At 53.3% G+C, this 134,816-nt stretch overlaps 9 protein-coding genes and 1 long non-coding RNA gene across 20 annotated transcripts in view; 8 read left to right on the top strand and 2 right to left on the bottom strand.

Annotated features, from left to right (window-relative positions):
* Positions 1–2,723: 2,723 nt before the first annotated feature.
* Positions 2,724–31,096, top strand: FBXO17 (F-box protein 17). Of its 3 annotated transcripts, none has more exons than XM_039244419.1 (6): positions 2,724–2,986; positions 25,060–25,422; positions 26,227–26,338; positions 28,156–28,251; positions 29,078–29,213; positions 30,676–31,096. In XM_039244419.1, exons 2-6 carry the CDS (start codon positions 25,077–25,079, stop codon positions 30,817–30,819), a joined length of 834 nt encoding a protein of 277 aa, XP_039100350.1. In that variant the 5' UTR covers positions 2,724–2,986; positions 25,060–25,076; the 3' UTR covers positions 30,820–31,096. The 3 variants fall into 3 exon arrangements, with proteins under 3 accessions (XP_039100350.1, XP_039100338.1, XP_039100344.1); XM_039244407.1 differs by having other exon boundaries at positions 2,725–2,970; XM_039244413.1 differs by lacking the exon at positions 2,724–2,986 and adding an exon at positions 18,011–18,093.
* Positions 31,097–32,668: 1,572 nt separating this feature from the next.
* On the bottom strand, positions 32,669–37,743 carry MRPS12 (mitochondrial ribosomal protein S12). 3 transcript variants are annotated; one of them, XM_039248990.1, is made up of 3 exons: positions 37,653–37,743; positions 37,289–37,356; positions 32,669–33,372 (listed from the first exon to the last, which is right to left on the bottom strand). In XM_039248990.1, the coding sequence occupies exons 2-3, from the start codon at positions 37,335–37,337 to the stop codon at positions 33,002–33,004; spliced, it is 420 nt and encodes a 139-aa protein (XP_039104921.1). In that variant the 5' UTR covers positions 37,338–37,356; positions 37,653–37,743; the 3' UTR covers positions 32,669–33,001. The 3 variants fall into 3 exon arrangements, with proteins under 3 accessions (XP_039104921.1, XP_039104913.1, XP_039104906.1); XM_039248982.1 differs by having other exon boundaries at positions 37,649–37,743; XM_039248975.1 differs by having other exon boundaries at positions 37,644–37,743.
* A 92-nt stretch (positions 37,744–37,835) lies between these two features.
* Positions 37,836–47,496, top strand: SARS2 (seryl-tRNA synthetase 2, mitochondrial). 2 transcript variants are annotated; one of them, XM_039248959.1, is made up of 16 exons: positions 37,836–38,208; positions 41,027–41,122; positions 42,472–42,501; positions 43,049–43,189; positions 43,296–43,350; positions 43,799–43,862; positions 44,059–44,164; positions 44,815–44,862; positions 45,061–45,169; positions 45,462–45,507; positions 45,594–45,681; positions 45,766–45,875; positions 46,487–46,580; positions 46,679–46,771; positions 46,891–46,956; positions 47,036–47,496. In XM_039248959.1, the coding sequence occupies exons 1-16, from the start codon at positions 37,942–37,944 to the stop codon at positions 47,177–47,179; spliced, it is 1,557 nt and encodes a 518-aa protein (XP_039104890.1). In that variant the 5' UTR covers positions 37,836–37,941; the 3' UTR covers positions 47,180–47,496. The 2 variants fall into 2 exon arrangements, with proteins under 2 accessions (XP_039104890.1, XP_039104898.1); XM_039248967.1 differs by having other exon boundaries at positions 47,069–47,496.
* Positions 47,497–48,880: 1,384 nt separating this feature from the next.
* On the top strand, positions 48,881–51,790 carry CCER2 (coiled-coil glutamate rich protein 2). The gene is made up of 5 exons (XM_039249325.1): positions 48,881–49,494; positions 49,694–49,734; positions 49,889–49,976; positions 50,303–50,865; positions 51,491–51,790. Exons 1-5 carry the CDS (start codon positions 49,323–49,325, stop codon positions 51,578–51,580), a joined length of 954 nt encoding a protein of 317 aa, XP_039105256.1. The 5' UTR covers positions 48,881–49,322; the 3' UTR covers positions 51,581–51,790.
* Positions 51,791–51,835: 45 nt separating this feature from the next.
* NFKBIB (NFKB inhibitor beta) lies at positions 51,836–60,119 on the bottom strand. Its single transcript, XM_039251232.1, has 6 exons — positions 59,770–60,119; positions 54,423–54,528; positions 54,013–54,346; positions 53,059–53,147; positions 52,715–52,969; positions 51,836–51,982 (listed from the first exon to the last, which is right to left on the bottom strand). Exons 1-6 carry the CDS (start codon positions 59,946–59,948, stop codon positions 51,887–51,889), a joined length of 1,059 nt encoding a protein of 352 aa, XP_039107163.1. The 5' UTR covers positions 59,949–60,119; the 3' UTR covers positions 51,836–51,886.
* An 82-nt stretch (positions 60,120–60,201) lies between these two features.
* SIRT2 (sirtuin 2) lies at positions 60,202–77,970 on the top strand. Of its 2 annotated transcripts, XM_039251224.1 has the most exons (16): positions 60,322–60,415; positions 61,266–61,312; positions 64,348–64,396; positions 64,638–64,751; positions 67,556–67,597; positions 67,755–67,861; positions 67,984–68,040; positions 68,560–68,628; positions 73,291–73,420; positions 74,962–75,021; positions 75,324–75,379; positions 75,907–75,983; positions 76,064–76,115; positions 76,832–76,902; positions 77,028–77,094; positions 77,219–77,970. In XM_039251224.1, exons 1-16 carry the CDS (start codon positions 60,400–60,402, stop codon positions 77,375–77,377), a joined length of 1,173 nt encoding a protein of 390 aa, XP_039107155.1. In that variant the 5' UTR covers positions 60,322–60,399; the 3' UTR covers positions 77,378–77,970. The 2 variants fall into 2 exon arrangements, with proteins under 2 accessions (XP_039107145.1, XP_039107155.1); XM_039251214.1 differs by lacking the exon at positions 61,266–61,312 and having other exon boundaries at positions 60,202–60,415.
* A 235-nt stretch (positions 77,971–78,205) lies between these two features.
* Positions 78,206–85,273, top strand: RINL (Ras and Rab interactor like). Of its 3 annotated transcripts, none has more exons than XM_039244949.1 (12): positions 78,206–78,269; positions 79,905–80,017; positions 80,211–80,370; positions 81,563–81,665; positions 81,928–82,000; positions 82,084–82,148; positions 82,395–82,544; positions 82,631–83,056; positions 83,435–83,728; positions 84,004–84,135; positions 84,293–84,462; positions 84,545–85,273. In XM_039244949.1, the coding sequence occupies exons 2-12, from the start codon at positions 79,968–79,970 to the stop codon at positions 84,602–84,604; spliced, it is 1,683 nt and encodes a 560-aa protein (XP_039100880.1). In that variant the 5' UTR covers positions 78,206–78,269; positions 79,905–79,967; the 3' UTR covers positions 84,605–85,273. The 3 variants fall into 3 exon arrangements, with proteins under 3 accessions (XP_039100880.1, XP_039100876.1, XP_039100883.1); XM_039244945.1 differs by having other exon boundaries at positions 78,240–78,269; positions 79,742–80,017; XM_039244952.1 differs by having other exon boundaries at positions 78,240–78,269; positions 79,742–80,017; positions 80,295–80,370.
* Positions 85,274–108,108: 22,835 nt separating this feature from the next.
* HNRNPL (heterogeneous nuclear ribonucleoprotein L) lies at positions 108,109–122,164 on the top strand. 3 transcript variants are annotated; one of them, XM_039247488.1, is made up of 13 exons: positions 110,230–110,508; positions 112,457–112,575; positions 113,184–113,421; positions 113,546–113,631; positions 114,382–114,478; positions 114,563–114,635; positions 118,047–118,118; positions 118,230–118,510; positions 119,783–119,904; positions 120,148–120,349; positions 121,046–121,103; positions 121,211–121,306; positions 121,774–122,164. In XM_039247488.1, exons 1-13 carry the CDS (start codon positions 110,245–110,247, stop codon positions 121,830–121,832), a joined length of 1,767 nt encoding a protein of 588 aa, XP_039103419.1. In that variant the 5' UTR covers positions 110,230–110,244; the 3' UTR covers positions 121,833–122,164. The 3 variants fall into 3 exon arrangements, with proteins under 3 accessions (XP_039103428.1, XP_039103419.1, XP_039103413.1); XM_039247497.1 differs by lacking the exon at positions 110,230–110,508 and adding an exon at positions 108,109–108,166 and having other exon boundaries at positions 118,047–118,510; XM_039247482.1 differs by having other exon boundaries at positions 118,047–118,510.
* On the top strand, positions 114,642–116,417 carry LOC120242051. Its single transcript, XR_005531007.1, has 2 exons — positions 114,642–116,258; positions 116,361–116,417. It is a non-coding gene; the product is annotated as an uncharacterized LOC120242051 (long non-coding RNA).
* Positions 122,165–126,186: 4,022 nt separating the features above from the next.
* The window catches only part of ECH1 (enoyl-CoA hydratase 1), a 9,005-nt gene continuing 375 nt past the window's right edge, over positions 126,187–134,816 (top strand). The window contains exons 1-9 of the mRNA XM_039247511.1: positions 126,187–126,281; positions 126,903–127,098; positions 127,244–127,332; positions 132,900–133,024; positions 133,124–133,172; positions 133,361–133,425; positions 134,048–134,118; positions 134,207–134,278; positions 134,555–134,705. Of these exons, the coding sequence (XP_039103442.1) occupies positions 126,242–126,281; positions 126,903–127,098; positions 127,244–127,332; positions 132,900–133,024; positions 133,124–133,172; positions 133,361–133,425; positions 134,048–134,118; positions 134,207–134,278; positions 134,555–134,705 (858 nt within the window). The 5' untranslated portion in view covers positions 126,187–126,241. The remainder of the gene's footprint in view (positions 126,282–126,902; positions 127,099–127,243; positions 127,333–132,899; positions 133,025–133,123; positions 133,173–133,360; positions 133,426–134,047; positions 134,119–134,206; positions 134,279–134,554; positions 134,706–134,816) is intronic.

The raw sequence follows: 134,816 nt of genomic DNA on the forward strand, positions 1-134,816 counted from the left end.
GTTTATAGCAGGGAAACACACCCCCGTCACCTGCAGAGACCCACAAGCCTTGTCCCTCATCTGAGACTGACAAGGAGCAAGCAAGGCTCACCAGACAGGACCCCAGTCAGGGTGCACGCTCTGTATTCGGGGGAATGTCTCGCTGGCCTCTTTTTTGGTTTGTCATGTTGACTTTTTGAAAAGGACTGGCCCGTTACCTGGTATATATCCCCTGTTTTCCGTGTCTGATTGTTTCCTTGTTACTAAATGCAGGGTTAAATTTTATTTCCCCCACAAGAATCCTGCATAGGTAATTTTGTATACTTTTTTTTTAAGTTTATTTATTTATTTTTGAGAGAGAGAGAGAGAACGCGCTCAAGCAGGGGAGGGGCAGAGAAAGAGAGAGGGAGAGAGAAAATCCCAAGCAATCTCTGAGCGGTCAGTGCAGAGCCTGATGGCCTGGAACCCACGAACCGTGAGATCATGAGCTGAGCCGAAATCAAGAGTGGGAAGCTTAACCGATTGAGCCCCCCAAAGCAACCCAATTTTGTGTGCTTCCTCTAGTGCCACATCAAGAGATACTTGGTGTTGGGGCGCCTGGGGGGCTCAGTTGGCTAAGCATCCGACTTCAGCTCAGGTCATGATCTTGCAGTTCGTGAATTTGGGCCTCATGTTGGGCTCCGTGCTGACAGCTCGGAGCCTGGAGCTCTGTCTCCCTCTCTCTCTGCTCCTCCCCCACTCATGCTCTGTCTCTCTCTCTCTCCCTCTCAAAACTAACAATTAAAAATTAAAAAACAAAAAGAGATACTTGATGTCATGCTGTCCTACTATTGAGGATTTGTTTGATCATTCAGTTAAGACCCCTCCCTCGACCTAGGTAAGTACAGTTTCCTCCTTTGTAATGAATAAGTCATCTGGCGGGTAATAATTCTGGACTGTTCTCCCACATTTTACCAATGCTTTTTAGCATCATCCTTTGATGATCCAATTGTTTTTATTGAGGACCCTCTTTTTTTTTCTAATTTATCTGTAATAAGCCACATTATTTGTTGAAATAAACTGTTCAGTGCCTGTGAACTTGCATAATCTATGCAGTCTGTACCTGGTTCATAGTTGGTGCTTAATAATGGTATCAATCTGGGGTGCCTGGGTGGCTCAGTCAGTTGGGCATCCAGCTCCTGCTCACGTCATGATCTCACAGTCGGTGGGTTCGAGCCCCACATAGCTGTGCTGACAGCTCAGAGCCTGGAGCCTGCTTCAGATCCTGTGTCTCCCTCTCTCTCTGGCCCTTCTATGCTCATGCTCTGTCTCTCTCTCTCTCTCAAAAATAAAAATAAACGTTAAAAGTTTTTTTAAAAAAGTTAAAAAAAGAATAAAATAAAAACATTTAAAAAATAATGGTATCGATTTCAAACATCAGGGCTACAATCTCTTAGGCACAAACAAACCTTCCTCAGAAATTAGGCCCTCAAATTCTTCAAGCAGGAAGACGTGACTACACTGAGATCAGGTTATTTATAACTTCTATTCCACTAAGTGTGTCTTCCTCTCTCCATACGTTGAAACAGAAATACCACGTGATGGAGAGAACCCTCCAGCCCGTGCTGGGAATTCCGCAGAACACTGGATATGGTAAAATCATTTAGATAAATAAATAAAAGTCTAGCCTCCAATCCTAAGCCTTTCAGGTAAGGGACTGTGTGCGGATCGGTACTAAAACTGCTTCAGTACAGTAGAATGCTTGGTAAGGCCGTTGGTAAACATTAAGAGGTCACATTCGTTGGGCGCTACACGCGCAGGATCCACGCCATCCTCACGATGGCGCTGTGATGCCTCGCTGAGGCTTCCAGCAGAGGGGCCTGAGGCACCCAACCTCCAGCCCTTGCCTGTTACCTGACCCCCAAACAAGTGACTTGCAACGCGTGCATAGACCACGTAACTCTGGGCCTCAGTTTCTCATCAGAGGCGTCCCTGCATATAAAGCATTTAGCACAGTGCTTGCCAGGAGCGAGCGCTGGGGCAACTGGGACTGGTCACGGTTTGCTAGCGGGAAGAAGGCCTGGGGTTCAGAAGTCTGGCTCTGGGTTGTCCCAGATCAGTCACCTGAGGTCCCTTGGTCCATCTAGGGCAATCAGAAGGAACATAACAGCCCAGGAGGTCAAGAGAGACATGGGTCGTGGCCCCCTGTCCTTACTGCTACTGAACCTCTGGATATTTCAGTCTTTTTAAGGGAGGGGGCAGGTTTCCCAAGGAGGGGCATGCGGGCTGTCGTGGCCGCAGAGCGAAGTACGTGTGGCCGGGAGGTCCCACTCAAGAACAAGCCTGGCTTCTGAGACCTTAAGCTGGGGACACAGTGTAAATATGAGAGAATCCCTGGGGATAGGAACCTGATCCAGTGTTTCAAAACCAGGCCCTGGGTCGGAGTCACAGCCAAGCCGTTTACAGCACTGGCCAGATGGCGGGAGAGACGTTTTGAATGGCGGAGGCGGCTGTAGGCAGGAGGCCGGAACGAGGAGGCAACACGATTTGGGGGGGGAGTGCAAGCAGCTGGAACCATTCCCACGGAGGAGGCTCTGGGGGAGGTGGACGTCGCCGGGAGGAGGTGGCTGGCGGGGGGGGGGGAACCGGGACCCAGTGTCAGATCGCAGGGCGCCTGGCGGCAGGGACGCGCGTGGGGGCGAGTGTAGGCCCTCCGAGGGGCGGACCCCGGGTCCCGGAGCGCGGGGGCTGCGTCCCCTCCCCACCCCGCCTGGCGGCAGCTGGGCCCTCCCCCGGCGGCTGCAGGCTCCCGGATCCCGCCCCTGCCTCGCTCGCAGCCGCCCGCCCGCGGATCTCCGAGCCGCCGGCCCCCCGCAGAGGCCCGACCGCCCAGACCGCGGGTCGCGGGGCTCCCTGGGCGGGGCCGATCCCAGGGAGCCCCCCCTGACTGCCTCCCAGAGCAGGGTGGGGAAAGGGATCGTGGCCCGCCGCCGCCTCCGAGCGGGCCTCCAGGTGAGCGCCGGGACAGGTAGGGACGCAGGTCGGGACCGGTGTGTCCCGTCCCCGCTCGCAACCGGGGCGCCCGGGGAAGGACTAACGCCCCACGCCCCGCCGGGAGGGGCGGGTCCCCCGGAGTCCCGTTCCCCAGCGCCCCTTCCCCCGCCCCCGCCCGCGTCCTAGGCTGTCCCAGCCAGCTGCCGCCCCTTTAAGTCCAGAGTCGCACGGACGCACGTTCGAAAGCCCCCCGGTCGTAAGAAAGGGCTTAAAACGCGTCCTCTGACGGCCACGCCTGCCACCCGGCCGCTCTTCGGCGGAGGCCACGGTGGAAGAAGCTGCCCTCCCCCCGGAACGTACCCGACCAACACGTGTACACAGCAGCCCGCGAGAGGCCCGACCACTTTTTACCAGTTCTGGTTTCTTCTGTTTCTTCTGGCTGGCGGCCCCTTCGCCAAATCGGTGAATCAGACGTCTCCGCGCACCGTTTCTTGATTTAGCAACTTGGGCATAGTTTGTTTTTAGCCGCGGCCGCTCCGCCCGATTTAAATCTTGTTCTTCTAAGTTAACTTTTGCAGTGTTCAGTAATATTTCTTAACGCTCCATATCTTGTTCTTTCAGTCTGGATCCTCCCATTTTAGAGAGCATCTGTTAACGAGCAATCTTGAAAGACTGCAATATTAGGGACCTACTTTTAAAATAAATACTTTTGGAAGTGGCCCAGCACCACCCAAGAACAAAAGACAAATAAGGCAGCCGACCTCGACCCCGCGGCCAGTAAAAATGATTTGTGATTAATCACGCATTCCTTGTAGTTTCCCTATAGGCTGCTTTCATAATGTCTTTTTTGTTATATGAAGTATTTATAGGATCTGTTTGACTCCCCATTTTGGGAGGCCTGGCTGAGCAATCTACTTTAATGTTGTTGTTTTTTTTTCTTTTAATTTTAGAGTAAGAGCAGGGGAGAGGGGCAGAGGGAGAGAGATGGACTCTTAAGCAAAGTTCAATCACCCAGGTGCTGCTGTTTTAATATATTTTTTAGCCTAGTTATTTTGAGAGAGAGAGAGAGAGAGCGAGCGCGTGCGCACACGTACAAGCGGGGGAGGGGCAGAGAGAGAGAGGGAGAGAGAGCCCCAAGCAGGCTCTGCGCTATCACGTAGAGCCCCAGGCACAGTTCAATCTCACCATGAGTGAAATCATGGCCTGAGCCAATACCAAGAGTCCAGTACTCAACCCACTGAGCCCCCCAGTCACCCCCTAATATTTTTTAAATAAAGTTTTTGTCGTTATTTAATTACTGATTTCTTCATCCAATCAAGTTATAGATGTGATTCACAAATCAAATAGAAATGGGTCTGCCATTTTATTTCCTATTATAAAAGCACTATCTTTAAGAAAACGGAAAGGGGGATGCAGTGTTTTATCGTTTTGGTTTTACTGAGGGGTAGTGTTTTACCTTTTATTTCTCAAATATTTTTTAAGTTTATTTATTTATTTTGAGAGACAGCATGCAGGGGAGGGGCAGAGAGGGGGAGCCCGATTTGGGGCTGAAACTCACAAACCATGAGATCATGACCTGAGCTGAAACCAAGAGTCAGGTATTAACCAACTGAGCCATCCAGGTGCCCCTTGGGGGGAGGGGAGCAGCTACAAAAGACTTTCTTGAGATACTGGGGGAAATTGCTCATGGACTGAATACTAGATAGTAGAATGGATTTCTCTGAAGAAATGGTGTTAAGTGGTAAGTGTAGCCCTTTGGTGCGTCCTTATTCTTTCCTAGAAGACGCATGTTGAAGTATTTAAGAATTCATCAAAAGAGAGAAAGCAAATATGGCAAAATATGGAACATTCCATAAGTTCCATATAATGAACCTTTGAGGATAAAATCTGGGGAAAGTAAAGTAAGACAAGGTTGAAACTAAGGAGATGGAGATGCATATACAGTGGCACCAACCCGGGGTCCTACACTCCCAGGTTCAAATCCCGGCTCTGCCCCTTGTGTGTCAGGTGACCTTGGGTACATGGCTCCCCTTCTCCAAGCCTCAGTTTCCCCAGCTGAAAAATGGCACCTCCCCCATGATGCCACTGGTGAGACTTGTGTGAGATTTTATAAAGCCCCTGCCGCGTGCCTAGAGCAGTTAGCGTGGGTTAATCATAGCTAGTAGTTTATGATGGCTTTTTCTTTTTTTAAATGTTTATTTTTGAGAGCGCGTGAGCGGGGGAGGGGCCGAGAAAGCGGGGACAGAGGATGCGAAGCAGGCTCTGCTGTGTTAGAGCAGAGCCAACTGCGAGGATCGAAGTCCCCAACCATGAGATCGTGACCCCAGCCAAAGTTGGACGCTTACCCGACTGAGCCACCCAGGCACCCCTTTTCCTTAACTACCACCGTGTGCTTGGCTAACATCATAAACGCAGTTGAGCCCTCCCTTCTACTCTTTTCTTCTAGGGAGAGATTTTGAACTTGGCGTTCTCTTTTTCCTTTTTAACATTCACCGAATAGCTTTGATCTTGCCATTGGCCAGTTCTTGCCCTGCTGTGATTGGTCTTTACTTCCTCGGCTCGGACCCCTTCGCCCCCATTCCTGCAGCTGGGTTTCAGGGGCTGCCCGATTCTGACCTGGAGGTGAGGTGCTGCCTCCAGCCCACCGCTGGGTTGGGTCACAAACATAGTAACTGGTCACGAGGGCAGCTAATACTTGTCCGGGGCCAGGCCTCGATCTCCCTTTATTTTCCCATAACCACAAAGAGTTGGGCGTCTGGGCGCCTGGGTGGCTCAGGTCATGATCTCACGGTTTGTGGGTTCAAGCCCCACATCGGGCTCTGTGCTGACAGCCAGCTCAGAGCCTGGAGCCTGTCTTTGGATTCTGTGACTCCCTCTCTCTCTGACCCAGCCCTGCTCATGCTGTCTCTATCTGTCTCTCAAAACAAATAAATAAATAAAACATTAAAAACAGAGTTGGGCGTCATTAGAAGTCTACAGTGGCAGGGCGCCTGGGTGGCTTAGTCGGTTAAGCGTCCGGCTTTCTCTTAGGTCATGATCTCGCGGTTCATGGGTTCGAGCCCCGCGTCGGGCTCTGTGCTGACTGCCACCTCAGAGCCTGGAGCCTATTTCAGAGTCTGTATCTCCCTCTCTCTCTGAACCTCTCCTGCTCACGCTGTCTCTCTCTTTCTCCTAGAAATAAAAAATAAAAAAAAAAGAAGTCCACAGCGGCTTATCTAAAACTTTGGGGCCCAACACGTTTGCGAAGGTAGACTTTTTGAACGTGGGGCAAGTCACGGGGACCCCATTCCAAATGTGATTCCGTCAGAGCCATGGCAGGGCTGGGGAGCACCGGTGTCACACACAGTGATACTTCTTGGGTGGAATGAGTGCTCGCACTCACTGGGATGATCAAATCTCCCATCAGTTTGACTCAGCTCCGCCACCAAACAGGTCTGGATTTGGGGACTGGGGAGAGGAGATGGTACCTGCACATGTCTCATTTCGTGGAGCGGAAGTTCTACTCAGAGAGGGAAGCCCGGTCCCCCCCAAGGTCGTGAACAAGAGTTGGGGGTGGGGTTGGCCCAGGAGAGGCTGACCGTATAGAACCTGCGACATTCACCTCCCCCCCCCCCGAGTGCCGCCTTCTCTGCGGACTGTCACCAGCAGTTCCCACAAGCAATGTCCCTTGCTCGCCTTGTCATGCCTCCTCGCCCAAAAATATCACTGCTGCCTCCTGGGAATGAGATGATGCACAGAAAGAATTTTCCAGAATGCCTTACCCAAAGAAAGCTGCTTGGCAAATGTGAATTATAATTTGTGCTAAGATGCAGTAAGACGGTTTCCTTCCTGGGTTCAGTTACATCAGTGGTGTTTACTGATAGCATTAATATTTTTAAAATTGTGGATTATCACGTCCATGCGGAAAAGCATATAAAACAGAGGTACAGTTTAACAAATAATTGTAAAATATGTAACCAGGGCCCAGGTCAGCAGCAACAACCTTGTCAGCCCCCAGAAGCTTCCCTCCGGGCGCCTGGTTAATAGCCCTCTCCCTCCCCACAGGGGAAGCCAGTACCCTGACTTTATGATACCTCTGTACCTAGTTTTCTCTTCTTTAAATGGTTTCAGTACCTACGTGTGGGTCTATTAATGACACTTTATTAGTCTAGCCTGTCTGTGAACTTTCAAAGAGTAGCAGCACCGTTGGTGAGAGGATAGAATTTATCATCCAGGTGGGAAATTTTGGCAGTAGTAGAGGTCTCGGATTACCCGAATTACCCTCGGGACCATATGCGTTGTGCACCAGGGCTGCTCCTCGCAATTCAAGATGTCCAGTTGTCCCAGGATTCAACGCTCTAGGTGCCTTCCTGTGTCTGGCGCCTTTCACCCCAAATTAAGCTTTTGTGGTACATCCATGCTGTTGTGGCTGTGGTTGGTTGTTAACTCCTTTCTATTGCTATGTAGTGTGCCATTCTATGACTACACAGAATTTACTTTTTTTTTTTTTTTAATGTTTTTATTTATTTCTAAGAGAGAGAGAGAGACAGCGTGAGCAGGGGAGGGTCAGAGAGAGAGGGAGTCACAGACTCTGAAACAGGCTCCAGGCTCTGGGCTGGCAGCACAGAGCCCGACGCGGGGCTCGAACCCACGAACCGCGAGATCAGGACCTAAGCGAAAGTCGGATGCTTAACCGACTAAGCCACCCAGGCGCCCCTACACAGAATTTACTTTTAAAAAATGTTTTTCAATGTTTTATTTATTTTTGAGAGAGAGACAGAGGGAGAGCAGAGGAGGGGCAGCGAGAGAGGGAGACACAGAATCAGAAGCAGGCTCCAGGCTCTGAGCTGTCAGCACAGAGCCCGATGCAGAGCTTGAACCCACGAACCATGAGATCATGACCTGAGCCGAAGTCGGAAGCTCAACCCACTGAGCCACCCAGGCACCCCACCCTTCCACCAGTTTTTAATAATTGTACTTTTTAGGGGCACCTGGGTGGTTCAGTGGGTTGAGCATCCGACTCTAGTGATTTTGGCTCAGGTGAGTTCGAGCCCTGCGTCAGGCTCTGTGCTGACAGCGTGTAGCCTGCTTGGGATTCTCTCTCCCTCTCTGCCCCTCCCTTGTTCTCTCTTGTGCTCTCTAAACAAACAAACAAATAAATGAATAATATTTTAAAATTTTTTAATAAAAAAAATAATTGTACTTTTAAAAGATTATTCCCTATTGTCCTTTGTAACTTTAGATTTTATGCTCCACTTCTTTTTCTTATTCTGGAAACTTTTGAGCCCCGTGACGTGAAGTAGGTGAGCCCCGCATCTTGGTTTCACCTCCTCCCCCGTCAGTTTCCCATCCTTTGTTACTTGTACATTTATTTTCACAGTGTCAAGGTTGATAACATCTACAGTCTGTTCTGTTCCCATATTTAAGTCTTAGATGCTTTCACTGTAGTTTCCAGGGTTTTTCTGACAGCTTCAGTGAGGTGTAATTTACATACCATAAAAGTCAGCCCTTTAAAGTGTACAATTCAGTGACTTTTTAGTGAATGTACGGAGTCATGCAGCGATCACCAGTTTTAGAGCATCTCTGTCACCTCCAAAATATCCCCTGTACCTATTTGTGGTCACTTCCCTGTTCCCCAGCCCAGCCCCAGGCAACAACTCAGCTTTCTGTAACTTTAGATACATCATTTTGGGACATTTCAGATAAATATCTCATACAGTATGTGTTTTTATGTGTGTGTATCTGGCTTTTTGCACTTAGCATTCTGTTTTGGGGTTCATTCATATCATAGGGTGTACCCTGCACTTCATTCTTCTTATTGCTAAACAGTGCACCACTGTATGGATGGACCACATTTTATTTAACCCCTTCACGAGTTGATGGACGTTTGGGTTGTTTCCAAATGGATAATGGGGCTGTGGACTTTTGCAATCAAGGTTTGTGTGGACATGCGTGTTTATTTCCCGTGGGTAGGTGGTCTCATGGTAGAATTGCTGGGTTTCAATGAACTTAATGTTTTATGTTGAACTTTTTTGTTAATGGTCACCTTTCAAAGGAACAGCCATTCTTCCCAAGTGGCTGTACTGTTTCACTTTCCCATTGGCAACACGTGGGGTCCCAGTGGCTTCAGGTACTGGCCAGTCTTTGGAACGAACAGCGGCCATTCTGATGGGCCTGAGATGGTGTCTCATCGTGATTTTAATTTGGATTTCCTTAATGACTAATGATGTGGAGCATCTTTTCATGTGCTTGTTAGTCATATGCATATCTTCTTTGGTGAAATGTCTCTTCAAATTTTTGTCTATTTTTAAAGTGGTTTGTTTGTCATACTGTTGAATTTTAAGTGTTCTTTATATATTCTGGGTACGAGTCCTTCATCAGCTAGATGATTTACAGACATATTCTGCCAGTCGATAGCTTGTCTTTTCATTTTCTCACTGGTGTCTTTTAAGTGCAAAAGTTTTAAATTTTGATGATGTTTAATTAATCCCTTTTTTTCTTCAATGATTCACACTTCTGGTGTTGTATCTGAGAAGTCTTTGCTTACCTAACCCAAGATCATTAGATTTTTCTTCTAAAAATTTTATGGTTTTAATTCTTACAGTCAGGTGTATGGTTTATTTTGAGTTGGTATCTGTGTGTGGTATTGAGGTAAAGGCCTGAACTCATTTTTTGCATGTAGATTTCCCATCACCGTTTGTTGAGAAGACAGTCTTTATGCTAAGAGACCAGATCTCAAATGTTCTCACCACAAGAAAGAAATGATAATTAAGTGACATGATTAGAGCTGTTAGCTAATGCTAAAGTGATAATCATATTGCAATATATAAATGTATCAAATCTGCACCTACACCTTAAATTTACACAATGTTATATGTGAGGTAAATATATATACTCACATTACACATATATATATTTGAGTTTATATAATCTTTTTCTTCTGTAAACCAATAAACAGGGCGACTTTAAGGAGAATGTCCCTAGCCTCCAGGTCAAATTGATTTTTTTCTTGCATATTGTCAAATGGACATAACATGGATACAATTAGTGTATATCATATTTGGACCATGATTTTCTTAAGCAGTTTTTTGTTTTTCCTGCAGTTTGTCATCGCTTGAATTTTTTCTTTCCTAAGATTTTTTTTTAAGTTTATTTACTTATTCTGAAAGAGACAGAGACAGTGCCAGCAGGGGAAGGGCAGAGAGAGACAGAAAATCCCAAGCAGGGTCCTCACTGCCACGACAGGATCCAGTGCAGGGCTCGAACCCATGAAACCATGAGATCATGACCTGAGACGAAACCAAGAGTCAGATGCTCAACCGACTGAGCCCACCCAGGAGTCCCTAGGATTTTATTTTTTTAAGTTTTTCTAAGCAATCCCTGTAAGAGAACATGGAGCTCAAACTCACGACCGTGAGATCAAGAGTCACATGCTCTGCTGACTGAGCCAGCCAGGTGCCCCTTTAATTTTTCCTTTTGAGAGAGGTATTTTCCAGTTTCTAACTTATCTAATCTACTAAGGAGGAATTTTTTTTCTTCTAGAAGACATTCTTCCTTTTATAATATCCTGTTCTTAGTGGGTTTTGAATATCTTCTCTAATCTAAATGTACCCAGGGCCAGCTACATAATTTGCAGGGCCCAGTGCAAAATGCATATATGAGTCCCTTGTTTAAAAATGATTGAGAATTTCTGGGGCATCTGGATGGCTCAGTCAGTTAAACGTCTGACTCTTGGTTTTAGCTCAGGTTGTGACTGATGGGATTTTAGGAGTGTTGGTGGGGGGCATGGGGTTTTAGCTCAGGTTGTGACTGATGGGATTTTAGGAGTGTTGGTGGGGGGCATGGGGTTTTAGCTTATTTTGTAATTGATAAGGTTTGGGGGTGTTTGTGGGGGAGGGTGGCGTTTGGAGCCAACGGCCAAGAAAGAATTCTTGAAGACATCGTTGGTGTAAAAACGCAATTTGATTAAAGCTTGGGGACAGGACCCGTGGACAGGAAGAGGGTCCTTCTTGCAGTTTCTTTGGAGAACAGCCCTCCAGTTCTGTCTTTCCTGTGGATGAATGTTGGGCAGCCTGAGACGTGTGTGGCAGAGCATGTGGGGGCCAGGAGAGGGAGCAGGGACCCACAGGCGCAGTTATTTCAAAGATGGACTAACCTCTGTCCTCACCTACCCCAGCCTGGGCTCCGCCGGACCCCTGACTCTGGGTCCAACGCCTCTGGAGCTCCTAGAGGCCCCATTGTCCTCACTCTGAGTTCGACCCTGGCCCCTGCGCTTAGGTCTGCTCTCTGTCTTTCTGAAAAATAGTGACATTCCTTTTTTGTGGATGGGCTCTCTCCTGTTGGCTTTGCTTTTTCATTTCTTTTTTTTTTTTAATGTTTTATTTATTTCTGAGAGAGAGAGAGAAACAGCATGAGCAGGGGAGGATCAGAGAGAGAGGGAGACACAGGATCTGAAACAGGCTCCAGGCTCTGAGCTGGCTGTCAGCACAGAGCCTGATGCGGGACTTGAACCCACGAACTGTGAGATCATGACCTGAGCTGAAGTCGGACACTTAACCAACTGAGCCACCCAGGCGCCCCAAGCTGCTTTTTCATTTTTTTGCTGTCCATAGAGAGGACGCCCTTTGAGAGGAAGATCAGACTGCCCGGATTCCGATCCCCATTCCACATCTGGCTGCTGTGTGACCTTATGGGAGTCATTTTGCCTCTCTGGGCCTCAGTTTCCTCACGGTGTGAAGATCAACTAGGATAATACAGGAGTTACACGATGGCCACACTCATTCAGTTCCTGGGTTTGCAGAGCTGTCTTTTTTTTTTTTTTTAATGTTTTTATTTATTGAGAGAGAGAGAGAGAGACAGCGGGAGCGGGAGCGGGGGTGTGGAGGGTGGGGGGGGGTCAGAGAGAGAGGGAGACAGAATCTGAAGCAGGCTCCAGGCTCTGAGCTAGCTATCAGCACAGAGCCCGTCGTGGGGCTCAAACTCACGAATCGTGAGATCATGACCTGAGCTGAAGTCTGACGCCCAACTGGTTGAGCCACCCAGGCGCCCCATGCAAAGCTGTCTTTTATCTGGCCCGTACTGTGCCTTAATTTTTTCCGACCGCATTGCTAACCTTTAAAAATTGGGTGATTTCACATAAAAGCTGGGATTTCCAGTTTTCTTTTGAAAAATCCGGAAGATGTGGCCTAAGCAGGCCTACTTTCCTACTTGGCGGTAAATGAGCCAGAGTGAGTATTGACAGAGCCTTCAGGCTAGCTCTACCTTCTGGTTTGCCGTCTCCACCACTCCCTGTTTTCTCCTATCCACGGCCTCAGGATGCTGCCTATCTGGGGGTTAAGCATCCTACTCTTGGCTTTGGCTCAGGTCATGATCTCACAGTTCGTTAGTTCGAGCCCCGCATCGGGCTCTCCGCTGATGGTGCGGAACCTGCTTGGGATTCTCTCTTTCCCTTTCTCTCTGCCCCTCCTGCACTCTCTCTTTCTCAAAATAAATAAATAAACTTTAAAAAAAAGAAAAGGATACTGCCTGTCTGTTGGAGGCACTTGAACTTGGTTTTCCTGGGATACTGTTTCCAAGCCTCTAGCACAGGACCAGGCACATAGGACTGTTATTATTATGAGGCCAGCAGGGGGCAGCAGTGTGAATGAGGCTCCAATCCGGCCCTCGTTCTCATTGCCAGGCCATGCTACCCTAGGGCTGCATTCGCCCGGAAGAGATGCCTTTTTCTTAAGCTTTATTTATTAAATTTTTTAAAGTATTTTTAAAGTTTATTTATTTTGAGAGAGAGAGAGAGAGAAAACAAGTTGGGGAGGGGCAGAAAGAGAAGGAGAAAGAATCCCAAGCAGGCTCTGCACTATCAGTGCAGAACCGGATGCGAGGCTTGAACCCATGAATCTTGAGATCGTGACCCAAGCCAAAGTCGGCCTTTAACCAACTGAGCCAAGATTTTTTTTTTCTTTTTTTTTTTTTAAAGCATCCCTTCCAGGGCGCCTGGGTGGCTCAGTCAGTTGAACATCCAACTTTGGCTCAGGTCATGATCTCGTGGTTTGTGAGTCTGAGCCCTGTGTCAGGCTCTGTGCTGACATCTCGCAGCCTGGAGCCGGTTTCCGATTCTGTGTCTCCCTCTCTCTCTCTCTGCCCCTCCCCCACTAGCTCATGCATGCACACACTAGCTCAGTCTGCCTTCTTGAAACGGAAGCCACATCAAATCTTCAAACAGGCACATAATTCTTAAGAGCAAAGAATTCGATCTTGGCTTATTGACAAGTCTTCTGTAACCCATATGTTGCAGGTTAGAAACAACATCAGCACTATGGTTCAAGAGCACAGACTTAAAGTTAATAAGGGAAAATGTCAGGTTGAGAAAACTCTCCCGAAGGCATGAAAAACAAGCGATTCTATCAAAAATTAAAAAGACAATGGAGAATACCGGGTGCTGGCAACTATTATTCTGCCACGTTGTTGAAGGGAATGCAAATGGCCCACCCTTGCCGGAAAAATCTATTGGGTGTTCTCTTGTAAAGTGAAATATACACTCTCTGTATGATCCGAGAATTTCACTCCTAGGTATTTAATGAGATGAATGTCCACACCAACACTTGGTACCTAAATGTTCACCGTAGCTTTATTCATAACAGCCCCAAATGGAAAACAGCCTAATGTCCATCCTGGTGAGTGGATAAACAGAGTGTGGTTTATCTGTTCAATGGAATATTACTCAGCAATAAAAAGGACGAAGTACTGATTGGTGCGTGCAACAATGTGGGCAGGTCTCGCAGGTGTTCCCTCTCACCCCTCCCCCCCCCGCCCCAAGGAAAGAAGACACAGGAGCACATACTGTATGTATCAGTCAGAGTCCAGTCAGGAGAAGGAAACCAGGCAGTAATTTGAAGGGAGAATGTTTGGGACGCCTGAGTGGCTCAGCCGGTTAAGCGTCTGACTTCGGCTTGGGTCACAATCTCACGGTTTGGGAGTTAAAGCCCCGTGTCGGGTTCTGTGCTAACAGCTCAGAGCCTGGAGCCTGTTTCGGATTCTGTGTCTCCCCCTCTCTCTATCCCTCCCCTGCCCGTGCTCTGTCTCTCTCTGTCTCTCAATAATAAATAAACATTTTTTAAAAGTTAAGGGAGAATGTTCAATAGACAGAAGTATTAATTATAGCAGGGGAAATAGCTACTAAGAAACAAAGAGAATGCCAGAGATTAAAGAAATAGCAGAGATAAGGAGGAGCCACTATCTCTATGATCCAAGATTGAGAGCAGATTGAGAGCTTGAGGGCGCCTGGGTGGCTCGGTCCATTAAACCTCCAGCTTCCGCTCAGGTCATAATCTGGTGGTTCACAAGTTTGAGCCCCACATCAGGCTCTTCACTGTCAGCACGGAGTCTGCTTCAGATCTTCTCTCTCGGGTCCTTCCCCGCTTGCTCTCTCTCTCTCTCTCTCTCTCTCAAAAATAAACATGAGGGGGCACCTGGGTGGCTCAGTTGGTTAAGCGACCGACTTCGGCCCAGGTCATGATCTCACGGTCAGTGGGTTCAAGCCCCATGTCGAGCTCTGTGCTGACAGCCAGCTCAGAGCCTGGTACCTCCTTTGGATCCTGTGTCTCCCTCTCTCTCTGACCCTCCCCTGCTCATACTGTCTCTCTCTCTCTCAGAAATAAATAAAAAACATTTAAAATTTTTTAAAAAATAAACATTGGGGGAAACAAAGAGAGCTTGAGAGCTTGAGAAAGAGGACAGACCCAGACCCTGATCTCCCTCGAAAACTCTCAAAGGAGGCTCACAAAAGGCAAAGGAGTCCCAGTCAGTGCTGCACCTTGAACTTGACGGAAATCCGCCCTCTGGAAGTTGCCAGAAGTCTGTCCAACAGGATGCTGGGGAAGGCAGTTCACAAGGAAGTGTGGCACTCAAAGCAATAGGAAACCGCCTGAGGTGGGCGCAGGGAAGGGTGCTGGCCACGGGGTGCTGCCAGGCACCCCAAGAGGCTTGCACTCTGCCGGTGTGAGGCCTGAGAAGCTGCCCTGGGGCGACCAAGCTGGAAGCAAAAAAAAAAAAAAAAAAGCTTCTTGCTGCCATGTTCCTCTGGCGCCCTCTACCGGGAAAACTCAGCATGTCAGCCGGCACAGAAAAAATATTTAAATGGCCAAAGTCCAGTTTGGCTACATGGAGCTCTGAGAAAGTACATTGATAACTGGCCCATTCTATGATTCCATTTGTATGGGGTTCTAGAAAAGAACGATCGCAGCGACAGAAAGCAGATGAGTGGTGGCCTTGGGGGGAAGTAGCGGTTGACTGGGAAGGGGCGAACTTTTCCGAGTGAGGGAGCTGTTCCACCCGGGTCACAGGGATGCTTCTGCAGTCGAATACCGTTGTTAGAACGCCAATTGTGCACTTGAGGTGCGTGGCCTGTATTGAAGTAAGTTGTACATCAGTACAGGTTATTTTACAAAGGGACTCATTCTGGGAAATCAAGGCTCGTGTACAAATAGACACCCCCCTGCGTGGACAAATGCAGCAGCCATGCACCCGGGATCCCCCGCTGGGACAGTCCAGCTTACTCTGGTGCCTGTCTGACCATGAGGTGCTACTGAGAGTAGTATTATTGGCATTGCTTGCTCACTGATTCTCTCTGAGGAGTTCCGGTTCAACGCGGGTGCTATAGGTAGTTGGCAGAGGGGGCAGGGGCTGGGAGCTTCACATGTGCCCACTCCACCCCCACCCCCAATTACCCCCTCCCCAAGGCAAATCCACAGAGGCATCTCACCTGAGGTTCTAATTCTTTCAGATGATCAGATCCTTCCTCATCCTTAGAACGAAAACTTATTCGTTGCTTCATGACCTTTGGGTCTTCTTTCTTGAAGGGCTCAAGGGCATGGCTTGGGAGTATTTGCCCTTCACCGCTCACAGCAACCCTTTGAGGTAGAAGCAGTAGTTATCCCCATATCACAGAAAGGAAGACTGAGGCTCAGAGATCAGCAGCATACCGAAGAGGTGCCCAGGAAGAGGCAGATTCAGGATTTGAACCCAGATCATCTGCCTCTAGTGGGAGCGCCGGATCACCACCCATCTTGCTGGGGGCAGCCGCCCTGCATTCTGAAAACTCTCAGAGGCTCCTCACCCCGCCCCCCGAGATGGCTCCTAATCGGCTTTACGGATGCTGAATCTTCAACTGTTGGGTCTCTTCTCTCCCCATGACTGTTTTATGAAAATTTTCAAGCGTATAGAAAAGTTGACATAATTATACAGGGAATAAACCCTGACTCCTAAGAAGGGGAGACGGTGGCAATACCCACATATTTTTTAGCCTGACACTAAAGTATCACCAGTATTAAGAGTTTGTGCGGTCTTCCGTATTCATAAAACACAAAACAAGATGGTACTGACATGACACCTCAAGTATAAAAATGTATAAATATCACAGCAGGTAAAAACATACATGTATAAACATACAAGGTTTACCCCATAAGTTATTCTAGTATACCATTAGCTGATAAAGTCAAGAAAATCATTTTTGAGTCAATGAAAATAAAAGTGCTAAAATTAGGGGCACCTGGGTGGCTCTAGTCATTAAGCATCTGACTTCGGCTCAGGTCATCAGCTCATGGTTTGTGAGTTCGAGTCCCATATCGGGTGAACACAAGCCCCACTTAAGGTGAACCCCGCTTCTCTCTCTCCATCTCTCTGCCCCTCACTTGCACCCTCTCTCTCCCTCTCAAAAATAATGTTAAAATTAATAAAGATAAAGGCAATACAAATTCAGTGATAAAATTAATGAAGTAAGAACATCGTATAAAATGGAGACCATTTAATGACTCATGAGCCTTGAAAATGAAATTCTAGAGGCTCCCGGGTGGTTTAGTCAGTTAAGCGTCCAACTTCGGCTCAGGTCGTGATCTCACAGTTGGTGAGTTCGAGCCCCACATAGAGCAGACTGCTGTCAGCACAGAGCCCAGTTCGGATCTTCTGTACCCCTCTCTCTGCCCCTCCCCTGTGCTCTCATTCTCTCTCTCTCTCAAAAATAAACATGTAGGGGGGAAAAAAAGAAAGTGAAATTCTATTATTTGGTCTTTGGCAAAAGTAGGCTGTGGCTGGAGAGACCATGTGGAGACAGAGGAGAACCCAAGGAGCCCCAGCCATGTGGCTGCCCAGCTGTTCGAGTCTCCCCATCGCAGGTGCCAGGCGCAGGTGCCAGGCGGGGCACTGCATAAGCCCTCAGACGCCAGGGCCGCACTCCTGCTGGGTGACAACTGAACTTGAGCCCCCCCGAGCACTGCTGACCTGAGCCCAGGCACTTCCCAGAGCCAGGGAAAAAATAATCATAAGATAATGGTTATTGTGAGTGGACTCCCGCAAACAAACCGGGTTGATGGTGTCATCACTGAGTCACGGAGGTATTTCGGGGCAATATTTTCCAGTCACTATAGAAAGGTCTCTGGCCCCACACAATTTGAGGAGCTTCTGAGGAGAGAGAGAAGCTGGTTTCTAAGGACGCTGTCACTTTAAATAGTCCCGCATTTTGTTTGGCCAGTAAGGGGAGAGTTTTCTAGACCTCTTTTTGTCCCATTCTGTGGATTTCCATCTTTTTTTATTGTTACTATTTTTCCGAAACCTTTTATAGAAAGGATGCAAGCTATACAGCCTGATGAATATTTAACACACACATATAGCCGGCCCTCAGGTCAGGAAATGGAAAGAAAATCCTTTCTAAATGAGTATATCTCTGCTTAGTCAGAATTTCTTTTTAATATATGTATGTATTTTTTAAGTTTATTTATTTATTTTGAGAGAGAGCGCGCACGCACAAGCAGGTGAGGGGCAGAGAGGAGGAGACACAGAATCCCAGGCAGGCTTGCGTCATCAGCGCAGAGCCCGATGCAGGACTTGAACTCACGAGCCCAGAGATCATGACCTGAGCTGACATCAAGAGCTGGACCCTCCACCAACTGAGCCACCGAAGTGCCCCTGCCCAGTTAGAGTTTTTAATGCCGCCTGAGATTCTCTTAGCAGAGAATTTTTTTTTTTTTTAATTTTCAGGTAATCTCTACACCCAATGTGGGGCTCAAACTCACAACCTTGCGATCAAGCGTCTCCTGCTGCACCGAGTAAGCCAGCCAGGTGCCCCAGTGACAGAATTTGCTGTTGCTCTTCAGCACATGTGGTCACTATGAGGTGAGCCATCAAGTCACTGACCACAGTCTCAAGATGCAGAAGATTCCAGATGTTTCAATAAAATGAAAGAAATGTATCACACCAACAAAAATACCTGCCGTCAGAATAGCTAAAACGTGGAAGCAGCCATGTCCATCAGCAGATGAATAGATATCAGCAAAGTGGAATATTAAGCAGTCTTAAAAAAAGGAATGTAATTCTGGGATGCCTGAGTGACTCAGTCGGTTAAGCGTCCGGCTCTTGATTTTGGCTCACGTCATGATCTCAGGGTCGTGGGATCAAGCCTCAAGTCGGGCTCCACGCTAGGCATGGAACCTGCTTGAGACACTCTCTCCCTTTCTCTCTGCCCCTCCCTCATGCTCTTTATCTCTTTAAATTAAAAAAAAAAAAAGGAAAGGAATTCTGATATCTGCTACAACACAGATGAACCTTGAAAACACTACGCTAAGTGAATAGGTCGATCACAAACCAATGCTGTACAATTATTCCTCTAATATGTGTTATTTAGAGTCCTCAAGATCATAGAGATGGAAAGGACAGTGGTTAGCGGGGCAGGAGGGAACGGGTGGTGGGGAATTACTGTTTTACCAGGTGGAAAGACTTTGGGAGCTGGGTGGCAGCAATGGTAGCACATTAGTATATTGAACATCACTGAAATGTACACTTAAAAATGGTTATGATAGGGGCGCCTGGGTGGCTCAGTCGGTTAAGCGTCTGACTTCAGCTCAGGTCATGATCTCACGGTTCTAGAGTTCAAGCCCCATGTCAGGCTCTGTGCTGACAGTTGGAGCCTGGAGCCTGCTTCAGATTCTGTGTCTCCCTCTCTCTCTGCCCCTCCCCTACTCATACTCTGTCTCTCTCTCTCCCTCTCTCAAAATAAACATAAAAAATTAAAACAAGAAAGAAAGGATCTGAGGCAGCCCACAAAAACATGTAGCACATTAACATTAAAACATTTTTTTAAATGGTTATGATGGTAATCTTTATGTTGTTTGAATTTTCCCACCAAAAAAAATGGAGAAAAAGAATTAGTCCCATAAACAGGCAACAAATATAAATAAAGTAGATTTCTGAATTAAAAAATAATAATCAACTAGTAATCAGTACTTAAAAACAGCATGGCTTAAAAACAAAAACTCAAGGGTGCCTGGGTGGCTCAGTCGGTTAAGCGTCCAACTCGATTTTGTGAGTTTGAGCCCCGCATCGAACTGCAGTCAGTGCAGACCCTGCTTGGAATTCTCCCTCTCTCTCTCTCTTTCTCTCTGCCCTTTCCTGGCTTGTGCTATCTCTGTTTCTCTCAACATAAGTCAATAAACTTAAAAAAAAAAATCAAAGAAACCAAAAAAACACGCTGTTCCTGAATTACATGTACTAGGCTCAAAGGAGATAAAAATACGTTCATAAGCAGGAAGTGGATAGTCAGGATTCGAACCCCGATTGGTCTGTGTCTGCAGTCAAGGCGCCGATTGTTTCTTATCAGGGCTCTTTTGGCTTTTGGAGCAGGACAGTTCTTTGCGGAAGGGACCCATCCCACACAGCGTAGGTCGCTGAGCGCCGTCCCATTTAGCTAGAGCTGCGTAAGAGACAACTCAAAACCTAGTGACCTAAAATAACCTTTCTTTGATTGTTTCACGGCTCTGGGGGTTGGCTGGGCTCAGCTAAGCTGATCTTAGGGGCTCACGTGCAATGCCATCTAACAGTGGCTGGGGTTGGGTCATCAGAAGTCTTATTCGCCCCTGTGTCTAGCCCCTGGGATGAGACTCAAACAGCCGGGGCTCCCCGGACTTTTCTCTGCCTGAATTCATGGGGTCTCCCCAGCGGGGTGACCCCAGGGCAAGCCAGACTTACGCGGTGACTCGGGCAGTGGTGTGCTGGAGCTGGTGTGCCCGGCTTACAAGAGCAGACTGTGGGCACCTCTCCAACCCCGCAGTTCGGGGACTTCATGTTAGTAGCCTGCAGTGAGCAGCAGCAGGTGTTTTTACACAGACATCAGCAAGTGTTCTGAACGCAGACTCTTTTTCTCCTCGCCATGAAACATTTAGAAGCACACCACTGGACTCAGGGCTCCTGTCCCAAGAAAGCCAGGCAGTGGCTGTATCTTCTTTTACGACCCAGCCTTGCAAATCTCTTAACAGTGACGCGTCTGCGGTGCTCTGAAAGTTGAAGCAGTCACAAAGGTCTGCCCTTGTCAAGGGGAGGGGTGTGGACTCTTAATGGAGGGCCATCAAGCCCTAGAAAAGCCTGTGACAAAGGAGACGTTATTATATTATGGATGGAAACTGCCTGCCAGTAGCATCCCCTAGTCACCGCCCCAGTCAGCCAGTCAGTAAAGTCACGACACCCCTCCCCCCAATGCACAGAGTCCCAAACCCTCAGACAGCGGGGCATTGTCGTGCCTTCCACGTCCCATACTGACTCAGCCAGTAGTTGGCATTCAGCTGTGTGGGCATTATGGCCATAAGGCTCCCTGTGGCCCTCAACAGAGAGTCCCAAACAAGGAATTTGTTTTGTTTTTCGTTTTTAAATGTTAATTTTATTTTTGAGAGAGAGAGAGAGAGCATGTGCATGTGGGGGAGAGGCAGAGAGAGAGGGAGATGCCAAATCCGAAGCAGGCTTCAGGCTCTGAGCTGTCAGCACAGAGCCTGACACAGGGCTCGAACCCACGAACCGTGAAATCATGACCCGAGCAGAAGTGGGACGCTTAACCGGCTGAGCCACGCAGGCACTCCCCAAACAAGCATTTTGCATACTCAGGGCTCATAAGGTACATCCGTTGAAGGCCCTTGCTCCTTGGTGAGATCTGCCTGGACTCATTTTGTCATGAGACCACCCTGGCTCCAGAGACCCCTTGCTTGCCAGCGTCCAGCACATTCTTTTTCTGTTTTGTTTTTGTTTTTGTTTTTTTGTTTTTTGTTTTTTTTACCACTACATTCTTGAGAACTAAGCTAGGAAACCACACTCCGGTGAGTTTCACATCCATGACAGGCAAATGGGTACACTTGCTATTAAATTGTTGCTAATTATCAATGCCACTAAGAACCACTTGGGGAAAAGCACGCCTCGTCTCTTGAAACCTGTCTTATAACCAATCACTGAGTCAGGGTGAAGGGGGTTTTAGGTCCCATGTGGGTGGATCCTAGCCTGATACCGGCTTCTTTCTTAACAAAACCTTAATCAACTGATTTCAAAATAATAACAGCTGTCATGAGTTGAGCACCTCCAGACATCAGACGACATAACGACATAATGGACATTAGACTGTTGAAGCCTGTTAACCCAGGGCAACCTCCCATGATCGTTTAGCCCATTAAACAAGATGATGGGATTCAGTGAGATGACCCAGCTTAAAGGCTCAGCGCAGTGGCTTAATAAGGGCCCAATAAATGTCACCAGATGAAAGAATCGTAGCTCAACGGCTATCCGTCATTCTTTTATGATGGATAATAATAATAGCAACTAACATAATTTGGTGTTCAATATTAATTTAATATCACCCTTCTATCTGAGATATCAGCGGTTTTTCTTAAGTGCTTTGCAAATATTAACCCAGTTCATCTTTACAACAACCCTGTTAACATCCTCATTCTCAGAGAAGGAAATGGCACTAACAGCTTGAGCGATGTGCCCTTGATCATATAACGAGCTAGAGGCAGAGCCAGAACTTGAACCCAGGCTGGCCAGGATCCAGCCACAAGGTGCTGATCGCTGGGCGACTCTGCCCCAATGGGGAAAATGAAATGAGCTTCTCACTAGGTCTGGAGCCCAGTCACTGAGTTCTTGCCAAGTAAAGGTGTTTCACCTTGCCATGCCTCAGTTTCCTCATCTGTGGAGTGGGTTTCTGATGTGATGACCCATTCGTTCATTCAATGAACATCTCTTCATTGAACACCTACTGTGTGTCCGGCACTGGTGTGGACAGCGTGGTGTGTAGTATACAGAAGAAACAACTCTTCCTCGTGGTGATTACAATGCGGTTAGGGAGACAGGCAGTAAAGAAGGTATTAAGTAAATTATATACACTTATGTGTGTGGTGCATTAAGAGGTGGTAAGAGGGGCGCCTGGGTGGCTCAGTCGGTTAAGTGTCGACTTCAGCTCAGGTCATGATCTTGTGCTCCATGAGTTCGAGCCCCGCTTCTGGTTCTGTGCTGATAGCTCGGAGCCTGGATGCTGCTTCGGATTCTGTGTCTCCCTCTTTCCTCTGCTCCTCCCCCACTCGCACTGTGTCTCTGTCTCTCAAAAATAAATAAACGTTAAAAATTAAAAAAAAAAGAGGTACTAAGAGCTTTAGAGAAATATAAAGTAAGGAAAAGCGAAGGGGGAGTCGGTGGTGGTCAGGAGGCCCTGAAATTGTAAATAAGGGGCCCTTCTCATGGAGACGTTGACATCTGAGCCAAGACTTGAAGTATGGAGGTGAGCATAGAAATTCTCTGGATCCGGGGGGCAGGACCCTGAGGCGTGGGGGCCGGTGTAGCTGGGCAGAGGGGGTGAGGGCGAGATGGCGGTAAGGAGGTGAAGGCCGCAGACAGTGTGAGAGCCTGTAGGCCACAGTGAGGACTCTGCCTTTATTCTGAGTGAGGTGGAGCCTGAGGGGGATTTCCGAGCAGGACAGGGACAGGACCTGACTCAGGTGCTTGCCCCGACCCGGCGACTAGTATGGAACAGACAACTGGGGAAAGAAGCAGAGAGACAGTGATGAGCCAGGTGGGAAGTGAATAAATGGACAAGATCCCCAAGGGACTGAGTGGTGATGGAGAATACGGGAAGTTCAAATACCAATCCCTGACATGGCCAGATCAGAGGGAGGATGGACAGTCAAGGGGACTCAGAGCCACCGGGAGGGGTCCAGAGGTTGTGGTGGCTTGGGGCCAAGTGAAGAGGGACTAACCCTCCATGTCAGGTGCTGCGAACAGGTCAAGCAAGGTGAGGACTGAACCCTGACTTGGATTTAGCACCAAGGGGGTCACTGGTGACTTTGAAATTTCAGGGGCACAAAGCCTGATTAGATAAGATTTAAGAGGGAACAGAAGTAGAAAATACGGAGGCAGAGACTGGAGACAGCTTTTTTGAGAAGTTTTACCATAAAGAGGAGCAAAGAGGGGCGCCTGGGTGGCTCAGTCGGTTCGGCATCCGACTTTGGCTCAGGTCATGATCTCACCGTTTCTGGGTTGGAGACCCGCATCGGGCTCTGTGCTGATGGCTCAGAGTCTGGAGCCTGCTTTGGATTCTGTGTCTCCCTCTCTCTCTGCCCCTTCTCTGCTCATGCTGTCTGTCTCTCTCTCAAAAATAAACCAACATTTAAAAATTTTTTTAAAAAAGGAGCAAAGAAATGGGGGCAGAGCTGGAAGGGAAGGTGAAGTCAAGAGAGGGTTTGTTTTCGGATGGGAGGGATGACTGTGTGGACTGCTGAGAATGATCTGGTTTGGAGGGGAGCCCAAGGCACCGCAGAGAGCGGGGAGAACCTGACACGGAGTCCTGGAGTGAACGGAGGGGTGGGAGCAGCCCACGCACGGGCATGACATTTGCAGGGCTTGCAGGGCCGTCACAGGGGAAAGCACAGAAGCCACGGGGCAGGTAGGTGGTAGACAGGGTGGTGGGTACCTGTGAAAGTTCACTTCTCATCGCTTGTGGTTTTTTCTGCAAAATAAGAAGCCAGGGGAAAGTGAAGAGGTGGAAGGTGATAAGCTAGGCTAGCGCCTGGGAGAAGGCGTGAAATAGTTACATATAGACAGGAGGGGATAAGAGAAATGTTCTCTAGCTGCTGGCTGCCCAGCCAGGGCAACGGCAACATTCAGAAGCGGGTGAGGGTGAAGTTCACAAACTTGACGTGAGACCGGCCAGTGGAGTTGTGTGTTCTTCGGCCACCTTAAACTGGGTAGGCAGAGGGCGGATTGAAGCCAGGTCACATGTTGGAGGGAGCCGGAGGCCAGGATGTATGCAAAGAATGTTTTTAACCGGTATCTAAGCAGTTTAAGCTGGATTAGGAAGTCATGAGGACCTGAGGGGTGAGGGGCGGTGAAAAGGAGATAGACACAAAGCATGGGGGAATCACAGTGGGCTGGAAGGATTGTGGGGATCTGTGGCACTGGAAGGAAAGAGCTGGAGAGAGAAAGGGTGATGGGTGGCGAGTGAGCTCCCGGAGACTGAGATTCTGAAGAGTCTGTGATTATTGAGACCAGGTCTAGGGGTGGCCATAGAAGGGAGGGGCCGAGAGGAGAGCAAGTCAGGGAACAGTGAGGCTAGTGGCCTAAGGATCAGCTACTTGGGTGTGGAAATCACCGGGAATGTTGACGAGAGCAGCTTGAGTGGCAGTGAGCCTGGAGCTAAAATCACGCAGCAGGTAGCCACCTGGGTCAGCACATGATGCACAAGGCGGTCTAGTGAACCATTTAGTCTGATGACACAGGAATCATACATGGGGACATGGAGAGTTTGGGGGGAGGGTGGAAGAATGATCTGGAAGCAGCACCAAGAGGCAAGATTTACCCACTTGGAAGGGCCACAGGGGAGCTGGGTTTTGGTTTGGAGCTAGGTGACAAGAATGTTCGGTGAAGAGATGGAGGAAATAGATTTTGCTAAAGACAGTTCAGAAGTTCCGAAGGCCCAAGGGGTTGGAGCAGGTTGGGCGATGGGGTGGATAGAGATGGTTTCCTCCTCGGTGGGTTTTTCTGTGTGTTCATGGTCATACATGTAAACTGATTGCATCGGCCAGATATGGAAGCCGTGGTTAGGAGTCGTGGGGGTCATGGTGAGATCAGGGGTCTTTTGCTGGAGGGGGAAAGGTGAGAAGCCGATCGCGCCCAGAGCCAATGGTCAGGAAATAGGTGCCCGGTGTTCACGGCCCTAGCAGGCCCCTGGTCCTCCACTGGAGCTGCTGGGGTCATGGTCAAGTTGCAGAGACCTTGCGTCCCGGGAGAGATGAAGGGAGGCCAAACTGCCCTGACCTGCTGACCCCTCTCAACCCGCAGGACTCCAGCGGCCTGAGATGGGCGCCCGACCTTCGCGGCGGCGGCTGCCCGCGGACCAGCCCATAGCCTTGGACGCGCTGCCCCCGGAGCTGCTCGTGCAGGTGCTGAGCCACGTGCCGCCGCGCGCATTAGTGACGCGCTGCCGCGCAGTGTGCCGCGCCTGGCGCGACGTGGTGGACGGGCCCACCGTGTGGCTGCTGCAGCTAGCCCGGGACCGCAGCGCCGAGGGCCGCGCACTCTACGCGGTGGCCCAGCGTTGCCCGCCCAACGGCGAGGACGAGGAGTTCCCGCTCTGCGCACTCGCGCGCTACTGCCTGCGCTCACCCCTCGGTCGCAACCTCATCTTCAACTCCTGCGGAGAGCGTGCGTGCCGGGGGCGGGGCCAGGGGCGGGACCAGGGGCGGGACCGGGGAGACCCAGGGGAGGGGGCTGGGCCAGGCTGAGTGGGCGTGGTCGGATGGCTGAGAAGGGGCGGGGCCAGGTCAGGCAGCCAGGGGGCGTGGCCGAGGGGAGAGGAGACTGGGAAAACTGGTCAGGGTGGGCTGGGAAAGAGACGGACTGGGAGGGAGGGGCCAGGTGCTGTGAGCAGTGAAGGAAGATGAATTGGATGGGCGAGAAAGAGCTGGAGGAGCCAAGAGTCGAGCCCCGGCAGGAATGACACGTGCTTGGACTGTAGACACAGTGGGCGGAGCTAATGGGGGAGGAGCCGGGGAGGGCTGGGAAAAGCCAATTGGGTGCTGGCGGGGGCGGAGCTTGCATAGAAATATGAAGCCGCAGTGAGAGCCGGTGGGGAAGAGGAACTGAGCGAGAGGGCGGGCCCAAGCAGGGGGACCCAGGAGGCTGCTGTAGGAGGCGATGGGGTCTTGATGGCAAGAGCCGGGGCTCAGAGAGAAGCCCAAGTGGTTAATGAAGTAGATGAAGGAAGACAGAACTGGGGGCGGGGCCGAGTGGGGCTGAGGATGAGCTGAGCGGAAGGACAGGGCTTAACGACGCAGTGGTGGAGCGGGACCAAGAATGCTGGCGGCTGGGAGGCGGGGCCAGAGTTGAAACCGGGGGCGGAGCGCTGGAGGGAGGAGTCGGTGGGCGGGGCAAGCTGGGCCGTGGCGGGCCTTCCGCTGGGCCAGCTGCAGGTGAATTCCTGGTCTTCAACCCTGTTGTATCCCACAGAGGGCTTCCGAGGCTGGGAGGTGGAGCACGGCGGAAATGGCTGGGCCGTGGAAAAGAACCTAACACTGGTGCCGGGGGCTCCTTCTCAGACCTGCTTCGTGACTTCTTTCCAGTGAGTGGCCCTTGATCCCTGGGGCAAGGGCCCCTGAGTTGGGAGGGGGACCCTACCTTCACCCTCTCCTTCCCTTATTGATTTATTCAGTCAGATATTTGTTGAGAGCCTGCCAGTACCAGCCTTGTTTTATATACCAGAGAGATACCAGGAAAGTTCAGAAATGGGGTGGGGGAGACATTAAACACATAAGCAGTGAAATAATAATGACAACAAGATGACAAACATTTAGAGGACTTACTCCATGCCCAATGCTTTACATAGAACTCTTTGAATCCTGGCAACAACCTGTGACATCGAGAGTTTTATCATCTCCACTTTATAATAGGAAACAGGCACAAAGCATAGCCAACATCTAGTAAATGGTGGAGCTGAGATGTGAACTCAGGTCACCTGGCTCCAGAGCCTCTGATTGTGATAAATTCTGTGGAGACATCAAACCGTTGACTGATTGGTTGATTCTCTCTATTCTCATACCTCTTACCCATTTTCCTTGTTCCCTCTCCCATAGTCAACCGTTCTCATGTGGCATCATCCCACTTGCTAGTACTTGCCAGTAGATTAGGCATGAAGTGATGTCTCACTGATGTTTTAATTTGCATATTTTGATTTACTAATAATTAAGCATCTCTCCATGTGCTTCTTAGCCTTTTGGAGTCCCTCTTTTGGAAAGTGCCTATTCATCTTTTCCATTAGGGTTGATGTCTTATTCTTTTTATACAAGAATTCCTTGTGTATTTTAGCCCCTTGTCCATCCTGGCCATTGTGGAAATCTCCCACTCTGCCATCTGTATCGACTGTGTCCATGGTGTTCTTTGTTGTCAGTTTCTTTTTTTTTTTTTTTTAATGTTTTATTTCTGAGAGAGGGAGAGAGACAGTGTGAGCAGGGAAGGGTCAGAGAGAGGGGGAGACACAGAATCCGAAAGAGGCTTCAGGCTCTAAGCTGGCTGTCAGCACAGAGCCCAACGCAGGGCTCGATCCCACGAACCCATGAGATCATGACCTGAGCCGAAGTTGGACGCTTAACCGACTGAGCCACCCAGGCGCCACTGTTGTCAGTTTCATGTATCAAATCTATCGCCTTTTTGTTTTAGAACCTGTTTTTGAAATTTTGTGTAAAAAACCATTCCCTACCCAACAGTATCTTCCACTACACTATTTCTATTATGACGGCGTATTCAAATTAGGGGAGGACTGTTTACAAAGGGGTAGGCAGACCACAAGGGATAGTGCATGAACCTCAGGCTTCTAACAGTGAGGGGACGGATCATCGCCAGCCCTGGGCCTGACAAGGGAAAGGGGAGGACGCAGCTCCTGAACCTGAGACAGGAAAGGGTATGCGGAGAGGGCCCTGTAGAGCTGTGCCCTTTCATAGAGAGACCTAGCAGTCCCAAGGTGATCCATTGGGAGGGAACCAGGAGGCTAAATAACCTCATTTTACTCTCCTCTCTCCTTTCCCTCTCCAGCTAGAGCTTCCTATTGGCTGACCCAACAGGAAGGGGAGACCGGTCCATACAGGCAATACACCCTTAGACCCTGGGCTTCTGCACTTTAGGAAGCTCCAGAATTCCCTGTTCAATGTGAGCCTCTATTTGTACTCCTGTTCCAGTCCCCACAAATATTAGGGACATAATAAGACTGTATCTGGAGGCTAGAGCCTGATGGAGAATGGTGGAGGGGGTGTGAGAGGCCAGTGGCAATGCCCAACCCATCATACATCTTGTCTGGTAGAGCACACCCCAAGGGAGGCTTCTTGGAGGAGGTGATTTCTGGCCTGTGACTTCCTGCCTCATCCCTACACCATCTCCCCTTTCCAGATGGTGCTTCAAGAGGCAGCTTGTGGACTTGGTGATGGAGGGGGTGTGGCAGGAGCTGCTGGACAGCGCCCAGATCGAGATCTGTGTGGCCGACTGGTGAGGAAAGAATGGCAGCCTGCCCCAGGCGTCGCCCGTGGTGGCAACAGTGGTGCAGAAGGGGCTCCCCTGGGCCCCCATAGACCCCCTGGGCTGGCCACTGCTGCTGTGCTCCCGTAGCGGGGCTGAGGGGGGTGTGATGCTCTCACAGTTGTAGAGGCAGGGAGGGGCAGAGCTTTGATGAGCCCAGAGCCCCTACTCTGCACTATTCCCTGTCGTCCTTCAGCAGGCCCCAGGGTTGTTGACATGGGGGTGATTGGCTGGCACCCCATCCCACCCACTCCACCCTCATCGCCCACACTCAGCATGGACCCTGAGGGCTTGTGGACACTCAAGGCCTCAGGAAGGTTTGGAGCACTGTGCCCTGAGTACTGAGACTCGGGGGGGGCGGTGCAGAGTTGGGACGGGAGCACTGATTCCAGAGCACTTGGGCTCTTCCTTCAAGCTCTCAGTCCTCAATCAAAGTATGGTTTCTTCCCTGGGGCTCTGGCTCCTCCCCCAGAAATACGTAGGCTCCTCCTCCCTGAGGCTGTGGTTCCTCGCAGACACCACACTCCTCCCCCTCCATACACACACACACACACACACACACACACACACACACACACACACATCCATACATCCATCCAACACAAAGCCTGGAAAATCCACCCCAGGGGCACCCAGTCTCCTTCCCACAAATTCCCAGGCCCTGACCTCTCTATGTGTAGTGTGAGTGCGTGCAACCCTCCCCCAAGTGCAGGGAGGCTTAGTCCTCAGCCTCCCTCTCCCCACCCCAGAGACTGGGTGGGTGGTGGGGGCATCAAGGCTCACCACCACCTGGCAGGTGGGGTGCCCGAGAGAACTGTGGATGCATCTACCGGCTCCGGGTCCGCCTCCTGGACGTGTATGAAAATGAAGTGGTCAAGTTCTCGGCCTCCCCGAACCCGGTCCTTCAGTGGACTGAGAGAGGCTGCCGACAGGTGGGTCCAGACTGCCTCCCAGACCACCCCTGACCTGCTCCAAGACACACCCTGCCTCTCCCCTGCTCGATCCCCTTCTCCACTCTTATCACGTCTGCCTATCTGTAACAATAACCGCTAACAATGCCTGAGGCCTTGTCCCAGGCCCTCTTCCAGATTCGCCTGCCTACTAATTCATTCCCTTACCACAACAGCCTCGTGGTTCAGCATGTTTATTGAGCACCTACTGTGTGCTGGGCACCGCTCCAGGTACTTGGGATGCAGTGGGAAACCAAAACCCTTGTTCTATCCCCTTTCAAGAGTTGAGAAAACCAAGGCATATGGAAGGTTGAGTGACTGGCCCCGAGATCCACACCCAGCCTGGCTCCCAAGCCGGTGCTGGCAGTCACTTCACCCGTCATCAAAGTAACCTTTGAGGTGGCCTTCTGGTTTCCTCTCCTGATCTCCTCCTCCCTGTCCCCCTCCTCACCCAGCACACGCCCAGACAGATCCCATAAACAAGTGAGTCAGATCACAAGCCTCCCCTGCTTGTAACCCTTCCGTGGCTACATCTCAGAGGAAAAGCCAAAGTTCTGTCACACACCCACCTGTAAGATGCAGTATGGACCCACGCTACAACATGGGCGGACCGGGCAATGTGATGCTAAGTGAAAGAAGCCAGGCACAAAAGGCCACATATTGTAGGAGTGCATTTATGTGAAATGTCCAGAAGCAAATCCCTCTAGAGAAAAAGCAGACTGACCGGAGGTTGCGGAGGCTAGAGGGAGGGAGGGATTGGAAGTGACAGCTAATGGATATGAGGCTTCTTTCTGGGCTAACGGAAACATTCCAGAATTAGATAGTGGTGATTGTTGCATAACATTTTGAATATAGGTTTAAAAAAAACCACTAACATGTACAGTTTAAACGGCCCATTTTGCAAGGCGAATATGATCTCAAAAAAAATTTTTTTTGCCAAGGATAAAAGCCAGAAGCCAAAGTCCTTCTGTGGCCCACAAGGCCCCACATGATCTGCCCCTTACCTCCATGACTCTGTCTCCTGGTCTCTCATTCTGCTCCAGATACACTTCTACCTCAGGGCCTTTGCACTGACTGCTCCTCTGTTCCAAACATTCTTGTTTTTGACCTAATCCATTCACATGGCTCTCTCCCCTCCTTCAGGTTTCAGCTTAGTGATGCCCTTGCTCACTCACTTTACAACCCCACCCTCCTGCATAATTCCCTCTGTCCCTTATCCCCAGCTGTCTTCAGGGTCTGAGTCCCCTACTAGACTGTCCCCTTAACCAGGACAGGGCCTTTTTGTTCTTTTTGTTCTTCGCTGCTGTAGCCCCAGCGCCTAGAGCAGGGCCTGGTACCTACTTTGATTACTTGGTCCTTGGAGCCGGGGGGGGGGGAGGTGTGGAGGTGGAGGAAGAGAAGGGCCCCACAGCTCCTCACCCTCCCGCTCTCCTTCCCCATACAGGTGTCTCATGTCTTCACCAACTTTGGCAAGGGCATCCGCTATGTGTCTTTTGAGCAGTATGGGAGGGACACGCGTTCCTGGGTGGGGCACTATGGCGCCCTCGTGACCCACTCCAGTGTGAGAGTCAGGGTCCGCCTGTCCTAGCCGACCAGCCTGAGCCAGCCTTCCAGAATGTACTGCCATCTGCCAGACATCATCATCGGTCAAAGGCAGCTTCGCAGCCGGGAGCCGGATGCCTGTGGACAGTGGGAGTCCCCCGCGGCCCATTCTGGGCACACCGCCAGTGAGCCCTGCTTGCTGCTGCTTCAGCATGGTGGCCCACGTGCTGTGCAAGACACCAGGGACCCGGGGCACTTGGGTGGCTCAGTAGGTTGAGTGACTCTTGATCTCAGCTCAGGACATGATCTCCTGGTTCATGAGATTGAGCCCTGCGTCAGGTTCCACGCTCACAGTGCAGAGCCGGCTTGGCATTCTCTTCCCCTCTCTGCCCCCCACCCCCATGCTCTCTCTCTCTCAAAATAGATAAAATAAAAAAAAAATAAACCAGGGATCCAACCAAGCTGCTCACAGCTTCCTGGGGTAGGGGGTGGGGAGTCAGAGGGTAACTTAGAGATGTTTCCTTTGTTGGCAAATGAGTTGCTTACATGTGTGGACTCCAGTTGGTAGCCAGGGTCAAAACACAGGCCAAACCAGGATTTCTAGTCGTAAGGAAAGCCACCGACCCTGGGACAGGGACACCAGTCAGCATGTTTCTAGAGCAAGATGATCGCTGATAGGGAGTCCAGACCGGGGCGGTCTGTCCTTGCGACCCACAGGGACATCAAAGGGAACACTCTCTGTAGTTTGGGGGAGGCTCTGGGGCCCTGGGCAACCACTGCGGGCCCCACCCATCAGCACCTGCCCTTTGGGCCAGGCTGGTGCTGCTGCTTTCAGAATTCCTGAGTCCCTGCCATCCCTGATCCTGCTTCCTGCCCCTACATGGGGGAGCTCCCCTCCTGCTGGGCAAAGACTCCCAGGAAGGAAAGCCCTCCTGCCACCTCCCCCTCCCCGGCTGGGCACAGCCAACAAACTGGCTCAATAAAATTGGTGCTAAATGTAAAGTGATGGCGGATTACTGTCTGTAGCCCGTGCCTTGTCCGCGCCCAGCCCTGATCTAAGAGGCCTTGTGGGACATTTCCAGCCAGGAGGACTTCAAGAGCTGTGCTAAGCTCCATGCAGGAAGCGGCCCGCAGGCGCTGTTCCTTAGTCCAGGAGGAAACAGGCTCAGAGCTTCAATGACCTGCCCAAGGTCACCTGGCCACGCCTTCCACAGAGCCCAAGGAGAGGTGGACAGCTCCCAAATCTTCAAATGTAACCCACCCCAGACAAGGTGAGGTCAGTACCACTCTCGGTGCCATTTCCTGAAGGAGGAAACTGAGGCCCAGAGTGGGGAACAGATACACCCGAGGTCACAGAACAAAGAGGGAGAGTCAAGATTTGGATCCAGGTGTGTGTTGAGTTCAACAATAACCCAAAAGAGCGGCTCCCACGCAGGCAGCTCCGATCTTTTCCGTGGCCCCTTCCACAAGTGAGGAAGCTTGAGGGCCACGCTCCTTGCCCAGATCCTGGGCCTGCAGGGAAGGGACCCACAGGGACCCAGCAACTTAGAATAGGTTGTTACCCACTTAGAGCATTGAATTTATACCAAGAAGGGGGTTATGTGAATGGAGCTATTTTCCGGACGAAAGCGAGGCCCATGGGGGATGTCAGTGGCTAATACCACGCAGAGGGTAGAGGCGCCTGGGTGGCTCAGTCGGTTAAGCAACTGACTTTGGCTCAGGTCATGATCTCACACTTTGTGGGTTTGAGCTCCGTGTCAGACTCGGCGCTGACAGTTGGAAGCCTGGAGCCTCCTTCAGATCCTGTGTCCTCCCTCTCTCTCTGCCCCTCCCCTGCTCGTTCTCTGTCTCTCAAAAATAAATAAACATTAAAAAAAAAACACGCAGAGGGTAAATACTGTGCACGAGGGTTCACGTCACAACCTTGGGGCTGGGGGCGTCTGTTGTTTATTGCGACTCCTTCCCAGCAGATGGCGGTACAGAGCCAGGGCCTTATCCCAACAGAAGAGGGCCCTGGAGCCAATGCTCCCTGTGGCCAGAGGGTGTGGCCTTTTACTAATTCACACCCAGAACCCCCACGGGCAAGCAGCGTTCCCGTCGGAAGAGGCGAAGTCAGGATCTGAACCCAGGCCCAGGTGCTTCCAGAGCGGGGGTAGCTTCCCAAGGCCACCGCAGGCACCCAGAGAGGAAAACGCCCGATCTGGGTGAAACCCCAGCCCCCTGGGCGGTCACTTCTTCTTCTGCACGTGGGCACAGTCGTACTTGCCGCGCACGACCGTGAGCTTGACGCCGGGCAGGTCCTGGGTGCGGCCGCCCTCCACCAGCACGACATGGTGCTCCTGCAGGTTGTGGCCCTCTCCGGGGATGAAGCACACGGCCTCGCGGCCGGTGCTGAGCCGCACGCGGCAGCACTTGCGGTTGGCCGAGTTGGGTTTCTTGGGCTTCCGGATGAAGGTGCGCAGAACCACTCCCTTGAGCTGCGGCCGCCCCTCCGTGGGGCCCAGGGGCGTAGGCGGCCGCTTGGGAAGCCCCCGGCGGTGCATCTGGTTCAGGGTGGCCATGGGGCGGGTGGCCCAGAGCTGGGGGGCCAGGGCTAGGCCTGGGGACACACAATGGGGAAGGCACGGGGCGGGGGGGGGGGGGGGGGGGGGGGGGGGGGGGGGGGGGGGGGGGGGGGCATCCCAATGATCCCAATGAACGGCTAAGACTTCTAGGCACCGTTGCGAGCCCTTTTCTAAGGATGGAGTTGTTTCCCTTTGGAGGTGGTTGCTGATAATAGCAATAGAGTCACCGATCGGCCACCATAGGTCGGGCTCTAACTTATTTTTAAAAATTTTTAATGTTTTTTTTTTTTTAAAGTTTTATTTATTTCTAGGAGAGAGAGAGAGCGTGAGCAGGGGAGGGTCAGAGAGAGAGGGAGACACAGACTCTGAAAAAGGCTCCAGGCTCTGAGCTGGCAGTCAGCACAGAGCCCGACGCGGGGCTCGAACCCACGAACCGCGAGATCATGACCTAAGCGAAAGTCGGATGCTCAACCGACTAAGCCACCCAGGTGCCCCTTTAATGTTTATTTTTGATTGAGAGAGAAAATGAGAGAGCAGGGGAGGGGCAGAGAGAGAAGGAGACACAGAAGCCCAAGCAGGCTCTAGGCTCTGAGCTGTCAGCACGAGCCAACGTGGGGCTCAAACTCAGGAGCAGTGAGCTCATGACCTGAGCAGAAATCAGATGCTTAACCGACTGAGCCACCCAGGCGCCCCGGTCAGGTTCTACTTTAAACGTTTAACGTGAATTGACTCATTTGATTCACAAGGAAGATGCTGACATTTAATGCTGTTTACAAATAGTAATAAACACAAACAGATTCAGGGGCGCCTGGGTGGCTCCGGTGGTTGCGCGGCCGACTTCAGCCTCAGGTCATGATCTCGTGGGTTTGTGGGTTCGAGCCCTGGGTCCAGCTCTGGAACCCGGAGCCTGCTTCAGATTCTGTGTCTCCCTCTCTCTCTCTGCCTTTCCCCTGCTCGTGCTCTGTCTCTCTCTCAAAAATAAATTAACATTAAAAAAAATTGTATTTTTAAAAAGCAAACAGATTCACACCATGTCGTGTACTGTTCTATGCACGGTACCTATATTAACTCATGTCGTCTCCACAGCAACCCAATGGGGTGTTTCTGGGAGGTGTCCCCCTCCTCCCTGTGACGCCCATTTCACACCCAAGTTTTATACCCCCTCCACATCCAGGGCAGGCCCTGGCCCACATCTCTGTCTCATGTTACAGCAGAATCCTCAAAGGGGATGAGACGTTCCTAGAAGTCTCTTCCCAGCCGTGTGCCCTTGAGCAAGAACTCTGCCCCTCAGTGACTCAGTGGCCTCACTGTATCACAAACACCATAATCACGTCTCCCTCTTGAGCACGGTGTGTGAGAGGCCACCAGGAGATGCGTGTCAGGCTAACCCAGATTTCCCAGGCAGGGTGTCAGCCTGTCCAGTGCTCCTGGGGGAGTGGCAACCAAAAAGTGCTTCATGGGAGATAGCAGAGTGAATAAGTGAGTGAAAGAGGGCATGGCCATGAGAGGCACTGGATGTCAATAAGTACAAGAAATGGAACCAGTAAGTACAACAAATAAAGCACCCTTCTCTGTGCCTGGCGCATACTAGGATCTTAAAAAATATCCACTTGGAAGAAGAAATATGCAATCTACGTATTCAATGTGATCCCTGTCAAAATAACACCAGCATTCTTCACAGAGCTAGAACAATCTTAAAATTTGTTGTTGTTTTTTTAAATTTGTGTTAAATTAGAAAAGAGAAGAGACATGGTACGAGCAGGGGAGGGGCCGAGAGAGAGGGAGACACAGAATCTGAAGCTGTCAGCACAGAGCTCCACGCGGGGCTTGAACTCAGAAGGGTGACATCATGACCTAAGCTGAAGTCAGATGTTAAACCGACTGAGCCACCCAGGTGCCCCAAACAATCTTATAATTTGTATGGAACCACAAAAGACCCCGAATAGCCAAAGTAGTGTGGAAAAAGAAAGCCGAAGCAGGAGGCATCACAATTCTGGATTTCAAGCTGTATTACAAAGCTGTAGTCATCAAGACAGTATGGTACTGGCACAAAAACACACACTCAGATCAGTGGAACAGAATAGAGAACCCAGAAATGGACCCACAAATATATGGCCAACTAGTCTTTGACAAAGCAGGAAAGAATATCCAATGGAATAAAGACAGTCTCTTCAGTAAATGGTGTTGGGAAAACTGGACAGAGACATGCAGAAGAATGACCCTGGACCACTTTCTTACACCACACACAAAAATAAACTCAAAATGGATGAAAGACCTAAAAGTAAGACAGGAAGCCATCAAAATCCTAGAGGAGAAAGCAGGCAACAACCTCTTTGACCTTGGCCACAGCAACTGCTTACTCAACATGTCTCCAGTGACAGGGGAAACATAAGCAAAAAAAATAAAGTATTTGGACCTCATCAAGATAAAAAGCTTCTGCACAGCAAAGGAAACAGTCAGCAAAACTAAAAGGCAACCGACAGAATGGGAGAAGATATTTGCAAATGACACATCAGGGTTAGTATCCAAAATCTATAAAGAACTTATCAAACACCTAAAAGACAATCCCGTGAAGAAATGGGCAAAAGACATAGACACCTTTCCAAAGACATCCAGATGGCCAACAGACACATGAAAAGATGCTCAACATCACTCATCATCAGGGCACAAATGCTGATTTGAAGGGGCACATGCACCCCAATGTTTATGGCAGCAGTATCGACAATTGCCAAAGTACGGAAAGAGCCCAAATGTCCATCGACTGATGAATGGATAAAGAAGGGGCACCTGGATAGTTCAGTTGGTTAAGCGTCTAACTTCAGCTCAGGTCATGATCTCTTGGTTTGTGAGTTTGAGTCCCATGTCAGGCTCTGTGCTGACAGCTCAGAGCCTGGAGCCTGCTTCTGATTCTGTGTCTCCCTCTCTCTCTACCCCTCCCCTGCTCATGCCCTCTCAAAAATAAACATTAAAAAATTTTTTTAAAAAGTGGTGTGTATGTGCATATATATATGTACACATATGTACACACAAAGGACTACTACTCAGCCATGAAAAAGAATGAAATCTTGCATTTGCAACAATATGAATGGAACTCGAGTGTATCATACTAAGCAAAATAAGTCAGAGAAAAACAACTATCGTATGATTTCATTCATATGTGGAATTTAAGAAACAAAACATGAACATAGAGAAAGAGAAGTAAAACTAAGATAAAAACAAAGGAAGACAAACTATAAGAGACTCTTAAACACAGAGAACTCAGGGATGCTGGAGGGGGTGTAGGGTGGAGGGATGGGCTACATGGTCAAGGGGCAGTAAGGAGGGCACTTTTTGGGATGAGCACTGGGTGTTCTATGTAAGTAATAAGTCACTAAGCTCTACTCTTGAAATCCTTATTACACTACATATTAACTAAACTTGGATTTAAACTTAAAAAAAATTAAAAGTATATATATATATATCAGCGGAATGAATGAGTTAAATGCTCTGCTTGAGGGGCGCCTGGGTGGCTCAGTCGGTTAAGCGCCCGACTTCGGCTCAGGTCATGATCTCACGGTTCGAGCCTCGCGTAGAGCTCCGTGCTGACAGCTCAGAGCCTGGAGCCTGCTTCAGATTCTGTATGTCCCTCTCTCTGACCCTCCCCTCCTCACGCTGTCTAATAAATTAGAAAAGAAACATTTAAATTTTTTTTTAAAAAATGCTTTGCTTGAATGTCTCACCCACAGTATTGAATAAGTACCGGCTGAAGAACTCAATAACTGACCCAAACTCCTGATGCCCACTGAAGATGCATAGTAGCCCCCAATGCAACCACCTCCCACCTCTTGCCCCCGCAGCGCGAGCTCCGCTAGAATCCTCGTGTATCCATCCATCACTAATTTAACCCCTGATTCCCCCGGTGGGCATAACCCTCATCCAGCTGCATCTCTGCAGCTCAAACCCCTAACTTACCATAATTTAGGGACGTGTTCAGGCCACGGAGAAGACCGGACCAGGACATGCCACCGCCTGCAGGGTCCCTGTGTTAGGGGATAAGAGACTCAGGAAGGAAAAGGGAAACGTGGCCAGAGCCAGACAAGGACCCAAACTCTCCCCACCCCGTCCTCAGAGCCTTCTGATTAAATCCAAGGAATTTCCTTGACAGTCTAACCACAACCCCACACGCTGCTGACGGAAATTCCCTCCATAAATTTAGTTTCGCTCCAAGCGGGCACCCAACAACCCCTCCCGCCCCCAGCACACAGAAGCAGAAGGGACACTCAGGAGACGGCCGGGGAGATTAATGGCACCCGAGTATTCCACCAACCTCACCGACCCTGGCGGGGTCCGCAGGCAAGCTGAATCTGCCTCTAACCCCTTCCGGAGGTCATCCCGGCGGGGATTGGCTGGTTCTGCCTCCCGTGTACGCCGAAGGGGAGGGGCACAGATGACGATTGGTCAACGACAGAGTCAATCACAGTCGATTTTTCTCATCCAACCGTGTTTGAAGCTCGAGAGGCGCTCACCCCATCCAGGGCCTGATTGGCAGGAAAGCTGCTTTGCAATTGGTCTAAACGCGGCATGGGCGGGACAAAGGGTGCGTGTCTCCTTGTCCCCTGTCCAAGATGGCTGCGTCCATGGCGCGGCGCTTGTGGCCTTTAGTGGCTGCTCGGGGTCTTCATTCCCGGAGAGGCTGCATCTGCAGCCACAGCCCAAGGAGAGCTTTTGCCACGGAAAGACGAGACCGGAACCTTCTGTACGAGCACGCGCGCGAGGGCTACAGCGAACTCCCTCATCTGGACATGGAATCTCTGTGCGCATGCCCGGAAGAGGCCGCGCGCTCCCTGCAGCTCCGCAAGGGGGAGCTGCGGCCTGAGGACCTGCCCGCGATCGTGAGTGCGCTTGCGCGGGCATCCTCCGCGGGGTCGTCCGGGGCTGGCAAGATGCGGTGCAGCGGGGGGCAAAACTATTGCAGGAATTTTAGTTCCTTCCCAAGGAAGGATGTTGTGTGCTTGGCACCCATAGGTGTGCCTGTTCTCCACGGAGTGCTGGGGCCCGGCCTGTACGCACCCATTATGCGCCTGTTCCATAAAGCGTGCTGAGTACCTCCTTTGCGCTTGGGAACTCACTACGTGCCAATGTTTTCTGTACTCCAACCTCCCGCCAGGCTTCCTAAACACCACAAAAGAAAATTGGGGGTGGGGGGGGGGAATTGAGGGACAGGGATGTGAATCAGACGAGGGTGGAGAGGGGGTTGCCTTTGGACAGTAAGAGCCCTGCACCTGCCCCACAGGTAGCAAGTATTTAAATAATTATTTCATTAATGGTTCTGCCGACCAGCTGTTTAAGGAGCGTCTACTGTGTCCCAGGCGTTGATCATAAGGTGGGAAGTAATATACTACTACGTGCCAGGGAGCGAGAACCAGAGTCACCACAGGGCTAGACCTTCGTGGGGTGCTGAGGATGGTCCTCTTCTAAGTGCTTTGTACTTATTTGCCTCAACTCAGTTTCATGCCAACTGTATGAGGTGGGTGCCGTTATTTCCCCCATTTTACCAGAGGAGAAAGGAAAGCTCGGAAAAATTAACTAGAGGGGCGCCTGGGTGGCTCAGTCGGTTAAGCGCCCGACTTCGGGTCAGGTCATGATTTCACAGTTTGTGGGTTTCGAGGCCTGCGTCGGGCTCTGTGCTGACAGCCAGCTCAGAACCTGGAGCCTGCTTCGGATTCTGTATCTCCCTCTCTCTCTGACCCTCCCCTGCTCACACTGTCTCTCTCTCAGAAATAAATAAAAAACATTTAAAAAAAAATTTTTTAAAGAAAAATTAACTAGAAAGTGGGGTGGTTCCTCAAAAAATTAAACACAGCATTAGCATATGATCCAGCAGCCCCGCTTCTGGGTATATTCTCCAAAGACTTGAGAGCAGGGACTTGGACAGGTATTTGTACACCCATGTCTGTTGCAGCATTATTTACAGTAGCCAAAAGGTGGAAGCAATCCAAGTGCCCATGGATGGATGGATGAATAGATAAAATGGTGTATGGTACACCATGGTGGGATATGATTCAGGCTTCCTAAGGGAGCGAAATTCTGGCATATGCCATAACATGAATGAACCTTATGCTAAGTGAAATAAGACTATCAGAAAAAGACAGAAGCTGGGTAATTCCATTCATTCATACAAGGTGCCTAGAGTAGTCAAATGCACAGAGACAGGTAATGGAATGGCAGTTGCCAGGGGCTGGGGAGAGGCGAGCAGGGAGACAGTGTCTGATGGGTATAGCACTTCCATCTGTGAAGATAAAGTTCTGGTGGAACAGTGTGAATATACTTAGTGTCACTGAAGTGTACAGTTAAAAATGGTTAAAATGCTACACTGTATATATTAAAAAAATTTTTGTACGTTTATTAGAGAGAGAGAGTGAGCAGGGGAGGGGCAAGAGAGGGAGACACACAATCGGAAGCAGGCTCCAGGCTCTGAGCTGTCAGCACAGAGTCCATGGGGCTCGAACTCAAACTTAGAGATCATGACCTGAGCCACCCAGGTGCCCCAACTTTATATAGTTTTTTAAATATTTATTTATTTTGAGAGAGAGAGAGCAAGGGAGGGGCAGAAAGAGAGAGAGAGAAAGAACCCCAAGCAGGCTCCGGCCTGTCAGCACAGAAGCCAACATGGAGCTCGAACCCACAAACCGTAGGATCATGACCTGAGCCAAAACCAAGAGTCGGGCGCTTAACTGACTGATTCACCCAGGTGCCCCCTAAAATGCTAAACTTTATATTTTACCCCAAGTTTTTTAAAGTGCTGGTTGAGCGATCTTAAATTATTTATAACCTGCTAATGGGTCACATCCCAAAGCTCAAAAAGCACTTCTTTGGGGCATGAAGTGTGACGAGAAATATGGCGTGTGGCATCATGGGCAATAACGGGGCACGCGAATTGTTCCCTGGGGCACTGGGGAGCTATGGGTGCCTCCAGGCAGGGGAGCGATTGTGTAAGAGCTCTGGCTGGACTGGAGGAGGTGAGCCTGAAGGCTGGGAGGATGGCGCAGAGGACAGGACCTGGAGCAGAGTCGGGCAGGCGTGGGGGGATGGGAGGAGGATGGGCGCGACAGACGTTCAGGAGGCAGAAAGGTCAGGACCTGGAGCCCTGGAGCCCGGCGACAGGGCCAGAGTGGCTTCCGGCAGGAGGCTCAGGGACTCTGGGGACCTCACAGCAGGAGGTGTGCCCATGAACCAGAGCTGAGCCTACTTTGTGGGAGGCGACGGGTTGAGCGCCGCCGCCCCATAGGACCGAGGCTGCGTCTCTCTTCTCTGAGACCAGAGGGGAGTGCTGGCTGGGCCTGAGCTCCGGGTCCCCAGCGCCTGGGTCCTTTCACCCTCTGCTCCGCATTCCTTCGGATGCTGTCCGGTTTGGCTCTCAGATCCCATCGTCAAGTCCAAGGGGATTAAGAGACAGAAAGCCCAGCATGGAGGCTTACCTTCAAGGAGGTGACCCAAGAGTCACACTTAACCACTTCCACTCGCGTCCGTTGGTTGATCTTGGACACATGAGCACAGGAGGCTGGGATTTACATCAGGAAGCTCTAGGACTGACGGGACCAAGGAGAGCCTTGGTGCTGGGCGCCAGGTGGCCAGCAGGGGGAGGCCCCAGCAAGAAGGGGCAGGGGACAGTGGCCACTTCACGCCTTTCCCTCCTGTGCCCTCCCCCAGATCTCAACATGGCAGGAGCTGAGGCAGCTGCGGGAGCAGATCCGGAGTCTGGAGGAAGAGAAGGGGGCTGTGGCTGAGGCAGTACGGAACCTGCTGGTGAGCAGCAGGGGCGGGGGTGGGGGCGGGGGGGATCCTAGGTGGGGGGTCTTCACTGTGTTGATTTGACCTCAGTTTCCCCTCTCACAGCCCAAGATGGCTGGCATAGTACTGTGTCTCTTTGCATGACTCTACCAGAGGCAGAAAACAGGACTTCTGTGGCCTGAGTGCCCTTTGTCAAGAGCAGGGACACCCTTCCCGAAGCATCTAGCAGAGTCCCTGACAACCCCTGCCCACACCTGTGCCCTCAGGAGGGATGGAGTTATGCCCCAGGCTTAGGGCTCTTTGAGAGGCAGCTCCCCGGCTCAGCTCACGCTCCCTGAACTACACGCTGTTCGGGGAGGGTGAACTGAGTCAGGGGCTGTGGGATTGGAGGAGGGAGCACAGATAGTCTCGGGTTAGACAGCCAATAGCACCTGCCACAGGGGAGCTGAAAAGAGTAATCGTAAAATTGACAGCAGACGCTTATATAGCGGCCACTGTGTGCCAGGCGCCGTTCTAGATGCTTTCCTTACCCCGAACCCTCCCAACCCCGGGAGATGGGACCCATACAGACTGTTTACAACCAGGGTCCCAAGAGGTTACATGTGCCTAAGCGTCACAGCCAGAAAGTGGGCGAGGCAGGCTTCGCACCCAGGCCCCCACAGGTTCCCTTTCGCCCCGCCCCTCGAAGGCCAATCGAAAAACTAGCTACACCTCCCAGTGGCCCTACTATGTGAGTGCCAGGCCCCGGAGTGCGTGCATCACGGGCAGGCAGCCACTGACAACAGAGTTGATCACAGTTAACGTTCCCTGAGTGCTAACTCATCTGCTCCGGGAAGCCACACAATAAGCCCTGCTGGGGAGGTCCTGTAAGCCCATTTCACGCATGGGAATACCGAGGCCCGGAGAAGGAAAGAGATTCGCCCAAGGGACGCGGAGCTGGTAGGCACCCAGCCATTAGACTTGGGTCGGCCTAATTCCAGCTGCGGCTCAGATAAGGTTGCGGGTTCACCGGCTTTCCCTCTCCGAGCCTCAGTTTTCTCATTTACGAAATGGGAAACACAGCAAGGCCAATGTCACGGGGCAGGTTGTGAAGAAACAGGACCGTGCGAGAGCCCTCGGCAGGGACGGGCTCAGTCAGCAGAGCTGCGGGTGCGGTTACTCTTCGGTCACCTCGCCTCCTCCCAGCTTCACTGAGAAACTGAGACGGGAGGGGAGGGAGGGGAGGAGGGTCTGTCCAGCCAGGCACCCGTCCCACCCCACCCCACCCCACCCGGCCCCGTTTGGCCTTTCACCCCTCCTTTTCTCGCTCCTCCCAGGCCCCCGCTTTGTGACCCTGATCGCCCTGTCTGTCTCTCTCCCACCAGGTAAACAAGGACAACCCTCAAGTGCAGCAGGTACGCCCGAGGCTGGCGCCCTGCCCCTGGTGGGAGTGGGCAGGTGCCCCGTGAGTCACGATTCCTACCTTGTGCCGGAAGACAAGCCACAAACAGGATTCTTGCTCCAAGTGAATCTGTTGGGCCCTGAAACCGAAGAGGCTGGCCTGTATTTGGTGTCTGGTTCCCTCTCATTCCCAGACCCGCTTTCTGCCCTCCGAGAAAGGGGCAGCGGGCCGGGGCACAAAGGGGACCGCTTCCCCGACCGCTGCACCCCTGGCCCCGGGGCTCGGACCATGCACCTGCCTTGGAGCCACTCACTGTGGCCCAGGCGATAGAGTGTCCTGGCAGCCCAGGCCTGCGTCACGCCCCCCTCCCCCCCCACCGGACTTGCCATGTGGTGGCGAGGTGAGGTGAGGGGATTTCCCAAGCAGGAATTGAGGATGTTGGGCCGAGAGGGGGGTGGTGCCGACCCCAGGGGATCCGCCAACGAGGCCTGAGGTCAGACTGGTTGAGGGACCGCCCCCCCGCCCGCTCCTGGGCTGACCCCGCTTGCCCCGCCACCCAGGACCCCCAGTATCAGAGCCTGCGTGCCCACGGCCGGGAGATCCGCAAGCAGCTCATGGTCCTGTACCCCAAGGAGACGGAGCTCGAGGAGGAGTTCTACCTGCGGGCGCTGAGGCTGCCCAACCACACCCACCCAGCGGTGGTGAGCGCGGTGCTGGGGGGGCTGCTGGGGGGGAGCGGGCTGCTGGGGGGGAGGGCGGGGGCCAGCCCGGGACCACCCTCCCCTGACTCCCGCCCTGTCCCTGCAGCCCGTCGGCGACGAGAGCCAGGCCCGAGTGCTCCATGTGGTCGGAGATAAGCCAGGTGGGCCGCCCCCAGGCCCGGGGAGCCCAGGCGGGGTGGGGGGCGGTGTCCCAGGGCCTGGGATGTGCTGGGTGCTCCCTCCTCCGCCTTCCGCCCTCTGTCCCTGTGTGTACGGCGGTCCAGTCCATGCCTGGCTCGCTGTGGTCATTTCTCTTGGGGTTTCCTCCCTGACTCTGGTGTGTGTCTCGCTCTGGCTCTGACTCTGTACCTCCTCCTAATTCTCTCACCTCCTCCTAACGTTCTCTTCCCTTTCCCTTCTTTCCTTTTCCACCTCTGCCTTGCGTCTCTTGTCTCTCTCCATCTCTCCCTTTGCCAGTCCCGCCTCTGCCGCCCTCTCCTTCCCTCCCATTCTCTCTCTCTCTCTCACATCCTCCCTCTGTCCCTGTTCTGTGTCTCCCCCCTCCCCCGCAACTCCACCGCCTCTCATCCGCTTCTCATCCGGCTCCAGCATTCTCCTTCCAACCCCGGGGCCACCTGGAGATTGCAGAGAACCTTGACATCATCCGCCAGAAGTGAGCCCCGCCTACCTGCCTGCGCGCACCCCTTCCACCCTCCCCTTCCCGGCAGCCAGGCCTCACACCGCATGAATGTTTGATGCCCCGGTCCCCCGCCTGGCAGCTGGCCTCTGCCCCAGGCCACTCGGGTCCCCCGCTTCCCCCAGCAGCCCCAGCCCCCACACCACCGCCTGTCTGCCCGTCTGTCTCCCAGGCGCCTGTCCCACGTGTCGGGCCACCGCTCCTATTACCTCCGCGGGGCCGGGGCCCTCCTGCAGCATGGCCTGGTCAACTTCACTCTCAACAAGCTTGTCCGCCGGGTACGGGCCAGGATGGGAGGGCTGCCTGGAGGGGGTGACACTGACTCAGAGGGCTCAAGATGGGGAGGAGGGCGTTCCCTGTGCTCCAGCTGTGGTTTCAGAGCTTTACACACGTTATGGACACATTTAGTTCTTACAGTAACGTTATGAGATAGGTGCTCTCAGTATTCCCACTTCAGGGATGGGGAACTTAAAGCCTGAAGAGACTGCCCGCAGTCTCATGGCTGCTGCTTGGAGCCAGCCCTGGGCCTTGTGCCTATACCCTCACCACCTGTCCGGGTGTAAAGGAGGTGTCAGGAGGCGTTGCTGGAATGGGCAGGGTCGGCGGGGGCTGAAGGCACAGGGTGTTGACCACGGGGTGTTGACCGTGGTCAGGGACCCGGACATTTCCTGAAGGCACTGGGAAGCCACAGAAAGCTTTAGCTACACTTCCCGCTGCCCTGCATGGGATGAAGTGAGAGGAAACCGCGAAGCACCAGCAGGGAGGGCCCGGGCGGCAGGGACCCTGGGGTCCCAGAGCCGGCTCCAGGCCCACTGTTCGGGCCTCCCTCGGTCTCCCCTGAGGCAGAATGGGCTTTGAGGGACTCTGCGTGGCCCGGGTCTAGGGGGGGCCTGGCTGTGCCCTCACCCCGCCCCCTTCCCGTTCACAGGGCTTCATTCCGATGACGGTGCCAGACCTCCTCCGGGGAGCTGTGTTTGTGAGTGCCCCCCGCGCCCCGCTGTGTGCCAGGCCCTGTTCCGGGGACGCCAGGCGCGAAGAAGAATGCCCTGTCTCCCCTGCAGAGACGGCCAAGGATGGGGGGAGCATCCCAAGTGCTTCCTGGGGAGGAGTGCTTGCAAAATGGCGGCAAAGGTGATCTGTCCCCTGACCTCCGTGGCTTGGCCTTTCTCCCCAGGAAGGCTGTGGGATGACCCCAAATGCCAACCCATCCCAAATTTACAACATCGACCCCTCCCGCTTTGAAGACCTCAACCTGGCTGGGACAGCAGAAGTGGGGCTTGCTGGTAAGCACCTGCCTGGGGGGCAGCAGCAGGGGTGAGGACACCTCAGAGCAGGAGGGATTGTAGGGGGACAACCAGGAGCCTCCTGGGGGTGACGGCGGCCACCTAAGATGTCTCAGTGACCCCAGGGCCAGCATGTCCGGTTGCATAGGTTGTTTACCGCACAGCAGTACAGTGAGGATCCAGCCTCATGCCCTGACGTGAGGTTGTGTCCACCAGAGAGGACACCTTTTCTAATTGTCATCAAGGTTTCCTGTGAATGGTGGTGACCCATCCTGTCCCTCTCTCCTCCCAGGCTACTTCATGGACCACTCGGTCGCCTTCAGGGACCTGCCAGTCAGGTGATACTCAGTTCCCTTAGATCTTGTCCCCCCACTGTGACATTCCCTCCCCCTCCCTGACTCCACTTCCCCTCCACCCACCCCAGGATGGTTTCTTCCAGTACCTGCTACCGGGCAGAGACAGACACCGGGAAAGAGCCATGGGGACTGTATCGAGTGCACCATTTCACCAAGGTTGGTGTGGCCGGGCCCTGGGGAGGAGGGCCCGCTCCTGTGGCCGGGGGCCTCCTGACTCCCCCGCCCGCTGCACTGCCCCAGGTGGAGATGTTTGGGGTGACGGGCCCTGGGCTGGAGCAGAGCTCCCAGCTGCTGGAGGAGTTCCTGTCCTTGCAGATGGAGATCTTGACGGAGCTGGGCCTGCACTTCCGGTGCGGAGAAGGGTGGGGAGAGGGAGGGGGGACGGGCTGGTGAGGTGCTCCCCCACCTTAAACACCCCCAGTGCCTCCTCTCCCTCTGCCCCTGCGGCCCCGTATTAGGAATACAAGCAGGGTACGTATCTGTCCATCTGTAGCATCCCATGTGGGACCATAGAACGGTGACAGCAGCCTAAGTGGCCCAGGGCGCCTGCCCTTGGGGACCCAGGCTCCCATCCCTAGGTCCCGCCTTATCAGCGCTTCACCCCCGGGGGCTCCTCACCGCCTGGCTCAGTGGGGAGGGGGTGCACCTGGCTTCCAGAGAGGCCGGGGGGCATGGGCTTATCCTCAGTGACCTGTTACAGATGCAGGTGCTGAGAGTGGCCACATGCCCTCCCTCCTCCACGCCCTCCTCCCCACCCACTCCTCTCCCACCTTGTCCACTGCCCCCTGCCTCCCCTCCCTGCCCCGGTTGCCACCTCTGCCTCCTTTTTCACTGCACTTCCCTCTTTCTTGGCCCTCTTCCATCGCCCCCATGCCGTCTCCCTCCTCCCCCTCCGGCCTCCACCTCGGCTGCCCCTCTGGCCTCTCGCTGACCTTTGCTGTGACTTTCTCTTCCGCCGTAGCGTCCTGGACATGCCCACCCAGGAACTGGGCCTCCCCGCCTATCGCAAGTTCGATATCGAGGCCTGGATGCCAGGCCGTGGCCGCTTTGGCGAGGTCAGCGAGCCCCCGCCACGGTGGGGATGTGGGGGACGTGGGGCGGGCCAGGGCCCCCCACAAGTGACCCAATCAGCCCGCCCTGGCCCCACACCCAGGTCACCAGTGCTTCTAACTGCACGGACTTCCAGAGCCGCCGGCTGCACATCATGCTCCAGGAGGAGGCTGGGGAGCTGCACTTCGCCCACACGGTGAGCGCCCGCATCCCCTCACTCCACCTCCCAAGAGCCCCGCTCCCTGGCGGGGGGCACACCGCTGCCTGCTGGGGCAGGGGAGTCACTGCCTGGGTGCGAGCATGCCTCTCCCCCAGGTGAACGCCACAGCCTGCGCCGTCCCACGCCTCCTCATCGCCCTCCTGGAGAGCAACCAGCAAGAGGTGAGGGGTGGAAGGATCCTGCGCAGGGAGGCTGAGGTGGGCGGGTGGGCAGCACCCTGAGGCCCCGCTCCTTCCCCAGGATGGCTCGGTCCTCGTGCCCCCTGCCCTGCAGCCCTACCTCGGCACCGATCGGATCACGGCCCCCACCCACGTGCCTCTCCGGTACATCGGCCCCAACCAGCCGCAGAAGCCCAGGCTCCCGGGCCCGTCCGCTTCGAGCTGAGAACTCACCGCCACCCGTCAGCAGGGCCACGGCCGCCTCCTGGAGCTTGGGGACCCCGGGGACCTGTTTTCCCACCCGGCCCGACATCTGCGTTCCTCACACAGGCTCCGTGCCTGGGCCTCTTTACTACTTCTTCCTCGGAATCGGCCAGTGACCCTGCTGTCACCGATGGTCCCAACCTGCACCGGAAGGCAGGATGCCTGGGGACTTAAAGGTTGTAGGGACGGGGGAAGAAGAGGAAGAGGCCTTCAAGCCTCCTTCCTTCTTCTCTCCCACAGTACGTCGCAGAAAGTCCCCAATAAATGGTCAGAACCAAGGCCTCTGTGGATCTGTGGGCAGGGGAGACGACCCTGGTGACCTGCAGTGATGCCGGGCAGCTGGTCAGAGGGACTAAACCGTCAGGGTCTGTGGCCGCGGGTGTCCAGTCACCCCCCAGAGCACACGGAGGGCCACTTGGGGGCCACCGCAGGAACCGGGACAGGGCGAGGCCTCTCCCTCACTCTAGGACAAGGGGCACCTTGCACTGACCTGTTGCAACCTCACCCCTCCACCTCCACTGCTGGGGGTGGTCCGGTAGGCGCACCAACTCCATGAAGGCAGAACTCGCTCTTCCCCTCGCTCTGCCCGTCTGCACATGGAACGGTCTTCCCAGCTCTTCAGGCCACAGCCCTTCCATCACCCTCAACTGCTCTCCTGGCCACCTAGCTCAGACCCTGCAGCCCCTCCTCCACACTGTTTCCAGAATCCGCCCTCACTCTCTCCTCCCCGGTCCCTCCCTGGTCCTGTCCACTGGTCTCTCCACCTGGAGAGTCATGGCAGCCTCTCCACCATCTCCCTGCTCCCTGGCCCCCGCACCAGGCCAGAGCCACCCCGTGGACGCTGTGTCCAGTCACGTCCCTCCCCCGCTTGGAGCCCTCGTGTGGCTCTGTCTCAGGGGGAAAACCAGCCGTCACCGTGATCCACAGAGCCCCACCCCCACCCTGATCTGCCCCCTGCCTCCCGCTCCAACCCGCCTCCTCTCTTGTGCTCTGGTCTTGCTGTGCTACCTCCGCAGACTCACTCTTTTTTTTTTTTTTTTTTTTTTAATCTGTATTTTTAAAGAGAGAGTGTGTGAGCGGGGGAGGAACAGAGAGAAGGGAGACACAGAATCCGAGGCAGGCTCCAGGCTCTGAGCTGTCAGCACAGAGCCCGACACAGAGCTGGAACTCATGAACCATGAGATCATGACGTGAGCCGAAGTCAGTGGTTTAACCAGCTGAGCCACCCGGCGCCCCAGTCTGCAGACTCATTCTTGACTCCGACCTTTGCACTGGCGAGTCCCGTATGATCTCTACTCTTCCCCTGATCTTGTGTGATTGCCTCCACTTTACAGCTCAGGCCTCAGCCCACATATCACCCCCTCTGAGAGGACTTCCCTGGGCTGGCCAGAGGAAAAGCCCTAGCACTGTGTGACGCAGGAGTCTATGATGATCATTTCCTCCTTCCTCATACAAGCGTAGTTGAGTATTGTGTCTTCCCCTTCTCAAATGTCGGCTCCAAGAGAACAGGGAAGTTTGTCTGTCTGTTCCTGGGCTTCCTGAGAGGACTGGGCATACAGTAGGTGCTCAATAAAAGCTACTGGACTGAGAGTGCTGGGACATGTGCAGTTCCCAGTGCCAGACACTGTCTAAATTACCTTATGCGCCTGTTATGTATTTATTCCTCACCTGGCAGGTGGCTGCCCTTCTCACAAAGGATGAAACCAATCCCAGAGAGGTCGGGGCAGTTTCCCCGGGGCTGCACAGCTGGCAGGGGCGGAGCTGGGATTCAGGTGGAACCCAGCCACCCTCTGAGGAAGTAGGTTTAGGACACCCAAATCTCCAGATGAGGAAAAGGCCAAAGAAGGGAAGGAGTTGCCTGAAGTCTATCTGTAAGTGGCTGCCCCTGGCTGGATTCAAACTCAGGTCACCCTCCCAGTGCAGCCTTAAGCTCATCAGACCACGGCTCTCTAGGGGAAGCACCCTCCCTCTGCGCTGGCGCTCAGCGCCCATTAGCTGGAGGGGAGCAGGTGAGGGACCTGGGTCTCCATGAATAATTGAGGGTCTCAGGCAGGTGGCTGCCCAGCAGCTGTCACCCCAGCACGGGCGTGGAGGGGGCGGCGGTGATGTCACCTCCTCCCCTGCGGGCCACGGGGACGGGTTATAAGGAGCTGCCACGCCGTCCTGCGCAGCGCCAAGCACCCTGGTCCGGTCGCCCCACCATGCAGAGCCGTGGGCCCGCCTCCGTGCTGTGGTTGCTGCCGCTGCCCCTGTTGCTGGCGCTGCTGCTGGGGGCAGGTGAGTGCAGAACCTGGAGAGGGCACCCCTTGCAACCAGCTCAGGGACCAGGGACTGGGGGTGCGGGAATGGTGACCCTGGCAGGTAGGCTGGGGAGGGGACAGGTGAGTACCGGGACGCATCTTGGAGCTGAGATCAGCACCGAGGACAGCGCCCGGGGGTACGGAGGGGTACCAGAACCCATCTCCTTCCTCCATAGCCACCACTGCTCCCTTGGCGCCAAGACCCTCCAGGGAAGAGGTGAGGAGTGCAGACCCCTTGCCCTGCCTCATCTTCCCCAGACCCTGGCCCTCCCTGACCAGCCTCCATGATCACCTCCCTTCCAAACTTCCAGCTGCTCTCATTCCTCCCATCAGCCCTACCCTCAACTTCCCCTCTGACCCTTCACCCCCAGCTGACCCGCTGTCTGGCAGAGGTGGTCACAGAAGTGCTGACGCTGGGCCAGGCCCAGAGAAGCCCCTGCACAGCTCTCTTCCACAGAGGTGAGGGGGCCCAGGCCCCGGTTCCCCTTAGGAGCCCCCACCCCACGCAGGGTTCTGGCCAGGGCTGCCTGGAGGAAGGGTTGTCTCATCCCAGGGCCCCCTTGCCTGGGCTGGCACGGCACGCCCAGTGTCCTGTCTGGCTTTCAGCCCTGCCCTGGGGGGGAGGGCGTTCCTGCCAAGGTATGGGATGGGGACAGAGAACATCCCCCAGACCCGAGCCTCCTCTCCCTGTTTTTGGGCAGCACCCCCCATGGGACCGTGGGCAGGGCCCCAGAACTCCAGGTCTATCTCCCGACTTTGCTGCACATCCTCTCTCTTCCCACCAGAGATGTGTGAGACAGAGCCCTACGGCTGTGTGTCCACCAAAGAGAAGGGCCTACTGGTTGGGGATTTCAAGCAGCAGGAGGCTGGGAAGATGAGGGCCAGCCAGGAAGTGAGGGATGAGGAAGAGGAGGCAGCGGAGAGGGCCCACAAGGCTGAGGGGCGGGAGCAGACCCTCCGCGAGCAGCTCCACAGCCGGCTCCGCCAGGAGGAGGAGGAAGAGGAGGAGGAGGAAGAGGAGGAGGAGGAAGAGGAGGAGGAGGAAGAGGAGGAGGAGAAGAGGAAGAAGAGGGGGCCCGTGGAACCCTTTGAAGGCCTGTGGAAGTGGCGCCTAGAGGGTGGAGGGGGCCCCCACAAGCGAGTGGCTGAGCAAGCCAGTGACGAGGAGACAGCCCAGTTTGAGGCCGAGGAGAAGGGGGTGCAGGTGCTGGGCGGGGGCCGCCATCTGTGGCAGGGGGCCGAGGCAGGCGGAGGGGAGAGGCGCCAGGACTCGCCGCGCCACCACCGCCTCCACCAGCCAGAAGCCGAGTCCAAGCAGGAGGAGAAGGAAGAGGCTTCGGAGAGGGAGGTGAGTGGAGGAGGCAGTGGGCAAGTGGGGCAGGCCAAACGGCCAGTGGAGTCAACGACCAAACAGGTACCCGTGTTGGGCCCTAAACAGCCGATATCCACCACACGTGGACCATAGTGACCAGAATCAACACCAGGACTAGGTAGCGACGTCCAGGCAAGGCCCCTGCTTGACCAAGATGGCTTCCACGCCGAGGGGACAGTAACCAAGATGGCCACCAGTCGAGTTAGCCGCCACTGTAGTCTGTGATGCACAGTCGGGCCACATGAGGAGTGGTTGCTGTGCTTGGTTCACTGAACTACAGATGGGACACCACTGCTGAGCCGTGGAAAGAAAGTTGTCCCCATGAGTGGAGGCAGTAGCCTCGACAGCCAGCACCTCACGAATGGCTCAGGGCACCCACCCTGGGCACCTTTACCAGTCCTATCTGCGCTTCTTGGCCATGGCTGGTCACCTCGGCCAGTCTAACTCTTGCACTGTGGTCGCCGTCGCAGTCCATGGTGACCAGATGACCACTGCCGGCTGCCGTCATGCAAACGTACATGGCCCACACTTATGGGTGACCACGGGGGTGGCCTGCCCTTGAAGGGGGGTGTGCTGAGCCACCCATTTCTGATCCCACCAGGAGCACGACCTGGAACGACTGGAGCACGTGAGAGAGGAGCTAAAGAAGGCGACGGAGATTCTGGGGGAGGAGATCGGGAGGGAGGGATGACCCCCACCTCCTGTCCTCTTTCCTAATACACCGTATGGCTTAGGACTGTTGACCCCCCTAAAGCTCACCTAACACCCCACTCCATTCCCCAGACTTCAGGAACGGGGGGACGGGTGGGCCACACAACCAAGCCCAAGGGGCCAAGTCTGAGCTGGGTAGACGGGCTGGGCTCCAGCTGGTTCAGGAAAGACCCGGCCACCCACTGCAACCCTGCCGAGTGAATAAAGCGCAAAGAAAACCAGGCTCGTGTGGCACTTGATTTGGGGCTGGGATTTTATTAAATTGGAAATCCTATTCACAATGAGGTCAGACAGGGTCATCAGGGAGACGTTTTGAGGCTGGGGTGGGAGGTGGCCGGTTTTGGCTCCGGCCACTGTGGACCACGATGTCGTCGTATTCATCCTGGGGGCAGAGGAGGGGGCAGGCATGGGCCCAGGCGGCTGGCACCCTGCCCGCTGTCCAGCTCCTTCCCCCCACCCAGACAACCGGGTCTTGTCTCAAAGCCCAAGCTCGCCCACTCATCCTTCAATTTCCCTGCTCTTTGTCTTCCAACCACCACGTTCAAGGTCACCTGCGTTCTCCCCTGACCACTGCCTGGGCTCCAGCCTCAATGTTTCGCCACAGCCACTGGGGTCTCCCTCCTTCGCCCCCTCCGTCTGCCTCTACCCGGATTCCTCACCCCCTCAGCCACTCAACATCATCCCCTGCCCCAAGTGGGGTCTCCGCCGCCTGGGTTCTCCAACACAATGTCCTCACCACTGGCTGCGGTCTTTCCCCACTGCTGCCAGTGTTGGACTCAGTGCTGCCCAAGGTCGGCTTCCCAGAGCCTCAGTTCTCCGACTCTTGCTCTGTAAAGCTGCTCGGCTACGACTGCCAACCAGCCCCATTACCGGTCATTACGACCGACTTCTTTTCTCGAACGCCGCCTGAGCTCTACCTCTGCCATTGCGTTTGGTTCTCAACCACAACCCGCGCGCTCCCCGCCACCCCTGCCCAGGTCCTCCGGGACCGCTGCCCAACACAGCCACCTGAGGTCAGTCTCCATGTGCTGCCTCATGCCTCTCCTCTCTCTTCCCAGCTGCCCGTTTACCCCGACCCCCCGGCTGGGCTGCCCGGTTTTTCCTCCTGACTCACGCCCTCATCCCCGCTGTCACTGTCGCTACTGCTGCTGAAGGGGCCGGGTCTGTCGTCCTCGTCCTCAGGGGCTCCATGCGCACGGAGAAGGCGGGCGAGGATGGGGTTGGGCCGGAGCGTGGCACTGCCCAGTGGGGTGCGGCCACCGTACATGCGGGCGGCAGGGTCGGCACCGGCCATCAGGAGCAGCTCCAGCACGTCGGCTGCTTGGGCCTCCACTGCCAAGTGCAGGGGGCTCCGGCCACACGTGGGCTCCTGCGAGGCGCACCAGAGAGGTCAAGGAGGCCCCACCCCGCTCTGGGGGCCCAGCCTCCCTGCCACACTTGCCCCCCAGGGCAGCTCACCGGTTTGTTGAGGTCGGCTCCAGCCTCGCGGAGCAGCCGGACCATCTCTGCATCTTTGTGGATGACGGCCACGTGAAGGGGGGTGTGGCCTGTGGATAGAGCGACAGGTGTCGGACGATGGGGGAAAGGGACCTGGGCCCCAAATGCCAAGGCCCTAGGGCAGGGCTCCGGGGCCTGAGGGGACCAAGTTTAGGGTACCGCTCCTGACTTCCTAGGCACATCAAAGAGGCATCTGCAGCCCAAATGCCTAAGTCTCGGTGGTCTGGAACTTGCTTGTGGCATGTCTGGGGCTTAGGGGTGAAGAGCCTGGGGGCTTGGGACAGGAGGCCTGGATCCTGGGAAAAGGAGACCCAGTCGCTGGTCTTTACTTCCCAAAGGGCCTGGACCCCAAATTCCTAGGTCCAGAGTAGGTGAAGGGCCTTGCGACCTTTGAGGGCGGAGGGGGCCCCTGGACACCGGGTTCTGGGTGACCTCAGTCCCAGTGTGGAAGGGGCTTGGTCCAGGGAGTCAGGCTTAGAGGTGGGGGAGCTGAGACTCAGACGCCTTTCTTCTCATGAGGCCTGGCTCGGGGCTGTACAACCTTGAACCCAGTGTCAATCTCTGGGAACCTGGGCCTTGAGTTCCCTCGTCCTGGGTGGGCTAGAACTTGTGGTGGGTGGGAGGGGGTGAGCTGTGCCTTCCAGCTGGGGAAGCTGGGCCCAAAAACTGGACCTTAGTAGCCCCAGGCCTGTGGGTGAAGGTCTGGGTCCCAAGAGGTCTGGGTTCTGAGCCCCACGTGACCAATTCTCAGGAACCTGGGGCTCGAGTGGGGGCCCTTCCCAATGCCTGGGTTCCTGAAGCCTCACTATTGTTCCCCAAGGGGCCGGGTCTTGAGTCAGGAGAACTGAGCCCAGGGCCAGAAAGTCTCGCTCCACCTGGGAGCCCGAGCCCTGCCCGGTGCCCGAGAACCCTCACCCTCATAGTTTTCAGCCTCCAGCTGCACCTTCCAATCCTCCTCGCTCTCGTCATCTTCCTTCTCCGGGTCGGGGTCGGGGTCCAAGGCAACAGGCAGGCGGTCGGTGTCGGAGGTGCGGTCAGAGGCCTGGGCGAGGTAGGTGTTGGGGGCTCCCCTGGCGCACCGGGGACGGGGCTGGAGAAGCACGCGGGCGCAGGCGTGCGCCCTCATGCGGCAGGCCAGGTGCAGTGCCGTGTGGCCCCCACGCTCCGCCACGTGCAAGCCGGCGCCCGCTGCGTACAGCTTCTCCACTGTGGAGGCCTCCCCCAGGATGGCCGCCAGGTGAAGGGCTGTCTGCGGGAGCAGAGGGCAGGGATTAGGGGGTGCACGGGAGAACCCAGTCCCAATCCCAAAACTGTCCCTGGCTCACCTGACCCAGATCATTCTGCAGGTCCAGGTACTCAGTGCCAGCTGCAAAGCCTAGGAGGAAATCCAGGAAGGGCTCGTGCTGATGAATCACTGCCAAGTGCAGTGCCCTGAAAACAAAGACAGGGAACAGAGCACAGAAGTCAGGTACCCCTGTATTCCCTCATTCACCAGACACGGAGCACCCGCTACTTGGGTGAGGCCCTGTGACCACAGTTCTGGAACGACTGTCAGGAATCTAGGAGGGTCAGGTCAGTTCAGTCAGCAAATGTGTTTCATCGGTGGGTTTTTTAAAATTATTTTAAGTTTAGGGGTGTTGGGGTGGCTCAGTCAGTTAAGCATCCGACTTCGGCTCAGGTCATGATCTCCCGGTTCGTGAGTTCAGGCCCCACATTGGGCTCTGGGCTGACAGCTCAGAGCCTGCGGCCTGCTTCAGAGTCTGTCTCCCTCTCTCTGCCCCTCCCCCACTAGCGCTCTGTCTCTCTCAAACATTAAAAAAAAATTTTTTTAATTATTTTAAGTTTACTTATTTATTCTGAAAGTGCAAGTGGGGGAGGGGCAACGAGGGGGGAGAAAGAGAATCCCAAGCAAGCTTCTGCACTGTGAGTGTGGAGCCCGACGCGGGGCTTGAACCCTCGAACCACGAGATCATGACCTGAGCCGAAGTCGGACGCTTAACTGACCGAGCCACCCAGGCACCCCTAATCAGTGTGTACTACGTAGGGCTTCTACTTCCTCCCAAGATGAAATAACAGGGACCAGATTTCCCTCCCACCTGAATCAACCAAAAAAAAAAATCTGACAAACAACAGTATAGGAATCAACAGTTTTCCAGACACTGGTCCTCGTACAATGAATGACCGTGATCCCTAAGAGGAAACAAAATGAGGTGAGCCCTTCAACTGATCGCCAAGTTGACTGTTTTGAGAGTAGACACAGCACAGAGAGGGGCCTGGCAGATTGCACGTGAGGCCAGAAGGAGTGGAGTCTGGGAAAAGTAGGCAGCTGGCGCCACAGGGCAGAGAACCCCAGAGGAGAGAGCTGATAGGGAGACGCTGGAGGGTCTACAAAGGGGCCACTCAGTATTTAGGAGAACACTGATTAATGCAGGGGTGTGAAAAAACCATCCAAAAAGATTTGGGAAACAAGCCCATCGCTCACAGGAGGCCAGGAATACTGCCTGTACCCACCAGTCAGACTAGCAAAAACCCAAGGACATTGGGTAGAATACTCTGGAAGGTCTTACCTCAGTAGTGGGGAATACTAAGCCCTAGATGGGCACTGCTCAGGACCCACCCAGCAAATCATAAAAGCAAACATCCAAAGGATCCATCTGTTTCCAAGTAGTTGTTTATTTGTTTTTTTAAAGCTTATTTACTTTTGAGAGAGAGAGAGACACACAACGCGAGCAAGGAAGGGGCACAGAAAGAGAGGGAGACACAGAATCTGAAGCAGCTTCAGGCTCCAAGCTGTCAGCACGGAGCCCAATGTGGGGCTCGAACTCATGAACCCTGAGATCATGACCTGAGTCGAAGTTGGACACTCAACCAAGCCACCCAGATACCCCGAACTCCTTACAAGTAGTTTAACGGCATCCCAAAATAACACTCCAGAATATTTATAGGAATCCACAACTAGCCGGCCTAACAAGGTAAAATTCACATTTGGCATCTAATCAAAGATTATCAGGTAGGCAAATAAGCAGGAAAACAGCAAACTTCGAAGACTTCACAAGAACTATTTGTGATGAAACACAAAGAGAACGTTTTAAAATGAAAAGAGGGGCGCCTGGGTGGCTCAGTCAGTTAAGCGTCCGACTTCGCTTAGATCATGATCTCACAGTTCGTAGGTTCAAGCCCCGCATCAGGCTCTGTGCTGACTGCCAGCTCAGAGCCTGGAGCCTGTTTCCAATTCTGTGTCTCCCTCTCTCTCTGACCCTCCCCTGCTCACGCTGTCTCTCTCTCTCCTAGAAATAAATAAAACATAAAAAAATTTTTTTTTAAATGAAAAGAACAGGGGTGCCTGGGTAGCTCAGCTGGTTGAGCAGCCAACTTCAGTTCAAGTCATGATCTCACAGTTCCTGGGTTCAAGCTCGACATCAGGCTCTGGGCTGACAGCCTAGAGCCTGGAGCCTGCTTTGGATTCTGTGTCTCCTCTCTCTGACCCTCCCCCCCACACACTGTCTCTCTCTCTCAAAAATAAATAAACATTAAAAAATTAAAAAATTAAATAAAATGAAGAGAACAACAGTGAGCAATGGGACAAGTTTAAGTGGCCTAATAATGTTTGAAACTTAAGTCCTAAACAAGGTGGGGGATAGAAAAATGTCTAGAAAATTTTCCAAATTTAATGAAAACTATGAACCCCCAGATCCAAGAAGTTCAATCATTCCCAAGAACAAGAAATATTAATAAAAAAAAAACTATACCAAGGGCCAACATAAAAGTCCTGTTCAAAACCAATGATGAAAACAAAAATCTTACAAGCAGCCTGAGAAAAAGATAAAGTCCATAAAAATGAAAATAAGGCAAGGGAACACAATGGAATATCTGTCAAGTATTCAAAGGCAGTCAACCCAGAATTCTTTAACCCAGCAGAAACATCTTTGAAAACCAAAGACAAAATAATAAAGCTGAGAAAACTCCTCATCAGCAGGCCCATATCGCCAAAGCAACCTTAAAGGAAATCTGCAAGCAAAAGGAAAATGACATCAAACCACAATACAAACTTCTACAAAAGAATAATGAAAACTGAAAATAGTAACTATGTGGGTAAATACGGAAGATTTTTTTTTCTTGTTATGTAAGTCTCCTTAGAAGGTAATTTGGAAAAACAGTTGACTGTTAAAACAAAAATACTAACAACGTAGGGGGAGTTTATAACACACCTGTAAGTAGACGTATGGCAACGATAACATATAAAGCCAGGAGGGGATAAATGGAAATACACTCTTCTAAAGTTCTTTTATCTTTTACTCTTTGTGAAAGGACCTATAAGCCAAAAAGAGCAGAGATCAGCAAACCTTTTCTATAAAGGGCCAGTTACAGATTTTAGGCTTTGTGGATCTTACAGTTGTCTCTTTTTCCCTATTCAGCTCTGCGCTTGCAATACAAAAGCAGCCACTGGCAGTATATAAAGAGCCCGCATGGTTGTATTCCAACAGATCTTTCTTTGTGGAGTCTGAAATGTGAATTTCATGTAACTTTCACTTGCCACAAAATATTATTCTCCTCTTCTGATTTTTTTTCAACCATTCAAAATGTAAAAACCATTGTTAGCTCACAGACCTACCAAAGCAGATGGCTGGCCAGATTTTGCCCGGAGGCCACAGTTTGCCAACCATTTAAATAACAGAACAAAGAAAAAGTTATTAAAGCAAGAGCGCTAGGCTGGCTCAGTGGGTAGAGCGTGTGACCCTTAGGTTGTGAGTTTGAGCCCCACATTGGGTGTAGAGATTACTTAAAATTTTTAGTCGGTTAAGCTCCGACTTTGGCTTGGGTCATGATCTCAGGGCTTTTGACTTCGAGCCCCGTGTTGGGCTGTGTGCTGACAGTTCAGAGCCCGGAGCCTGCTTCGGATTCTGTATTTCCCTCTGTCTCTGGCCCCCCTCCTGCTGGCGCTCTGTCTCTCTCTCTCAAAAATTAATAAGCATTAAAAATTTTTTAAAAAGAGAGTACACTGCACCCAACAGAATATCCATTCTTTTCAAGTGCACACATAATGTTCTCCACCATAAAACATTTCTCAACAAATTTACGAGGATTCAAGTCACATGAAGTATGTTCTCAGTCTACAATGGAATTAAATTGAAAATCAATTTAAAAAGCGGGGGGCAGCTGGCTGGCTCAGTCAGAAGAGCATGCGAGTCCTGATCCTGGGGTCATGAGTTCGAGCCCCACATGGGGTGTAGAGATTACTTAAATAAATAAAACCTTTTTAAAAATCAATTTAAAAATGGACATTTGGAAGATGTTCCAAATATCTGGACACCAAATAACATACTTCTAAATAATCCACTGGCCAAGGAAGAAATCAAAAGAGAAATTAGAAAGTATATTGAATTAAATGAAAATGAAAACACAATATATCAGAATTTATGAGAGACTGCGACAGCAGGACTATGGGAAATTTGTTGCATGAAACACCTATATTAGAAAAGGAAGGTCTCAAATGAATGGTCTCAGCTGCCACCTTAGGAAACTAAAAAAAGGAAAAAAAATTAAACCCAAAGTAAGCAGAAGAAGGGCAATAATGAAAGTCAGAGCAGAGATCAATGAAATAGAAAGCAAAAATCCAATAAAGAAAATTAATGAAACCTAAGCTGGTTCTTTGAAAAGATCACTATTTCCTGAGTGTGTCTCACGGGTCAAGCACTGTTCGGTCACTGAAGTTAGAACAGTGGACACAAATAACAAAAAACACAGTACCATCCCTCGCTCTGGCCTTGACGACGGGCCTTCCACCTGGAGTGCTCTCCCCGAGATAATCCACCGGTCTCACTTTCCTGCTTTATTTTTTCCTCAAAGACCTTACGACTTTCAGACATACCATTTTCCTGCCTTTCTTTTATATTGTTTTTCATTTTCTGTCTTTCTTCCTTTCCGCTTCTCGCTCTTTCTCACTTTGTGCCTTTCTTTCCTTCTCCGACCCTTTCTTTCCCTCTTTCTCCTTTTTTTCCCCTCCCCCACTTCCTTCCTGGCTTTCTGTCAGTCTGACCTTCTGTCTATCAATATACCCACCCTTAGAATGTACACTCCACAAGGGCTTAAGTTTTTGTCTGTTTTCTTACTGTTTTATCACAGCACCTAAAACAGGCCCTGGAAAGTGGCAGTGTTCAATAAATACTTAACACATGAAAACCTGCTATAATGGAGCTTACGTTTTCTCTTTGAATGTAAGATTTTGAGATCAGTGCTCAGAAGGCAGAATCTTAGAGGCAAGGCCAAGTATTAATTTTGGAAATCTAAGCCCCAGGCTCATAAAGCAGGAGTTAAGGATCAAAGATCGTATTTGGAGGTAGGAGGTCAGGAGGGGACTGTCTGAACAGTTCTAACAAAGGTCTCAGGACTAGGGTCAGGAAGAGCAATAGAGTTTGGGGATCAATGGATAGGGGTGTGGAGCTCTCTCTGAAACAGAGTTCAAGAAAGGAAGATCAGAAATTAAAGGGCTAAGATCAAAACTGGATAGGAAATTGTTTTTACTAAAGGTTAAGACTTGGGGGTTAGAGCCCAGAAAGTCAAGCATCACAAGTCAGATTTAGGAGTGAAAGGTTAGAAAGCCGGGTTCTGAGACTGATCGGGAATCAGACGTCGGATCCTAGGGCCCGGTTTGGTAGCCTAAGGTTCACTCACGTGTCTCCATCCTCAGTGACGTAGCCAAAGACGAGGGGCGCCCACGACAGACCCGGGCCCAGCTCGGCGCCCAGCCCCGGTCCTCCGGGGGCTGCTGCGTCCGGACCCAGAGAGCCCAGGCCACTGTCGCACCATTCGTCGGCCTCCGCAACTTTCCCCAAGCATGCGACCCCTGCCATGGCCCCCGACGCCTCAGGGGCCCCAGCGGCCGCCCGCCAGTAGCTAGGCTCTGCCTGAAGTCCTGGCGCTTCCGCCCTGCGGGGAATTCCCCAACACTCCCCCTGACTTATCCAATCAGAATGAGGCGAAGAGTACACGCCCCGCCCCCTTACTACATCGTGACCAATCAGAGTATTCAGATGGACTGCGACTCCCTACCCATTCCCACATTTTCCGGGCGCCCTTTACCAACATGGCTGCCGGCGGAGCAGCATGGGACTCGTAGTCCTCCCGTCGCAAGTCTTCCTAACCTAAGAGAGCCGCGCCCCGGACATTGTGTGAAGGCCTGTGTGCCTACGCGATGGTTGCTGGGAGTTGTAGTTCTCTGCCTGGTCTCTGCCCCTTCTGTTTCCGGTGCCGTCACGGGACAGAGCAGTCGGTGACAGCCCCGAGGGCCCCCGCCCGGCGCCCATGGCCGAGCCGGACCGTGAGTCGGGGGCCCCGGTGGGAGGGTCGGGCCGCGCCGGGGCCTGGCTGAGGGCTGCAGGCCCCGGGGCCGAGGACCGGCATGGTGGGGCTGGAGGTTGGGGCTGCATGGCGGAGAGTGGGATTCGGGGGGACGGGAGGTCGTTGCTAAGTGATCCATCCTGCCAGGTTGTTGGGTTTCTGGGTCGCGAGATTTTAAGGGTCCGTTTGCCACGTCCCCCAAGTTACTAACGATCGCGCGTTTCTCGCACCTTGGTTGCTGAGGACCCTCGTTGCTAAGGACTTAGATTGTCGCGGACCCGGTTGCTAAGGGTACCTGGTTGTTAGGGGGAACTGTAGGATGCTAAGGGACCCCTGGTGTCCCCTCCTATCTCTTCCTTCTAGTTCCTGTGTCACCCCCTAAACATACCATCCCCACTGCACCTCCCTTTCTAAAGTCGTCTCTAGTCAGAGTATCTCTTCTTATCTCCTGTCTTCCTTTTTAAACTTCCCTCTGTAAATTTATCCCTCCCTGGGCTCGCGCGCGCTCACACACAGTCACTATTTCCTTCCTCACTTCTAAGTCCTCATCTACGCCCTGAATGCTTTACTTTCTCCTCTCTCTCCTAAACCTTCCTGCCCCGCTCTCGTTGTCCCTCATTAATCACCTCTCCTGTTTGTCCTGTCCACCGTAATATCTGCTTCCCCCCACCCATCCCTCCCCGCCTCTACTCCATTTTTGCCCCCACCTCCCACCCCAGTATAATTAGGTTGGTGGGTCTTCTTGTCCCCTGCCCTTCCGCTTTGAAGCCCTTCCTTCCCCCTTAACCATGCCCCCCACTGTAACCACGTCTGCTCCGCCTCCTCCCCAGCCTCTGACCCTCTGGAGACCCAGGCAGGGAAGGTGCTGGAGGCTCAGGTGAGATTTGGGGAACGGTGGAGGGAAGGAGAGAGATGGACTTGTTCCCACACCCCACACTGGGGGGAGGTGGCAGAGGGGAGACAGTCACCCCAGGGCCCTCAGCTCACTGCCCCACTGTCCCTTGCCCCCCCCCCCCCAACTCCTGCTCAGCCTCTTAGGGAATGGTGGATTCTGGCAATTGTCGGAGCGAGGCGTGCAACCTTAACTGCAGGCCTGCCCTCCCAACCTTTTCTCCTTCCTTGCCCCCTGCCCCGTCCTTTCTGGACCTCATTTATGCTGCGCACGGAAGACACAGGTGTCCAGTTTGATCCCTGGACTCACGGATCGCATGGACAAGTGACTAGAAAACGCCCTCCAGGGGGGATTCTGAAAGTAGCTCGAGGCAGAGTAAACCTTGTGGGGCCACAGGGAGTCCCGCCGGCCCCTTCCCTGGAGGAGTCCGCAGGCTGGTCCAGGCGTCAGACCGGGATACAGACACATCACAGTTAGCGGAGAGTGACTTCGAATTTTCTTAGGCAGTGAGCAGTGGCACTCCACGCAGAGGGCACAGCTTGCGCAAAGACCGGGGGCCGCGAAGGGTGTGATGTGGTCAGCAGTCAGGTGCCTGGGGGTGCTTAGCTAATTATATTCGAGGTTAGCATTTATTGAGTACTTATTCCAGCCAGAGTACTTACTGAATACTCTGCTCAGGGCTCTGTGAACATCATCTCATTTCGTCTTCCCAGAATCCCTGTGGGGGAGCAAGGCCCACGGTGGCCATTTTACAGATGCGGCAGAGCTGTTAAGTGACTCATCCTCTGTCCCCCCCGGCTAGAAGAGCAGGGACTGCTTTGGATCCCACAGTACCGGGCACGTTGCCTTCCAGACACTTCAGGGAGATGGAGACAGGCCACCTCCCAGAGACTTGAAGGCCCCCCCGAGCGCCTCCAGCTCCCCCTTAGGCCAAGTTGCTCCCACATGCTGGGCGGGGCCCCCCAGCCCTTCCACAGAGCCTCACTGTCCGCCGCCTGAAAAGATGCCAAGCCGCCCACAGACGCGAGATCGCCGTTCAGATGTAGGGCAGGCCCGAAGCTGGGAGGCCTAAAGCACCTGACAGATGCGGGCCAGGGCCACGCCGAGGGGGTGAAGGCTTCCTGCCAGGCCCGGGCTTCTCCCCCGCCTGGCTCCCGGGGCCCAACCGCTGCCACAGAAAAAAGGTTTCATGTTCCAGAGGGATCCTCGGTCCCAGAAAGAGAGATTCGGGGACGTAAATTGCAGCATTGTCTGTGACCGGGCAAAACTGGAAACAGCCCAAACGGCTGTCAGCAGACGGGCTCAATGAAGTATAGCTCGTCCTCACAATGCGACGCTATGTAGCTTGCTTAAGGAAGGGGCTGGGTCTGTAGGATATTGTTCCGCGGAAACCGCGAGGTGCAGCGTCGTACTATGGTAGGCCCCATTTCTGGAGAAATAAATGAGTTTTCTATGCAGAGAGAAAAATCTAGAGCGATTGCCATTCTCCTGTTCATAGTGGTTACATTGACCCGGGCTGGGCGAGGGAACTCAGGCAAGCGCCTCAAGTCATGCATTGTCTAATGGCCAGGGTTTTTGCAAAGCTTGTCTTAGGAAGCAATTTTTTTAAAAAAATGTAAATACGTTTGGAAGGGCAGTTCCGATTCAAAAAGGCTTGGGACCAGAGCCGAGAAAGATGGGGGAGGGGGTTGCCAGAGGGGTTTTAAGCAGGAGAGTGAGTTGGTCAGAACCGGGGTTTTGCGAGGTCCATTGCAGGACCCAGCCGTGGTGTAGCGCGTGGCAGGTATCCACTCGTTCAGTGGTGGATGGTTCTGGAGCAACTGCTGGGGGGCCAGACCCTGTTGTTGGTGCTGGCATCCAGCGGTGAACACCAAAGGCCCCCGCCATCTTGGAGCTGACATCATGCTGGACTCCATACACGTTGGTGATCGGATAGTTAGACTGGAGAAGCCAGCAAGAGGGGCTCTTGGAGCCGAGGAGGGGGTGGGCTGACACAGTCAGACCATCGCCCCCAGGGCAGCAGAGTAGATCGGAGGTGGAGGCTGAGTCAGGGAGCTTAGGGAGGAGGCCAGGACAGGGTCCCCAGAGGGAGAACAGGCTGGACCCAGGTGGAGCCCTGGGCTGGGGATGCATCATGCCGGGAGGGCAGGAGGAGGAGACAAAAATTAGGGGACAGAAGCCACACTGAGATGGGACGTAACGTAGGAGGAAGAACAGGTTTGGGGGGGGGGGGGCAAGGCCAGTTTGGAACATGGTGGGAAAGAGAGGCCAGGGGTCACTTGGGGGGAGGCATCCGGGAGACTGTGGGAACCCTGTATCTGGGAACAGAGGGGTAGCACTATCAATGCCTGGGCCAAGGCCATGGCAGCTAGCCCAGGAAAGGTGGAGAGAGGAAGGCCCGGGACAGAGTCTCAGCCCTGCTGTCCGGGAGCCTGACTGAGGGGAGGCGTATATAATGAGACGGAGGGGTCGGAGAGGTGGTGGCCGGGGCTCCCAGCAGGAGCGTCCAGGGCCCCAGGGTGAGGACCGAGGCGTTTCCACCGGCATCAGTCACAGGAGTGACTTGGGTGAGGAGGGCCGCAGGGGTGCAGGGAAGGGCGCCAGGCCTACGTTGCAGGGGACGGGCGGGGCTGCAGGGCGAGGACATGAGACATCAGGGAGTAGTCGGTGCTCCCTGAGCACTCACCCCACCGGCTGCTGCTGGGAGTACCCCTCACCGGTTAACCCATTCCTCTCAGAGAGCCCCCGGAGGCACTGCCCTCTGGGCTCCATTCCAAGATGAGGAGCATCAGGCTCAGAACAGCAGGGACAGTACAGGACACTGCGCCCCTCGGGAGCAGCAGGGCTCCAACGGGGGCAGCCCAGCCCCGAGCCCGCACACTGGCCCCCCGCCGCACCTCCCTTCCTCGGGCCCACTCCCCGCCAGAGCCCTTCCCCCCAGAGCCGGGTGCCACCCTCCCCCCTCCTCCCTCCCTAACCCCACTTCTGGGGCCTGGTCACCCCACCCCCACCCCTTCTAGGACTCAGATTCAGACACTGAGGGAGGAGCGACTGGCGGAGAAGCAGAGAGTGAGTATCTTCCCTGGGAATGGGGTCCTGGGGGAGCCGCTTAAGGCAGGATCCAGTTGCTGCCCTCACCTCCGCCGAAGGTGCCATTCAAAGGACGTAATAATGGGTGCAGAGCCAGCACCTGAGGTCCCTGGCTGTGGGAGGGTAGGGGATCCCCCGGGGTGGGGGGGGGGGGGGGCCTGAGCATCCTGACCGAACGCCCACCCTGCTCCTCTCTTTCTCTCTCTGCTTTTTTGGCCAGTGGACTTCCTGCGGAATTTCTTCTCCCAGACGCTGGGCCTGGGCACCCAAAAGGAGCGTCTGCTGGACGAGCTGACCCTGGAAGGGGTGACGCGCTACATGCAGAGCGAGCGATGTAAGACCCGGGCCTGCTGGGCGCCCTGACTTCTCAGCCCCAGCCACTCGACCCCTTCACGCCTCTTGTTTGCAAGGAACAAGATACCCAACTCAAACTGGCTTGCCCCAAAAGAGGAGTGCAGCCCCTCTAACTAAAAGCCAGCACTGAGAGCGGCTGGATTCGTTCAGAGGCTCGCATGTTGTCCAAAACCTGACCGCCCTGGGGCGCTGTTTTTCCGTTCAAGGTCAGAGGGCGGCTCCCGGCAGGCCTGAAGGCCAGGGCTAGCCCCTCCCCCCTAGAGTGCACCTTTCCTCCTGGGGTTCAAGCAAAAGAGCAGAGATTGGCTCCAGTCGGGCCAGGTTGGGTCACACCTCCTAACCCCTGGCCGGACCGGGGCCACACCTCCATCGCTGATTGGCCTGGCCCTGGGTGAAGATGATGCCTATAGGAATTATCTGGTAGGGTCCTTGGGGTGCCCTGAATTGATAGACATGGAACTGCCTGGCCAAGGGCCTGGCACAGAGCAAGATCCGCGGACCCTATGACAATTATTACAGGAAGCGTGTTTGGGGGGGGGGGTACGTGGGTGCCTCTCTACTAGGTCACCATGTCATTTCTATTTCTCGCTGCGGATTGAGGTCACCAGAGTCTGAGAAACCAGGCCCTCAACGAAAACAATGGACCCTTTGAGGGTCCTGAACAGCCTTTTGTTGAGGACGTCTTCGCCGTCTTCTCCCTCTTCCCCATCCTCCGCTGCTGCCAGCGCCCTGCTCAGGCACCCAGGCTTTCTGCCCTGAACCCCCCTCTCCCAGGGCAGGCCGGGCAGCCGTCTGCACCCAATTCCTGGCCTGGATGCACCCCAAAGAGAACACAAGCAATGGCCACAAAGCTTTTGTTCCTTGCTTCCTCATGTGCTTGGGTGTTAGGACAGCGGCTCATGAGGCTGCCTGTGAGGGAGCAGAGTAAAGGGCAGCAGTTAACTGAGCCCTCACCGTTTGCCAGCAACCGGGCTAAGCACTTGATAGGCGCCCTGTCGTTTGGTCTTCCCGTTGTACCTGTGAATGTCATCATGAGGGTGATCTGGACAGAGGAGGAAGCAGAGGCACAGAGAGGCTGTGACTTGGTGCAGGGTCACACAGCTTGCAAGAGGTCAAGTCAGGACTTGACCCCAGGCCCCCTGAATCCAGACCATGTGCTCCCTCCTGTGTGGCCCCAGCTGGGGCCTGGCCCAGGGGCATCCCCGAGCCGAAGCTGAGGGCATCGTCCCCCTTGCTGTCCTGTGCACAGGACACGCCAGAGGTACCCTGTCCAGGGGCCTCCCACTTGTGTCTGTCTGTCAGCTGATGGGCAGACGCCAGAGTGCCATGTGCCAGGGCTGTCCGCAGGCCAGCAGCTGACGGGGCAATGGGGCTATTTCTGCACAGCCCCGGGCGCTTGTGAAACAATTCAACTCTTACCAAGACTTCCCATTTTCTTTTCTTTTGTTTTTCTTATTTTTAAAGTTTATTTATTTTGAGAGGGGGAGGAGCAGAGAGAGAATGAGAGAGAGAGAGAAAGAGACGGAATACCAAGCAGGCTCCACGCTGTCAGCACAGAGCCCAATAAGGGACATGATCTCACGAACCGTGGAAATCAAGAGTCAGGCACTCAACCGACTGAGCCACCCAGGCGCCCATTTCCATCTTCTTTTCAGACAGCCGGGAAAAAAATGGGGGAACAAAGGACTTACACGTGTACAAATCCTGGGTCTCAAGAAGTACAATTAACTCAAAGAATAATAGCAAACACATATGTAGTGTTAGCTCGGTGCCGGGCACTGATCTAAGCTTTACATGAATGAATTCATTCTCTGGATGGCCCCATGAAGTCAGTACTGTAAGTAAGGATGTCCATTTTACAGAGCAGGAAGCTGAAGCCCAGAAGGGAGGTCTGAACTAAGACACCTCCCCCTCACTGGCGAGGAGGAGAGCCAGGATTTGAAGCTCTTATCTCCCTGCTTTTCACTGGATGTGGGCCAAGAGTGGCAAAGCTTTGGCCTTCACCAGAAAATCATCAGCCTGATGTTTGGTTGATGACAGAGGAAAGGAATATGCTGCAAGAATGTATATGATATGCTAGAAATAGATGTCATTCAAGACTGTGTCCAAACGGTGAGGCCTGGGGGCACCTGGGTAGCTCAGTCGGTTAAAGGTCCATCCTCAGCTTAGGTCATGATCTCAGGGTTCGTGAGTTCGAGCCCCGCATCGGGCTTTGTGCTGACAGCTCAGAAACGAGCCTGCTTCGGATTCTGGGTCTCCCTCATTCCCTGCCTCTGTTCTGCTCACACTGTGTGTGTCTCTCTCTGCCTCTCCCCTGTTTGTGTTCTCTCTTTCTCAAAAATAAATAAAGAGTTAAGGGAGGAAAAAAGTGAAGAGTGGCCAGAGATTTTTACAATAACCTGTAGCTCTTCCAGAAGACACCTGTGGCCCCCAGCCTTCTCACTAAGATCTGCACTTTCTCTAGAACTAGTCAGGAGGAGAAACTTCCCTCCACGTGCCCTTTTCTCGAATCTAAGTTGGCATAATTTCAAACCATAGATTCCTTGTCCCCATCCTGGCTTTGCAACCCGTTGACTGTGTGACCCTTCCTCTCCCTGAGCCTTGGTTTCCTCGTCTGTGAAATGGGGGTGTTAACTCCACCCACCTTGAGATGTTCGGGAAGACCATTCATGCATTTGAAATGTCTGCCCCAGGGCCTGGCCCTGAACCAACAGTCTGGGGGGCTGTGATGTTCTTTTGGGGCCGAGCCCACTGTCACCTGATGCCTCAATTCCTCTCCTCCAGGTCGCAGGGTGATCTGTTTGGTGGGAGCTGGGATCTCCACGTGTAAGTGCCTCCTCTCCCCCAGTAGCCATCGTCACATTGGGGGATCCCCTTTCAGAGGCTGGGGGGAGCCACGTCTGGGCCCTCGACGGGGGAGGAAGGATGGGGTATAGATGGGGCCCAGGTCCCTGACCCGTGCTCCCTGCCCCTCCTCCCCCAGCTGCGGGCATCCCTGACTTCCGCTCCCCATCCACGGGCCTCTACGCCAACCTAGAGAAATACCATCTTCCCTACCCGGAAGCCATCTTTGAGATTGGCTACTTCAAGGTTTGTACTCCCCAGGGGGGAGTGTCCATAACGGTGGGGGGATGGGATCGCCCAGTGGGGAATGGGATCACCCGACTGCAGGTCTCAGTTCACCATCGGGATGCCGGTTCTGTCTCCCACAGAAACATCCAGAGCCCTTCTTTGCTCTCGCCAAGGAACTCTATCCTGGGCAGTTCAAGGTGAGCTCTCTTTTCTCTGGTGGACAGGAAACTCGGGGCAGGTAGGGGCATGGAAAAGCTTCTTCCTCTGAGGCCTTTCAGACAAATGCCACATGGGCCCCGGGCTGCCTGGGTCCTACCCCTGGTCCCTCATTTTCTGCCATTGAAGAAAATGAGCCTTGAGCCTCAGTTTTGTTATCTGTAAGATGAAGCTGATGATAGCCTATGGGACTTCTTGGAAGGCCTCCCTGAATTAACAGTCCATGTAAGACCCCAGATGGGAGCCAGGCTGCTTTTGGGCAGACCCCAGGTCGGCACCCGTGTGATTTTGTAAACCAGTTCACCTCCTGTGCCTCAGTTTCCTCATCCGTGAAATGGGGCTAGCGCCACCCAACCCCCCCCCCCCAACCCGCCCCAGACCGATGTGTGATGATTCCATGAGACAGAACAGCCAGGGCGCCTAGAAAAGTGCCTGGCTCACTGCGACCCGCAGCCAACGTGCTCTGTCATTATCACAATGTTGGGATTGCTCCCCTCCAGCCCACCGTCTGCCACTACTTCATCCGCCTGCTGAAGGAGAAGGGGCTGCTGCTGCGCTGCTACACGCAGGTAGGGGCTGCGGAGGGCAACCCCGGGCAGAGGGCAGAGGGGGACCTGCCGGGGGTGTCCTCAGGCTCGGGCCCGGCCCAATTCCTTGCCACGTGACCCGCAATGAGTCCCCTACCCCCTCTCAGCCTCAGTCTCCCCTTCTGTAAAGCAGAGGCCAGAACAGCTTGGCCCTTGGCCCTTCGGGTCCCTGGTGGCTCGGCAGCGAGCTCCTCTGGGAGCCATCCTGTGCATGGCGACAAAGGACCTCACACCTGAGGGGCCGCTCCAGGCACTGTGGATTTCACATTTGGTTAGGAGTTTCCGTACATGGCCACAGAGTGACTCGATCTAACCAAATCGGTACATTTTGACCATTTGCCAGCTGCTGAGCACGGAGCCTAAAGGAAGAGGGGGCTTTAAATAGTGTGCCCTGAGGCGGGGTAGTGTGGGGGCCATGGCTCCTGCGTGGCAGGTGCTTAGCCGAGGCCTGGCCCTGGGGTTCCCTGGCAAGGACAGCTCCCATAGTTGGCTTCTGGATGAGTCTGCAAGGTGCTTCTGGGGTCTCGCACCCCTAGCGGTAAAAACTGCGCCTCTACCTTTGTTTTATGAGCTTGTGTTTTATGAACGCGTGTGAATACGCATTGGAGTGATGTAGTGCGGGGCGCCTGGGTGGCTCAGTGGTTAAGCATCGGACTTCGGCTTAGGGCGTGATCTCCCGGTTCGTGGGTTGGAGCCCCGTGTGGGGCTCTGTGCCAGAGCCTGCTTCGGATTCTGTGTCTCCCTCTCTCCCTGTCCCTCCTCTGTCTGCTTTCACTCGGTCTCTATCTCTCTTTCTCAAAAATAAATAAACAGTAAAAAAAAAAAACTGAAAAGAAATTACGTGATGAACAGGAACAGTGATATCACACTCTACGTGAGACTCAAAAACCCAAAATTAGAAGAGAGAGAATACTTGAGCGTAAACAGTGTCCTAACTCTCTCTTCCTGCATCTGCAGCCCACGAGGCTGCCACGGCGGGGGGATTTTTTTTTTTTTAAGTCCAGATTTCTCAGATGGGGTCAGGCGCTCCTGCCTAGCTGGCTCGGGCCGGTGGTGGCAGCTGGGGAAGGGACAGCTGTCTCCTTCCAGGAGGACACCCCGTCCCCCGGCTCAGGAAAAACCCCACCTTTCTTCCCAGAGTCAGTTTCATCCACGGGACGTGGCTCAGACAGGCTACAAACCGCTTGCTTGAAACCCAGTGCCTTCCAGGCATGACTTCCTGAAATTTCCATCACAGCCCTGGTAGCCATCTTCTGTCAGGGGTGTTTACTGAGCGCAGGCCTGGTGCCAGGCCCTGCTGGCAGCGACGTCCCCGCCCCCCTAGGGCCACTAGTCTCCTGCATACTGGGCAAGATGGATAAGGAGAGCTTGTCAACAAGATGTCAGGGAAGACCTCACTGAGAAGGGGACTTTTAGACAAAGACCTGGAGCCGGGGGAAGGGGGGATGATCTTGGGGGAGAGTGTGTTCCAGGCAAAGGGGACAGCCAGGGCAAAGGTCCTGAGGTGAGAGCGTATTTGGCGTGTTCGAGAAGCTGGATCTGAGTGAGCAGAGAGAATGGCAGTAGAGAATGGAGGAGACAAGCTCAGGGAGGTGACGGGCAGATCGCGGGGTGGGGGTGGCTTCTTGGGGCCACAGGAAGGGCTTTGTCCTTTAGGCCGCCACTGAGTAGGACAGTGCTGCAGGGGAGGGGATGTGACCTGACCCAGGTGTCCCTCTGGCTGCGGAGGGGACAGAGCGAGGAGGAGGCCAGGAGGAGGCCGCTGTGACAGTCCCAGCAGGAGAAGGGGCCAATGAGGGGAGAAGTGTTTCTCCAAAACAGATTGGTTTTGAAGGTGGAGCCTGGTTGTGAGCGCAGCCGAACCCCCCTAGCCCCTCCCTCGGGAGCAAGCGGGCTCTGGTACTTGGAAGCCGCATAAATCCCTGCTGGGTTGGTGCAGGGGGGGAGGCGCAGGCAGTGCTCGCCTACTTCCCACGCTCTGTGTGCGATTCCACTGCACCTGCGGCCCTAGAACGCCGGTGACCGAAAACAGATAAACGTGGAAAAACACGTTCCACTCTCATCTGTCAAGAAACTTTTTTTTCACACTTGCCACCCTCTCCATCAACCTCGGCCACTTTTTGAGTCACTGACCCCGTTTTCTGGAACACATTGCCTTCACTGCTTTCTGAATTGCGATGAGACAGCACTTTTGGAGCTCCGTGGGATGCTATTTTTATCTCAAGATACAAGTATCCGTTCGTGAGAACGCGCCCTGTTCGCTCAAGCCACCGTGAGGCCGCAGCAAAGCGGCTTCGGGTTCCTTTAAATGCGTCCAGGCCATTTACACTGCACACATTTACACTGCACATAGGGCTGGGACTTGGCGTGTTTTCATTTCCTGTGTGGAAGACTCTTCCGTATCCACCTCTTTGTTTCTTTCTTTTCTTTCTTTTTTCCTTCCTTCTTTCTTCCTTCCTTCCTTTCCCTTTCCTTTCTTTCTATTTTATTTTTAAGGAATCTCTACACCCAGCATGAGACCTCGAACTCACAACCCCGAGATCAAGAGTTGCCCGCTACCCCAGCTGAGCCAGCCAGGCGCCACCGCCCCCTCCCCCCTCCCATCTTTCAAAGCTGCCATTGCCATCATGTCCAGCAGGGGGACGTGGTGTTTTGAAACAAGAAGGGAGCCAAGGTTTAAAAAGCAAGAGATTTCAGATGCAAATCCACACTTCAGGGGCACTTGGGTGGCTCAGTCGGTGGCTTGAGCATCCAGCTTCGGCTCCGGTCATGATCTCTCTGGTTTGTGGGTTCGAGCCCCGCATCAGGCTCTGTGCTGACAGCTCGGAACCTGGAGGCGGCTTCGGGTTCTGACTTTCCCTCTCTTTGTCCCTCCCCCGCTCGTATTCTGTCTCTCTCTTTCTCAAAAATAAAAAATGTTTAAAAAAAAAAAAAAAAAGGAAAAGAAATGAAAAGCCAGACTTGAGGCTCATCTTGAAACTTGAGAAGAGCCGGCTGCCCCCTGGGTGGCTTTCCCAGGGGGAGCTCTTGGCTGGAGCTGAGTGGCCACTGCCCACCGTTACCCCTGTCCTCACCGTGCTCTGCTTCCTGCTTCACGCCCAGGCCACATGTCGCTTGCTGTATACCATCATGCTTTCATCATTAATCGCTGCTAATCCTTCCTGGGGCCATACCCCCCAGCCTCCTGCTTCCCTCCCTCGTGGCCCCTGCTGTTGCTGATTTCTCCTATCACCTTTAAAAATATTCTATATGTGGGACTCCTGGGGGGCTCAGTTGGTTGAGCATCTGACTCTGGATTTCGACTCAGGTCACGATCTCACAGTTCATGAGTTCGAGCCCCACGTCGGGCTCTGTACTGACAGTGTGGGGCCTGCTTGGGATTCTCTCTCTCTCTCTCTCTCTCTCTCTCTCTCCCCTTCTCTTTACCTCTCCCCTGCTCCCTCTCTCTCAAAATAAATGAATGAACTTAAAAAAAAATTCCTTTCTTAAAAAAAAATTCCATACGAAGGTCAAACAAACAGGCACATGTTCCCACAGCCTTTGTTCCTCTGTGCCTTTTAACATCTTGGAGAGATTATTTCAATATCAGGGCATACAGGTCAGCCTCAGTCTTTTCTTGTTTGTGGTTTCTCTCTCACAAGTGGCCTCAGAGAATAACAATAAGTAGTTCTTTTACGTGCCCGTTATTTATTTGCGTGCACGCTGCTGGCACGCGTGTGAGCGAGGCAGTAGACTGAGTCAAGTAACAAAGGCAGAAACTAACGCAGGGGGAGGGGCAAGGCCGCCAAGCGAGTGTCTGGGAACAGTGGCTCTTGTCTGCGCATTTGGGGAACAGGCTGATTGCTGGCAGGGAGCAGGGAGCGCGGCTGGGGCCGTCTGCCCTTGAAAGAGAATCCTCTGGGTTGTTCGCAGCATCTCAGCTGTAGGCCGCACGTGACCGGCCGTCTCTGTGTGGCATCGGCTGGTGTGCTCTGTCAGCACCTGCCTCTACAGCATTTCTCGCGGGCAAACAAAAGCTGCTCCCAAGGGGCTGCGTGCTTTAAGCAAAATGAGAGCACACGTGTCTATGTGGAAGAGAAGAATAGCTAGCGGAAAAGACCTGAGTCTTAAAAGAACACAAGTTAATGTGCCATCTCTGAAACAGCCCCCTCCGCATAAGAAACCTGACTGCTAAGTAGGAAAATAGGGATGGAGAAAACCAAATAAACCCTCCTGATTCCTTTATTTATGTTAATGCTTGGCCAGAGCTGCCACATACAGCGGTGCAGGTTGGGCACTGCACAAGGATGCCACATCTGAGGGGGCTCTATTTACCACGGAGGCATTGTAGGTTTGTATGTTAATTTTGACACATTTCTGGCAGGCGGCACTAACCAAACAACTTTTCTGAGAAATGCTAAGGTGTCTGAATGTGCGGGAAAACTCCATATGGGCTGACGGTGGCAGTGGACCTGGGCTCACAGACACAAGTTTGGGCCCCACCTTGAATCATCTGGGGCTTCCACACGGTCAGGGGCCACTATCGGGGTGAGAAGAGAGCAGTTTATAGGCACACCCCGCCCCGTGCTTGCTTTTCTTGGCAACTGCCTGCGCTGCCCGGAGGGGTGTGCCGCACCGCTGAGCCTCTTCCCCGCCCCCCCCCAGAACATCGACACCCTGGAGCGAGTGGCTGGGCTGGAGCCCGAGGACCTGGTGGAGGCGCACGGCACCTTCTACACGTCGCACTGCACCAGCGCCCTCTGCCGACGGGAGTACACGCTACGCTGGATGAAAGGTGAGGCGCAGGAGGCTGTCCCCGAGGGCAGGGCCCCCACGCCGTGGACACCCATTCTGTCCTGCTCAGTAGATGATGGCAGCACCCCAAGATTGGAGGGGGCAGCGGGGTTTCATTGCTGCCAACACCGCCTCACAAGCAGGTTATGACGGAAGCAAGCTCCAGACCAAATTCGGTCCCACAGCCGCCTCAGGCTGTTCTCTGAGGTCACGACACCCTAGCTCTTTGCCCTTTGAGGGGCTCCCTTCTTACCTTACGCGAGGGGCCCATGATGGCAAACTCAACGACCTTCTGAAAAGAGCAGAACTATCTGATAGAACTTTCGGAGAGGAGGGAAATAGTCCCTGTCTGCACTATCCAGTATGGCAGCCAACGCTCAGGTGGTCGTTGAGCACTTGAAAATGTGACCGATGAATGGAATTTGTCGTTTTGGGGTCATTTTTATGAGTGTAAATGTTGAAAGCCATGACCATGACCGCCTTATCCGACAGCACTGGTCTAGAGGCACGGGATCCAATAACCCATTAGTCTGGGTCAGGCAAGCAGATCCCATGGGGTGCCAGGCATGGCCAAGGACGCAGATTGGGGGGCGTCCCTAGGGACAGGCTATAGGGCTTGCTGAAGTCAGAGTCCCTGTTCACGGAAGGGCAAAGTGTCAAAAAGAAAAAGGGCAAAAAATTCAGCCGGCCCACATTTCTTGAATGCCAGCGAGAGCCTTTGCCTGACACCCATTGTGCAGCTAAGAAGCCACACATTTCCCCCATGGAAAGCCATCTCTGACGCTCTTTATGCTGATCTCACAAAGCCCCTGGTGTCCGCGTGAGAAGCGACAGCTGCATATTTGCTGTGGGGCCCCCGGAGCACGAAATGCCAGCTGACCGCCCCTGGGGCCAGGAGTCTTGAATAGCCCCCGTGCGCGCAGCTGGGGGCAGGGTACAGAGGCACATGACCCCCTTCCGCCTCGACGCCAGCAGTAGCCCCCGCAGCCGCCCCCCCCCCCACCCAGAACCTCACGCTGTCGCCTCCGACGTTCCTAAGAAAAAACGGTGCTCTGTAAATATTCGTCGAAGGAACGAAGGGTTGACCAAATCAGCTAGGGTTCTGGGACTTGCAAGCGACAGAGTGTGTTCAAGCTTCCTTAATCGATAAGCAGTAGGGAGCATGATGGTTATAAGGCTGGGGGAAGGGGGGTGTCCCCATCCCACGGTCATGGACACACTAGGCCTCTCGCCCAGGATAAACTAGGGCTCCCCTCAAAGCCGTGCTCGGAGAGCTTTATTGTCCAGGTGGGGGTGGCGGGATCGTGTGGCATCTGAGGGGCAGCGTCTGCGCGTTCACCGTTCTGGTGTTAATTCTTTAATTCCGGAGCCACCCCGGAATCCTGGGGGGCGGGGCAGGTGGGGGCAGCTCCCTAAGCAGGGAGCGAGGCCAGCACCCCCGAGGGCCCCCAGCGCCTGACAGTGAGGGAGGCGGGCAGGCTGCAAAGCACACACTATAGCCCTGAGTGGCTCACCCCCTCCTCCCCCCTCCCCCACGCCCAGAGAAGATCTTCTCCGAGGTGACTCCCAAGTGTGAGAAATGTCACAGCGTGGTGAAGCCTGGTGAGCCCCGCCCCCGCCACGAACCCCGCCCACCCCGCCTCCGGCCACCCTCTGTCCCTGCCCAGTGCCCTGGATGTGCCCCCCAGGAGAAGGGGTTCTGCTGCCCCTAACCTGTCCCAGCTGCTCTGCAGCTCCCGCCCCCGCCCTGGGGACAGCCTCCTGCTCCCGCCCCTTTCCTCCCTCGCTCTTCCTCTCTCCCCCTTTCTGTCTCTCTCTCTGTCCCTGTCTCTGCCTCCCGTTTCACCTTCCCTTTCCGTCTCTGTTTCTGTCTCTGTGTCTGTGTCCATCCAACTCTGCCTCAGACATCGTGTTCTTCGGTGAGAACCTCCCGGCAAGGTTCTTCTCCTGCATGCAGTCAGTAAGTGCCCCCCCACGCCCCGCCCCTCGCTCCCCTGCATGCAGTCAGTAAGTGCCCCCCCACGCCCCGCCCCTCACTCCCCTGCATGCAGTAAGTACCCCCCACCCCACGCTCCCCTGCATGTAGTCAGTAAGTGCCCCCCCATGCCCCGCCCCTCACTCCCCTGCATGCCTGCATGTAGTCAGTAAGTGCCCCCCCACACCCCGCCCCACGCTCCCCTGCATGCAGTCAGTAAGTGCCCCCCAACACCCCGCCCCACGCTCCCCTGCATGCATGCAGTCAGTAAGTGCCCCCCACCCCACCCCATGCTCCCCTGCATGCAGTCAGTAAGTGCCCCCCGCCCCGTCCCCCACTCCCTTGCATGCAGTCAGTAAGTGGCCCCCCACCCCATGCTCCCCGAAGTTGGGGCAGCCAGGGCTGTGCCCTGGGCAGGTGGCTTCCCCAACTAGCTGCAGGTGGAGGATGGGAGGAGGCGGCCGGGCCTCCGTTGAGCCTCCGGAGCCCTCACTGGCTGCCCCTCTTCACAGGACTTCCTGAAGGTGGACCTCCTCATCATCATGGGCACCTCCCTGCAGGTGCAGCCCTTTGCGTCCCTCATCAGCAAGTAGGTTGGGACCGCGGGGGGGCTGCTGGGATCTGGGGGGGCCGGGACAGGTGCTTACCACTCAACTCACCATCCCCCAGGGCACCCCTGTCCACCCCGCGCCTGCTCATCAACAAGGAGAAGACTGGGCAGGTGAGTTGGCTCCCTGTGGAGGCCCCTCTGTGTTCCCCTCCCCCTCCTCCCCGGGTCCCACCTGCCCTTTCACTGGCTTCCTGGAGATCTGGGACCCTCAGCTCAGAGCCAGGAGCTCCAGAATCCGGGGGGGTCAGATGCCAGGCCACCCGGCCTCTAAGATCCTACAGGTACTCTGGGTCACTCGGGACTCTCTGAACAAGTGACAGATTCCAACTCAGAGCAACTTCAGCCATAACGGGAAGGCCATGCCTTCTGCAAGTGAAGAGTCGGGAGGGTTGGCCCGGAGCCCGCAGCACTGTGCGGGGAGGTGCCCACTCCCCCTTCCAGCTCTTTCCCTGCCGTGGCCGCCCTCCCTCATCCCTGGGGAGCCTGGTTCCTCGAGCAGCCCCAACATTCCCTGTGCCAGACGCTGTCCTGAGTACTTTCTTAACAGGCTCCACACCCAATGTGGGGCTTGAACTCACCACTCTGAGATTAAGAGTTGTGTGCTCTCAGGGCGCCTGGGAGCTCAGTCAGGTGCCCCCTAAATACTTTCTAAGTAGTAACCTGCTGCCGGTACAATGCTAGGAGTGGCTTGGTGGTTGCCCCCACTCTATAGATGAGGAAACTGAGGTTCAGAGAGGTCAAGTCACTTGAGCAAAGTCACAGAGCAGGGAACGAGCCCAGGCCACCCGGCTCCAGGGTCTGTGCTCTGAGCGCCCCCTCCCCCGCAGACCGACCCTTTCCTGGGGATGATGATGGGCCTTGGAGGAGGCATGGACTTCGACTCCAAGAAGGCCTACAGGTGAGTCCTGGGCCTGTGCGGGTCAGGGCCAAGGTGCGAAGGAGGGTGTGAAGGCACCCGGACTGGGAAGAGTGGGCAGGGGCCTGGGACGGGCCTGGGACCAGCTCTGACTGTCCCACTCACAGGGACGTGGCCTGGCTGGGTGACTGTGACCAGGGCTGCCTGGCCCTTGCCGACCTCCTCGGATGGAAGGTAAGGTGTGGGGCCACCTCGGCCCGGCCTGACCCCAGTCCCTAGACCCCTGCCCCACGGGTCCTCTGACCACAGGATGCACGGTGACCTCTGACCTTGGTGAACTTCACCCCCAACCCCGCAGAAGGAGCTGGAAGACCTTGTCCGGAAGGAGCACGCCAGCATAGACGCCCAGCAGGCGGGGGCGGGGAACCCTAACCCCAACCCTTCAGCTTCGCCCAGGAAGTCCCCACCTCCCAGCAAGGAGGAGGCCCGAACCACGGAGGGAGAGAAACCCCAGTGACAGCGTGTCTCCGGGGCAGGACCCGCCCCCCCGCGCCCGCGGGCCAGCAGAGCCCCACAGCCCTGGGCCCCTCTAACTTGCCGCTCTCGTGTGGGGAGCTCAGAACCTCATCCTGGCCTCTTAACTGCTCCCTCTCAAAACTGGGTTCCCAGCCCCTCACCCCCCCACCCCCCCACCCCCCCACCCGTCACCTCTGATCCTGGCTGGTCTCTAACAGCTCCCAGGGCCGAGGCCGTCTCTAACCACCCGCAGGGCCGCAAGGCAGCCCCCCCTAACCTCTAACTGCTCCCCGGGCCTGGGCCACCTCTAAACTCCTAACTACTCTGGACCCGGGCCCCAGGGCTCCCGGGGCTCCCCGTGCCCTCCACGGCTCCTGGGGGCCCGGGGCCAGGTAGGCCCGGTGCCGCAAGCGTGGGTGCCTCAAACACCCCCCTGTCTGCGGGGAGCCGAGCCCGAAGGCCTCCCGAGTGTGTACCTCCGACTCCCGAGGCGGGTGCGATGCCGTCCCCTTCCCTTGGGACCCGCTGCCCACGCAGGGAGGGGCAGACAGTGTTGCTCACTGGAGACAAATTAAAAACAAAAACAACTAACAATCAGGTGTCGGCCTCCCTGTTCCTTGCGCGGGCACATCAGGAAGCGCGGCGGAGAAACAGCAGAGGGGACTCTGCAGCCCGCGAGAGCCCGGGGCTCTTCCCCCCCCACCCCTGGGCCCCCAAGCGGCCCCAGTCCCTTCCTCCGAAGCCTAGTCATCTAAGGCCTGAGCCCCCAAAAGAGGGGAAGGTTGCTTTCAGATCCCCCCCCAGCCCCGCCTCTTCCCCCACCCATTCAGCTTCCTCTCTCTGTGAGGAACACTTTCACTTCCTGCTACTCCAGGCCTCCCCTCGAAGAACAGGTAGGGGTCCCCAGGGACCGCATGTCACCCCCCCCCCACTGCCTCCCTCTGGTGTCAGGTTGCCATCCCCATGCTGCCCTCCCCAGCACCACCGGCCTCCTCTTCCTATCCTGCGACCCAGGCGAGCATCTGCCTCCCGGCCCCCACCCCTGCTGCCGGCTCTCCCCCGGACGGGGCGCCCACTCACTGTCCCCACCCTTCCCCAAAGCCTGGTTTCTGGTCAGCAAGCCGAGTGATTCGTTAAGCTACTCATTACCCGTCTCCTATACCACCCCAAGCAAGAATGGAGGCCCCTGAGAGCAGGGGCCTGTCCTGTCCACCGCCTTCCCCCCAGGGACTGGCACCTCACTCTGGGCTGTACTTCTTCAGTGTTTGTGCACAGACGAATGGCCCCAGCCGTCTCACTCCCCGGACGGCCGGGGGGAAAATAGTCCAAAAATGCCCACCTCGAAGCATAACCAACCCACTCTAGCTAGGGCTGTGTGCTGGCTTTAAGAGTTGAGGCCCAGGGGCGCCTGGGGGCTCAAGTCAGTTAAGCATCCAATTCTGGCTCAGGTCACGATCTCACAGTTTGTGAGTTCAAGCCCTGTGTGGGGCTCTGTGCTGACAGCTCAGAGCCTGGAGCCTGCTTCGGATTCTGTGTCTCCCTCTCCCCCTCCGGCCCTACCCCCACTCACGTTTTGTCTCTCTTTGTCTCTCTCTCAAAAATAAATAAAACTTAAAAAAAAAAGAGAGAGAGAGAGACAGAAAGTTGAGGCCCGGTGGGGGCACCTGGTTGGCCCAGCCATAGAGCATACGACTCTTGATCTCAGGGCCGTGAGTTCAAACCCCAGATTGGACGTGAAGGTCACTTAAAATTAAAAAAAATCTTTTTTGGGGGCTCCTGGGTGGCTCAGTCGGTTAAGCATCTGACTTCGGCTCAGGTCATGATCTCATGGTTTGTGAGTTCGAGTCCCGCATCGGGCTCTGTGCTGACGGTTAGCTCAGAGCCTGGCGCCTGCTTTGGATTCTGTGTCTCCCTCTCTCTCTGACCCTCCCTTGCTCACGCTGTCTCTCTCAGAAATAAATAAAACATTTCAAAAAATAGCTAGTGTTAAAAATTTAAGGGTTGAGGTCTAATCGATAGAGGGGACAGATGCATTACAAAGCAAAAAGTGGCAACTATAAAATCTAGGTAGTGAGTATATGAATGTTTCCTGTAAAATTCTCTCCTTTTTTCTGAACGTTTGAAAACCTTCACAATAGAATGTTGCGGGGTGGGGGTTGGGGGTAGGAATACTTGAGGGCCCTTCTGTGGTCTGGGAAGAGAGGCAGAGGGGGTGTCATATAACATAATGGCACCTTGACGAAGTGCCCACGTTTATGGGCCGACCACTTGCCCAGACACTACGCTGTTAGGAATCTGAAGCGTGTCCATATCGCTTGGTGAACAGCGGTCAGTTTGGGTCCTCCCCCTGTCCCCTCCCCACCAGGACCCACTGGCCTGCCTTCTGGAGTCCCCAGATCTCTCCACTGTCCAGCCACTGAAGAATTGACACCCAGCCCAGCAAGGGAGCCTTGGGTCCATTCTGATTGGCCAGAGTCTCTGCTATATTGATTGTAAATACTTTGCCTATTACCCCTGGATTGGAGCAGCCTTGAACCTCACCTTCCCGCCAGAGGACAGACCATGGCTTGCTGGACTCCCAGATCCTGAAGATGGCCCGGCCAGAGGACAAGGCCTCTGCAGGCCTCATCAACGGGGAGAGGTGAGGGCTGCGGGGGCTGGGGTGTCCGGCTCCTGCCCCCAGGTTCCAAAGGCACTTCCACCGAGTACCCACCTCCCAGAGGACCCTGAATCTCCTCTCACCCCTGGGCTGCCCCATCCCGCACCTTGGACCCCACTGTAGCGTCCTGCTGCCCACCTGTAACCTCTCATCTGCTGGCCCCTGCACGTCCCAGGCCGGTCCCACCACAGGTGAATGGAGCAAGTGAGACCCCCTTAGGGGTCCTCGGGACCACAGAGCCACTCCTTTGCCTGCGCAGGACACGGGGGGTGTGGCAGATCCCAGAGCTGGACGCTCTGCATGCAGAAGCCCTTCTTGAGTCGTGGCCACCGGGGGTGAGTATTCACAACCAGGGACCTTCTCTGACCCTCCCCATGACACCGTGGGTCACTCAGGACTCTGCCGCCTGCTGGTGACCAGCAGCACAAACTGGGCAAACCAAAAAGTGCCACTTTACTGATTCAGATGACAGAACCCCCCAGAAGTAAGGGGAATTTCGGGAATGTCTGGATCCTGAGCATTAGACCGCTTACAAAGTTCCCTTCGGCCCATGTCTGGGCTCCGCTTTAGACTGTGGGGAAAGCCGAACATTTGGGGCTTCAGGGAGCAAACGCAGTCATTCCATACAGTAGGGTAGGCAAACAGGCACTTCTCTTTGTACCAGAAAGGCTGCTACAGGTTCTAGTTCAGCAGCTTGAGTGACATCAAGGCCAGCTTTTGCAATTCTCTTGGACTTCCTCCGCGGTTGCCCAGTGGCTGCCCCGGGTCCAAGCACATGTGTGTGCTCCAGTCAGGGAGAAGAGAAGAAAGGAAGCACCCGTTATATCTGTTTCTTTTAACAGGAAAACCAACAGCCTTCACAATCGATTCAAAACATACAGGGGGTGGGGGGCAGGTAGCAATATATTTTTTTAATTATTTTTATTATTTGTTTTATAATATATTTTTTAAAGCTTGCCTGGGAATTATAAAGCTAGAGGTGAGAAACACTGCCTACATCATTATCCTTCTTCTCCAGCCGGGCAGATTAGGCCCTAAGCACCCTGCAGTTCTGCAAGGGATAGGGAGTGGACTTGCATAAGGCAACTGTGGGGTGTACACAGCTTCCTTCTCAAGGGGGCTCTCTCCTTGTGGTGGCTGAGATGGCCGTCCCCAGCTTAGGACCACATCTCACAAGTTTAGTAATCTCAGAGTGAAAAAAGGCCTCAAGCCAAAAGAGTTCCAGCAAAAACCTCATGGAAGGTTTCCATTGGCTAGACTTACTTCACATGCCCATGTCTGACCCAATCACAGCGGTTAGAAAGCACTGTCATCCTATTGGCTAGGTCAGGTCACAGACCACCTCTAGGGCTTGGATAGAGTTAGTCCCACCCACAGGGACTCAGGGAGGGAGTGGGTTTCTTTAAAGGAAATTTGGCATGTGGAATGAAACATATGGGAGAGGGATGATGGGCAGACAAAAGTAACAGACATCTGCACAAATACTCTCCAAGATGACTTTTGCCTACACCCCCACCCCCAACCCAGAGTTTCCTGGTCACAGGACACGACCCCAGCCAGGTCCTGGTGTTGAGGACAGGAGCTTCACCAGGAGAAGTCCACACCTACCAGATCCAGAAGCTCCCTGGAGGTAAGGAGCCTACTCCTGAGTTTCCAGTCCACAGCAAATTTGGTGAGCTTTGCTTCCAAAATAATCTCCCAAGTCCTATTTGGTGGCATAAGTGGGATGCAAGCCTAAAAACACAGGAAAAGATGGGGACTTAAAGGGGTAGAAATTTCCCTGTTTTGAAGGGCTGTCGGGGGACTGCAGAACTGAGAAAGAGGGAGTCCCAGCAGGTGAGGCTGCCACCCTTCAACTTTTCTTCCTTGCCCTTTGTTGCCCCACCCCTCAGGTGTGTCTCTGGAATATTCTAACCTCTGTATGCCAGACCTGCCCCACCTCCTGGCTTTCCTATCAGCCAGCAGGTACAAGTTACCCATCAAAAGGGCTAAGGGGATCCATCTCTAAGGCACTCCACCCACTGCAGCTTCCCTTTATCTTTTCTCAGGGATGTTTTGCCCAGAACACTGCTCTTGCCCCCTCCCGCGCTAAGGCTGGGAGATCAACAAACAGGTGAGAGGCCACCTTCCAGGCTTGTTGGTCCAGAAGGATGGCACTTCAGGGGCCAGACTTCCAGAGATAGAATGGGGGCCTGAGAGAGTTGTGGGAGGCTTGACTCCTGGGCCTGAGTGACAGGGGCAAGGCACCAAGCCTCAGGCCCTTCAGTAATGAGGCTGGGAATTTAGTCTCCTGGTACCCTGAAGGAACCAGGGCTGGCGCCTTGGACATCTGGGACATCTCGGTTATGCTGGCTCCCAGGTCTTCCACACACTGGCAGGGTCCAACTCAACATCTCGGAGAAGGTGCTCTCCGTGGTGAACAAGCTTTACCTGGAGACCCACAGAGGGTGCGGTTTGGAGCAGATCACCCTACAGACACCTCCAGGGACTGCAGAAGGACACAATTCAGGTCAGCGGGGCGGGGCCCTGGGCCCCTGAAGGATGAGGGAGCTGCTCCTGCTGTTCTGTGGGGCCGAACCCTCTCCTCACATCCAGCCCCCAGGAATCCTGCCCCTCACCGGGTCTCCTGGGTTGAAGGCCCGCTCAGCCCGGAGGTATACCATGCTGGGCCAACTCTAGCCAGCCTGGTGGAGGAGAAAGAGGGGGATGACGAGGAGGAGGACGGAGATGAGGACACCTACAAAGATGAAGAGAAAGGACCCGACGATGTCCTCACCCATCACATCCAGGCTCTGGCCAGGGCCCGGAGCAGCTACGTGGGCAGACAGTTCCAGAGCCTCAGAGCGCGCCTCACCTCCAGTGCCGGAGGCCCCCACAGGCCCGGCGACCCAGCCACAGAGCTGCTCCAGGATGTGCGGCACCTCCTCACTGACCTCCAGGATCACTTGTCAAAGGACCCCGATGTCAGGGCTGTCTTTGGGAGCAGGGGGCCTGGGGTCCCCCCGAAGGATGAGGACCTTGGTAAGAAGGAGGACCGGGAGGGAATTTACCGCCATGCCCCAAACCTCGTTTGCCATCTCTGGGCCTTACATATGTGTTTGCACCCAACTTCACTCTCTCCATCCGTGTCACCTGTTTGCTTTTGCACTCACGTTGCTTTGTCCTCCATATGGGAACACCTCTTCCGTTCATGGCTGCTCCATCTCTCACGTGGGTGACAGCCATACACCACACCCAGGCTCCCTCTTCCGCCCGTGTTCTCACCCATGTCTACACTTGTGGACGGCCAGAAGCTAGGGAGGGGTGGGGGTCGGGGAGGGGGGTACGGTCAAGTGGAGTGAGAGGGCGGACACGGGTCAGACTAGCGGCCCTTCGCCCACCCACCTCAACCCCTCTCAGGCGCCGCGGTGGAGGCGGCCCTGTGCCAGGCGGTGCTAGCGCCCCTGAAGCCCGCCCTGTGGACGCGACTCCGCACGCTGCGAGCCAGGGAGCTGCGGCGACTGCGGCAGCGACAGATAGCCCTGCGGGCAGAGGCGGGGCCTGAGGGGCAGGGCCCCGCTCCCGCCCTGCGGAGCCGCATCCACGCGCGCCTGGAGCACCTGCACGGCGCCTGCGCCCCACGCCGCAAGGTGGCGCTGCTGCTGGCGGTGTGCAGTGACGTTTACGCGGGCCTGGCTCAGGGCGAGAACCAAGGTAAGGGAGGCTTCCCTGCGTCTACTCGGATGGGCGGTAGCTGGAGCGAGTGCAGGAGTGAGGCGGGAGTGAGGCGGGAGGCGCCCGTGTGCACGTCGAGGGGAGAGGGTGACACGCCCTAGCAGGGGGCGTCTACGCGGGCCTGGGGATCCACTAAGGGGCGTTTGCATGCCCAGCGAGGTGGAAGGGCGGCCAGCGCTCGTGGTTCTGGGGATTGGATGGAGGTGTCTGCACCCCCTCCCCCATCCACCCCGGAGCCTGTCCTCCTCCCCCAGAGCCCCTGGGCGCCGACGCCTTCCTGCCCGCGCTGACGGAAGAACTCATCTGGAGCCCGCACATCGGGGAGACGCAGCTGGACGTGGAGTTTCTCATGGAGCTCTTGGATCCCGACGAGCTGCGGGGAGAGGGTGAGCCCCCACCCCGGAACGCCGGGTCCCGACAGGGGGCGCCCTGGGGCCGAACGGCCTCGCCCTGCGGCAGGGGTTAAAGGCGGGCAAACCGGAGGGAGACCGAGGGCCACCAGGGCAGCCAGAGAGCTGCTCTGACCACCCCTCCTGTCCCTAGCGGGGTACTACCTGACCACGTGGTTTGGGGCGCTGCACCACATTGCTCACTACCAGCCCGACGTGGGCCGCGCACCCCAGGGGCTCAGCTCGGAGGCCCGTGCCTCCCTGCGCCAGTGGCACAGCCGGCGAACCCTGCACAGGCCAGACAGACAGGACCGCGGAGACCAGGTGATCGCCCCTCCGGACTGCGGGTGGCGGGGAGCGCCGGACCCACTGCCCTTCTGACCCAGGCCCCTGCCCCTCCCCACAGGTCCAGCTGCCCTTTGAGGAGCCATGGGCAAGTGACACCGTGCCCGGAGACCAACTATGATAAGGGGTCCCTACACCCTCCTGATCCTCAGGCAAGATTCGGGGGACACCAGAACAGCACCGATTTCTGACCCCTTGCTGGTTTCGGTGCAAGGAGGAGGCGAGGTTCCCCGGTATAGACGCACCTCTGGGCCTTTGCACTGGCTACCCGGTTCTCTAGTAGTTATAGCGCTCCTTCCCTCCATTCCTTCAGGTCTTCAGGCAGGTGTCCCCTTCTCAGTGAGGCTCTCAAGGTCGCCCGTGTAAAACAGCATCTCCTCTGGTTTGAGCCTCCCAGGGGAGGGCAGAATAAGGCACCCCCCCCCAAGATATCCACCTCCTGATCCCCAGGCATCTGTGACTATGTTACCTTACATGGTCAAAGAGACTTTACGTATGTGACCAAATTAAGGACCTTGACATGGGGAAATTATTTGGGATCATCCTGTTGGACCGCATCATCAGGAGTCCTTTCTTCAAGGGGGGAGGCGAGAGGGTCAGAGTCAGAGGAGATGTGATTTTGCAAGCAGAGGTCAGAGTGATGTGGCCAGGAGCCAAGGCATGTCGAGAAGCTGAAAAAGACAGGGAATGGAAACTTCAGAAGGACCTCAGCCTTCGATTTTAGCCCCTAAGACCTGTTTCGGACTTCCGACCTTTAGAACGGCAAGATAATAAATGTGTGGGTTTTGAACCACTGCATTTGTGGTAATTTGTTACAGCAGCAACAGGAAGTTACTATACTCTCTTACCCTGATCTTTATTTTTTTTTTCCATAGAAATTGGCACTTCCTAACATACCATGAAATGTACATACTGATTGTGGTAATTATCCATGGTCTTCCCACCCCTTAGAACAGCACAGCACCTCCCAACAGAAATACCGTGCAAGCTAGATATGTCCTTCTAAGTATTCTAGGAGCTACATTGCAGAAAACTAAAAAAAATCAAGTGAAATTAACTTTTTAATAATCGGTTTGATTTTACCCAATATATCCAAAATGTGATCACCCCAACATGTAATCAGTATCCAAAAATTAGGGGTACCTGGCTGGCTGTCAGGGGAGCGTGGGACTCTTGATCTCGGGGTTGTGGGCTCGAGCCCCACATTAGGTGTAGAGATTACTTAAAAATAAAGAAAAATATTGGGGTGCCTGGGTGGCTCAGTTGGTTAAGTGTCCAAATTCAGCTCAGGTCATGATCTCACAGTTTGTAAGCTTGAGCCCCACGTCCAGCTCTGTGCTGACAGCTCAGAGCCTGGAGCCTTCTTCGGATCCTGTGTGTGTCTCTCTCTCTCTGCCCCTCCCTCGCTCAGGCTCCGTCTCTCTCTCTCTCTCTCAAAAATAAACATTAAAAATTTTTAATAATAATCTTTAAAAATATATCCAAAAATTATCGCGCTATTTAACATTCTTTTTTTTTAAATGTTTTATTTATTTCTGAGAGAGAGAGAGCATGAGCAGGGGAGGGTCAGAGAGAGAGGGAGACACAGAATCTGAAACAGGCTCCAGGCTCTGAGCTGTCAGCACAGAGACTGACATGGGGCTCGAACCCATGAACCACGAGATCATGACCTGAGCCGAAGTCGGACACTTAACCGACTGAGCCACCCAGGTGCCCCTATTTAACATTCTTTTTGTGTGTGTGCTAAATATTCAAACTCCAGTGTGTACTTTTTAAGTTTTTTTTTTTTTGAAGGAGAGAGAGTGGTCAAGCAGAGGGGCAGAGGGAGAGGGAGAGAATCTTAAGCAGGTTCCACGACCTCCCACCACAAAGTCTGAGGTGGGGCTCGATCTCACGACCATGAGATCATGACCTGAGCCAAAATCAAGAGTCAGACGCTCAACTGAGCCACCCAGGTGCCCCTTTTCAGATGGTTTAAGTTAAGGATCTTAAAATGGGAAGACTATTTTGGATTATCTGGGGGAGGGCTCCAAATGCCATCACATGTGTCCTTATAAGAGAGAAGCAGAGGGGGATCTGACCCCCACACAGAAGAGAACATCACGAAGTGAAGACAAGTGGAGGAAGATTGAAGACGTGGGCCTGGGGTGGGGGTGGGGGTGGTCACAAGCCCAAGAAAGCCGGCAGCCACCAGATGCTGGTAGAGGCGCCACCTGCTTCTCTCCTAGCGCCTCCAGAAGGAGTGAGGCCCTGTCAATGCTTTCACTTCAACCCAGTGATACGGATTCCAGACTCCAGGCCTCTGACACTGTAGGGCAAGGAATTTCTGTTGTCATCAGCCACCGAGTTTATAGTCATTTCTTACAGCAGCCGCAGGAAACTTACCAGTTATTCAGTTCTTAATATATTAAAAAAAAAAATGGGGGCGCCTGGGTGGCTCAGTCGGTTAAGCCTCCGACTTCAGCTCACATCATGATCTCATAGTTCGTGGATTTGAGCCCCGATGGTGTGGAGCCTACTTGGGATTCTCTCTCTCTCTCTGCCCTCCCTGACTCATGCTTTCTTTCTCTCTCAAAATAAATAAATAAAATTTTTAAATTTTTTATTTATTTCTGAGAGAGAGAGAGCGAGCATGAGCAGGGGAGGGTCAGAGAGAGAGACACATACACAGAATCTGAAACAGGCCCCAGGCTCTGAGCTGTCAGCACAGAGCCGGACGTGGGACTCGAACTCACAGACTGTGAGATCACCCCCTGCGCTGAAGTCAGACGCTTAACTGACTGAGCCCCCCAGGCTCCCTGTCAGTCTCTTCTTATAAGAACACCTTCTTAGTGCATCACGGCCGCCCATGTGACTTCGTTTTAACGTCATTAGCTCTCTACAGAGCCTTGCTCCATACACAGCCATACTCTGAGGAACTGGGGGTTTGGACTTCAACATATGAATTTTGTGGGGCGCCTGGGTGGCTCCATCAGTTAAGCATTCAACTCTTGATTTCAGCTCAGGTCATGATCTCATGTGAGTTCGAGCCCTGCGTCGGGCTCTCTGCTGGCAGTGCAGGGTGTGCTTGGGATTCTCTCTCTCTCTCTCTCTCTCTCTCTCTGTTCCTCCCTCACTTGTACTCGTTCTCTCTCTCAAAATAAATAAAATTAAAAAAAAATTTTTTTTAAACATGTGGGTTTGGGCGGGTGGGTGTCACAATTCTGCCCATACCAGGAAGTGACTGCCAGCTCTCTCCTCTGAATTATGATGTCATCCGTGGGCGATACTTTGAGACCCTGTGAAGAATGTGTCCCCAGCTGCCTTTCACCCAAAGCTTTCGGTACCTCTTCTTGTTCCTTGCTGAGTCGTCAGATGTATTCTTGCTGCCGGATTCTATTTATGACAGTTGATACTGGTTTTCCACCTCCTAGATTGAAATATTTCCTGTATTTTATTTCATTTTATTATTTTATTTTTCTACATCTTATTGTTAAGTAATCTCCACACCCAACACGGGGCCCAAACTCACAACCCTGAGATCAAGAGTCCCATGTTCTACCAACTGAGCCAGCCAGGCAGCCCTGACATTTCCCATTTAAATAAATGTGTTGAATTAAAAAAAAAAAAAAAATCTGTGGATTTCAAGGAAGTTACCGGTGAGTGAGGACATGGGTGATGTGTGACTACGTGGTAAGGCATGCGAAAGTGAAACGCACATGGTGGCAGCTTTGGGTGCCCCTGGTTGAGGGCGCTGGAGGCACACCCAGTGCCTTGTTCCTTCTGGAGCTCCGGGCGTTGTGCTGGACGCCTGCTCTTGGGGTCCCACTCCCCCGATGTCCCAAACCGGCCACAGCGTCTCCCCCAAACTGGCTCCTCCTCCTAGTCCCCATTACAGGGGCCCCTCGTGATCCCCCAGTCCCTGGACTAGAGCCCCGATCCTCATTCTGGACACCTCCCTCTCCTCCTCCTACGCACCCCAGCCCCCCCTTCCATCGCCCCCCATCCTGGTCTAGCCCAGCCCCTGCTGTCTCCTGCCTCCTCCCAGTCCAGAGGATCCCCTCCAACTCCCCCCCCACGTGGCAGCCAGAAGGCAATTTTAAAAATAAATCATAGAGGGGCGCCTGGGTGGCTTAGTCGGTTAAGCGTCCGACTTTCGCTTAGGTCATGATCTCGCGGTTCGTGGGTTCGAGCCCCGCGTAGGGCTCTGTGCTGACTGCCAGCTCAGAGCCTGGAGCCTGTTTCAGAGTCTGTCACTCCCTCTCTCTCTGACCCTCCCCTGCTCACGCTGTCTCTCTCTGCCTCCTAGAAATAAATAAAACATTTTAAAAAAATAAAAATAAAAATAAATCATAGATTCACCTCTCAAGCGGGAATTTAGGTTTGCAAGAGACACAGTTTTTTATTTCTTTAATTTTTTATTTTTTGATATCTAACTGGAGCCCTGGTCCCACCACGGGGGGAGGAAAGGTTAACCTGGGAGAAAAACGTAACCGTTTGTAACAGGCCTCCTCGCTGTTCCCGGCCCCTGCCAGGCACATACCCACCCCAGGACCTTTGCACAGCTTTCCTCTCTGCCCCGAACAGCTTCCCCAGATGCGTGCCTCTGACTCTCTTGCTTCTGGCAAAGTTTTGTTCAGGTGTCACCCTCTCTGTGGCTTCTCAACAAGTATCACCACCCTTCCTGTTTTCTTTTTTAATCTGATACTTTATATGCATTTCAGCAGTTCTCCAGCAGCAACTTGTTAAAAGCACAAATTCTAAAAATAAACCCTTGCACATAAGGTCAAACGATTTTCGACAAGGGTGCCCAGCTCATTCGATGGGAAAAGAACAGCCTTTTCCCCTGCAAAGGCGTGAAGTGGGACTCTTATCTAGCAACATAGACAAAAATGGACCTGAAATGAATCAAAGACCTAACTGGGAGAAGACCCTGAGAATAACAAAAGAGGGGAAAGCTTCGTGACATGGGATTTGGCAACGATTTCTCGGATATGACATCAGAAGACCAGGCGACAAAAGAAAAACGAAACTGGATGACAGCATAATGAAAAACGTGGGGCACCTGGCTGGCTCAGTCAGGGGAGCCTGTGGCTCTTGATCCCGGGGTAGTGAGTTCAAATCCCACGCTGGGGGTAGAGACTACTTACAAATAAATTAAAACAAAACAAAGAATTTAATATTAGAGACATCTGCGCATCAAAAGAAACCATCAACAGCGTGAAAAAGCAGCCCGTCCAATGGGAGAAAATATTTGCAAATCACACGGGGTTAATATCCAGAATATACACAGAATTCCTAAAACTCAGCAACAAGAAGACACTCCACTTAAGAATGGGCAAAGGGGGTGCCTGGGGGGCTCCTTCGGTTAAGAGTCCGACTTCGCCTCAGGTCATGATCTTGCGATTCGTGGGTTCGAGCCCCGCGTGGGGCTTTGTGCTGACAGCTCAGAGCCTGGAGCCTGCTTCGGATTCTGTGTCTGCCTCTCTCTCTGCCTCAATAGATATTCCTCCAAAGAAGATATATGAATGGCTAATAGGCACATGAGAAAATGTCATTTCTCACCAATCTTTCAGGGAATGCAAACCAAAATCACAGTGAGTATCCCACCTCATCAAGGAACACCCGTGTTCTGCCTGTACAGCCTCTGGCTGCCCCGATGTGATAATGGCTGACACGTCGTGGCTTGTATGCCTGTTTTAGGATGTCATCAAGAGAACATGACCTCTGGGTGACCCATGATCTGGACCTGGGCAATCAGAGGCTCCTCCCTCCCTCCCCTGACCATGGAATGTACTTCTGCACACTGTTCCCGCAGTGGGAGCTGTTCCAAGGATGTGGCCTTGACAGAGTAAGGTGTTGTTGAGCCCATGTGGACGTTATCCATGAGTCCAGTTAAGGTCTCTGTAGAAACTCAGATTCTGGTGGGTGGGTAGGTGGGGAGATCTACTCATCTTGTGGCGCCCAAGACAAGCCTTGTAAGTAAGTTCCCTTGCTTATTAAGCCTGCCACCTACCCACCTGGAGGGTCCACCTCTTTCTTTGGCCTCCCCTTGTCTTCTGTGTACGAGGCCAGTTCGCAAACCAGCAATTAACGAGGGGCGCCTAGGTGATTCAGTTGGTTAAGCGTCCAAATTCCGCTCAGGTCATGATCTCACAGCTCGTGAGTTCGAGCCTCGCATCAGGTTCTGTGCTGACAGCTCCAAGCCTGGAGCCTGCTTCGGACTCTGTATGTCTCTCTTTGCCCTTCCCCCACGCACGATCTGTCTCTCTCTCTCTCTCTCAAAAATAAACATTACAAAGGAAAAAAAAAAAGCACAGGGACTGGACCCTTGGGCAGGAAGAGGTGCCCTGGGGTTGTGACTGGTGATGATTAAATACCTTTGAGTCGGGAGGGGATTAGGGACAGCATAGCTCTCTGAGGAATTTTGGAAGCAAGTTTCTAGGGCCTTGAGGGGGCTAGCTGTTGTTAGGAAAAGGTCATTTATTGCTGTCCAGTAAAACCTGAGGCATGAGACCCTTTCTGATGTATATCAGTGCCCCCTAAGATTTGAGGCTGGTTGCTAACCTATCTCGGGAGGGAAGATACGGGAAGTTTCCAAAGATTTTTATATGTCAGGGGCTCCTGGGCGGCTCAGTCGGTTAAGCATCCGACTTCAGCTCAGGTCATGATCTCGTGGTTCATGGGATCGAGCCCCGCATCAGTCTCTGTGCTGACAGCCAGCTCAGAGCCTGGCACCTGCTTCGGATTCTGTATCTTCCTCTCTCTCTGACCCTCCCCTGCTCACGCTGTCTCTCTCTCTCTCTCTCTCTCAGAAATAAACAAAACGTTAAAAAAAATTTTTTAAAGATTTTTATATGTTAACGTAGACTTACAGGATCCTGGGGGTGGAAGTGGGGTCAGGCTAAGATCTCATTTTGCCTTTAGCTAAGTGTCAACGTTGCGGCAGCTGAGATCCTAGAGGAAGTCACTCGGCCCGGGTCAAGGACTGTCAATGGGCTTGTAGCTTGCAAGGAATTTTAATTTTTTTTTCTTTTCTTTGTTCCCACATCACAGAGCCCGCGGAGCTGCCGCAGGGGGCTGGCCGCTACCCTGGGCAGTTTGCTGGCCACCAGAGGCTGAAGTTTGGGTTGGAAAGTTGGAAGAAGAGCCGAAGTTAGGAAGGGCGGGCGGTTGTCTGCTAGCTTCAGGACTCGCAGCTGGGCAGGAGAACAAAATAATAATAAGTTGCAGACCCTAGCATGTGCAGTGGGGCAAAGCTAGAAGGGTGCAAGCTGCCCCAGATTAACATCTGAGCACTTGTGCAAAGCCTGATTAGGATGCTAAGAGGCATAATCCCAGGGCACCTGGGTGGCTCAGAGAGTTAATCGTCCACCTTCAGCTCAGGTCACGATCTCACAGTTTGTGATCGAGCCCCGCATGGGGCTCTGTGCTGACAGCTCAGAGCCTGAAGCCTGCTTCAGATTTTGTGTCTGCCTCTCCTCTGCTCGTGTTCTGTCTCTCTCTCTCTCTCAAAAGTGAATAAACATTTAAAAAATGTTTTTTAAGAGGTACAATTCCCGGGAAAGTGAGGAGAGGAAAGGGGAGGGTGTTGTGGTCCCTGACAAGGAGATGGACCTCCCATGCCCCATAACGTTGGAGCCTTAAAACAAAGGAAAAATGTAAATAACAAGTCCCCGAGACTGCTGACAATAGAGAAATATGTCTCAGAACTGCTAGGAGAAAACTTGGCAATTCTTTCTCTGTCTCTTGAAGATGTAAATCTTATCATGCCTTTGCCATGTAAGCACTGCCCCGAACGGTGTGAGACTGAGGGGAAAAGAGGCTTTTTAAAATAGAGTCTGCTGGGGGCACCTGAGTGGCTTAGTCGGTTAAGCGTCCGACTTTCGCTTAGGTCATGATCTCGCGGTTCATGGGTTCGAGCCCCGCGTCGGGCTCTGTGCTGACTGCCAGCTTGGAGCCTGGAGCCTATTTCAGAGTCTGTATCTCCCTCTCTCTCTGACCCTCCCCTGCTCACGTTGCCTCTCTCTCTCTCTCTCTCTCTCTCCTAGAAATAAATAAAAATATTTTTTAAAAAAATAGCGTCTGCTGGGGTGGGGGTGGGGGGCTTTTTAAAATACAGTCGCCTGTCTGGCTCCGGTGGAGTAAGCAACTCCGGGTTATAGGTTCAAGCCCCACCTTGGGTGTGGAGATCATCTAAAAAGAAAATCTTTAAAACTAACTAACTAAATAAAATACAGACGGGGCGCCAGGGTGGCTCAGTCAGTTAAGCGTCCGACTTCAGCTCAAGTCATGATCTCGCGGTTCGTGGGTTTGAGCCCCGCGTTGGGCTCTGTGCTGACAGCTCAGAGCCTGGAGCCTGCGCCAGATTCTGTGTCTCTCTCTCTCTCTCTGCCCCTCCCTTGCTTGTATTCTGTCTCTTTCTGTCTCAAAAAGAAATAAGCATTAAAAAACTTTTTTAAATAAAATAGAATAGACTGCTGTAGAAGCTTCCTCGCTAGTCCACAGCCTCCAGAAGATTACCAGTCAAGGGATGAGGCTCTGGAATGATAGACAGAATGGGGTCTCTGTCTACGTGTTTATGCACCTCTATAGATGTATGTTATATAGATGTGCCTTTCCTATCTCCACGGGAGATTTCCAGAATTAATTTGTAAAAGAGCTCTATTTAATTGGCTTAAAGAAAAATAAGCTTCAGTATAAGTCGTGTCCTTACATAAAAGTAAAATGTGATTTTCTTTCTGCTAAAAGGACTGTGTTCTTGGACCGGTGCTCTGATCATAGAAGGTTTTTCTTCACTGAGGTTATCTGCCTGGAAAACGGATTCCGAGTCTTCTCAAAAGAATCTCCTGTGTTTCCTGTTGTCTTTTTCGGGTCTTTGATAACTTAAAGAAAGCAGATCCTTCTCTGTTAAAAGAACTGTTGTTGCAATATGTAACTTACTGTATTTGCCTGCGAAGTCTTTCATTGTCACACCGGTTAAATGAGTAACTAAGGATTGTTTCTCGCAGTGATCTATGATCCTATTGAATCACGTCTTTTAAACCTTTTGATGTTTAAACAATCGTTCCCCAAATCATTTCCAAATCCAAGTTTTGTTAACCTTGAGCTAACTCTGGGATTTTCCAGATGGTCCCTGGAACATCTCAAAAGGTCCCTGGTCCCTGTGTTCTCTCTCCTTATAAAAGAGAGATATTAAACTAATTAGGTTTATTTTGTGTTTTTTTTTTAATTTTTTAATCTTTATTTATTTTGGAGAGAGAGAGAGACAGAGGGCAAGTCAGGGAGGAACAGAGAGAGAGGGAGACAGAATCCGAAGCAGGCTCCAGGCTCTGAGCTGTCAGCACAGAACCCGACGCGGGGCTCGAACCCACAAACGGCGAGATCATGACCTGAGCCAAAGTCAGACACTTAACCAACTGAGCCACCCAGGCGCCCCATATTTTGTGTTTTAAATTATGTGGGAGGGGCGCCTGGTTGGCTCAGTCAGTAGGACATGTGACTCTTGATCTCAGGGTTGTGGGTGTAGAGATTACTTAAAAATAAAATCTTTAGGGGCGCCTGGGTGGCTTAGTCGGTTAAGCGTCCGACTTTCGTTCAGGTCATGATCTCGCGGTTCATGGGTTCGAGCCCCACGTCGGGTTCTGTGCTGACTGCCAGCTCAGAGCCTGGAGCCTGTTTCAGTCTGTGACTCCCTCTCTCTCTGACCCTCCCCTGCTCACGCTGTCTCTCTCTCTCTCTCTCTCCTAGAAATAAATAAAAAAAATAAAAAATAATAAAAAAATAAAATCTTTAAAAAATAAAAATAAATTACACGGGAAACAGTGCAATAGGAAGTGATGCTGAACTCTCTTTGTATTTGTAGGAAATTCCTAAAAATCTGATATGTCCTCGTGTAGTGTTCTCAGTCAGAATTGTAAAATGTATGCCACAGGGGCGCCCGGTTGGCTCAGTTGGTTAAGCATTCAAGTCTTGATCTCAACTCAGGTCATGATCTCACAGTTCATGAGTTCGAGTCCTTTGTCGGGCTCTGTGCTGTCAGTGCAGAGTCTCCTTGGAATTCTCACTCCCTCTCTCTCTCTCTGCCCCTTCCTTGCGCTCACTCCCTCTTTCTTTCAAAATAAATAAGTAACCTGAAAAAAAATGTGTTGAAATCATTAAACAATAGAGAGGGAGTCGGGCAAATTCCCCAGGGCTGCCTGGCGTACAGATGGCTGCAATGGAGAACAAACTACAGCCGCTGGTCGACTGAACTGAGTGGTTTGGCTGATGATCTCACATGAGCCCCGACCACAGCCCCTTTGCACCGGCAGTTGGGCTATTCTAAAAGCACAATAGGGAGCCGAGGGGTGGATAACCATGAGTTAGCCACGTGGGGGCAGGATATGCGGAAAGAGATTTGGGTTTATCTGCAAAAGCCTGCTGTGTCCTCACTGCCTTCCTGCGGGCTGGCTCCTAAGCCCCTGATGCTCCTGGGCATTCCGGAAGCAGAGACAGAGCGACCACCAGGGGCGCCTGGGTGGCTCCGTTGGTTAAGCGGCCACCTCTTGACTAGCTCGTATCAGGATCTCAAGGTTCATGGGCTCTGGCCCCACGTGGGGCTCAGAGCTGCTGGCATGGTGCCTGCTGGGGATTCTTTCTCTATCCTTCTATCTCTGCCCTTCCCCTGATCACTCTCTCTCTCAAATAAATAAATAAACAAAAACAGAAAGGCAAGCAAGCGTGACCACCACAGCGCCCAGGCGGAAGGCGTATTGCCAGCCTTCCAGACTGCCCTTGAAATGACAATGACTTGGCAAATGCTGTAAAAGCATGTCGTGTGCGTTCTAAATAATGCCCAGGGGTTCCCAGGTGGCTCAGTCGGGTAAGCGTCTGACTATCCGGCTTGGGTCACGATCTCACAATTCATGAGTTTGAGCCCAGCATCAGGCTCACTGCTCTCCGTGCAGAGCCTACGTCAGATCCTCTGTCCGTTTCTCTCTGCCCCTCTCCCCGCTTGTGTGCTCACTCACATGCACGCACCCTCTTTCTCTCTCTCTCTCAAAAATAAATATTTTAAAAACGGGAGATTTTAAAAAGTAATAAATAAATAACACCCAAAGCAAGTGCCCAAAGGAGTCTGGGGTCATCCACCAGAGTCCCCAGCTAGTGAGGGGTTGGCAAATTGATAATACTGACCTCCTTCGTCTGGGCGAGGCTTTATTTTTTTTTAATGTCTTATTTATTTCTGAGAGAGAGAGAGCGTGCATGTGCGTGAGCAGAGGAGGGTCAGAGAGAGAGGGAGACATGGAATCAGAAGCAGCCTCCAGGCTCTGAGCTAGCTGTCAGCGCAGAGCCCAACACAGGGCTCAAACCCACAAACCATGAGATCATGACCTGAGCCAAAGTCGGACGCTTAACCAACTGAGCCACCCAGGTGCCGCTGGGTGAGGCTTTCTAACAATGCCCTGGTCTGTGTGGACACTGCATCTGGCCTAACCCTCAAGCGAACCCTTATCGCTGTGCAAACCACGCAGCCACCATTAGGGGATTAGAGAAGCTGGGTACCACATGCAGACACCCTTGTCGACTAAGCAGTGCTCAGGAGTCACGTTTCAAAGATGGTGGAATACAAGATAGAGCCAAAGCCAAAGAACATGACATTGAATGGAGGTCCCCTTTCCCTCGTAACCGGCAGCAGCAGGGTTAGTGGGCAAGGAAAAGTAGAATATTAAAACCAGAGATTAGGGGCGCCTGGGTGGCTCAGTCGGTTAAGCATGTGACTTCAGCTCAGGTCATGATCTCGAGGTTCTTGGGTTCGAGCCCCAGGTCAGGCTCTGTGCTAACAGCTCAGAGCCTGAAGCCAGCTTTGGATTCTGTGTTTTCCTCTCTCTCTGCTCCTCCCCGACTCATGCTCTCTCTCTCTCAAAAATAAACAAACATAAAGAAAAAACCCCAGCAGATTAAATCACTCACAGGTAAAACCACCCTGGCAGGGTGAACGAAAGCACCCTCCCCAGGCTTTCATACATTTGAACGATCAGCCGCACACCATGCAGCATGGAGGTCATGAGGAACAGCCAATGTCCCAGTTCTCACTCTAGGTCCACATGCTTTGCTGCTGAGAACACCAAACCCTATTACACTGGAGAAAGGCGTTCTCTGTGTTATCTACTGGAATTTTCGATGGGACATCCTGTCAGGATGGATGAGTTACTTCGAACCCTGAGTGAGGGCGGAGCTCCTCAGTCTCCACTGGGCCCCACGCACCTGCTGCAGGCGAGACCTGTTGAAACGTGTTATACCTGAAATGAAATATGTACCACTGAGGGAAGGGAAGAGGTGGGGGTCCTGGTCTGGCCCACCTGGCCCCCAGTCCGTCTCCTCACACCTGATAGTGCTGCCTCCCCCTGGTGTGTACCACCAGGCCAAGTTCCTAAAACTGCCAAACTCCGTCTCCTCAAGGCCAGGTAGGAAATGTTCTTTCCACTGGTACCATTGTTGGGCAGCCATCTTTGTTCCCTCTGTTGGGCAGGAGGACATTTTTTTTAATGTTTATTTTAATTTTTATTATTTTGAGAGAGAGAGAGACAGAGCACGAATGGGGAGAGCCAGAGAGAGAGGGAGACACAGAATCCGAGGCAGGCTCCAGGCTCTGAGCTGTCAGCACAGAGCCCGATGCCGGGCTCAAACCCCTGACCTGAGTCGATGTCAGACGCTCAACTGACTGAGCCACCCAGGTGCCCCTGGTCAGGACATTATAGCACACACAGAAGCCCTTACTAAAGTCACCCAGCAAGGGGCGCCTGGGTGGCTTAGTCGGTTAAGCGTCCGACTTTCACTTAGGTCATGATCTCGTGGCTCGAGGGTTCGAGCCCAGTGTCGGGCTCTGTGCTGACTGCCAGCTCGGAGCCTGGAGCCTATTTCAGAGTCTGTGTCTCCCTCTCTCTCTGACCCTCCCCTGCTCACGCTGTCTCTCTCTCTCTCCTAGAAATAAATAAAAAAATATTTTTAAAAAAATAAATAAAGTGGGGCACCTGGGTGGCTTAGTCGGTTAAGCGTCCGACTTTCGCTTAGGTCATGATCTCGCGGTTCGTGGGTTCGAGCCCCGCATCAGGCTCTGTGCTGACTGCCAGCTCAGAGCCTGGAGCCTGTTTCAGTCTGTGACTCCTTCTCTCTCTGACCCTCCCCTGTTCACGCTGTCTCTCTCTCTCCTAGAAATAAATAAAAAAGCAAAATAAATAAATAAATAAATAAAGTCACCCAGCAAATCTTGAATGATACCCAAAATCTTCCTAATGAGGAAAGCTGTCCCCCAAAGTAGAATGACCTTGGGCATTATTACTACTTGGCAAGGAGACACCTGTGTCATTATCCAAACAGAACGTCATGTGTTCCCACCCGATGAGGCAGCTCGTGTATCATCTTTATTAAATCACACGGGGACACAGGGGAGCACCTTCGGCAATCTGACCTCCGGCCTAGGAGACTTAATAAATCAGTGGTTCGGATCATGGAACTCTTGGTGGAAACACTGTTAGTTATTTTAGGAATCATTTGTTTTCTCTTGCCTGAACCAGTATTGCTGCTGTACTAGGTGCTGTCAAACGAGCCACCTCAGTGTTAGTAAAACTCCATGCTGTCCACTCAGGGCACTTTTTAGAAGGAGGTGTGTCTGGGGTGCCTTGGTGGCTCCGTCGACATCTGACTTTGGCTCAGGTCATGATCTTGCGGTTGGGGAGTTTGAGCCCCGCGTTGGGCTCTGTGCTGACAGCTCAGAGCCTGGAGCCTGCTTCAGATTCTGTGTCTCCCTCTCCCTCTGCCCCTCCCCCACTTACACTGTCTCTCTCTCTCTCAAAAAACAAATAAACATAAAAGAAGAAGAAGAAGAAGAAGAAGAAGAAGAAGAAGAAGAAGAAGAAGAAGAAGGAGAAGAAGAAGGAGAAGAAGAAGAAGGAGAAGAAGAACAACGGGTTTTTTGTAAGATTGTAAGAAGTGGTCGTGAGGTATTGGGTATTGGGGGAAGTCACACAGAGAACATGACCGCTGGGTGACCCATGATCTGGACTTGAGCAATCAGAGGCTCCTCCCTCCCTCCCCTGACCATGGAATGTACTTCTGCTCACTGTTCCCGCAGTGGGAGCTGTTCCAAGGATGTGGCCTTGACAGAGTAAGGTGTTGTTGAGCCCATGTGGACGTTATCCATGAGTCCAGTTAAGGTCTCTGTAGAAACTCAGATTCTGGTGGGTGGGTAGGTGGGGAGATCTACTCATCTTGTGGCGCCCAAGACAAGCCTTGTAAGTAAGTTCCCTTGCTTATTAAGCCTGCCACCTACCCACCTGGAGGGTCCACCTCTTTCTTTGGCCTCCCCTTGTCTTCTGTGTACGAGGCCAATTTTGCAAACCAGCAATGCCACACCTCAGGTGGTGAAGACTCCATAATCTCCAATCCCTTTTTACCGGGCAAGACTCAGAGCTAGGAGGCTTTGCCCAAGGCCACACAGCTAGGAAATGGCAGGACCCAGATGCAGACCCAGGCCATCTGTCTCCTGAGTACCTATGTGCTCCCCACCTCTACACCGTATCACCTGTGCTGAGAGGGGATCTAAGTCAACCATCTGCTCCCCCACACACACACCAAGGACAATGCAGTACCCAATAAATACTTGTTAAAGGAAGGCATGAGCACATTCAAAAAAAAGACTCATTTTCTCCAGCTGATGATGATGGTAGTGGTGGTGGTGGCGGTGATGAAGAATCAATGACGCAGGGTACAATCCCTTTGGAAACTTGATGGCAGTTTCCTAAAAAGTTGAACACATAACTCCCATATATGACCCAGGCATTCAGCTCCCAGGTATATATGCCGGACAAATGACAGTAAATGTTCACACAAACACTTGGACACCAAGTGTTCAAAGCACTTCTGTTTGTAATTGACCCAACCTGGAAACAACCCAAATGTATGCCAGCAGGTGACTCAATAAACCAACTGGAGTGACTTAAACTGTTCCATGCAATGGCCTAGTTCAGCGTGCATGGATCTCAAAACAATCATGTTGAGTGAAAAAAAGCCAGACGTGGGAATACATACCATATAAATTGCATTCCAGAAAATTCAAACTAAGCAATGGTGACAGAACATAGATCTTTCTTTGTGTGTAGGAAGGGTGAGGCATGGAGGGTTAACCAAGAGGCATGAAGAAAATCAGGAATGATGGATGTGTTCATTCTCACTGTCATGACCTTTTTTTTTTTTTTTTTAATGTTTTTAGGTTTTAAGAGACAGAGAGCCGGGAGGGGCAGAGAGAGAGGGAGACATGGAATCCAAAGACAGGCTCCAGGCTCGAACCCACGAACACAAGATCATGACCTGAGCCGAAGTTGGACACTTAACCGACTGAGACACCCAGGAGCCCCTTCACTGTCATGATCTTGGTTGTGGTGGTAGCTTTACAGGTGGGGTTTTTTTATGTTTATTTATTTGAGGGAAAGAGAGAAGAGAGAGAGAGCAGGGGAGGGGCAGACAGAGAATCCCAAGCAGGTTTCATGCTCTCAGCAAACAGCCCAACAGAGGGCTCGATCCCACAGACTATGAGATCATGACCTGAGCCAAAATGAGGAGACAGACACTTAAGCAACTGAGCCACCCAGGTGCCTCTCACAGCTCTCTATATAAACCAACTCTCATCAACTTGTATGCTTTAAATACATGTGCTTTCTTGGGTGTCACTGATAAGTGTGTGTGAGGGGGAACGGGGGAGTGTCACAACTGTTTAATGTAACTGAGAATTTTTCCTCTACTGGACTGGCTTCACTCATCAGCCCCTGAGGGCATCAGAAATTTCAATCTGAAGCCCAACAGACCATGAAGCTACTTCTGCTTAGAGACCCGAAGAGGCTTAAAAAAAAAGAAAAGAAAGCTGACCTAGTTCTGTTCTGGGGCCTGTCACTTTTCTCTCTGGAGCCCCGGAGCCCACAGGGGACCCATTTCTTGAATGGGGGAAGAGAAAAATAAGACTATGCATGGGGGGGAAAGGAAGGCCAGCAGATGGGAACATGGTTGGCTCTGCCTCCCCCACCTCGGTAGAGGGGGATGGTGGAGGAGGGTGGAGGGAAGATGCGGGGGGGGGCACGGTGGGAAGGTGGCTGTGGTTACTCAGGGAGGGATGTCACTGCTGAGAGTGAGGATGAGGAAGGAGGTCTTGGGGGTTTGAGGAGAAGAGACAAAGGCACTGGGACACAGATTTGCTGAGCGGCACTGTGGGTTCACTCCAAGTGGCTGAGCATGAATCTAAGGCAAGGCCATGGGACGCCTGGGTGGCTTGGTGGGTTAAGCATCCGACTTCGGCTCAGGTCATGATCTCACAGCTTGTGGGTTCGAGCCCAGCGTCAGGCTCTGCACTGACAGCTCGGAGCCTGGAGCCCGCTTCCGATTCTGTGTCTCCCTCTCTCCTGGCCCCTCCCCCGTTCATCCTGTCTCTCTCAGAAATAATAAACATTAAAAAAAGTATTTTAAGGCAAGGCCAGTTATCATGGTTGTATACATTTCTCCACCCACATTCAGACGTGCAGGTCGAGGCTTAGATCTAATAAGGAATGTGGTTTTACCAGCCGGGTATGGTGAAGCAGAGAAGTGTGCAGTGAACGTGTGTGAGGGGGCGATCACGATGGTCGGTCAAGGGATCGAATCTGTGTGAGGACGTGATGGGGTTGAGGGGTAGAGGAAAGGCGGGGAAGGTGGTAGGGTCAGCGAGCTGTTGGAGTTGAGGTTTTGGAGGGAATGAACTAGAAAGACAGGCTACAATGGACAGTGAGTGGGATGCGTGAAGCTGAGGTTCTAAGAGGCTTCGGTTACTGAGACAAGGTGTAGGTGTGTCCATGGTGGGAGGGGCTGGAGGAGGACAAGTTCACAGGAGAAGACGAGGTCTAGGCGCCCAGAGGGCAGGATGGTCCGAGGGTCACCTACGCGGGTATAGAAATCACGAAGAATGATGAGAGGCTGCTTGGAAGACAGTGAGCTGGGAGCGGAAGTCATGGAGAATCTGTATTCAACTGATGAATACGAATGTGGTATGTCCACACGGTGGAATATTACTTGGCCACAAAAAGGGAAGGAGGACATTCCGTAACATATGTGAAGCCTGAGCACAACAGGTCACATATTTTATGATTCCATTTATATGGCAAATCCAGAGAGACAGAAAGCAGGTTAGTGGTTGCTATGGGCTGAAGGCAGGTGACTGCTAAAAAATACGGAATTTCTCTGGGGAGTGATCAAAAAACTTCTGGAATTAGACAGTGGTGATCATTGCCCAACCTCGTGAATAAAAGCCGCTAAGTTGTATTCTCTAAAAGAGTGAATATATCTCAATAAAAAATTTTTTTTAATCTGATCTTGTTCTGGTTTTTTTTTTCATTCTCGATCAAAACGCTTTGACTTACAACTTTAATGTAACTATGAAGTTTGTAATTAAAAAAAAATTTTTTTAACGTTTATGTACTTTTGAGAGTAAAAGACAGCGTGAGAGGGAGAGGGGCAGAGAGAGAGGGAGACTCAGAATGGGAAGCAGGCTCCAGGCTCTGAGCCGTCAGCACAGAGTCCGAGGCGGGGCTCGAACTCCCGAGAGGTGAGATCATGACCTGAGCAGAAGTCGGAAGCTTAACTGACGGAGCCCCTCAGGCCCCCTGAAGTTTGTAATTTCTTAAAATTCTCACCTGGCTCTTGGAAAAAGTTGGGTCTACATTCTCGGTCTTTGTCAGCAGGAAGGATACCGAATTCTGCAGCTACCCACTGGAAAGGACATGAGTATAAAAGGGCTCAGCACAGCCTCTGAGTCCTGCCAAAAGCACTAGAGAATCCAGAACAATATAGTTGCGCCGAAGAACGCAGCCCAAATCACCTGGGATCGGTTGGCTGGGGAAACCGCACAGGGCTTCATATGCACAGCACTGCCCGCAGGACAGAGTCCACTGCCTCCAGGCGCCCGTGTGCCATGTCCTCGGAACAAGCCATCTCCAACGGGAACCCAAGGCACCAGCCACATCAGGGTGACCATGCCAGCCCCTGTCACTCTGGGGGGACCCTCTCATGGTTTTTTTTTTAAGCCAGAGTCTGCATAGCCGCCATGTCCCACTGGATGCCACACACCTGTCCCCATCACCTCTCTGAACTCGTCTCCTCTCACACATGCCACTGCTGTTCAACTGAGTCACACTTCAGTTCTCTCTTCACGGCTTTTGCGTTTGGTGTTCCCTCTGCCTGGAATGTTTTTCCTCCCCAGCGGTTCCAATGGCATGTGAACACACACACACACACGACTCACTTCCAATAAGATAAAGTAAATGTAGGGGTGCCTGGGTGGCTCAGTTGGTTAAGCATCTGACTTTGGCTCAGGTCATGATCTCACAGTTCGTGGGTTCTGTGCTGATGGCTCAGAGCCTGGAGCCTGCTTTGGATTCTGGGTCTCCCTCTCTCTCTGCCCCTCCCCTGTTCACACTCTGTCTCACTCTCTCTCAAAAATGAATAAATGTTTAAAAAAAATTTAAAGAGAAAATAAATGTAAATTAAAACTAGCTTTTACTAAAAACAGACACAAACCGGCCTTTACTGCTTAGGTTGTTAAAAATGCAAATGTAAAAAACTTTTGCAGTGTTTCTGAGCGGCAAGACAGGTGTTTTTATATAATAATGATGGGAACTCAAATTGCTATGGTGTTAATAAAGGGTAATTTGGAGAAGTCTTACGAAATGTAAAATGTGTCTACTGGCAACTATCTTATTTTTTAAATATTTTTTTAGGGGCGCCTGGGTGGTTCAGTTGGTTAAGCATCAGACTTCGGCTCAGGTCATGATCTCACAGTTCGTGGGTTCGAGCCCTGCATCGGGCTCTGTGCTGACTGCCAGCTCAGAGCCTGGAGCCTGGTTTGGATTCTGTATCTCGCTCTCTCTCTGACCCTCCCCTGCTCAGGCTGTTTGTCTCTGTCTCTCTCGGAAATAAATAAAATATTAAAATTTAAAAAAATATTTTTTTAATGTTTATTTGTTTTTGAGGAGAGTGAATGTGGGAGGGGCAGAATGAGGGGGACAGAGGATCCCAAACACACTCCACACTGACAGCAGGGAGCCCAATGTGGGGCTCAAACTCACACTGAGATCATGACCTGAGCTGAAGTCGGATGCTTAACCAACTGACCGCGCCACCTAGGCACCCTACTGGCAACTATTTTAGCAATCAACAACAAAAAGATAACTGGAAACCCTATCTGCTTGTGAGAAATTAGGATGGAAATTTTAAAACTGGAGGATGCAGCTAAATCAGCATGGAGAGGGAAAGTCATAGCCATGATGAGATTTTTTTTTTTGGGGGGGGGTGGGGTGATGGTCGGAGGGTCCGGAGCCAATGACCAAGAAAGAATTATTAAAGACGTCTTTGGTGCAAAAAGGTGGTTTTATTAAAGCATGAGGACAGGACCCATGGGCAGAAAGAGCTGCACTGGGGGGATGAAGAGTGGCTCATTATATACTACGAAGTTGGGGAGATAAAGTCAAAACGGAGGCCTCCAGAGGGACTTTGATATGCTAAAGAGGACTCTTCAGATACCTGAGGCCTTGCTATTATTAGGCTAAGGTTGTTTTCCTCTAGTAAGGCATTAACATTAGGATAGGACAGTAGGGGATTCCTGGAGAAATGTTCTACCCTCTATTTGCCTAAGTATTTGTCAATGGCCTGCAGGCCATGAGGAAATTTAACTTTACCTGCCATTTCCTTCCTGCCTTCATTCCCCACATCACTAAGGAGGGCTGATGTTGGGGCTCAAGGAAACTGAGTCAATAGGTACCTGGAGATTAGGCTGTTGGTAAGATCGCCTTTTTTTTTTTTTAATGCTTTTTATTTATTTATGAGAGAGAGACAGTGTGAGCAGGGGAGGGTCAGAGAGAGAGGGAGACACAGAATCTGAAGCAGGATACAGGCTCTGAGCTGTTAGCACAGGGCCCGACGTGGGACACGAACCCACAAAACATGAGATCATGACCTGAATCGAAGTCGGATGCTCAACCGACTGAGCCACCCAGGCGCTCTAGGATTGCCTTTTTCTTGTAAATTACCAAGACATTTGTAGACTGACACCCATATCCTGTATGACTGAGATCTTTATCCGTTAGCCATTTGTTTTCTTTCCTTTCCTTTGTCCATAGGCAGCCAGGAGCTGCAGAAGAATATCACACACACCCCGCCTGGGGCAAGGGGGGTATGCTAGCTTCTACTTTGTCCTCAGCTCGCCCCACGCTCCCTCATCATCCCCAAATGCTTATATTGGAAAAGAAGAAAAACTTTGCATTAATGAGCTTTCCCAGCGTAAGAAGTTTTGACAGAGAACAGCAGAAGAAACCCAAAGAAAGAAAGACATAATAAACATAATCATAGAGTAATCAATACAATACAATGTACATTCTCTTGGAACAGCACTTCCAGGCAGATATCAGAGAGACGCTGCCTCTGTGGAAACAAACATATCCCCCGGAGGGTGGTCATTATGCCAGTATTGGTGGTAACAGAAGCCTGGGAACAAATTCAGTGCTTATTCATTTGACAGCTTACGGGACATCCACCCGAGGAAACCTCTCCAGACGTTAAAAAGAATGAGCCCTTCTCCTCTACCGCTAGCAGGAATAGATAGCACAGAGTGTGTCCAAAACAATTTGACATTATCCAATAATGTTGGCGGAAGGTGAACACGTGAGCCAACGATCCCCCACTTATAAGCCCTGGAAACTCGCACCTATTTGCATAAGACAACACTAGAAGGTTAAAGTCTTGCTTTTTTTCTTTTTCTTTTTTGTTCTTCTTCACAGTACCCCCCCACCCCCCAAACCTGTACTTCCTTTACAAAAGAAACGGCCCTGCTAGAAGGAACTCGATCATTACGGGTGAAAGGCTAGCTTTAGGACATCTGAAAATCATGGCTTGGGTGAAAATGCTAGTTCTGGGCACCTCAGAAAAGTCTCAACTTTGACACTGTGTCTCTGCATGTTCTAATTTTATCCCTCCTTATTTTTTTTTTAACTTTTTTTTTTTTTCTAGGAGAGAGAGAGAGAGAGAGACAGCGTGAGCAGGGGAGGGTCAGAGAGAGAGGGAGTCACAGACTGAAACAGGCTCCAGGCTGTGAGCTGGCAGTCAGCACAGAGCCCGACGCGGGGCTCGAACCCACGATCCGCGAGATCATGACCTAAGCAAAAGTAGGACGCTTAACCGACTAAGCCACCCAGGTGCCCCATATCCCTCCTTATTTTTAACAGCACTGACAGCCCTAACATCACTGATTTTTACCAAGGAGATAGGTTAAGAAGCTTGGTCAGCCCAGGAAAGACTTAGGTCTTGGAGGCCATGTCTGGTGGGAGCCAAGTTCTAGAAAAATGTGTCACATTCAATCCTTGTTTTCTGTTCTTTTACGATTTATTTTATAGTGGAAGAAAGAGACAGCCAATGCAAGAAAGGGGGATCCGCGGGGAGTGTCTCCCAGTGGCTAGATTACGATTTCAAAGTGGGTAAGGTCTGTGAGAAATCAACACGGTGACAAGTCAGAACCAAAAAGGCACTTCCCGGGCCATCACAGTCCCCCTACATCATCACGAAGGGGTGAAATGGCTTCCAGGGGAGCAACTCTGTAGGCCGATGGCAACAGTCCTTCTCAGCTTTGGTCATGGCTGACTTCTGTCCCAAATACCACTCTGCCTTTGTCTTGACGTAGCTAGACCAAGCATTTCTTCCTTAGAAACAAATATTGAGGAGCCACCCAAATGCCTGCTATCAGTAATTGATAAATTGTGGTACATCCATACAATGGAATATTACACAGCAATGAATTAACTGAGAGGTATTTTGGGGGACGCCTGGGTGGCCTCAGTCGGTTGAGCATCCGACTCCTGATTTCAGCTCAACTCCTGATCCCAGGGTCGTGGCATCGAGTCCCACATCGGGCTCTGCACTGAGCATGGAGCCTGCTTAAGATTCTCTCTCTCCCTCTGCCCCTCTCCCCAACTCACCCTTTCTCTCGCTCTAAAATAGAAAGAACAAAAGAAAGTATTCTTATCATCACAGATGAGTCTCAAAAATATACTACTGGGAGATAGAAAGTTGGAAAATAGAACAATAGATTGCTCTGGAATACGTAAAATCAGAAGTTAAAGCAAGAACATTATAAAGACAAAATTCAGGATAGCAGTTATGTCTGAGTGCAGAGATGGTGATGTGGTTGAATAGGGACATGGAGAGCACCCCAAGATGCTGTTGATATTTTATTGGTTAAGCTGGGTGCTATCTCGGTATTTTATTACAGGTTTTAAGCAAAGTTACACATGTTATCTCATAAAACTGCTAGAAGCAAAAACAGAAAACAGTGAAACAGCTCTTTATATATATGAATAGGAAATGATCTTCATAAAAAGGGCAAAAAGAGGCACCTGGATGGCTCAGTCAGTTAAGCTTCAGACTTCGGCTCAGGTCATGAGCTCGCTGTTTGTGGATTCGAGCCCTGTGTCTGGCAGGCTCTGTGCTGACAGCTCCCAGCCTGGAACCTGTTTCAGATTCTGTGTCTCGCGCCTTCTCTGCCCCTCCTGGGCTCACACTCTGTCTCCCCAAAATAAAAAACATTAAAAAAAAAAGGGGGAGATAAATGGGGAGCCATGGTTTTAACAGCCTATGGCGGCTAATGCTGGAAGTGACGTTTGAGCCACAGGCTGTCTGATGAGGAGCAAAGATCTGGGAGAATATTCTAGGCAGAGGCAGGAGCCGGTGCAAAGTCAGGAATGAGCTCTGAGCATTTGATGAACAGAAAGAGTCAAGAACAGGTGGGAAAAGCACGGATGGGCCTAAGAGGGTCAGATTACTTCTTGTGGGTGTTAAGGGAGTGACTATATTTCCTTGTGTATTTCAACTAGTGTTTCCTGTCCCTGAGCCTCAATTTACCTCATCTGTGTAATGGGGGTAGGCCTGCGGCCCCTCTGCTTCCAGACATTCTCACCATTCCTCAAGACCACCCTAGTAGGCAGGAGCTATTACCACTGGATCAGAAAAGAGAGGCCCCAAAAGGCTAAATTACTTTCCCAAGGCCACAAGAGTTGTAAGGGCAGCCTCCATCTTTGAGGTCAGCAGTCTGGCCCCGGCGCCTGTGCCCTTAAACGCCACTGCATATTGCAGCCCCCAGAACCACAACAGGTACTGCAGTGCGGTGGTTACTCGTCTTTAGCGGCAGGCAAAGCCCGCTAGGACCATCTACAAGCGGGAGGGTTTCTGGATTAGTCGCTGGCGTCCTCTGAGCTCATTTCCTCAACTGTACAGTGGGCGCCCCAACATTAACCTCAACTAACACAACACTTGGCTGACCAGGAGGAATGAGGCGTCACTGCCAAACAACTGCGTGACTTTCCGAGATGGAAGGTGGAGGGGGCGATAAGGGGTTTGGGTGTTTGGGGAAGACGGGACGCGAAGCCGTAACCTGTGAGGGCTCATAACAGAAGTCTTTCCATTCCTTTCTGGCGTCGTTCCCACCATTCAACCGCGGAGCAACTCTCGATCTCTCCCCCCGCCCCCACCCCGTATTTTTTTTTTTCAGGCTGAAAAGAGGTCGTGGTCCCTTTAAGGCCCGCCCCTCCCTCCCCCAAAACTTCCCAGTGTCTGCTCTCTTTCCGATCCCGGACGGCCGGCCAGGCTCGCCGCCGAGCTGGTAGGGGCTGGGGGCGAGGGGTCGGGGAGGGGTGCAGGGGGATGGGTGGGAGGCGCCGCCCGCCGCCGGAGCGCAAGGGGTGGGGGAGGGGCGGAGGCCGGGAGCGAGGCGGTGCAGATAACGCGGCCGCCCGGTCGTCCGCCGTGGGTGCGGGCCCGCCGGCGAGCGATCCCGGAACGTGTGGCGCCGAGGACTGTTCCGCCGCGTCCCGACAGCGCGCGACGGCGCGAGGGGCGTACGGGCCGGGCGCGGGGGCGGGGAGGGGAGGGGCCCCTCTCCCCCCTCCCCCCACCGCATTCCTCTGACGTCGGGACCTCGCGACCCCGCCCTTCGGTGGGACGCGCCCCGCCTCGCTCCCTTCGCGCGGATCACGTGTCGGAGGAGCTGCGCCGCCCCCCGGTGTGCTCGGCTGGCCGTTTCGGAGCTTCCCGGTGTGACCGGGAACTGATTTAGATCCCCATCAGCCCACTCCCAACTTTATCTTCCCAACCCCGCGGACCCACCAGTCCTGTCTCACTCTCTTAGTGCCACTGACCCTATTTCAAACTTAGTTTCCACGAGGGCTCCTATTTCGGGAACCCTCTTTCACCCACTGGGAATGTTCCGAAGCATCTTTGGGGCAGTCGCCCGTACTTCCACGACTCAGTCCTGTGTAAGCGCAGCGTCTCCCACCTGCAGCAGTCAGCCCCGTAACATTAGAGCCTTAGGCGCGATCCCGGCTCAGCCTCCGGCCCTGCCCCTAAGTTCCGGCTCGGGGTCTCCCTACCCCGTCTCCAAGGAAGGAAGAGACGCGTAGAACCTCAGGACGCCCCAAGGACCTGGCTCTCCCTTGCCCCCGCACGACTTCCACGCAGGAAGAGTCCCCAGATTGTTGCAAGCCAGGGAGGTCAGGACTGTCGCGTGGAAACCACTGGCCTGAGTGGTCAGGGGTTGTCACAGGGCAGGCCCGGAGGCAGGGCTGGTGTGGACTAGGAACGCCTTTCAGAGCGGAGACTGCCGCACGGACAAGAGGAGTGATCCCTTCGGCAGGACTAGTGGGCAAAGTGTTCTAGAGGGAAGGACGTGCACGGGCAGAGGTCGAAAGGTGCGCAAACGGAAAGGCACTATTGTGGCCGAATATAGAGGTGGAGCGGTGAAATGAACCCGCGAACTTGACAGGGTCCTAAGACAGCAGTAGCAAATGGTTTTCTCCTGCAAAGGTTAAGTTTGGGTTATGGCAATTCCTCCGGGACTGTGAAGGTTCGAGGTGGAGAGTAGTAAGGTAGTGGCGGGGACAGAGCTGTACTGGCAGCTGCCCCTCTGTCTCAATCTAGGCTTCGGGCGCTACCCACCCGCGGCATGTTAATCAATGCTTGGGGTGGTCAGAGGCCTTCGCCGGTTGAGAGGGTCGCCCCGCCTCCAGAGACGTCAGAAAGCCTGTTCGCGCTTGCGCTCTCGCTTCGGATCCTTTCCTTGACTGCACCAAAGAGCGCCTACCGGCCTGGGGAGGGCTTCCCTTTTTCACCCAATCAAAGCCCACCGGTGGTCCTACTGTCTAGTGAGGGGACCCTTTCATTGACTAATCGAGTAGAGACGAAGAAGATGGGCACCTGCAGTAACCACTGGAGAGTGGCAAAAGGGAGGGGTTTCCTTTTCTCCTTGCCAAGTGGCGCGGGAAGGTAGTCGCTGGGACTGGAAGACTAAGACGTTTCGGTTTGAGGGATTAGTGAAGAAGCCAATGAAAGTGGAAAGAAGGCGGGGCTGTTCAGGCGAGTGGGGAGCGCCGTTCCTATCAGGTGCTCCAAAGGAGGGCAGGCCGTGCCAGAAATCCGACCTATCAAATTGGAGTTTATTTTAAGGCGGCGGGGTTGGCGAAATGACTGGCAGAAAGCGCTAGCCTATAAGGAGTGTCCCAGACAAACGAGGGCGGGCCCTCCTGCAGAACGGCGTGGGCTGCATCCAATAGGCGTGCAAGGCGTGCAGAGGCTTCCCCTCCCCCCTTGGCGGGACCAGTGGCTCCCCCTATCGGGTGGGGGCGGCGGGTGACAGGCGTGTCCCTCCCCCAATGAGAGGCGGGGGGAGGCGGGTTCTGCGCCGCCATGTCGCGGAGGCTGCTGCCCCGGGCGGAGAAGCGGCGTCGGCGGCTGGAGCAGAGGCAGCAGCCGGACGAGCAGCGGAGGCGGTCGGGAGCGATGGTGAAGATGGCGGCGGCGGGCGGCGGAGGCGGCGGTGGCCGCTACTACGGCGGCGGCAGTGAGGGCGGCCGAGCCCCTAAGCGGCTCAAGACGGACAACGCTGGCGACCAGCACGGAGGCGGTGGCGGCGGCGGTGGAGGAGCCGGGGCGGCGGGCGGCGGCGGCGGGGTGAGGCCAGGGTCTTAGGCGCCAGGGACGGCCGAGAAGGGAGGGAAAAATTTCCACCTTGAGGGTATTCATTTGGTGGGGGGGCCTCTGCGCACGCGCCCAGGCCCTCGCGCTGTGACGGGGTGGGGGAGGGGCAGGCGTTGGGCAAACGGCGGGGTTTGCGCGAGGACAGGCGCTTGCGCGTGCGCGCTACTCCAAGCCGGGGTGGGGGGGCGGTGTAGGAGGCGGAGGAAGTAGCTCGCCCTGCGGGCGGCGCAGTGCGCAGGCGCCGCGGGCTGGGGTGTGGGGGCCAGGCACGCGGCCCGGCCGTTTTTTTTTTTTTTCCTCCCCCTTTATCGTTTAATTCAAGGCCCTCATGCGCAAGCGCACTTCTTCTGCTTGGGCCTCGTGGGCGGGGTGGCACCGCGTGAGCGGGAATGGGTGGGCGGTGGCCTTTTCCGCGCTTGAGTGGGGAATTCTGCCCGATCACTGTTGAATCCATATAGTGTCATAGTTGGTCTCAGTAGAGCAGTTGATTTTATTTGAGGCTCTTCCCCCAGAACAGAATGTGTCCCCATTTTTGTGGGCGGTGAACACCGGAAGAAAAGCTCGTGAAAGGTCTTTTTAGCCGTCTGGGAATTAAATAAACTTTGGAACCGCCACAAGTTAGCTTACAATTTCCGGGAGTTAACTGGATGCAGTTAGGGTTGGATTTGGTGAACCAAAGTGGTCCCTGAGGGTGAGAGTTAAGTTTTCGGTCTCGTAGTCGGAAAGGACCACCATTTGTTCCTCCTGGCTTGGAGCCCAGTTCCTCCCTGCAAGTTCCTGAAGCCCTCTCCCGTTCGGCCATTTGCAGGGTTTTCCAGGCTCTCATGGTGATCTGTAGCTGTGATTTCCTAGTGGTTTAATCTGTGCCTGGCCTCTTTTCACGCATTTAAAAAAATTCCTTAATTAAATCTTCAAGACCTCGGTATGAGATAACAGGGCGGTATTACATTTCTGGACTTGTAAAGATGAGGTGAATTTGTGTAGATCCTGTAGCTGGGCGGGGGGGGGGGGCTAGGATTCGAATTTCCAGGCTGTGGAACTGCACACTGCTGAGCTGCTAGCCATCATCAGGCGGGTGTGCCTCCTGTGGTCTGTGTGGTTCATTCCTGAAATAGGATCCAATTCTGCCCCTGTTCCAGGGGCTTCTGCTTGGCAGTGCCCAGACAGGAGTTTGGGCCCAGAGCCCAGGAGACACGGGGAAAGTTACTTTTCTTATGATTCCCAGCGGCTTCTCTCTGTGTGTGGGTGGAAAGATAGTTCTTGGAAGGGAATGATCTTGGTTTATAGCCATGTGGGTTGGAGTTTCTTTTTCTTTCAGAGGGACCTTTTTTGTCTTGTTTTTCTTGAGGTTGGCCTAGGCAGTGTTTTCCAACACAAATTTTGGTGGGTTATTAAAGACTTGAGGCAGTTGAGATTGCCCTGGCGTTCACAGCTCCTGGGTTACGGGCTGTTGTGCTGTGACTGAACCTGGGGGTGAGTGTGGGGAGCAGTGATGCGTGGCTAAGCAATGCGTTTCACTGGGGAAAGGGCAGAGAGACCATCAGGCGCAGAGGGGGTGTTCTGATTCGGGTTGTGGCAGAGGACCCTTGGAGCGCTTCTTGCAACTACTGTCCCTCTCCACCCCAGTCCTTCCCCTGTTTTCTTGGCCGCTGGGAAGAGAAGTTCTAGGAGGAAGGTAAGGTAGGGGACATGCTTCATTTTCCATTTGCAGTAGGAGCCATAGGGAAGTGGCCACCCCCTGGGGCCTGTACTTAGCCGGCACCAAACCCTTTTGGGCCGATCTGTGCAGTGCCATCCTTTGTTGTCTGCCGTGCGATGACACTTAAGCGCTTCATCGATTGCGGCCCCAGCAGCACCCACGGCAGCGGGCCACTATCTCGTACAGCAGGAAACAAAGTTACGTTCTTGCTTCCTTTCTCAGGAGAACTACGATGACCCCCACAAAACCCCTGCCTCCCCAGTTGTCCACATCAGGGGCCTGATCGACGGAGTGGTGGAAGCTGACCTTGTGGAGGCCTTGCAGGAATTTGGACCCATCAGGTACTGTGCTCAGAGGCCAGGGGTGGACATAGAGGAGTCAACTTCTTAGCTTCCTGTGCGTTCTTAGTTTTCGGTTGGAAGGGGTGTGGCCAGTTTGGCCCAGGGTCCTTTGGCTATGTCCTGGTCCCCCCTCTGCTTTTGGGTTTGGCTGTCCTAGTTGGGGCCAGATTTTTAGTAAGTTTCATGTCCCCCCCACTCCCCCTTATAGTTTCTAGAGTTTCTAGTCCGCATTCTCTCATTCAGCGAATAGTTATTAAGTGTATTTGTTACACCTTAGGTGCTGGAAATAGAGTAGCAAATGAGATTGTCTTTGGCCTCTCCCAGACAGCCACCTACCCAGAGTGGTCAGCACTGTGATAGGAAAGTCCAGGAGTCCGTAGAAGGCAGCTGCCTCAGTCCAGGGAGGAGGCTTCAGGAAGGCAGGCTTCTCAGAGGAGGTGATGCGGGCTCTTTCATCTGTTGTGCCACTTCGGGTGTTGGGTGTTCAGGTCAGGAAAACGTGATGGAGGTACAGAGGAGTCGTGAGAGAGGAGTCAGTTCACAGAAAGTGGAACATCTTCCTCTTGTCTGCCTTCTGGAAGGACTGAAGCCTGTGTTCTCTCTGCCAGTTATGTGGTAGTAATGCCGAAAAAGAGACAAGCGTTGGTGGAGTTTGAAGATGTTCTAGGGGCTTGCAACGCCGTGAACTACGCAGCCGACAACCAAATCTACATCGCTGGCCACCCGGCTTTCGTCAATTACTCTACTAGCCAGAAGATCTCCCGCCCCGGGGACTCGGATGACTCCCGGAGCGTCAACAGCGTGCTTCTCTTTACCATCCTGAACCCGATCTATTCGATCACCACGGTGCGTGTCAGCGAGCCTTGTTTTAGATGCTTCTGTCAGATCGTCCTTTTTTCCTTCCTGTCCCCTTGTCTGAGGCAGATTGACCTACCGGTGCCCTTTCATCTTGCCCATGTACTTCTTACAGGATGTTCTTTACACTATCTGCAATCCTTGTGGCCCCGTCCAGAGAATTGTTATTTTCCGGAAGAATGGCGTCCAGGCCATGGTGGAATATCCTTTGCTGGGAGAGGGAGGTTTTTTGAGGTGGATGTTCTGTCTTTTCAACCAGCATGGAACTTCTTGAGTGCCTGCTGTTTGCCACATTCCTTCAGAGCGTGCCCAGTCTGATGGGAGGGGTCGTTCATAAGCAGTCTGTGACGTACGCGAAAGCTCACGGTCAAGTGCTGTGGGGGAGAAGTGGGGTGCAGGGAGTGACCAGGACACCTGACAGGGTGTATCTAATTCTGTGAGGAGGTAGGAGCTGGTGTTCCAAGACAGGAACTGGTTCGTGCAGAGGTGCTCAGGTGGGCAGGAGCTTGGTGCAGGCGGAAGCAGAAGGTTCCTGCAGGCCTTGGAAGAGGTCAGCAGGGCATCTACGCAGTGGGAAGCCACTGATGGAGTCCCGAGGCGGGAGCATCATCTGGTTGATGTGTTAAGATCGGCTTTGATCACAGCACGTGGCATAAGAGGGAGAGGACTGGGCTAAAAAAGAAAGTGGCTTAGCCTGGGGTGGTGGCAGTGGGGGCTGCCAGCCACTCTGGGCTGGGAGTGCAGACGACAGGGGAACTCAGGACAGTGGCCACTCGCCCAGGCAGCCCTCCAGCCCGTCTTCGTGCAGGCGGCTAGTGACAGGGCAGGGAGCACACGTGTAGAGCGCATGTGCAATGTGGTCTTTCAGTGCTCCTTGTCCTCCCTTCCTGGGCCAGCTTGCAGCCCTTCCCAGAGAGCACCCATCCCAGGGCTTTCCTTAACTTTACTCACATTTGATTCTGTGCAGAGTGCCCAGCGGGCCAAAGCCTCACTCAATGGGGCTGACATTTACTCGGGCTGCTGCACTCTGAAGATCGAATATGCAAAGGTAGGTTCTGGAAATGACTGCCCCTTGTCGGCTTCCAGGGGAGCCGGGGCCTGGCTAATTTCAAGCTGTGTCTTGTCCCTGCAGCCTACACGCTTGAATGTATTCAAGAACGATCAGGACACTTGGGACTACACAAACCCCAATCTCAGTGGACAAGGTAATCCTGATGGCCACTTTGTTCTAAACACACCCGCCTTGCCTTCACTTGACTAGTGCACTTCATAGACCCGGGCTCAGGGTTATGTAATGCCATTGGGCTCCCTGTGGACATGGGAGGGCCTGGGGGGGCGATCAGGTCTCGGAAAAGACACCCCAGTGGGAGACAGTGAATGAAGGGGCCTCTGTAGGTTCTAGCCGCTGCTGGGGGCCCTTCGATGTGGCTGAGGGTGCAGAGCCAAGGCAGAGGCTTGGACGGGGTGGGGAGCAGGTCCTCAGCTGAGCACAGGGCAAGGCGGCGGCTTGTAAACTGGCGGCAGCTCCCAGATGGATTCTGCTGCTTCCCTTCTGGGACCTGCTCAGGGTCATCAGCTCTCCATTCTCACTGGGCCAGGACGGCTTCTCTTGCTCTCCGCTATGGAGAGGGCCTGCTGGGGGAGGCGGGGGGAGCAGGCCCGGGAGGCCATGAGGGTTCCTGGGCCCTTGGAGCAGAGCCTTTGAGCAAGCTGACCTTGTGGAGGTGAGACACCCTGGATTGGAGCAGGGCGGACATGCCTCCCCTCACTTGTAGAGGGGACTCAACATCTCTGCGGGGGGCCCAAATGGACAACCCCCTTTCTAGAATCTGTCAAGAATGGTCTGCCTTGGATAGGAGGGAGAGGTGGAGGAGTGCCTTTGAAAACCAGCCGCACCCCCTCAGCGGGACCGTCCGTCTCTGTGTGTCCTGGTCTGCTACGTCGGACTAGGCTGCGGGCTGAGGGAGGAGGCTGGTCGCTGACCTCCAACAGGCTCTGGGAGGCCGAAGGCCCCCATTCCCAGGCAGGCCCGTCTTGCTCGCCCTCGCGGCTGGGAAGCAATGGGCAGGGTGGGCTAGACTCTCCCCAGGACCCTCACAATGGGCGCTGTGGGCATGGCTGCCCCTCCAGAGATCAGAGGCAAATTGGTGACCGAGTGAATGTACCAGAGCGGGCAATGGCATTACATGACCGCTAACAGAAACATGGCAACCAACCATTTCTTCTCCAAGGAACACAAATAGAAGATGTGCAGACCGGCAGGGGCTAGTGGCAGGGGCCGGCTGTGCATTGGTTTCGATGCCTCTCCGCTTTGGCCGCCCTGAGGCTGGGGGCCAAACACGAGAGCCGATGAGGGGACCTGGAGTGAGGCGGTGCTTCGCCACCCCTCGGGAACCGTACTTCAGCGGCTCCGCCTCTGCACATTGCCCACCAACACACAGGGTAGGAACCACTAGCTCTTCCTGGAGAGAACAGAACACGCAGCCTCCACCACGTCCCCAGAAACAGCCGCAGACTTGAGCTCACTACATCAAGAACACCACACCGTGCTCCACGGAACAGCTCCAAGCACAGAGACAGAGGCAGACAGAGACAAAGAGAGAAAGAGACGCAACATGGCAGCAGACACTGCTTTTTATTAAACATTAAAAAAAAAAAAGGCAAAATCCAAGCAAACTTGAACCCGAGAATGTACACAGAAGTAGGAAACACAGAGAACAGAGCTCTCCCAGCCAGCCAGCGGCGCTCTTTTCGGAGAACGTTTCATAGACTGAAGTAGATTCCATGGGCCTCCAAGACAATAGGATCCTCTCTCCATTCCTCGCCATGTGGGTTGTTTTTTGTTTTTTGTTTTTTTTTTTTAAGTCCTTTGGTTTGGGGAGGGCCTTTTTTTTTTCTTTTCTGTTTTGATATTTTTATTTTTTCCGCAGTCATCGGCTGCCAACATAATCTGCACCAACTGGAGATCAGAAACCAAAAAAAAAAAACTTAACCACAACAACAGCAACAAAAAAAAAAAATCAAAAAAAAAAAAAAAAAACCAGACCTAAAACCAGACAGCCAAACAGCTCAGAGGTACACAGTTACCTGCTGGCGGGTAACCGGGCGCGCTCCCGAGGCCACAGCGCGGGCGTAGTGGGGCCCCCGGCACACTTCACAACCAGGAGACACGCACACGGAGCGCCACACAGCCAGAAGCACCGCACCACCGCACTGCAGCACACAATGTGAGGAGGTGACAACACGGAGGGACACTACCCACTTCATACACCTTTATTTTCCACTTTTCTGGTATCTTCTGAGGAGAGAACATCTGTGAGCCATTTTTGATTAAAAGCATTGACTTTAAAAAAAAAAACAATTCTTAAAGAAAAGATTTGTAGCGGATGTGTGCCGTAACTTGTATTTATGACTGTAAAACCATGTGATGCAGGGTCGCAGTGTATGTTTGATGGGACGCCATCTTTCAGAACTGTGCTAACTCACTGTTGAAGCGTCCAATGGTAAGAGAAAATACAGATTTGTTTTTTGTGACAAATGGACATTGTACTCTGTACTTCTGCTGTAAGTAGCCCTTTTCCATCTTTGTAATGACTGATTGTTGAAAACGAAACCCAGGCTGGGTGGCAGGAAAGGGCAGTGGTCTCGATGCGTGGGTGTTGGAGTCTGCCAGACCTGGGTTCAAATCCTGGCTCAGCTGCTAACTTGCCTTGTGACCTTGGGCCAGCTTGTGTCTCTTAACTGCTCAGTTAAAAGTTAAGTGCTCGGGTTCCTTATCTGTAAAATGGGGCTGCACCAGCACCTACCTCATAGGGTTGTTGTGAGGAATTTCAGAAGCGGCGATGTCTGTAAAGCGCTCAGCACAGTGTCCGGCACTCGAGCGCTCAAGTCACGTGGCGACTCTGAAGTGCAGAGGGCTCTGGGGTGGATCTGCGCCATTGTCCGGGTCTGAGAATGTCGATGCCTTGTATGCGACTGCTCAACTGAACTGGTTCTCCTATTGCCCTGCTTGTCCTTGCCTACGGCCCCTCTCCCGGGGTCCGATGTGATGGGGGTGGAGTGGAGGGGGGAGAGGGTTGTGGGCAGACCAGGGTCGAGGAAGGTGGGCCTAGAGAGCTGGGTGGGCCTAGCGCTTCTAGAACCTTGGGACTTTGGGGGCCGGATTTTATCTTCCTTCTGACCTGCCCTTCCTCGGTTGTCTTCCTGCTCTTTGCTCCCCTCCCTTCAGCGGGAGTTGCTGCAGAGATCTGTTGTCGGCCTCCGTGACTTAACAGCTTCCATAGCCTCTGCAGGGCTTCCCAGGGGACCCGAGAGCCGGGCCTCCCCTTCAGGCCAGGGCAGGGGAGAGCGAGCCCAGAAGCGGGCCGCCTCTTTCCCAGAGAGAGGAAACCAGCTGCGTGGTACGGGCTGGGGACGGGACGTGGGCCCCAGCCTGGAGCCTTGGGCTTCAGGCCCACCCGGGGTCAGGCCGCAGGAAGGGGGGCCCCAGCAGCTCAAGGAAGGGAGGCTTTGCCTAAGGCTTGCAGCACCTGGAGGTCTTCGAGGTTAGCCTCTAGTCAGGAGGGAAGACCCCCTTTGTGCCCAGTTCGGCTCTTAACTGTTTTCTCTGTCCGCAGGTGACCCTGGCAGCAACCCTAACAAACGCCAGAGACAGCCCCCTCTCCTGGGAGACCACCCCGCAGAATATGGTGAGGGCAGGGGGTTCCCCTCCGTGGACTCCCGTGGCTCATGCGCCCCTGCCCGCCGCCCGCCGCGCAAATTCTCACCCGCCCTCCCTCTCTTTCCTTCCCACCCCCCAGGAGGGCCCCACGGTGGGTACCACAGCCATTACCATGATGAGGGCTACGGGCCCCCCCCACCTCACTACGAAGGGAGAAGGATGGGCCCGCCCGTGGGGGGTCACCGCCGGGGCCCAAGTCGCTACGGCCCCCAGTATGGGCACCCCCCACCCCCTCCCCCACCACCCGAGTATGGCCCCCACGCCGACAGCCCTGTGCTCATGGTCTATGGCTTGGACCAGTCTAAGATGAACTGTGATCGGGTCTTCAATGTCTTCTGCTTGTATGGCAACGTGGAGAAGGTGAGTCGCGTGCAGCGCGTGGCTTCGCTGTAGACCTGCCAGGCCCAAGCTCTTACGGGGGGAGACGGAGCCTGGCTAGGGGCCAGCTGGTTCCGAGAGGGGAGCTCAGTTGAGCAGGGGACCAGCTGCAGACATTTTGTTTGGCCCTCTCCGTGGGGGGGTGTTAACTCCAGGACTTTTTAACACAGAAGCACTGCTACTCAATATTACACGAGCGTGATTTATAAAGCTTCACGTAGTTAGAGATCACCATGCGAGGATTCTCTCTAGAAAACTTAGGATGATCTGGCAGTACCGGGCCTTCCTGCCTTGCCTGTGTACCAGGCGGTTCACGTCTGACCAGCTGGCTTCGTGCCTCTGCCTGAGCCTGTAGCGCGGCCTAGCCCACACATCAAAGCAGCAGCGGCTGGTGCAGGCTGAGCATTCCTCCTGTGTGTCAGGCACTATTAAAAATGCTCGGCACGTAGTAACTTGCATTTCACTGGAATCATCAATTAGACGAAGAAGGGAATGAAGGCACGGAGGGTGAATAACTTGCCCAGGTTCACAGACCTTCACATGGGAGCAGGGCTCAGAGCCTGGGAACAGAACTGGGCTTTAGTGCCTGTTCTGTTTTACTGTCTTCAGTGCTGTCACACACACACAGAAACGGTTTCTTTTTTTTTTTTTTTTTTTGCCCCTCAAGGTTGTTTTGTTTTTGTTAACATTTATTTATTTTTGAGAGATGGAAAGAGCAAGAACGGGAGGGGCAGAGAGAGGGAGACACACAGAATCTGAGGCAGGCCCCAGTTTGACACGGGGCTCAAACTCACGAACTGTGAGATCATGAGCTGAACCAAAGTCAGACACTCAACCGAGCCATCCAGGTGTCCAATTTTAAGTATTTTTGAGACAGTGTGCGCTCATGCGTGAGCAGGGAATGGGGAGGGGCGGGGTGGGGGAACAGGATCAGAAGCTGGGTCTCTGCTGAGAGCCAGGAGCCTGACGTTTTATTTTCTCGCCATGTCCCCTGGCTTTTGTCATACTTCGTTAAGTGATAGGCCCAGGGACCATCTCCTGACTGACGTTAGAAACGCACTGTTGAGCTGAGCACTTCCTGTGGGTCAGACCCGCTGCTCAGTTCTCCCGAAACCTTATTCCTAAGTGAGGAGATGGAAGCCTCGTTCCGGAGCCGGGAGTTATGGCGTTTAAGTGACTCAGAACGGGTGGGACCCGGGGGGGGGGTTCCCTGGAGGTTGGCTGATGGCGCTGATCATGGTTGCCGTCCTCCAGGTGAAATTTATGAAAAGCAAGCCGGGGGCCGCCATGGTGGAAATGGCTGATGGCTATGCCGTGGACCGGGCCATCACTCACCTCAACAACAACTTCATGTTCGGGCAGAAGCTGAACGTCTGGTAGGTGCCTCGCCCATGCGGGCTCAGGAGTGTCGGAGAGGAGCTGCGAAGGAGGGAAGCGGGACGGGCCGCTTGGGAGAGAGCCGGCTGCGTGTCCAGGCAGGAGTGGGGTGTTGTGGGAATGCTCCCTGGGGCTCAGCTGAAGCAGTGAGGGGGGAAAGCGCGCCGGCCTCACCTCGGCTGTGGAGCGAGGCCCCCATGCGGGGCTCGGGGGCTGACCGAGGGCTCCCTTCGGCGCTGCAGCGTCTCCAAGCAGCCGGCCATCATGCCCGGGCAGTCATACGGGCTGGAAGACGGGTCGTGCAGTTACAAAGACTTCAGCGAGTCCAGGAACAATCGGTTCTCCACTCCGGAGCAGGCGGCCAAGAACCGCATCCAGCACCCGAGCAACGTGCTGCACTTCTTCAACGCCCCTCTGGAGGTGACCGAGGAGAACTTCTTTGAGGTGGGTGCTGTGCCACGGCCGTCCTAACGGGCTCTTTGTTTCAGACTTTGAGCAGGTCTCTGTGGAGGCCCCGCGCTCTGCCAGGCCCCAGCTTGGGTACCAGGGTCACGGCAGGGATCAGGATAGACGGGCCGAGGAGGACGCCAGACTCAGTGTGCAGTTTTGACAGGCAGGGGTGGGCGGCAGCTTCTCTGGAAGTTTCCTCCTCCGAGTGACACCGTGCAGTGGTCAGAGTCCAGCCTCAAACATCCACCCTGTCAGGCCCTTCGGGACCCAGATAACACTGGAGGGGAGCTCTCGTGTGAGGGCCGGGCCTGAGGAAACCGGGCCGGGAGGGGCGCGGGGCTGAGCGGCAGGGACGGACTTCAGACCCTGCCCTGGCCTCACGCGTGGCCATTCGGTTCAGCAAACATTTGCTTAGTGCCGCCCGAGTGGCCGTAGATGGGGATTTTAAAAAGCGGTTTCTCCGTTGTTTGGTAACGTAACAGTAACACTGTAATGATGATGGTTAACTCTGGTAAAAACGGAGTCTGAGGAGTGTGTCTTCGCCTTATTTGGGCCACGGGGCCACTTCAGAGCGTGTGTGTGATGAAAGCTTAGAAACGCTGCAGTCAGAGTGTAAGCGCTCCCCTTCCGGGCCGCTTGCGCCTTGCCGTGTGGCCCTCCTGTGTCCCAACGGGGTTTGCATCTCTGCAGATCTGCGACGAGCTGGGGGTGAAGCGACCGTCTTCTGTGAAAGTGTTCTCAGGCAAAAGTGAGTACCGGTCCGCCCTCGCCCCCGGGCCTGGGCTGCGGGTGGGCGGCCGGCCCCGCCTCCGCCTCCGCCTCCTGCCCAGCCTAAAACCTCTGCCCCGTGAGCAGGTGAGCGCAGCTCCTCCGGGCTGCTGGAGTGGGAGTCTAAGAGCGACGCCCTGGAGACTCTGGGCTTCCTGAATCACTACCAGATGAAGAACCCCAGTGAGTACCTGCGTGTCCGGCAGCCGGCCCCTCCAGGCTGACGGTGGGCCGGCTTCAGGCCAGAGCCGCCCTTCCCGCCACCGACATAGGGCCCCAGAAATCTCTTCACCGTTCCTGACACGGGCAGGGGAACCTGGTTGCCAGGAGATTGGCCCGATGGTCCCCGTGGGAGGGCCAGCCTGGCTGTTGGCCGCCACCCGCCCTGCCAGCCTGGCGCTGAACCCCAACTATCCCCTCGGGAGTGGCACTCAGTGCGTCAGAAGCTGCCGGTAAACAGCCAGCAGTGTCTGTTGCTGGAGCTGGCTCCGTACCCAGGAAGGGGACTGCTCTGGCCCGCGGGTGAAAAGCGGCCGTGACCGGTCCCGCTGCAGTGGTGGAGACGGGGCGGGGCTGGGCCGTCCCGTCAGAGCCCTGGAGAGGGGTCCCCACAAGTGTCTCTGTTCTCTCTCTCTCTCTCTCTCTCGCAGATGGGCCGTACCCTTACACCCTGAAGTTGTGTTTCTCCACCGCTCAGCACGCCTCCTAATAGGTGCCTCAGAAGAGTCCCATCTGAGCAGGAAAACGTTTCTTTCCTTTATGCTGTTTGTTTGGTTTTTGTTTTGTTTTGGGTTTTTTGTTTTTGTTTTTGTTTTTTTGCAAAAGTTCCTGTATTCCTTTTTTTAAATGCTAGGTTAGTAGGCTTAAGCATAATGGAAGCGCTGGAAGTCTGGAGGGGGAGGGAAGGGGAACTGAGATCTCCCAAGATTAACCTTCACTTTTTAAAAAATTATTGTACATGTGATTTTTTTTTTCCTGTTCATACATTTGTGCTGCCTGTGTACTCTTGGCGCATTTCAATAAAATTGTTTGGAAAATACACAGCATGCTTCCTAGCATTCCAGGGTGTGTCTGCTTCCCTCCCGCCTGGCCCTCTGCTGGGGTCCGGAACCAGAAGGCCGCGGGGGTCTGGTCCGCCAAGGAATGGGGGAGCCCGGGGGAGCCAGGCAGCAGGCGGCCCTCTGCCAGGGCCCTGCCCACACAAGCCCACAAGCCGAATCTGGTTGGAGAGTCCCTTAAAATGTAAATGTTGCCCAGGGGCACCTACCTGAGTGGCTCAGTCGGTTAAGCGTCCGACTTCGTCTCAGGTCATGATCTCACAGTTTGTGGGTTCAAGCCCTGCGTCGGGCTCTGTGCTAACAGCTAGCTCAGAGCCTGGAGCCTGCTTCAGATTCTGTGTCTCCCTCTCTCTCTCACCCTCCCCTGATCACGCTGTCTCATAAATAAATAAAAACACTTAAGAAATTAAAAAAAAAGTAAATGTTGCCGAAAAACTTCCAAAACGTTGAGAAAAACAAACCAAAAGCCTTAATCCTGCCAAGTGGCAACTTGTTTTTATAAGGTTGGAAATGAAGACCTGAGAAAGATCAAAGGTGAAAGTCTCCCCAGTCCCTTCAATGAGTTTTGGTCTTTTTTCTTTCCCTCCTAAAATGTGGCGTCTGAACGGTTTGCTGCTTTCAGAGCAGGAGTTGGGGAGGGGCAGTGAGGGGGACGGGGACATGAAGTGGGCCTAGGGGACAGCACAGCCCAGCTCACAAACGTGACATCATGACCTGAGCCACCCAGGCGTCCCGAGTGTTGCTTGTAAGGAAATGCCCCGTGCAATGCAGCGCTGTGTGCCACACCGCACCCACAGCTGCCGCCTCTGCCCCTTGCGCGCCATCTAGGGACGTGTCCTGATTTACCTGCTTTTAAAGGTAAAATCTAATTTTTAGCTACTGTAAACAATGCCATGTGATGGGCGCTCTGCAATTGTGGATTGGAGCGTTGGGGGGGCGTGGCAGGCAGTAGGGTGGGAGGGACCTTGACTCACAGTGGAGGGAAGAAGTTGTCATCTTAGAAGAACACGTAAAAAGCACAGTCAGTTGTGCCTTGTTCACGCACATGCCCTTGAAAATGAACCCACTGGGGCACCGGGCGGCCTCCTTTGGAAGAGAGTGCAACTCTTGATCTTGGGTTCTAAGTTTGAGGCCCACATTTGGTGTCGAGATTACTTAAAATCTTGGAGGCACCTGGGGGGCTCAGTTGGTTGAACATCCGACTTCAGCTCAGGTCATGATCTCCCAGCTCAGGAGTTCAAGCCCTGCATCGGAGCCTGCTTCGGATTCTGTGTCTCCTCTCTCTGCCTCTCCCCAATTCTCTCTAAATAAAATTTGAAGTTACTAAAAAAAAAAATCCAAAGTCGGATGATTAACCGACTGAGCCACCCAGGCTCCCGAGGGATTTACTGTGAAGGTTTTTTTTGAACGCTTTTTTAAAATTTATTTTTGAGAGAGACAGCATGAGTAGAGGAGGGTCAGAGAGAGAGAGAGACACAATCCAAAGACAGTCTCCAAGCTCTGAGCTAGCTGTCAGCACAGAGCCCGACACGGGGCTCGAACCCATGAACTGTGAGATCATGACCTGAGCTGAAGTCAGACGCCCAACTGACTGAGCCACCCAGGAGCCCCTTGTTTTGTTTTGTTTTGTTTTGTTTTGTTTTGTTTTGTTTTGTTTTTAAAAGTTCTTTTCTTTATTTTTTTATTTCTAGGAGAGAGAGAGAGAGACAGCGTGAGCAGGGGAGGGTCAGAGAGAGAGGGAGTCACAGACTGAAACAGGCTCCAGGCTCTGAGCTGGCAGTCAGCACAGAGCCCGACGCGGGGCTCGAACCCACGAACCGCGAGATCATGACCTAAGCGAAAGTTGGACGCTTAACCGACTAAGCCACCCAGGCGCCCCCCCTTGTTTGTTTTTAAGAGGGCATAAGTGAGCAAGGGACAGAGGGAAAGAGACGCAGGGCTTGTGTTTACTTGAAGCAGAGCTCATGTTCACCTGATGTGGGGCTGGAGCTCACCCGATACAGGACTTGAACTCATGAACCATGAGATCATGATCTGAGCTGAAATCAGATGCTTAGCCAACTGAGCCACCAAGGCACCCTACTGTGAAGTTTTAAAACAGATTATTAATGGGGCACTTGGGTGGCTCAGTCGTTTGTCCAACTTTGGCTCAAGTCATGATCTCACAGTTTGTGAGTTCAAGCCCCACATTGGGCTCTGTGCTGACAGCTCAGAGCCTGGAGCCTGCTTCAGATTCTGTGTCTCCTCTCTCTGCTCCTCTCCTGCTCATGCTCTCGTCTCTCTCTCTCAAAAAAATAAACATTAAAAATTAAAAAAAGAAAAGAGAGATTGTTAACATCTGAAGTCCCATGGCATTTATGGGATGAACAACCTGCTTCACCAGGGTGTTTTAGACAACATCTGGAAAGGGGAAACTACAGTCACCTTGCAGCCATAAACTTATTTTAAAATTTCTTTTTGATGTTCATTTATTTTTGAGAGAGAGAGACAGTGTGTGAGCAGGAAAGAGGCAGAGAGAGAGGGAGACAGAATCTGAAGCAGGCTCCAGGCTCTGAGCTGTCAACACAGAGCCCGATGTGGGGCTCAAACTCACAAAGCTCGAGATCATGACCTGAGCCCATGTTGGATGCTTAACTGATTAAGCCATCCAGGAGCCCCATAAACTTCTAAATCCTCTAGGATTTGTTTTCAAGGCAATCAAAGGGGTAAAAAGTAAATTTTCCTGTCTTGTCTCCCAGCACGCAGTTTTTATCCCTTGCCAGCAATTTTTGAATCTGCTTTCAGAGATACTCTATGTATGTACTATAGCCTATGCACAAACAGACATGTATAACCATCTTTTTCATACCAATTGATCATGCTGAGTATCGTACATGTTTAAATTGTTTCTCTTGGGGGAGCATAGCTGCCTCAGCAGTTAGAGCGTGCAACTTGATTTCAGGATTGTGAGTTTGAACCCCATGTTGAGTATAGAATATTTATTTAAATTTTATTTTTAAATATTTTTATTTTTTATTTTTGAGAGACAGAGAGCACGAGTGGGGAAGGGGCAGAGAGAGAGGGAGACACAGAAAGAATCTGAAGCAGGCTCCAGGCTCTGAGCTGTCAGCACAGAGCCTGATGCGGGGCTCCAGCGGGGCTCGAACTCATGAACGTGAGATCATGACCTGAGCCGAAGTCAGACACTTAACCGGCTGAGCCACCCAGGCACCCCTTTATTTAATTTTTTAAATGTTTGTTTATTTTGAGACTGCCAGAGATAGTGCACAAGTGGGGGAGGGATAGAGAAAGGGAGAGACACAGAATCCAAAGCAGGCTCCAGGCTCTGAGCGGTCAGCACAGAGCCTAAGGTGGGGCTTGAACCCACAGACTGAGAGATCATGACCTGAGCCAATGCTGGACGCTCACCTGACTGAGCCACCCAGCCACCCCTAGTTGGTCTTATTTTTTAAAGAAATTATTTTAAGAATATGAACTTCAAAGCCACATTAATCCCTTCTTTACTCCTAAAGCCCAGATAACCTTGAACTAGGAACTTTCCCTTCCCCCAAGCTCCAGTTCCCTTTGTGTACAATGAAAAATAGTGTGTGTGAGAGCTCAAAGAGATACACAGACGGCCCCTTCTTGGCTAGTCTATTGTCTATATTTTCATTACCTTGTGTGGGTTATGCTCGGTACTAGATTACTTTTTTCTTTTCCGTTAACACGGTACAAGGGCATGATTACAAAGTTGCAGGGCCACGGTTATTCTGCCATTATGTCCTTGAACATTTCAGCTGTTTCCGATGTTTCCATCATTATACAACAGCGCCCTAATGAACTATCCGGCAGCAACAAGCCAGGTTCCTACTGGGGCAAAGGTCTCATTTCTAAACTGTAATCGGCGGACTAAGAAAGCGATTTCCGGATGCCCTTAGTAAAGATGGCGGAGAAACTGGCGTCACCGCCAGCCAGGCTGCGTCATCGGTGCCCTCGCCAAACATGGTAGCCTCGTGCACGCCCCCTTGATTTCCTCCAGTCGGTCATTCCCACCAGCAACTCAGAGGCAGAGGCGGCAGAGATGGCGGCTTCTCTCAGATTCCGAGATCTGCTGATGCGGAGTGAGTCACCTCGACCTCCGGGAGTCCCTAGCGCTGTCGTGCTGTCGTAGCCACTGTAGGATGGGGAAGCCTGTCCCGGGTCCCGGTTGGAGCGCTTTAAACACAGGGGAGCACGTGCTCCCAACGAAAAAGCTCCCTAATTTTGTAGGCCTGTGGCTTGCAATTGGGTGACTGACAGCTTAGTGTTCCCAATCTGGGGTCCCTCCTTCCCATGATCAAGGGTCTGAAGTAGTGGACTGGGGCCACTGACAAGTGCACCTAATCTTAAAGGGGTGTGTGTGTGTGTGTGTGTGTGTGTGTGTGTAACTTTATTTTGAGAGAGACAGAGAGTGAGCAGGAGTGAGGTGGCGTGGGGGAGGCAGGGGCGGGGTTGTGCAAGGAGAGAGAGAAAATCCAGTTTGGGGCTCGAATTCATGAATGGTGAGATCATGACCTGAGCCCAACCAAGAGCCTGAGGGTTAACCGACTGAGCCACCCAGGCACCCCTGCCCTTAGATTTCATAGGGGCCTGTGCTCCCCAGTCTAACATCACTGGGATGTAATGTGTCCTCTTTGCCCTTGAAGGAGCTGTGACCCCAACGTGGGCGTCATCAAAGGCTCTTCTTTCCTTTGCATCCCCAGGACTGATGGCTCCCACTCCTCAGGGTCCCAGGCTTTGCCTTCGCCTCATGAGCTCCTCTGCACAAGAAGAGGTCCCCAAAGAAGCCCCAGACCACAGCTACGAGTCCCTCCGAGTGACCGCTGCTCAGAAGCACATTCTGCATGTGCAGTTAAACCGGCCTGAGAAGAGAAATGCCATCAACAAGGCCTGCTGGAGGTAGGGCCTGCAGATCACTGAGGGCTGCCTGCAGGAGGAAGCAAGGGCTGAGGGAGTGGGCAGGGGTGAGGTGTGGGGGTCGGGGGACAAGAGGGCAGGGGAAACCCTCCCAAGACGCAGCCCTTCTCTCCTTGCCCCTCCACAGAGAGATGCTGGAGTGCTTCAACAAGATAGCACAAGACCCTGATTGCCGGGCAGTGGTGATCTCTGGGGCAGGAAAAGTGTTCACTTCAGGTACCCGGTGCTCTCCACCCCGACCCCTGCCAATCTCTCAGTGTTTATTTGGTTTTCTTAATGTGTATTTATTTTTGAGAAAGGCACACACACACAGAACGCCAGTGGGGGAAGGGCAGAGAGAGAGAGGGGGAGACACAATCCAAAGCAGGCTCCAGGCTCCAAGCTGTTGGCACAGAGCTCAACACAGGGCTCGAAGCCATGACCCGTGAGATCATGACCTGAGCCGAAGTCAGACGCTTCATCATCATCGACTTAAGCCACTCAGGTGCCCTGAACGATGCTTCTTAATTAGGGTTTTAACCAGCTTCTAACTTCTACTTTTATCTTTCTTTTTCCTTTAATTTAAAACATTCAAAGCCCAAATTTAGTCCAGCAGAATATGACAGGATGGGTGTTGAAGTCTGATCTTTTTTTTTTTAATGTTTATTTATTCTTGAAAGAGAGACAAAGTATGAGCAGGGGAGGGGCAAGAGAGAGAGGGAGACACAGAATCCAAAGCAGGTTCCAGGCTCTGAGCTACCTGTCTGCACAGAGCCTGATGTGGGGCTCGAACCCATGACCCGTGAGATCATGACCTGAGCCAAAGTCGGACACTTAACCAACTAAGCCATCCAGGTGCCCCTGAAGTCTGATCTTGACCAAGGACCTTAACCTCTCAGTCTCTTGTTGTTTCTTTTAATGTCACTAAAGTGTATTATAATAACATGCTTTCATGTAATTATTCAACACATACAAACTGATTTCCAATTACACGTCTGTTAGAACTTTTAATTGTGCCACAGACCTGTTCTTCAGACCGGATAATTTCCACTGGCCACATTCACCACGACCACATTCATCATGACCTTTGTCATCTCTGTTCTGCTGTGAAGCCCACCCAGTGATCTTGTAAAAAATTTCGGACACTGTAGTTTTCGGTGCTCAAATTTCCATTTGGTTCTTTTTTATATTTGCCATTTCTCCACAGAAGTTTCGTATCTCACTATTTGTCACAAGCACGGTTTTCTTTGTACCTTCGATCATAGTTAGAACCACTGCTTTAAAACTCGCTAAAGTTTATTTATTTATTTTGGGAGAGCAACAGAGAGAGAAGGAGCAGGGGAGGGGCAGAGAGAGAGGGAGAGAGAAAGAATCCCAAGCAGGCCCCGCACTGTCAGCACAGAGCCCCATGCGGGACTCGATCTCACAGACCATGAGATCGTGATCTGAGCCAAAATCAAGAGCTGGCACTTAACTGACCGAGGCACCCAGGTACCTGTTTCCTGATTCCAGCATCCGGGTCACTTTGGGGTCAATCCCTGTCCATTGTCTTTTGTCCTGAACAGCTGGGTCTCATCCTTTTTATCTGCAATTGGGGTAAGTTTGGATTGTATCCTGGATATTGGAATATGGAAAGATGTGGGAACTGTGGATGCTGGAATTCTCGACCTGGCGAGAAGGTCCAGTTTCCTGCGTGAGCGGCCGAGTTGGAATCAGTTTTTAAATCTCTTGTGCCTGAGTGGCTCAGTCGGTTAAGCATCCGACTTCAGCCCAGGTCATGATCTCACAGATTGTGAGTTCGAGCCCCACGTCGGGCTCTGTGCTGACAGCTCGGAGCCTGGAGCCTGCTTCACATTCTGCGTCTCCCTCTCTCTCTGCCCCTCCCCCACTCACACTCTGTCTCTCTCTGAGCTCTGAAGAACTTTCTGGTTCTTCAAGCCCCACTTCCAGCCTCACCTCAGTCTAGAAACTTAAAAAACAGCCAACTCACTTGGTTGCCAGTCCCTTCTTTTAAGTGATAACTTCCTAGGGCGCCTGGGTGGCTCAGTCAGTTGAGTGCCCCGACTCTTGGTCTTGAACTCAGGGTTGTGAGTTCAAGCCTCCACGCTGGGCATGAAGCTGGCTTTAAAATAAAATAAAATAAGATGAAATAAGTGCTAGTGTCTTCCAGCACCTACCCCATGCTGTCGGGGAGTGATTGACGTCTTGTCCACCCGACCCGTGCGGGTAGTTGTCATCTGGGCCCGGGGCCTGGCCCAGTGCTGGGGACCCAGCGGTGACTGAGGCCGCCCTTGCTAACCTTCTACTGCTGTCTCGGTTCTCCTTCCATTCCTTTGTTCAGTCCACAACACACAGTCTGGTACCGGCCCCTCCCTGGGTGCCAGGGACCTAGAAACAGGACACGGCCCCCAGTTCTCACGCCTTGTCCTCCGGGAGCTCATGCTGGAGAAGCGAAAGCTGGGCCTTCGTCTGTAGCTGTTCCAGGCCCAGCACCCTCCTCTTTCAACTCCCGGCCGAGAGCAGCTGTCTGGTTCCACTTTGAACAGCAAGAGCCTCCAGGCCAGAAAGGAGAAACTCGATTTAATTAGTAGTTCCAATGGCAGAAGGGAACCACTAATTAAAAAAAAAAAAAAGAGGGAAGGTAGCACCTGCAGAGTGACATCGTATATATATTAATTAATTCTCCCCGCCACCCTTCGGGACAGAGTTCAATTATCATCCCCATTTTATGTGTGAGGAAACTGAGGCTCAGAGGATGGAAGAAACTTGCCTGGTTCTCACAATGTATGGGAAGTGGCAGAGCTGGTCTGTTTCTTTCTTTCTTTCTTTCTTTCTTTCTTTCTTTCTTTCTTTCTTTCTTTCTTTCTTTCTTTCTTTCTTTCAGAGAGAGAGCGAGCTTGGGTGAGCAAGGGGCGGGGAGAAAGGGAGAGAGAGAGAGAGGGAGAGAGAGTGGAGAGGCAACGAGGGGCTTAGGCTCACGAACCTGAGATCCTGACCTGAGCTGAAGTCAGACGCTTAACCGACTGAGCCCCCCAGGCGCCCTGAGTAGTTCGTACTTCAGAGGGCAGATACCTCATACCACGGTCTGGGGTCCTTTGGTGCAAGGGTTTGGAAAAGCCAGGGTGTGCAGGTCCGGGCGATGCGGGGAAACCAGAAAAGCCAGTGAAAGGAGGTGCCCCAGGGTGCTGAGCTGGGCCTGCTCTGGGACTCAGCGTGGGTTGTGCTGAGTCACCCGGGCTTCACGGGATGGCGCGGAAGCCAGGGGATGGCCAAGTGGAATGACACAGTAATTGTAACCGTGATGCCTTTACACGACAGGCCCGCTGTAAAGTGCTTCTGGGGCTCTATCACCTTTAATTTTTTTTTTTTTTAGGAGAGAGAGAGAGACAGCGTGAGCAGGGGAGGGTCAGAGAGAGAGGGAGTCACAGACTCGGAAACAGGCTCCAGGCTCTGAGCTGGCAGTCAGCATAGAGCCCGACGCGGGGCTCAAACCCACGAACTGCAAGATCATGACCTGAGCAAAAGTCGGACGCCTAACCGACTAAGCCACCCGGGCGCCCCACCATCGCCTTTAATTCTTATGTCCATCCGCTCTCAGGAGGGTGTTCCCCTCATTTGATTCAGGAGAAACCCGAGGCCCAGAGGATGAAGTGGCCTGGCTGAGGTCACACGAGGGGGAGGGGGTCCCGTCTTACACATATTGAACACGCACAAACTTAGTCCTGCCCTTAGCCGAAGAACTGTCTCAGGTCTCGCTTATTTCAACCAGCTGCAGAGGCAGCAAAGGCCCAGAGGCTGGAGGGTGTGGCCAAATGTGGGAAGGGATTTTCTGGTTTGTCAGATAGCTTTGTTCAGAGGCAAAAAGCATGAGAAGGATGAACCCCAGGAAGAAGACAGTGAAAGATGATTCTGCTCAGGACCATCTTGCGGCAAGGCCTCACTCAGAGAAAAAGGCAAAGTTTGCCCCCTGGCCTGTGAGGCCCTGTACTGTCTTGCCCCATAAATATCTCCAACCTTGGCTCCTCCCCCTTTCCCCTTCACTCACGACACTGCAGTGATAGCGACCTCCCCCATGCTCTTCATACAGACCATTCCTGCCACAGGGCCTTTGCACTGGCCCCTTCTGACATTTGGAGCTCCCTGATCCCAGCTAGGCCCATAGCTTCCTCCCTCTCCTTCCTCAGATCTTTACTCAGAAGTCACTTTTCCAACAAGAGGGTCCATGACCACCCCATTTAATACTGTAAGAGCCCTCACTACGCGCACATGCACACACACACACACACACACACACTCCATTCCACTTCCCTGCTGTAATTTCTTTTTAGCACTTAACCACCACCCAACAAAATGTATTTTCTTATGCGTTTGTCTTCCCCACGGAAGGGCAGCTCAGCGAGGGCAAGGACTGTAGTCCCTACTGTTCACTTACTGAATCCCTCTGGGGCCCTTGGCTCCGTTTAGGAGCTGGGGATGTGGGAGTGGACAGGAAGACAAAACCCCTAGCATTCACATCCTGGAAAAGGAGAGAGGCCCTCGCTGAAATAAGCACATGATTATATGATAACAAGAGGGTAGTGTAGGAGATAAGACAGAAAGGAGATGGAGGCTGGTGGGGCTGCTATTTACCCCACGTGGCCGGAAGTGGGCCTCTCTGAGATGACTTTCGAGCTGTGGCCTGGACAGAATGATGGAGTCAGTCGTCGTCGTCTTCTTCTTCTTCTTCTTTTTTAAGTGTATTTATTTAGAGAGAGAGAGAAGCAGGGACAGAGAGAGAGGGAGAGAGAGAATCCCAGGCAGGGTCTGCGCTGTCAGTGTGGAGCCCGACACGGGGCTTGAACTCACGAACCATGAGATCATGACCTGAGCTGAAACCAAGAGTCGGACGCTTAACCAACTGAGCCACCCAGGCGCCCCTGGAGTCAGTCTCCTGGCCATTATAGGAGGAGAGTTTGTTGTAGGCAGAGAGAGCCCATAGATAACAAAAAATTAAGAAAATAAATTTACAAAGCCCTGGGAAGGGCCGGTGTTGTTGGAACAATGGTTGGGGGCCTGTGTGCCCAAAGGAATGGGCTAGAAACAGTGTTCAGGAGGGTTGAGAAGGTCCTGGCACATACCTGGTATTTTCTTCTAAGTATGTGGGATGGGAGGGAAGAAGGGAAGGGCCCCTGACCTGCTCTCCCGGCTGCGCGTAGGGCACGGTCAGGGCAGGCATGGGCACAGGGAGAGCAGGAGAAAGTATTTTAGCCAAAGGAGAGGTCACAAGGAATGATTAGTGGAGCAAAGGTTAGATTCGGGATCGGCTTGCGATTGGAGCCACAAATATTTGCTCCATCTGGAGTCTTCTGTCGGAGGGAACATTCCCACTCTTGACTCCTGCCAAAACTCTCGTGTCCTGTGCCATCTGGCATAGTGGTAAGAAGCATGACCTCCGGAGCCAGTGCATGGTCCCCGGCTTAACATTCCAGGGCCATTACTCACACGCCAGTGTGACCTTGGGCAAGGGACTTCAGTGTCCTGTGCCTCAGTTTCCTCCCAGTAAACTTGGCGATAGTAATAGGAGCCACCTCATAGGGTCACTGTGAGGACAAAGTGAGTCATGGCCCAGAAAATGTCAGCTTTTCTTTATTTCACACCCCATATGCGATCCCTGGCAAAGTCCTGTGTGAGCGGCTTTCTCAAAACACTGGTGGTGGTTTGGGGGTTCACATCTGCCGAATCTGAGTTCTCTAGTTGGGGCAGTGGATTGGGCGGGGGGGGGGTCTGGGGGGGGTTACCTGAGCTTCCTCGTGCCTCCCCACCAGGCATCGACCTCATGGACATGGCTTCGGACATCCTTCAGCCCCAAGGAGATGACGTGGCCCGCATCAGCTGGCAGCTCCGTAGCCTCATCTGCAGATACCAAGAGACCTTCAGTGTCATCGAGAAGGTGCTCTGCAGGGCGGGCAGGTTACCACCCCCCACCCCGTCCACCTCTTCTAGACCGGCCCTAAGCCCGCCCCCCCCCCCCACCCCGGCTCTCTTGCAGTGCCCTAAGCCGGTGATCGCCGCAGTCCACGGTGCCTGTATTGGTGCAGGTGAGTGGGCAGACACCCACGGCACATCTGGGCACTCATGCGGGTCGGGTGCCTATTGGCTGCCTCAGCCAGTGACCACCAGCCTCAGATAGTTGCTCTCTCAACTCGGTCCTGGGGTAGGAGCCCGCCACCTGGAAGGAGGGGTTGGTCCTTGTGGTTGCTTAATGCCCCTGGCCTCCACCTCGCAGGCGTGGACCTCATCACTGCTTGTGACATCCGGTACTGTGCCCAGGATGCTTTCTTCCAGGTGAAGGTGAGCCATCCTCCCGTGTTCTTGGGTCCTGCTTAGAGCTGGGCAGGGAGTGGCTGGGTGGGGCCAGAGCAACAACAGGGCAGGCTAAGGGAGTGGGCGCAGAGGAGGAGGAAGAAGGGAGGGCTTGGAGTGAGCCCGGAGGGCTTCGTGGAAGTGTTGATCAGAATTGCACCTTAAGAAGTAACACTTTGGCCACGAAGGAAGTCAAGGGGAGGCCATGCAGTCTACATGGGGTTAGGGGTGAGTAGAGGTACGGGGGTGGGGATGCGGCTGGGGTTGCTGCTGGGATCAGTCCTGGAGAGGAGGCAGACAGGATGGAGCTGTAGAGGCAGGAAGGGGGTCAGATGGGCAGAGTTTGAGGGCTTCCCTCTGGAGATAAGACATGGCCCACCCTAAGGAGTTGGGAGGGCAGAGGAATTGGGAAGTGGGCTGTATTCTAGAAGGAAGTTACCTGGGTGAAAGCACGTGGATGGCAATTAAATGGAGTGGGAGTGGGGAGGGGGCAGTCTCTGAGGTGGGTGTGGAATGAGGCTCTGCAGTAAATGGGGAATTTCATGGGCACTGCGGTTTCACAGTGGGGGACAGTATGGGGCACAAGCACTGATACGATGGCCTACCCCAGGAGGTGGACATAGGTTTGGCAGCAGATGTGGGAACGCTGCAGCGGCTGCCCAAGGTCATCGGAAACCAGAGGTGAGCGGAGAAGCCGAGGGAGGGCACCACGGGCATCTCCCGGGCCCGGGGTGAGTGCCGTCCCCTGACAGGCCCTGCTTTCTCGCAGCCTGGTCAGCGAGCTGGCCCTCACTTCCCGCAAGATGATGGCTGATGAGGCCCTGGACAGTGGGCTGGTCAGGTAGGGGCCGAGGCCTCGGCTGGTTGAAGGCTCAGGTGCAATCTGGGCGAGGCTCTGGGGTCCCCGGGTTATCTTCACGGATTCCACATGGCTTCCTGTCTCTGGGTGGTCACTTCTTTATTCTGGTGTCCGGTGCCCTGCTCTGATTCGTCTATGTCACTGGGCGGTTTTCCGATTTCCACAGTGGTTGGTCAATTCCTCATCCATGGGGACTCTGCAGAACTCCCCCTCCCCAACCACCCACACACCCCCATTACGGATTCCCTTCATCCGCAGTCGGGTGTTCCCAAACAAGGAGGACGTGCTCGAGGCGGCCTTCACCCTGGCGGCAGAGATTTCCACCAAGAGCCCTGTGGCAGCGCAGAGCACCAAAATCAACCTGATCTACTCCCGCAACCATTCCGTGCCTGAGAGTCTCAACTACATGGTAAGGATTTCTGTTCAACCAATCACAGCCCTTCTCTGATCCCAGAGCGGCCAATCAGGGCCTCTGCAAACAGGCCTTGTCCTCTGATTGGTGCGCTGCCTCTTCCCTGTT

The sequence above is a fragment of the Hyaena hyaena genome, unplaced genomic scaffold (assembly GCF_003009895.1).
Source record: "Hyaena hyaena isolate Hyena2069 unplaced genomic scaffold, ASM300989v1 scaffold_9, whole genome shotgun sequence".
Taxonomy (NCBI): Eukaryota; Metazoa; Chordata; class Mammalia; order Carnivora; family Hyaenidae; genus Hyaena; species Hyaena hyaena.

Excerpts from the sequence above, each read along its gene's own strand:
- FBXO17 (XM_039244419.1), top strand. The coding sequence starts at position 25,077 with ATGGGCGCCCGACCTTCGCGGCGGCGGCTGCCCGCGGACCAGCCCATA. Across the intron at positions 26,339-28,155 it reads TGCTTCGTGACTTCTTTCCA|ATGGTGCTTCAAGAGGCAGC; the intron begins GTGAGTGGCCCT and ends TCCCCTTTCCAG. Across the intron at positions 28,252-29,077 it reads GAGATCTGTGTGGCCGACTG|GTGGGGTGCCCGAGAGAACT; the intron begins GTGAGGAAAGAA and ends ACCACCTGGCAG.
- MRPS12 (XM_039248990.1), bottom strand. The coding sequence starts at position 37,337 with ATGTCCTGGTCCGGTCTTCTCCGTGGCCTGAACACGTCCCTAAATTAT. Across the intron at positions 33,373-37,288 it reads GAACACGTCCCTAAATTATG|GCCTAGCCCTGGCCCCCCAG; the intron begins GTAAGTTAGGGG and ends GTGTGTCCCCAG.
- SARS2 (XM_039248959.1), top strand. The coding sequence starts at position 37,942 with ATGGCTGCGTCCATGGCGCGGCGCTTGTGGCCTTTAGTGGCTGCTCGG. Across the intron at positions 43,190-43,295 it reads ACCACACCCACCCAGCGGTG|CCCGTCGGCGACGAGAGCCA; the intron begins GTGAGCGCGGTG and ends CTGTCCCTGCAG. Across the intron at positions 45,508-45,593 it reads TTCAGGGACCTGCCAGTCAG|GATGGTTTCTTCCAGTACCT; the intron begins GTGATACTCAGT and ends CACCCACCCCAG.
- CCER2 (XM_039249325.1), top strand. The coding sequence starts at position 49,323 with ATGTCACCTCCTCCCCTGCGGGCCACGGGGACGGGTTATAAGGAGCTG. Across the intron at positions 49,977-50,302 it reads CACAGCTCTCTTCCACAGAG|AGATGTGTGAGACAGAGCCC; the intron begins GTGAGGGGGCCC and ends TCTTCCCACCAG. Across the intron at positions 50,866-51,490 it reads AAGAGGCTTCGGAGAGGGAG|GAGCACGACCTGGAACGACT; the intron begins GTGAGTGGAGGA and ends TGATCCCACCAG.
- NFKBIB (XM_039251232.1), bottom strand. The coding sequence starts at position 59,948 with ATGGCAGGGGTCGCATGCTTGGGGAAAGTTGCGGAGGCCGACGAATGG. Across the intron at positions 53,148-54,012 it reads GGAGGCTGAAAACTATGAGG|GCCACACCCCCCTTCACGTG; the intron begins GTGAGGGTTCTC and ends CTCTATCCACAG. Across the intron at positions 51,983-52,714 it reads GTGACAGCGGGGATGAGGGC|GATGAATACGACGACATCGT; the intron begins GTGAGTCAGGAG and ends CTCTGCCCCCAG.
- SIRT2 (XM_039251214.1), top strand. The coding sequence starts at position 60,290 with ATGGTTGCTGGGAGTTGTAGTTCTCTGCCTGGTCTCTGCCCCTTCTGT. Across the intron at positions 68,629-73,290 it reads TGCTGCGCTGCTACACGCAG|AACATCGACACCCTGGAGCG; the intron begins GTAGGGGCTGCG and ends GCCCCCCCCCAG. Across the intron at positions 75,022-75,323 it reads TCACAGCGTGGTGAAGCCTG|ACATCGTGTTCTTCGGTGAG; the intron begins GTGAGCCCCGCC and ends ACTCTGCCTCAG.
- RINL (XM_039244949.1), top strand. The coding sequence starts at position 79,968 with ATGGCCCGGCCAGAGGACAAGGCCTCTGCAGGCCTCATCAACGGGGAG. Across the intron at positions 81,666-81,927 it reads GATCCAGAAGCTCCCTGGAG|GTGTGTCTCTGGAATATTCT; the intron begins GTAAGGAGCCTA and ends CCCACCCCTCAG. Across the intron at positions 82,545-82,630 it reads TGCAGAAGGACACAATTCAG|CCCCCAGGAATCCTGCCCCT; the intron begins GTCAGCGGGGCG and ends CCTCACATCCAG.
- HNRNPL (XM_039247482.1), top strand. The coding sequence starts at position 110,245 with ATGTCGCGGAGGCTGCTGCCCCGGGCGGAGAAGCGGCGTCGGCGGCTG. Across the intron at positions 118,511-119,782 it reads TGTATGGCAACGTGGAGAAG|GTGAAATTTATGAAAAGCAA; the intron begins GTGAGTCGCGTG and ends GCCGTCCTCCAG. Across the intron at positions 119,905-120,147 it reads GGGCAGAAGCTGAACGTCTG|CGTCTCCAAGCAGCCGGCCA; the intron begins GTAGGTGCCTCG and ends TCGGCGCTGCAG.